Below are 144,179 nucleotides of genomic sequence, written 5' to 3'. Positions count from 1 at the left end.
ACAGGGATCTATCAAAATCTGATCTTCACAACACAATGGCACGAACAAAGGAGATTTCTGAGGACCTCAGAAAAAGAGTTGTTGATGCTCATCAGGCCGGAAAAGGTTACAAAACCATCTCTAAAGAGTTTGGACTCCACCAATCCACAGTCAGACAGATTGTGTACAAATGGAGGAAATTCAAGACCACTGTTACCCTCCCCAAGAGTGGTCGACCTTCAAAGATCACTCCAAGAGCAAGATATATAATCGTCGGCGAGGTCACAAAGGACCCCAGGGTAACTTCTAAGCAACTAAAGGTCTCTCTCACATTTGCTAATATCAATGTTCATGAGTCAGTCAGGAGAACACTGAACAACAATGACGTGCATGGCAGGGTTGCAAGGAGAAAGCCACTGCTCTCAAAAAAGAACATTGCTGCCCGTCTGCAGTTTGCTAAAGATCACATGGACACGCTAGAAGGCTATTGGAAAAATGTTTTGTGGACGGATGAGACCAAAATAGAACTTTTTGGTTTAAATGAGAAGCATTATGTTTGGAGAAAGGAAAACACTGCATTCCAGCATAAGAACCTTATCCCATCTGTGAAACATGGTGGTGGTCGTATCGTGGTTTGGGCCTGTTTTGCTGCATCTGGGCCAGGACGGCATGCCATCATTGATGGAACAATGAATTCTGAATTATACTGTACCTGCAAATTCTTAAGGAAAATGTCAGGACATCTGTCCGTGCACTGAATCTCAAGAGAATGTGGGTCATGCAGCAAGACAACGAGCCTAAGCACACAAGTTGTTCTACCAAAGAATGTTTATAAAAGAATAAAGTTAATGTTTTGGAATGGCCAAGTCAAAGTCCTGACCTTAATCCAATCCAAATGTTGTGGAAGGACATGAAGCGAACAGTTCATGTGAGGAAACTATGGGTATCAAAATTCGAAAATGATGAAATTAATTCACAATCTCGAACTTCGAATTAAAAAATAGAATCGTCGATGCTGCCACGCCCCCACGTCACGTCTGGTCGGCTTGCCAAGGGGAAAAAAACACACACGTGTTGAAGTGCTGCCAGTCAACCTCCTCTAACTTAGCTACTAGCTAAGCCAGTAGCTATTAGCTACAGCCAGTCAAACGATAGCATGGTGTTACACCATTCCTGTTCGGCTCCCGGACCGTGGACGGGAAGCACAGGGGAGATGATTTCCTCCAGGGCCGAAGTTTCTGTTTACCTTCGGGGTGAACCCCCTTTCACGTGTTAAGCTGGTCGGGAAATAATACCAGGGAGCTTTGCTGTATCTTGAGGAGCCGTCGCCTTTATTCAGCCAAACTGCAGCCTATATTGTACACTTTGTTGCTGCTGTCGCTACTACTGCTACTCCTTTCGCTTCTCCTTCCTCTCTCATTCATTCACTGTCCGCACGTACGCACGCTCCCTCACTCTCGCTCGCCCACTCACACCTTACGCACCTTGTATATGTCCAACTGTTCGCAAATAGTTTGTTAAGACACTTAATTGTTCAGAGAAGACTATGGACATGGCTGTTTTAGTTTTTTGTTTGTTTGTTGTGAACTTGAATGTCATCTTCTGTGAAGAAGACTGCACTTACAAAGGAGAAACTAACTAACTAACAAAGGTCAGATATTATATTGCATAAAAGTCTAGTCTAAAAATGGCATAGCAACCTGTAAATGTAAAAATAAATGTAAAAAATCGAGAATCGAATCGAACCGTGACCTTAGAATCGAAAATTGAATCGAATCGAGGATTTGGAGAATCGTGACAGCCCTAGAGGAAACCCACCAACATCCCAGAGTTGAAGCTTGACTGTACGGAGGAATGGGCTAAAATTCCTCCAAGCCGATGTGCAGGACTAATCAACAGTTACTGGAAACGTTTAGTTGCAGTTACTGCTGCACAAGGTCACACCAGATACTGAAAGCAAAGGTTCACACATAATATTTTTGTCTCATTTGTTTAATTGGGTTATCTTTATCTGCTTTTAGTATTTGTGTGAAAATCTGATGATGTTTTAGGTCTTATTTATGCAGAAATATAGAATATTCTAAAGGGTTCACAAACTTTCAAGCACCACTGTATTTCACAACACAACTTGTGTGTTCTTTTTACTCGTAATTATTTGTTGTTTGCTTAAAGGAACAGTTCACCCAAAAAGTAAAGTTCAGTCATTATCTCCTCACCCCCATGCTGATGGAAAGTCAAGTGAAGTTTCACAAAGTCAACAAAGTAGTCCACAAACATTTCTGAGCTTCACAGCAAAACTGTTAACCCAACAACTGAAGTAGCTGGGGACGGTTCTGGAATGTAAGGCCACAGGGGGCTGACGTAGGACCAGCATGTTTAACCTACTGTGGCAGAGACATGACTGCAGATAATAAGCAGAGTAGAGGGAACACAACTGACATTTCTCTGTGTAGCAGTGTGTTTTAAACTGCGCCCCAGTTCAAAACACACAGTAATGATCTGCCTCGCATCGTGGCTGTTTACTATTGTTTTAGTAGTAGAACCGGCATGCTGGTAGCATAACAACATACACAGCTTCACATTTTGGCAAACTGATCAGCCCAACACATCCCACACATGGACCATGGAGTGACACTCCCACACTGCTGCACAAACCTGCAGATTTAGTCTGAATGTTCCCTTAGTGTTAGTCTGAACCTCAGCTACTGTACATGCTGAGTGTGTAAATATATTTTCAAATCAATATGGGACCTTGGTCTTCTGGAGACTTGGATTACACCTGATGGAGCACCTTTTCATTTCATTTTGTTTTATGCTTTAAATCAAGTCCCCACCTACTTCAGATGTAGGAGAATGCTGCAACGCTGTTTTGCTGTGAAGCTCCTGAAATGTTTTGTGGACTATGACTTTCCATCAGCATGTGGGGAAGAGATAATGACTTAACTTTCATCTGTGGGTGAACTGTTACTTCAATGGATAGATACGAGTGTGTCTAGTGGTATACAGTATGATATGACCAATTACTACACTACTACTATTACTGTTACTGAGATGACAACAATCTATGAAAAATAAGCATTTTGACTCAAACAGTGTGTTCTGATTAGGAACACTAAGTTAGCCTACATATTATGTAATGGTACATTAATTCATTGTCTATTTGTCACTTTGGAGCAGTGGAATAAGCAATAAATAAATGTGTAGAAGCAATAAGCAAAGATGTGTTGGTGTCCACCCGATGACACTGAGGGGGGCTTCAGTCAGGTGTTATCTCCCTGTGTGGGTTTGTCTTTCACACGCACATAATCATATATTTATGTTAAAGTAATCTTGATGGATGCAGGTTCAAACACCTGTTGACAGTAAGTTCCATTGGTACAACTTAAAAAAAAACTACATTTGAGACTACACTGACAGCAACATCTTGATAAGAATTGAACACACGTGGAGTGTTTTTTGGGAAGTTCTTGTTACACAATAAAGATTTAATACTCACCCAACTGTCAAAAGTTTGGGCTCTCATCAGTCCATATACAGGGTAGTCCACCTTCTGTGTCAGACGCACACCTTTCTGCAACCTGCAACAAGAACAAACATGAACACACTGGCAGATGGTTCATGGTTCAGTACTTGATTTCTGATTTGTGAATGTATTTGGAATTGATTGACAATATTTAAAGTCAATCGTTTTCTTCCAGGTAATGTAAGGAACAAAACAAATCATTTCAAACAGCAACTTCTCTTTTGTATTCACAAAATCTTTGTTCGGTTATGTTTGGTAATCACTTTGATCAAATTAATTAAGTATTTTTCTGGATCTGCATAATAGCAGTGAGATTCTAACAAAACACACGCTATTAAGTTGCTTTTTTATTTTTAATCCGTCTCTCACAGGTTTCGCCGCAGTATATGCAAGATACTGTACAGACTGAGGCAAATCACTGAGGCAACATAATTTTGGACTATTTAATAAAATTGATTTGATATTTGAAATTTGGGCCACTACTTAAATTGAGATGACACTAAACACAAACAACGCTGGAACAGTTGGAGGCTTAATTCATTAGTCAATTGACAGGATATTCATTTTGCTAAAAGATTAATTGTTTCACGAAAACATGTCAAGAATTATCTGGTTCAAACCTCTTAAATGTTAATATTTACTAGTTTTCTCAGTCTTCTAGTCTTGGTCTCTTGGTAATTAAAACAGGCACTGAAATTTTATACACCAGTTAAGCAAGTTGTCCATAGTTTCAACCAATATTCAACATGTAATAGATTTCTTAATGCCTCAAGTTGGAATACTGGCAAAAATATAGCAAATCTGCTAGCTGTATCATCAAATGGTGAAAGGCCGAGAGCTGTCATTTGGAGTCTCCTGCAGTAATTAAGAAAGGGAGGAATAATATCTTACCTGACCCAACAGGCTCCTGCTACGATCAAAGCCAGCGATCCGGCTATGATGAAGACGCTGCTCATGACTGAGAAGAAATACATACAGACAGTTAGAGGGAGAGAGTGCAGTGCAGGTCTGCTAATGTCAGCGGACGACATGATTCCTGAATGAAAGCTCTGAATATGTGTTAGAAGCAGAGGAGTGTGTGGAGTGAAAATAAAAGCTGCTGTCAGGGTGTTGAGTACTGCCCTGTGGTAACTGCAGTGAAAACAGCATTGATGGAAGTAATGCAGTGAGGCAGAACTAAATGACAGTGACGTACGAGCTTTGCTCCGCACACCCCATTATAAATTTGTGGTCAGTCCCGAGATTTCAGAGCATGCAGTGCTAATGTTCCTTCAGACAAAGGAGGTCATTTTATGAACAGATTGTAATGTTTCACAGTCTGAAGTCTTTGGAATGTCGGTTCAAGATGTTTTTCTTTTTCCATCATTTTTATTTCCATGACTGAAAGTGAGGCCAGTTTGGGTTTGTTACTGGCTGCAGGTTTTCAACTAGAAATGTGATCCTGGTATTTCCCAGTAATCTTTGGCAAAATCTCCTCCCAAGCAGAAAAATTAGGTAATCTACCAACAGGCAAATCCTCATTAAGCGTTTTTATACTGGACAGCAAGCCACCAATTTGGCTGTCCTTTCTGCGGCTAGGTCCGCGAATTTAGACAGAGCGCAGCATATTGGGGGTCTGCTTTGGTCCGCCAATATGACGCCTCGGAGGGTACACTTTTTGCCACCTCCATTGCTTTGTAAATCCAAGTCATCAATGTCCCGGCAATTGCGTGACATGGGCGGAGGTGTCGATGACGTGCACTGTTGTGCGACCCGCAGCCGGGAGTTTTAAAAGCAGGCAACAGCTGTAAAGCAGTCAGTTCATCACTTCATTCACAGACGTCAAGATGAGCAACTGGAAAGCCGCATAGATCCAGGAGATGCTAACCATCACAGCCGAGAGAATCGTCAATAACCAGATCACTCGTCACTGTTCACGCCCACTCTTCACGTCACGTCACATTTTTACGCCTACCTCAGTGGCGGCTTTTTTGAAAAGGAGGAATATTACACCTCCGTTTCACAGACAAGACGGCAGATTGCAGCCTTTACCTGGCTGCAAATGTGGCGCATTTTCTAACTAAAAGGGGCTAGTGAGAGCTGAATCTATCAAATCCTGCCTTTCAGCGCTCCTGAAAGGCAGGATGGTCCACATTCCCTGTGATAGATTCAACATGCCAACATGACAACATGCTCCCCCTCTGGTCATAGAAAATTGGCTGCATGGCAAGTTTTCATGTTTTCCCATGACTAATTAGATCATGGGATAAAATCCTCCTCAAACAAAAAATACTCATTTCAAATAAAGTTGTTCACCTGATTAAATTTGTTTTATTATTTTTATTTTTTTATTAAATCAACTTCCTTTAAAGTAAACATATCATGCTTTTTCATGTTTTTCCTTTTTTATGTTGTTGTGCATATAAAAGGTCTTAAAAGTTAGAAAGGCAAATGGTCTGTGCCAACGGGAGCTCCTCTCTCCTGCAGAAATCACTGCTCCTGAAACACCTCGTCAGTAGTCCCATCTTTAATTCTGTGACTTCTTGACATCACACTATGTCACCATGTCACACATTTGAATAATTGTGTCTTTATTAATTATAGATGTGAAGCGAACTGGAAGATGAAAACAGAACATAGCTGTCCGGAGACACGGTGAGCGGTGCTGGCTCAGGTGTGTGTAAGCTGACCGTAGCAGCCACCACTGGAATCTAATTCTACGAACAGTATTATATCAATAATATTACTAAAATCTTTATCTACAACTTTGCAGAAATATTGGGAATAGACAAAAAAGCTATGCACATTTGAATGTTGATTTAGAATTCAAATGAATGAATTAATCTTGGATGCTTCATTCAGGGTTTTTAGAGCAGAGACTGCCTCTAGCTTCCCTGCACAGCTTATCAATAGAGGTCCTCTTGGTTCTGAAAAACCAGGACCCGACCCGGTACCTGAGTCACACAGCGTTACAATGACACTCATTGACAATCTTGTCAATGTGCCTAATAAAAGTTGATGAGAGCGTGCTCAGTATCAGCTCTGATCACACAGCACACCATAATCACTGGGGGAGGAAATGTTTCAGGAAATCAGCGGCCTGTTTAAACAAAATTATGCTATTAGATGACATTTAACAATTAGAATTAGATGAAAATGATGTCTATGTATGCACCCTGCAGACTGTTTTATTGTTGGTTCAAACAGGGAAAACAGGGATTGTCTTTATTAATATAAAATTGTCTCCTTTAAGCATTTAAACAGTTTTTGATGGGAGATTATTATTATTGTAGCTGTTTTCAACTGCAGCTGGTAGTTCATTAATTGTGCATCGTGCTGCTACTCTACTGGAGTCTCTTCAGGTCGACTGCAGGGTCCAGACCTTTATTTCATCTTATCCCTTTTCTTATTGTTGCAGGTGTGATTTGCTTTTTATCACATGGATTTTTTATTCTATTCTGTATTGTGTGTGTAGTGCAAGTGCAAGGAACTGTACTTTATGTCCTCTGGTAATGTAACTTTTTGTCTTTCATAAATACCACAAATGCAAACCAACCTTCCTACACCACAGCACTCAGGTCAGATATACAGATACTTCTTCAAGAAGTAGCAACAAGAAAGAAACAAGAAGCTAGTCATGACAAAAGGACAGAAAAGACTTACTGATGAAGACACGGTCGTTAGACGGGTAAGGGAGGATGATGGGATCGCTGAACAGAGGGGGGGTGTGGTTTGTGGTTGAGGCAGTGGCTGGAGCCACGCTGGTGAGCGGGACACTGTGGCTCGTAGGCTGCTCTATGGTGGAGGCTCTGTGGGTGGGGCCGGCCACACTGAGCTGCTTGGATTGAGGTTTAGGTACGTCATGGGAGATTGGAGCTGGGACAAAGAATTAAAAGAGTCATTATAAGAGTCATGGTAAATACAAACAAGGGTAAAGAAGTGGACTAATCAGTACCTGGCAGCCTGGACTCAGTTCTCTGTTCACTGATAATGGCAGCGAGGAAGTCGATCTGCTCGTCAAGCTCAGGGTAAGTGCTCATTTTACCTGGAGAGAGAAAAGACCAGAATGAGTCACGACCTTTAACACAACACTCATTTATGCAAGGAGTCAAACCAAATGCTCCACTGTGAAACTGCACAAGAGGAGGATCCAGCAAAACAAAAAGCACCAATCACATCACAAGCTCATGTAATCTTACATATTTTCAAACACAGGTAGGTTACCCATTTACTTCATATTGAAAATAAAAATGAACAAATTGTCACTCACACATCAGCAGCATGTTTATGCACAAAACTCCACCTGTAGATTTCGTACACACATCTGGCAGAGAAACACACACTTACTGTAGCATTCAGGTATAGAGCCTGTTTAAAAACAGCCCTTCATAAACCCATATGGTCAAAACATTTGGTGTAAAATCATAACTTACAGAAGCCAGTGTTATAAGACACAAAATATTATTTTTTAAAAGGGATGCACAATATTTTTTATATAGATTTCTTTTTTTAGCCAAAACCGCTAATTAAAAACAATAATAACACCCTTCTCATGGCCGATAAGGTAACCGATAATTGTACATTTTTGTATTTTGAAAAGAAAAAAAGGTTAAGATGTAGTGAGCAAAGATGGATGATTTAATATTCCCCAGCTCTTGTAAGAGCTGCCACTAACTATATCAGTGTATAAGTGTGTACATTCTGCACTTGCTGTCAATGAAAGCAGTTTGTTTTCATATTAGCGCCTCTTTTCATCTGCTATAATTTCCTTATTGGCTGATAACCGATCACACACTGCCTCGCCAAAAAAAAATCACCACCTAGATTTAACTAAGCGAATAGGTAAGAGCCTTCCATTGGATAATTACTGCAGTGATTAATATGTTTCAACTGGCAACAAGTTATTTAACCCTAACTGATGCAGTGAGGAGCTTCTCATTCCTAAAAAAACATGTCAGAAGACAAATCCTGTGGTCCTGGAAAAGATGTTACTCTGTTTCAGAAGGGTCAAATTATTGGCCTGCATCAAGCACAGAAAACAACTAAGCAGATTGCTGAAATGACTAAAATTGGGTTGAGAACTGTCCAACACATTATTAAAACCTGGAAGGATAGCGGTGTTCTTCCAGGAAGAAATGTGCTCAGAAAAAAATCAGCAGTAGAACTCATGGCTATGTTTAATAGTGAAAGTAAGAACATTTCCTCATGCACTATGTGAACTCAAGACATTGGGACTAAACAGCTGTGTAGCCTTAAGAAAACCACTTATCAGAGAGGCTAATCAGAAAAAAGGCTTCAGTTTGCTAGGGAGCATAAAGATTGGACTGTGGAGAAATGGAAAAAGGTCATGTGGTCTGATGAGTCCAGATTTACCCCGTTCCAGAGTGATGGCTGCATCAGGGTAAGAAGAGAGGCGGATGAAGTGATGCACCCATCATGCCTAGCGCCTACCGTAAAAGCCTGTGGGGGCAGCGTTATGATCTGGGGTTGATTCAGTTGGTCAGGTCAGCTGACTACCTGAATACACTGAATGAGCAGGTTTTTCCATCAGTGGATTTTTTATTCCCTGATGGCACAAGAGTCCAGACCTTAACTCCACTGAGAATCTTTGGGATGTGCTGGAGAAGACTTAACGCAGCTGTCTCGACTATCCCATCATCAATACAAGATCTTGGCGAAAAATTTATGCAACTCTGGACGGACATAAATGTTGTGACATCGCATAAGCTTATCAGAATGATGCCACGGTGAATGCGTGCTGTGATCAAAGCTAAGGTGGTCAAATGAAATATTGGAGTGTGTGACTTTTGTTTTTTTTGGCCAGGCAGTGTATAAATGAGCCATTATCGGGCCAATGAGTATCATGCATCCCTAGTCAAAATTGAGCCAACAGAGGCCCAGATATCCTGTCTTTAGTCCCTTGTATGGGTCAAATTCCAAAAATCCATTACAATTCCATTATCTCCCATGATGCACCCCAGTAGCATCTTTTGATACAATGTCTATGCCTCATAAACATCCATGTTTTCTCTAAGATACAGGTCCTTCATGTCTATGAATTTGGTCCATTAAAATTACACTAAATTCAAACATGGCCTGTCTGAAGTGGTCTCATGTCTTTTAAATGCTCTATCTCACCTGGTTAATCTTTGAGACTAGATGGTAATGGCTGACAGTCAAGTTTAATCTAGGAACTCAAGTCTCAGTAGTTATGGGTTAGCAGTAATGGGGCCAAAGACTAACTTAAGGAATGTGGTCTTAAAAAAGGTCAAAATCTGCCAGAAGTGCATTCAAAACGCTCCTTTGTCCTAAAACATCTTCTGATCGACTGATATCAGCTCTGTGGCTCTGCTGCTGCTGACTGCTGGAAATTAGAGTCACTTGACCTGCACAGCTAGGAAAACTGCTGAGGGTCACATAAGATTAAAAACAAAGATAACACCGCCCCATGTGGCACTGGTGGTGCTGCAGTACTGATTGTGTTAATGACTTTAATGTGTGTCCATGTCCCCTCCACCTGCTGTTATCCTGTGCTGCACTGCAGAGCAACACCAGACTGCCTGGACTTTATAATGCTGAAGAGTGGGAGGAGGTCACACAGGCATGGGAACTCAAAGTGACACAGCATTAGTGTGTGTGTGTGTGTGTGTGTGTGTGTGTGTGTGTGTGTGTGTGTGTGAGCATCACTACAGCAACAGGAAGAAGAGAGATGAAGAGAAGATGTCCAGTCGGTCAGGCTGCAGTGTAATACTTTGGGGCAATGCCGACAGTCAAAGTTACAGCCAATAAAAGTGTTCTTTTCCTACTGACAGGTTGAGGCTGTGTCTGACAACATCACAGAAATGATTCAAAGAGGGTGTGTGTGAGAGTGAGCTTATACGTTCATGTGTGTGGACACAGTTTTTTAAAATAATATATGAAAACACTGCTGTCAGCTGACGTGATCTACTGGACTGATTCCAAACTTTTTGTGTTAATAGTTTTTCGTAGAGCCCGAACGATAAAGGATTTTTAAGGCCGATACCAATACAAATATTTGGTGTTTTAAAAATCCGATATTTGATATATTGGCCGACATATGTATATATATATATATATATATATATATATATATATATATATATATATATATATATATATATATATTTTATATATATATATATATATATATATATATATATATATATATATATATATATAAAATCCAGAAATGCGTAACAAAACATAAACAGATTTCCGTAACATTAGTTATTTGTAGTTATTTATGAGTCCTCACTGAAATAATATGATAATGCAGTTTAAAAATAAACATGTTTGTTTTATTGTCACAACAGAACAGAGGAACATCAAAATTACTAGCTAATTCCATTTCACTCTCGGCTTACACGTAACAGCAGCAAAACTGGACATGGTAGTCACAAATTTTGTCATGCTTATTTGAGTTAAGAGAACTGATGGGGATGTTCTTTTAATTGTTATTCAAGCAATTTATTTCTCGTGACACTTACCAACTTACCATGAACACACTTCACCGATGATCTCAGTCATGGATAACTGGTTCGCTCTGCCCGACTCTGGCTGGATCAGCTGGTTGTCGGGTTTGTGGCATTCTAAACACGAGTGTTTTTATTTTATTTTTTAAATATTCATCTATCGGCCATTATAAATGCTGATACTGATAGTTTGGAAAATGCCTAATATCAGCCGATAATATCGGCCAGCCGATATAATGGTCGGGCTCTAGTTTTTCAGCAACAATTGAGCTCTATGGTGCAGAAAAAATATATATCAGGCTTTGATACGCACACACACTACTTGTTTGAGCAATCAATAGAATATGATTTAATACAAGGCCATGTATACACTACTAGTCAAAGTTTGGACACACCTTCTCATTCAATGTTTTTTCTTTATTTTTATTATTTTCTACATTGTAGATCAATACTGAAGACATCTAAACTATGAAGGAACACATGAAATTATGCAGTAAACAAAAATGTGTTAAACAAACCAGAACATGTTTTATATTTTAGATTCTTCAAAGTAGCCACCTTTTGCTTTGATGACAGCTTTGCACACTTCTGGCATTCTCTCAGTCAGATTCATGAGGTAGTCATTTGGAATGGTTTTCCAGTCTTGAAAGAGTTCCCAGAGGTGCTGAGCACTTGTTGGCTGCTTTGCCTTCATACTGCAGTCCATCTCATACCAAACCATCTCAGTCAGGTTTATGGCGGGTGATTGTGGAGGCCAGGTCATCTGACGCAGCACTCCATCACTCTCCTTCTTGGTCAGATAGCCATTACAAAGCCTGGAGGTGTGTTTGGGGTCACTGTCCTGTTGAAAAACAAATGATGGTTCCACTAAGCACAAACCAGATGCGATGGCATGTCACTGCAGAATGCTGTGGTTGCCATGTTGGTTAAGTGTGCCTTGAATTTTGAATAAATCACCAACAGTGTCACCAGCAAAGCACCCCCAAACCATCACACCTCCTCCTCCATACTTCATGGTGCGAACCACACATGTAGAAACCATCCACTCACCTCTTCTGCGTCTCACAAAGACACGGCGGGTGGAACCAAGAATCTCAAATTTGGACACACCAGACCAAAGTACAGATTTCCACTGGTTTAATGTCCATTCCTTGTGTTTCTTGGCCCAAACACCTCTCTTCTTCTTCTTGTTCTCCCTCAGTAGTGGCTTCTTTGCAGCAACTCGACCACGAAGGCCTGATTCATGCAGTCTCCTCTGAACAGTTGATTTAGAGATGTGTCTGCTACTTGAACTCTGTGAAGCATTTATGTGGGTTTCTGCGGATGGTAACTCTAATGAACTTATCCTCTGCAGCAGAGGTCACCCCTGTGTTTGATGGTTTTCACGACTGCACTTGAGGATACATTCAAAGTTCTTGAAATTTTCCGGATTGACTGACCTTCATGTTGTTGGGACTGTCCACATGGTTCTGACATCAGATTGGCACGCGTGTAGCGTGTAGCGTGTAGCATGTAGCTAACCCTTTTCCTCAGAAAACGCACGCTTTGCCCGTTTTCTTATTGCCCACGTCAACTACGCTGTTTTAACAGCCAACGCAGGACGCTGCAATTGCCTTTAATACACGCCGAGGAGGCGAGCTGGATTAAGGAAGACACGACTACAAGTGAGGCTTAATTAGTGTCTGGGCAGATACTAGAAGTTAGCGTGTATTGTATGCTTGTGAGCTACATTGTTTGTTTGTGAGTTTGTTGACAGCCGTGTCCTCTTTAATTGCTGTTAGTTTTATGTTGTAAAACATGCTGTTTGTTTCTTCTTTTTTGCACATCATGACCTCCACTCTGTGGAGCGGAAGTGTGCAATCAAAGTGCACACGAAGCCAACAGTGGTGTAACCAGTGCCTTTGTTCAAATCTGGCGCGTTCTTTCAATTGACTACCTTTAGGTGACATATTCAAGTACACCATTGTTGGATTTCTAGACAAATGATTCAGCAAAATCATTATCATTTTTGAATTCGTATCCACGCGTGACTTCTCCAAGTCATGTTTCGGCCATTTTTGTAGTCGAACAAACTGAGTTCCCCAATTCTTGTTCAGCCATTTTTGTAGTCCTTTCAACAGAACACTTTGTGACGTCACCCTCCAAGAAAGTGTGGTGCCATTTTGGCTCTCCGCCATCTTGTTTCATTGACTACGACCGCCATCTTGGCTCCTCTTTCTTCGTCTCTCCGACACACACACACACACACACACACACACACACACACACACACACACACACACACACACACACACACACACACACACACACACACACACACACACACACACACACACACACACACACACACACACACACACACACGCCTGTTGTTATTTGTGCTTGCGTTTGTCTTAGTTTAGTTTCATAGTCTAGCTGCTTAAGTTGAGTAATTGATTTTTGTTTATAGAAAGTATTATTGATTTAATCAAGTTGCTAACAATAATAAAGTCTATTATATTGTACATAGCAGTTTTATGTGATTATTTTGTGCATATGTCTTGTGGTATTTACTGTTTGTGATGGTCAGTGCTCAAATTAATTTAAAGTGAACCCTTCTTTGAGACTAATTTTGGTCTGGTTATTGGTCCCTGATTCCAGGGTGGTGCCCCGTTTTAACGGTTTGAAAATATTTTTTCATTAACATTCATACATTTAATTTAAATAATTATTATCAATAATTATTCATTTCTAATAACCACACCTGCCCTACCATCAATTCCCAACAATGTCTTGAAGTAATGATGGACTGTCATTTGTCTTAAAGCTAGGGTCTACGATTTGAAAGATTTGTTATTATTATTAACATCATTTAGATGGTGGTTATGGCCCAATAGTACGACCTACACACTGTGAAGAGCAAAAGGAACCAAATAAATCCATTCTCTCTGGCGCCTGCAAAACTGAAAAGAAATTGACCAATAGGAGCCATGCGGTCCGGATGGCTCCTATTGGATCAATTGTCCCATCCAATCCCCTCGCTCACTCTCCTGCTCCTGCTCACGTCTGGTCCCGACCCACTTCCGCATTTGAAACTACAAGCGGACAGGAGGTTTGTTTTGCCCTGAGCAGTTCAGCTGCCTCTGCTCGCCCCACCGACAAAGAGTCAAAGAAAGAAAGTCTGTCACTGAAAAGACACAAAGCGAGATGTGAAACAAAGAGGGCTCGAAACGGAATAAACATCGGGTCATCATTTGAATGGTGGCGAAAGGTCCGTGAAGATATGGACCCGGTGCTGATACAGCGGAGTTTCTGTTGAACAGGTAATCTTTCGTCTTTATTGTGGATGTTGTGTCACAGATAACTTTCATGCCGATGCTGCTGATGACTGTGAAAGCTGCCGTTAGTTTGTTTCTGTTATTAGACGGTGTCCAGACAATTTCTGTCTCTGCAGTGTTGTCAACACTTGTTTACTTGTTCGACGGAGACGTTAGCCTCTATGTTAGCATTGTAAGCTAACAACAAGCTAAATTGCTATCATGTTTACACCAAATCAGCCTATTTATTTGCTCATGGCAGCTAAATGAAGCAGCCAGTGAAAAGCTTCGCGTTGGGGTTTCACTCATCCTGTGCGGATTTATTTCTCCATAGCAACCTCTCGCCCGGTCAACTGTTTTGCTAACCCTCCTCCCGGTCTTGTCCGTTTGTTTTCAACGAAGCCTTTGCTAAATCAATATGATGGATTATCATATAGGCGTTACGATGTGTGTATTTGCGTGTCTTATCTGTCGTAAACAAGAGATTTGGGTTTACGGGCACGTTTGTGTCGCGGTCTGGTGCTACTCAGACAACAGCTGGGACACAGCTGGTTTTGAGGCTCATGCAGATTTAGTTTTCAGCCACAATGTGGAAGCGATCGTTGTGATTAAAGCTGACGGCAGCATCTGTTAGTCTCTTGGCCCTCAATAACTTTTAGAAGTGGCTAACTTAGCTGTTGATAAAAAGTAACTTATTACGTAGCTGTAACATAACGTAGCTGTAGCATGCTAATGACGCTACGCTAGCTTGGCTGTGGAGCTTAGCTGTGGACATTGTAATGACTTACAAGAGTTACGCGAGTTTCAACGTGCATTGTTATAACTTTGCTTTGTGAATCCGACATCGTTACTCCGCATTCAAACTGGGCTGTATTTGGTTTCTGCCGGCTTGTTGCTCTTGTTGCTTGTTGCAGGAGGGGGTGTGTCACGGGAGGCTCCAAGGGGAGAGTGGTACTAGCTCGGAGAGGAGGGATTAAGGAGCACAGAGGGGAGGGGTGTGTGTGTGGGGCTTTTTCAAATCTGTCTCAGATCGTAGACCATAGCTTTAAAGTAATGATGGACTGTTGTTTCTCTTTACTTAGCTGAGTGGTTCTTCCCATATTATGGATTAGAACTAGGGGTGTCAACATCTACACGTGTAAACGGGTACACGGATAATAAATCATAACCGTTTAGAAAAATCAATAACTGTTTTCACATCATCACTCCTCGATTATTTCTCACCAATATATAGGCCTATAGTAGTTTTAGGGGTGATAATGTTGCCTGAAAGCTTCAGATAATAACATTAACTAACTATACAATTAAATGTTCCCACTAGTGCAGTTATCCGCATACATAATAGATGCATGGGGCACAATGTTACGTTGATATATAAAAAAACCTGCGGCCACAGCCAGTGTCGCATGACTTCAAGTTGACTCGGGGATGCGATGGCGGTGAAAAGCAAGCGCAGCACTGTGTGGCAGTTTTTTGAGCAAAATGCCACTGAAAATACAGTTGAATGTAAATTATGCCAGGCAAAGTTGGCTTAAAGTAACAGCACGGGATCCATGCGCAAGCACCTGTGATGGAAACACCCTAACCAATTAGAGGGAGAGACTGCTGCTGCTGGCATCGGTGGTGCTACCGCTAGCAGTTCACAGGCTAGCATGAGGGATTATACAACAAATCAAAGAAATGTGACAAGGCACGGAGGGAACATATCAGCAACTTAATAGCTGAAATGGTGGCCCTCGACATGCAGCCTGTGTCAATGGTTGAGGACGACCGATTTTTTCAGCTGATGAAATATCTGAAGCCAGGCTATGAAATTCAAGGATATCAAAGCTCTACCAAGATTGCTCCGCAAAAATAAAGCACCAAGTGAAGCAAGCTCTTTATGTGGCATTAACGACTGACTGTTGGACCTCGTTGAGCACAACGGCATATATGACAGTGACCTGTCACTTCCTCGACAAGGAGTGGAAGATGCAAGCGTATGTACTAGCTACGCAAAACCTGGAGGAGAGGCACAAAGGAGAAAACCTCGAGAAGGAGTTAAAACGTGTTGTGGCGGAGTGGGAGTTGGAGAGTGACCTGGTGAGGGCGTGTGTTCACGATAATGGAGCAAATATCATCAAAGCCAACCAGGCCTGTGAGTGGGAGTCTGTCTGCTGCTTTGCCCATACTCTTCAGCTGGCGATACAGGACGGGTTCAAAGCTGTCCCGATTCTGGAGTGCGTCGCGGGAGCCAGCAGCAAGTTGGTAGCGCACTTCCACCATAGCACCATCGCGACGCAAGCTCTCCGTGCAAAGCAAAAACAAATGTTTCCCGACAAGGAACATGCACTTATTCAGTGCTGCAAGACCCGGTGGAATTCTAGTTATTACATGTTTGCGCGGCTGCTGGAACAACGTTGGGTGATCACTGCTGTGCTGTCTGATCGCTCTGTCACCAAACCTGGGGATGCGCGCAACCTAGAGCTGAGAGATGACTACTTAAAGATGATGGAGGAGGTAGAACCGGTACTGAAAGCATTGGAGGTGGCTACCACAGCCTCGTGTGCCGAGGAAGCGGTCTCACTCTCAGATGAGTACCCGGTGGTGTGTGGCCTCATGAAAGAACATCTGCTGGCAACAAACCGAAGCAATGGCAGGATCAGAATATTTTTGAACATGGTACGAGACTCACTCGCCAAAAGATTCCTGCCTTTTGACATCGAGACGGCATCAACGCCTGCTGTGGTGGCTGCAGTCCTCGACCCCCGACATAAAAAGCTGAGGTTCCTCTCACCTGAAGTACGAGTTGCGGCAAAGGTGCACATGGAGGGAATGTTTGAAGCAGAAAAAGAAAAGGCAAGAGCGAGACCTGATGAAGAGGAGGAGGAGAGACAAGGTGAAGATCGGGAACCAGATGCAAAAAAGGGGAAGAAACGCAGACTAGTGCCATGGCTTTTCTGTTTGGACCTATTGTGCGGAAGAGGACGAGGAGGACACCGGATCTGAATTAGAGCAGTACCTCTCCGACCCGGCCATTCCTCTTCAGTCAGAACCCCTTGTGTGGTGGAGAGCCCATGAACTGCAATACCCCATCATGTCAAGGTTGGCCAGAAAGTTCCTCTCTCCATACCGGCCACTTCGGTGTCATCCGAGAGAGTTTTCTATGCAGCAGGCCAAGTAGTGTCCAAGCTACGCTCCAGGCTACTACCAGACAATGTCAATAAGCTCATCTTCCTCAACAAAAACCTGCCAAGGTAATGAAGTATTATACAATTATTTCTCTCTTGCACTATTAGCCTATTAACAATAGCCTATTAATATAATTTTCATCATTGTTTTGATCTGAGTTAGGCTATTCTATTTGCATTCGGTGATTTACTTTGCATACTGGTAAAATGTCGTTCTTGGCCATTAGTAAAAATAATAATTAAAAAAACTTTTTTTTGTTTTTGTTATTGTGTTTTTCAGACCAGCGAGACCACTTAAAGGCAAGACAGCTGCTGTGTCATTAACAAAAACTGTTAATGGCTTGTTATTTTAGCCTTTATTGTTATGTGTTGTTGTACATTATATTGTTGGTTGGTGTTCTGTGTCGGCTTTTTACGACCTGATCACATATCCTCGCGTCTAAAGAGGAGGAAAAAAACATTTTTTTTTCGACAGTTTTAGTGAATAATTGTGAGATTCCCCCTCTACTTCTTTAGCTTTGTGGATATAAAGGTGAAGTTTTTTCCTCTCACTTCAGCATACTTTGGCTTCTTTTTTAGTTTCTTTCTATCACCAATTCCAGATTACTTTTACTATGAGACGTATATTAAAATTCAGACGCAGCTCCTGTTGCGAGAGAGGGACTCAGTTTGAACTTTAAGTTTAAAAACAAATTGTACAACTGTGAGAAATAGTTAAAACAATGACTAAAAAAGAAGGTTAAACCTTTTTCAGCTTTCACTCATGGCTATAATTTAGTTGAAATAGGTCTACAAGAATAACGTTGAATAAACGTTTTTGTCTGATAACTACTGGAATGGCTTTGATTTAATGGGATTAGGAGGTGGTTGAATGGAGACAGAACCCTCTAATGGTTATGTAGCGCAACTGCGATAGAAAGATCATAAATCTCCGACGTGTAACCGGGTACACGTCGGTTAGAAGCCCCGTGTACACGTGTAGAAAAAATGTAAGCGTTTACACCCCTGATTAGAACAGTAGTCGAATAGGACTATTCACTGTATTGAACTGTGTATCAACCCTAGTTCTGCACAACACAACTGATGGTCTCAAACACATTAAGAAGGCAAGAAATTCCACAAATTAACTCTTGACAAGGCACACCTGATAATTGAAAACCATTCCAGGTGACTACCTCATGAATCTGACTGAGAGAATGCCAGAAGTGTGCAAAGCTGTCATCAAAGCAAAAGGTGGCTACTTTGAAGAATATGAAATATAAAACATGTTCTGGTTTGTTTAACACATTTTTGTTTACTACATAATTCCATATATGTTCCTTCATAGTTTGGATGTCTTCAGTATTGAGAAAATAATAAAAATAAAGAAAAACCATTGAATGAGAAGGTGTGTCCAAACTTTTGACTGGTAGTGTATATAATATTCTACATTGTACACTCTGTACTGCATTTATGTATGCTTATTGAGGTTTTTCTTGTGTAGAAAATATAATATGTTAAAATATAATTGTCAGCTGAGGACAAGTAGCCTGAGAGAGGTGGCAGAGTGGAGGAGTACAGAGAGGAAGACTGTGCCTAATGAGCTGTACAACATAATCATTGAGACTGTCTTTACTGCATCAGTCAGTCAGTCAGTCAGTCAGACAGACAGTCAGTGAGACAGTCACACAGTCAGACAGTCAGTGGGACAGTCAGCCAGTCGGTCAGTCAGACAGTCAGTGAGACAGACAGACAGTGAGACAGGCAGTCCGTGAGACAGGCAGTCTGACAGGTAGTCAGTGAGGCAGTCAGTGAGACAGTCAGTGAGACAGTCAGTCACTGAGACAGACAGTTGATGAGCCAGTCAGTGGGACAGTCAATGAGACAGACAGTCAGTCAGACAGACAGATAAGTGGTCTTGGCAGAGACTCCAGCCTTCTGTCAGAGAAGACGATGATGGAAGTGGGGTTGAAAGGTGCTGAAACTGTCTCATCCAGACTCTGCAAGACACTATTTTCTTTTGACTGTCTACAATATCAAAACCTTCTGAAGCTAAACCCAAGACTCACTCTGCCTTGTAGCCAAACCCCCAAAGTACTTCATATAAAATAATGAAATTGTTAATCAGCAGCCTTTATTCTGAAAGTCCAATCAGAGGATGGATACTACACATTACTAACTTGAGCCCTTCACATGCAAAACTGAGCCTAGAGGGGCAGGTAGAGCATCATAGTGTGAAACTTAAGACCACTGACAATGAGCCAAACAATTACTATCTTTTGAAATGTCTAAATACCTTCATATCTTCTATCTCCACCAAAACAACACTTATCTGATACCATGCCATTTTTACTGTAATTTAGTTTTTTGTTAGCACCGATACAAAAACTACAGCCAACAGGATTATAATAAGTAAACTAAGATAGTGAATCTGACCAGATATTTGATGACAGTTTTAGATACTAGTGCTAAAGACACATGGCAGTCCATACAAAAAAAGGATCTGATATCAAGCCCTAGTCAAAGCTATTCTAGTGTGTGGATTCTGTTTAGATTGTCTGACTGACATACATAACCAGTAAAGTATTATATCTATAACACAGTATCGAGGATACGTTGCCTGGACCAGCTATGATGTTCATGCTCAGTTCATTCTATATTCCTTTCTTCAAACATTCAGTCTGAATTTTTCTAGAAAATGTCCCTGTGTTTAGACAAACCTGACAGATCCCACATCCACTGGCTAACTATCACTTCTCAAAGGCTCTGACAGAGCAGGATATGAAAGCAGACTCATTATCATTAGCTATGACATTAACTATGACACAACATTGAGTCTCTGAAGTCACCCTTTGGTAAAGTACATGACTGATGTGCAGAGGCGGCAGGAACACATCAGTTGGAGTCTAGCTGGCACACACACAATCACATACAGTATAGTCTGATGGTTTAAATGAATGCTGTCACAGTTGTGTTCTATTCTCACAATAACACTTTTATTTATTTCCACGGTCCATTGTCTTTTGGACATAATCAAAGAGGACCTCCATGGTTTTTCCACACCAGAGCCCCTAGAACTGAAGGTCAACCTCCTTTAATGCATCAGCACACTGGTGGTGGTTCTGAAAACACAGTCATAGGGAGAACTGTTCATCCTGAGACAAGTCAGAGAAAGTAACCATGACCAAGACATCAGGTCTTCAGGGCTTACCTTTCTCAGCTTGGGCTTTTGCCTGTGTTATAAACCCAAAATCTAAAATCTAAATGCATCACAGTTTCTACCAGAGATACATAGCCTGCAGCCCTCTGTGAGAAATTAAATAGTTTTCCATTCAGTAATCAATGTACTGTAAAGACCATATCAGGATGTGAGAGGAGGAGGGGAGATTCCCCTTTAAGGCGAAAGGGTCAGAAAGCCATTTGAGGGGCAGCTCCCTCTGTCTGAGGTGTTACACGAAGACAGATAGGATGACATTTACATTCTAATAAATCATCAAAGGGTCACTGTCCTGGGAAGGACATGATCAACCAAACATCAGGTGGTCATTGTTTTGGCAACAACCAACTGTCGTAAAAGTATGTGACCTCTACTCTGTTGTATTTAAGTCAGCAACATTTGGAAGACTGGAGAGAAAACTTTGGGTCTTGTCTCCATGCTGCATGTATTACAGTTTTTCTCAATTGCTAAAACACTAAAACCCATTGGCTGAACAAAGTTCACAGTTGCCTGAACTCATTTAGCTAATTGTGCAGTCTGTTATCAATACCTTAAACCATTTCACATGGTAAAACACAATTTGCAGATCTCACTTAGACTCTTCAGCAGAACTCTAAACACATTCTCATTCTCAAAACACATTCTGCACTCTAATGCACATGTCATCCATACTGGTAAACACAAGTGGCAGCAATCAAATACAAATAGAGAACACATGTCATTGATTAAACACAACCACTCAAAATTGATTTCAATTGTTTCAAATCATGTGACACAACCAATATAAGCCAGTTCAGACAGCAAACAGGTTGTTGAAGGTGGGACGGAGAAAGTCTAAGAATGGATGGAAGAAACAATTTGTCTGGCCCTGAACATTGTGCTTTCCATTTGTTTACAGTACTGACTGCTCAATAGATTTTGACTGGTTGCAGGTTCATATCAACAAAGAACAAGAATTACAGTATCACAGAAACAAAAGACAAGTTTGTGAGATGCAGGGTACAGTACTGTAAAAATAGGGGTACAAGGAGGAGGAAGAACAAAAAAAATTGCAAAGAGCAAAGCAGAGTATAATTTCTGATCAATTTTGAGCTACTATGATAGAACATGTTTTCATTCATCAAAAGACAATGACGGAAAAATATGAAATTTGTTTTGAGATTAAAAATGTACTTCTCCCTCAGAACTATATGTTTTGAACATTGTGTTTTCTATTTTCTGGTGTATTGTTTACTGACCGCTCGATAGTGTATATCATTTTGATCGCCTTGTTTATGATTTGAGAGCAGTGTTTGGTTTTGAGCACAGGTAAATCTGTTTTGAGGTGAAAGTTTGTCAGAGGTTTTGTAAATAGCGCTTGAAGCTGAGGTTTTGTGTTTAATGTTTTCAGAAAATGGAGCAAGGTTTCAGAAATTGTGTTTTAGCAATTGAGAAAAACTGAAAAGAGATCTGATTCATCACGCCAAGTCTAAAATTCTTCGGAGAATTAGCAACTCTCTACCTCACAAAGGAGAATTTCCACTACACCTCCTACAAGGGGACCTAATGTGATTTAGAAATAACCACCCACGTCTGTGTTTTGTGTGTCATACTCATACGATATGATGTCAAGTAGGGCTGGGCGATATCTCGAATATACTCGATGTATCGCGGCTTGTTCTCTGTGGGATGTAGAAAATGACTATATCGTGAATATTCGAGTATACATTCAATTGTCACGCAGTTGCTTTTAGTCGCGGGCATTGAACTACAGGTTTCTCTCACTCTTTCTCATCTCTCCGCACATGTAGAAAGTCCACTTTCTACATGTGTTAAAAGCATTAATAAACATTTGCAGCTCATTTAGATCAAGTTAAAGATGCTTTGCGCCTGTAGCCTACTTGAACAACAGTTTTGTTGCTCCTACCCTTCTCTGTCATTGCTCATTTTAAACAAGGTCCCCAGTTGATACTAGTCCTGTGTGCATAGGAATTATGTTGTATGTTTATAATGTGAAGGACTAGTTTTTGTCTTCTTAATAAAAAGGCCAGAGAAGCTGAAGTGGTACTGGTCAGGAGTTTGTAGCTTACCACTTACCTTTTCTGGCCTGAGCAGGGTGAGGAGCTTGCCTCCTCTTGACCATACAGTGGCCATGGGAGTTCTCCACTAGAGGGCGCAGACAGGGGCCGCAGTGTGAGCTGCCCGGCTGGCAGAAGTGTCGCCCTGCCCGGGCACAGTCTAAACTCCGAGGGCACAGATGAGATCCTGTGTAGATAGACATGACACACAATTACTTTTCAGAGTTTTGAAATGAAACTGCTCCAATGTTAATTTTCAATTCAACTGTCCAAAATCTTTTTTTTTTTTTTTTTACAAAAAAAATAAATATTTTTTTTGCTTCTCTGTCTTACAGAGAGATAGCTGAGAAGCTCAGCACCACACTGTCTCTGCAGAAAATACGAAGCTAATGCCATAGCAGCCAGTTGGCTTAGCGTAAACAGCAAGTATGGTTCTGTCAAAAGGTAACAAGAGCCACCTCTAACACGATCGATAAAACCACAACATGGCATGCTTTAGTAAAAAAACAAATAAGAGAACATTTCTGTAGCTTTAGAGCACCTGGTGGGCAGATGTTCTTATCTTTGGACACAGCCAGGGCCCATGTTTCCTGTTTCCAGTGTTTGTATGCCACGCTACGTTAACCTAACTGCCTGCTGGCTGTAGCTTTACTGTACAAACATCAATCTTCTTAACCAATTTCTAAAAACATCAGAATATTGTATATACATATATAAATTAGGGATGCACGATATAGCTGCCTTCATATCGGTATCGGCCTACGTTAGTCACTTTTTTATACATTGGCATCAGTCTGATGAGCTTAACTGGTCCGATGTTAACAACTGATGTTTGTTTCCAAAACAGAATTAGGCCACACAGACAGCGATGCAATACATGATTTACATGCAGAAGACGAAGGTCTGCGGTCTGGGCATTTTTCACGGTGAAAAAAGAAGACACGTGAATTGCAGTACGTAATACTTGCAACGTCAAAGTAATGCGAGGAGGGTGTCTTGTCAAATCCTTCGACACCACCAATTTGATTACTCATATGAAGAACCGCCATCCAGAAGTTCACAAACAATATCAGGAGAAAGCCAACAGCCTAAACCACAAACAGCCTAAACCAGCAGCAGCAGCAGCTGCAGCAGCAGCTGCAGTTGGGAGCCCTATACAGCAAGCACTTGATCAAACAAGGAAATTTAGCAAGCACAGTACAAAGGCCATGTCGATCACAAAGAAAATCATGGAGATGATTGCCCTTGACGACCAGAAATTGTACATTGTATAGGACCAAGGATTATGCCAGTTGATAGAGCACATTGAGCTCCTCTACAGTCCTCCAAGTCGCTGCTACTTTTCCAACGTCTCCCTCCCTGCTTTGCAAGATGTGGTAGCTACGCATATTCAGAGGTTGTTAGACAGTAGTGTGAATGACATTAGCTTCACGACGGATATATGGAGCTCCAACGTAAGTCAGATGAGTATGTTAAGCCCAATTACTCAGTGGATCGATGATAACTTTGAAATGACAAGAGCTGTGTTGCATGCACAAGAGTTTCCAGGCTCGCACACCGGGACTGCCATAGCTAGTGCATTTGACAACATGTTTACTCGGTGGCAAATACCGAAATAGAATGTGCATGTTGTAATTCGTGACAATGCACGAAATATGAAGAAGGGAATGGACGAGTGCGGTATTAAAAGCTTGGGCTGCACGGCTCATACACTGCAGCTCGCAGTAAACGGACTGTGTGGCTAATGGAAGGAAAATAGTTGGATACTTTAGGCAATCTCAACTTGCCACCTCTTGACTGAGAGAAATATAAACAGAGTTGGGCATAAAAAAAACAAGATGCTACAACTAGACGTTGTAACAAGATGGAATAGCACATTCCTTATGACTAAAAGTCTGCTGGATCAGAAGCATGTGCTTGGTGTGTATGGGGCAGAACATGAGCCTCCTGCTTCACCCAGCGCATGCCAGTGGAGCCTCATTTAAACATCACTACACTTCTCGTGCCATTTGAACAGTTAACAAGAGAGGTAAGTCACATTTGGCTACTACCGCTAACGTAATTCCTTCTGTTGTGGCACTGAAACATTTGCTGAGCAGGGCAGCTGAAACGGATAGCGGAGTCCGCACAGCAAAGAGCACACTACTAGAAGCTGTGAACGACTGATTTGGAAGCCACTGTATCTGGACCCAAGGTACAAAGACTGCTATTTTGACACAGTCACCAAGCAAGAGTCATTCACAGTGTGTACATTTGTTTTCCAATATATGCGGCTGCATATATGAAAAAAAAACACCTAACCCTTAAAAAATTCCAACAAAAGGTTACTCAGCTGTTTTTTGTAATATTAGGTGTCCTTAATAACATACTAAAAGTTTACCAAAGTTTGACCACTAGAAAGGTGTAATTTTCAAGATGGCATCCAAGATGGGCAGGAAGCCCTTAAAATATCCTAACTCCTTCATTATTTGACCTAGCCAAGTAATCTTGGTGTCAAACCCCGTGTTTTCTGGGTCTTTGAATCCATTGGACTTGTCTAAATTGCACTGACATGATTACATACTTATGGAATACATGATTTTGTGAGATTACTCTAAGGTCTTATCTTTGTTTGGGGTGAACCAGAGATGTAAACGATTTAGCCTATGTCATGTAACTCCTACTCAGTATGTGTTTTTGGACACATACCCTTTTTTTGCTAAAACACAGACTTGACATTCAATGTAAAAGTTATTGCACCCAAAAGTAACTTAAATTGGAGTTGTATAACTTTGATCATAAACAACTCTGAATTAGCCTGAACAGAGGCCTGTGTGTGAACCCTCTAAAATGGTCACTCATTTCAATTTGGATACATATGTAATGCATCCTCTATAGATGTTTTTGAGTATAAGGGTGGCATTATACTAAACCCAACAAAACTAAATTCACAATTTTCAGCAATTCAGAAGATGGTGGAAGAGAATACTGACATTTGATATTGCTTGCCTCATTGAAATGTTGTTGGCAGCACAGTGTATACCATTTTGCTCAAACAAAATTCATCCTTGACTACTTAAACCCGTTTTTGGAATATCCTTCAAACGGAAAGACCGGGCAAAATCCCTTGCAGATGACTCCACCATCAAAGTTGCCCAAGACCGAACCATTGATCCTGCTTTGCTGTTCCAACGGTTCCTGATCATGTCGAAAAATGGACAGTTTTCACTGGAAGATGTAATGAGCTATGAGCTCTGCTCATTTCCTGCAGCCCTGTTCGAAGGCAAGGAAATCTTCTGTAAAGCCAACAAGCCCCAACTAGCGCAGGCAGTCACTGAGTTCTCAAGCAAGAAATCTAACAAAACTGTCCTGGATTCCATCCCACCAACTGAGCATTATGTCCTTGATGGTGGCTCCCTGGTTCACCGCTTGGCATGGAAAAAGGGTGACAGTTACGGTGCCATTGCACAGTCATATGCAGACTTTACCATACGCCATTATGGTAAAGCAACAGTCATTTTTGATGGTTATAGCGAAGGTCCTTCCATCAAAGACAATACGCATCAGAGACGTGGTGAAAACACTCACCCCATCGTTAACTTCAATGCAGAGACTGAGTTTGTGGGAAGAAAGGATGATTTCCTTTCCAGATCTTGCAACAAACAAGGACTTATGAATCTTATGACCGAGGAGCTGGAGAAGAAGGGCTGCACTGTTATCAATGCATCAGGTGATGCAGACGTGAACATTGTCATGGCTGCAGTCAAGGCCTCAGAACATCAGCCCACAACCTCAATAGGGGAGGATACAGACTTACTCATTCTTCTCCTCTACTATGCTGGGACGAACAATAGAGGCCTCTATTTTCGTTCAGACAAGTCCAAAGCTACTAAAGTGTACAACATCAGTGAGACGAAACAAGTCCTGGGTAGTGTTAGGTAGGTAGTGTTAGCGTTGGCAAACAGACAGCATTCCAGAAACTTGTGAATGGTGAATCAACCATCCAGTCCTGTGCAAATGTGTTTCTGCTCCCACATCAAGCAAGGAGTGTCATAGAGGACCATGGGACCAAGGCAATGGGGGTGTTGTTTGGTGGAAAGAGTACCGATTCACTTGCCTCTTTGCGCTACAACCTTTTTAGCAAGAAAATCGTTACCGCCAAATTATTTGTTACCCCAGAATATCTGCCTCCAACCGAGTCCTCAACCAAATACTACTGCCAAAGAGTTTACTTCCAGATCATGGTGTGGATTGGAAAGGAAGGTGACATGAACACAGTGGATTGGGGATGGAAACTGGTGGACAACCGGTTCTTGCCAGTTATGACCAGTAAGACTGCTGCCCCAGAAAGCCTCCTGCAGATGATCCACTGTAATTGCACAACTGCCTGCCGAACACAACGGTGCAGTTGCACAGCATATGGATTACCATGCATGCCTGCATGTGGACCATGTCAAGTTGGGAATCGTGAGAATCACTATAATCAACCTCTATGGGAGGAAGAGTGTGACGACTAATCGTAAAAGGTCACAGTGCAAAAAAAAATTAAACCAGAATAAGAGGAAACAACTGAAGACAATAGAAAAAGATATGTATAAATAAGAAAAGTATTTAAAAAATATAAAAAACAACAGGCAAAAAAACCAAAACAAATAAAAAATGCAAAAACCAAAACAAATTAAAAAATGCATAAAAAAAATAAAACACAAAAAAATAAAAAGGGGTTAGCGGTTCACATGGCAGCCCTGTTTTAACTAATTTTACAGTACCACACATTGGAATCAAAAGAATGGTTATGAACCACAGAAACCACCTACACTAGGCAAAACGATATGAGAAAGGAGAAATATGCAATTACTTAAGGAAAATTGTACTTATTTTTCGCATAAATATGCTTGTAACCGGGCCCGGTTCTAGGCATGGGCACGGGGGGGCAATGCCCTCCCAAATGCTTCGACTGCCGCACCACCAAACCGACCCGCTTCATTCTGAAAATCAAAAAAAAAAAAAAAAAAAATTATTGTAATTTCTTCCCATAAATGCTGCTCAGAGTAATCACAGTCTACAGTTCTTCTGCCAACAGAGCCGGGTCTCTCTCTCTCTTGCGCCATGCATCCAGTCAGGAGCAGCTTCTCTCGGTAAGCATTACATTAGATACCACGGGCACTCCAGATAGTTTTAGCCACAGGCTTGTTAGCTGTTAGCATGCCTGCTAGCAACTGCTAGTAGTAGCACAGTCCCATCGGCAGCTGCTGCGGAGTTTGTCTCTGTCCCGCTCCGCCGCATGGGAAGCCTCACAATGGCAGGCTACGTAACGGTTGTGAAGAAGGTTTCAACTTTCAGCCCTTGCTGGCCCGCTGTTAGTCCTGTTGGCCCGCGAGCCTCCCCCACCCCCACCGACAAGATTAAACTACCCACGTTAGTGATTTAAAATTTAAAATTTACAATGCCAATAACATTGTAGCTTCATATTTAAAAAGAAAATATTGTAGTGACTGGAGGAGTACCAGTTACGGACAGTGAGGGCTAGGTGGCGTAATGACTCATGGGAGTGTAATGTCAGACACTCTTGAGGCTGTTATTGTTCAGATATGTGTCATTTTATTACTTTCTGTACATGTTCTGAGTGTTGTGGTTGTGTCCTGTTATGTTCTAAGGATGTGTGTGTTAAATTAACATAAATATAAGTTTTACATTGTGCCACCATGGCCAAATATGATATAGCGGGTAATGACGTTCATCAAATGTTTATGTGTAAGGGGTGTGTCTAATGTTAATAAATCTGTATTGAGCTGAAGGGCCTGTCTGGTGACATTGTCTTCAAATTATGCTTGTCACGATTAATTAGTAGGATGAAATTAAGAATTTATTGGCCACAGACTTTGTTTGATTCGTCAATCTAGAAAAAAAAAATTCAATAGAGCTTTATTGATGAAATCATGGCGATGATTACGTTTCGGTTGGTATCACAGACTGGTAGGCATACTAAAAAACATCATCGTTATGGCATTCAACACAGTAGCATTTGGTGACCATCAACATTTCTTACTGCCCACCCAATCAAGGCAGTCTAGAACCGGGCCTGCCTATAACCAATTGCTTTAATATATAATTGTACTTGTAATCACTTATCTATCATGCAAATATGCTAATTAGATTAATACATGGCCAAAACATGTATCAGGCACCAGTGTTCCTGGTCTAGGAGGAATACAAAGGAGTAATGGTCATTTTAAGGACCTGACGGCCGCCATTTTGAAAATGGGGCCTTTCTTGGAGTAAAACTTTGGTAAGCTTTTAGTATGTTTTTAAGTACATCTGATACTACTGAAAACCACTGATATACCTTTTGTTAGAATTTTTTTGGGGTCAAACCATATTTGCAGCTGACTAATATGCTATCATAGAAACTATACAGATCACATCGACATCGGTAAATATCGGTTATCGGCCATAACAGAAATGTTGATATCGGTTATCGGTATCAACCAAAATTCTCATATCGGTGCATCCCTAATATAAATATATGTAAAAATGTATTGTAATAAAACTGATAAATGTTTCATGAAGCATGGCATCAGCTGTCCAAAGCATAACCAGCCATTACTATCACTGTCTTGTGTTGTCAGAAGATAAATTTGTAACCACACACACACACACACAAACGCATGGATAAGGTCTGTAATGGAAAATTATATTACTAGACTCTTGCATGAGAAATGATTTAACTCTTATATCATTATTATGTTTTACATTGTCTTCATATGTTCTTCCCACATCCTTGAATGTTTGTACTGTCTGCACAATGAGAGACTTATTATTATGTGCTTCTTGTTATGGGAACGGAACCTGGTACAGGCATGAGAAGGACACAGGGCACTCCTTTCTCCCTATCAAAAAGGTTTCTCAACTGTCTCATCTTGCTCTTCTTTCTGCAGACTGTATACCACTCTGAGGATTTTATTCTTTATAAAGCTCAACAATCATACAAAGACAACTGGTATTTCTTACAAGTTTATTTCAGATATCTCACAAATAAGACATATTTCCAGGTCTCAGTTCATGTAATTACTTGATGTGATTGTTGATGGAGAAAAAAAACACACCACAGACTGCATTTGGATGTAAATTTCTCAAGCTATTTCATGAAGCAGAGTTTGTGTTAAATTATCTTCAGGGACAATTAGAGGTGCATCATCTCTAACAGAGCAAATATGTATTAAAACCTTTTTCTGATACTGGAGACCTTATTCTCGAGAGACACTAAGTGAAAGTTGTTTATTTGAAGGTCAAGGATGATAGCCAAGCTTCATGTAATAAAGCTTGGCTATCATCATCGGCTGTTATCATCGGCTATCATAGTCATCTTGGGGAAAATGCCAGCTTTGAAACGTCCCTTTCCCTTGAGAACAGATAAGAGTGGGCAGCTTGACCTCGCCTGGGCCGCTGCTGTGATATTGTTTGGTTGCAGGTGGGGTCAGGTGTGATATATGACAGTGTATGAGTGGGAGAGGATGTTCCTGGAGGCCAACTGTCAGGCAGTATACAGGACAAAAAACACCTTGCGCTTGTCCCCAGAAGCTATTTTCCACTACGCCAGTCCTGGCTGGCAGACAGACGTGACATCCGCTCCTTGGAGGAGGGACTTCCTCCTCCTGATAAAAACCCCAATGTAATGTCATCGATTCAGTTTTAAACCTCTTCTGGCTCCCAGAAGCAAGCTCTCAGACAGCAGGTGTAGCTGAACTAGCAATACAGCTCACAGAGCAGGCTAACCACTCGGTCGGCGAATGCTACATTACCTGAAGCTGCAAAGCTATCTGAGTGCAACAGCTAGACTCCAAACAGTGGCTGCTTCCATCCTTTACGGAGCTAACAGAATGTCGGAGCCTGTACCTTCCCTCACCATGGAAACGTTCAGGCCACCGGCGAGGATGTGTGTGTGCGGCAACAAGATCTCGGGAGCAGACACCCACTCTGTGTGTGCTGCGTGCCTCGGGCTGCAACATGCCCAGGCCGTGCTAGCATCCCCAGCTTCTTGTGAGCATTGTGCACGCCTGTCCATTAAGACTCGCTGACGCAGGCTAGCACGCCAAGCTAGCCTGTCGACAGCGGACACAATGAGGGGGGTAACCAACCCACCGTCGCAGGAGTTAGCGGAGAGTCTCGAGGGAAACGCCATCCCTAAAAGTGCCAGCTGGGGTGAACAGCTTGATGATATTGCTCCACTAACTGACCACGGTGACATCGCGGGAGATGACTTCGACTCAGGGGACAAGTCCATTAGCCTCGGGTCTGACGATGACGACGAGGACCTGGACTGCTCCTTTACCCCCTTGCCAGCTTTAAAGTCGGCGTCCAGGAGCAATGCAGGCAGCAGGTCTCCAAACCCACCCGCTGGTACAGACTTGAACGATGTCTGCAAGAGAGCAGCTGCAAAGCTTGGCATTGCGTGGCCAAAAAACCCCCACCAAGGCCACCACATCTCGTTACGAGGGAAGAAGGCTGCCCAAGGTCAAGTCCTCTGCCTGACAATTCCTGCCGGTCTTCCTAGAGTGCCTGGAGGAGGCGACCCGGTCCTGGAGCAAATACTCTTGCCGCCAAGAACCTCGTCCAGGGAGGCTCGGCGCTGGACTGAGCCGACATGGAAGAGAAAGGTTTCTCCCACCTTCCTCCAGTTGAACCTCTGCTGGCATCCCACCTCCATCCCTCGCAGAAGTCCACCATGATGGCAGCGGGCCCTGCTCTGCCATCAAAAGCTGAGTGTTTTCAATCTTCAATGATTTTTCTCTTCAAAAGAGCTACAAAGCGGTGGCCATGTCAGTGAGGGCCCTGAACGCATCATCGCTGCTACTGTCCTACCAGGCTGAATTGCAGGATGACATGTCAGCATCACCCACCCCAGCCCTGAGGGACGAAGTGTGCGTGGTAACCAGAGGTTGCGCTAGACTTTTTCTTTGTCTGTCATTTTGACTGACAGGGTCATAAAAATCCCGTCATAATCTATTTTTACCGGTCACTTTAATTTCTTAAATGATAATAATGACATACTCAATTGCATTTAATTTTAATTAATTTTTAATTAATATTCAGTCCAAACAAGCTGAACAAATAATTCACACCATGGATACACACATCAAGCAGAAGAATATGTAACTTTTTCTCCGCAGTAACAAAAACATCTGACTGTGTGGCCCCAGTAGCTACATATGAACAATGAATAGTCAAATATGAACAGTTCACCTGTGGCCTAAACGCACAGTCTCACACCTTCCTCCTGGTCCGCATGGACTTGAATCGCGTGCCTGCTTGCGCGTAATCAAATGTCTCAAGTGGGACTGCTGCAGAGGCTATTGTCATGAGGTTTTGGACTTTTTCCTCGGACAGACGACTTCTCATGGCTGTTTTGATGTTGTTCTGGAGACTGAATCCGCGCTCTGCTACCACACTGGAAACTGGAATCACAAGCGCCACTTCAGCCAAAGTTTTGAAATCAGGGAACATTTCTCCAAGTGAAGTGATCAGAAGTCGGCAAGACTCTCTGAACGAGGGGTTTCCTAATCCTGCAAGCACCCGCTTCAGCGGTAGGAAATCCTGCAGCATGCGCTCCTTCTGCACCAGTGGATCGGCTGCACCGGTCTGTGACCCGTAGTGGTCACAGACGCACTCCAAAGCCTCCTGTCCATAGCTCTTTAACGCGCTGTCAGCACCACCCGGATAGCGAGAAGCATTGAGCACAGTGTCCAGTTCAGAAATGATGCTCAGATGCTCCGATGGGAATCTTTTTTTGATTGATTTGATCACCTCCGCAACGTACTCTGTGCGTAAAGATGAAAATGTCTGCATGTCTACATGTGTCAGTGTGACGCCACAGAACCTGCCGTCTTGTGAGGCCTCGATGAATTTTTTCTCCGCCTCACCTGGCCCATTCATCAGGTCTTCCAGACTGGCCAGAGTCATGCTCACGGCAGGTGAGATATTGACGTCTTCTCTTTGGAAGATGAGGTTCATGCGGTTCACCACGGCCAAAACGTCAGTAAGCAAGTGAGTCAAAGCAGTGAAAGTGTATGTTTGAAGTCGCTTTCTGATGCCCTTAGCTACCGGGCAGTTGTTCGCATCTTCCTCCTCCCTCAACTCCGACACCACAGCAGCCCAGTTGGCACGTATGCCCTTAACTGCCCTCTCCAGCGACAGCCAGCGTGTAGTCGATGGTTGTTTTAGGCTCAGCAGGTCGTGTTCCCCCATTTATTTTTGAAGTTTATTTAGTCTGTATGTTCGTACGGGGGAATTCTTGTAGTATGTGTATATATCATTAAGAGTGCTGACATATGCACTGACTTGACGCACAGCGGTGGAGGCATCACGCGCAGCAAGCGCTGTCCTGTGCGCACCACAGTGAATGTTAATGAGGAAGGGACAGTCATTCTGGCGCAACTGCTGTGCAACTCCGGCCTTTCGACCCACCATCACATTGGCTCCGTCACTTCCAAGTCCAACAACCCGAGCCATAGTGAGCCCACGGCCCGACAGCACAGTTTTTATTTTTGCTGTGATGCATTCAGCAGTGCCAGAGGAAATTGCGTAATTGCCGATAAACGCAAGGTGGCTGTGGCTACTTTTGTGGTCAGTTAAAGCTGATTTCTGCATGTTCGTGCATCCTCGGACAAATCCGTTGCTCATATCCGCTTTCTTACATATGTCGCAGAACATTTTTCCATCCTCCCTCCTCAGCCAGGAGAACTCCCGCTCCCACTGAACTCTGTACTCCCGTCTAACCTCCTTGCTGCCGCTTCCTTGCTCCGCTGAGGCCAAGGGCTGAGTTTGTCCTTCATCTTCATCTATCCCTCTTTTTTCACCTCTTTTATCAACATCGTTATTGGGCTTTTTAAAGAAGCTTCTGACACTCAACTGCCGTGACATTTTTCTTCTTTTCTTCTTTTCTACTTTCTTCTTCTACAAGAGCCAATTACTGTAATATGCTCTTTGCCACCAAGTGGTCAGGGGTGTGAATTGCAATCTGTCAAAATGATGGATGGCCCTCAGATTTTTCCGTCACCCTTTTAAAAAAACGGTCAATGACGGAAAATATTCAGTTAACGCGACCCCTGGTGGTAACAGACCTCTGCCTGCGTCTACACAGTTGTACCGTCCAAGCCTCTGGAAGAGCCATGGCCCTGATGGTCACTCAAGAGAGAGCTAGGTGGCTGAACCTCTCCAGTCTCTCTCAGAAGGAGAAAGCTCAGCTTCTCGACGTCCCTGTGGACCCGAAAGCCCTTTTCGGCCCAGTGGTTGCCACCATACAGAGACGATGCGAGGAAAAGAAAAAGGAGGGTGAAGCGCTTCAACTGTGTCTCCCCAGGGAGATGCCACCTCCTCCCCTCTGGTAGACATTTGCCCAAGTTGTGACCCAGCTGGGTTACCACATCCCCAAATGCCAGCCCACAGCCCAGGCGGGCGCCCAGAGCAAGCCACCTGAACTTAAAGGTGCATGGGCTAAGAAGCCCTTTGCTGCCAATGTGACGCAGGGGACCCAAGCGGCACCCCCCCTGCCACTCACAAGGGTAAAAAGAAGCGATGCGCCACCTAGAGCACTGTCCTCGGAGGGGGCTGGCAGGCCCAGTCAGACGCCTGTTTCACCCCCTCTGAAAAATGTTCTGTTCTCGCCAAATTCACAGAGGGCATGTTCCGGGCCCCTCAAGAGGCGCGCAGAGGCCGTGCCAGCACTCGCAGTTCAAAGCCAGGTGAAGAGGAGGAAGGTCAGACCTGAAGGGAGCTCTGTGGAGCCCCAGCTATGTCACAAAGGCACACACCAGTGCACAGAACACACCAGTGTCCTTCTAGGGCTGGGTACCGAACTTCGGTTCTTTCATGGCACCGACCAAAATGCTTCGGTAGTACTGAGTATCAAAATATGCCGGTGATTGGCTGTAACGTTACACGTGATTGCGGCATGCAGGAAAAATACATAGCCTACGTGGTTACCAGAGACGTTTGTGGTTATGCCCACAGACGGGGTTCACGTGTATCTGTGTTGTGAACTGTAATTGTGTGTGTCGTCGAACCGGTTAAAAAATGCCACTGAGGTCAAAAGCGTGGCTCCATTTTAGCAAGATTGATGCCGATAGTGTGCGATGCAATATATGCAAAAAAGTCATTGTTGCTAAGACTGGCAACACGACTAATTTGATGAAGCACCTGACCGTGCACGGAATCAATTTAAGAGCAGAAAGTTGCTCCGTGTTTGCTTACAAGAAGAGCGGACCACAGTCATCCTCCTCTCAGCATTCATGTCCGCCTGTGGATGTTACAGAGCCCGAGCGGCCTGATTCAAAATCTCCACCACCAGACTCCGATATGTAACGCTACCTTAAGATATAAGTGTGTAGCTTTATTTTATGGCTATGTAGCTAGCTAAATCAAAAGCTAACTAGAGATTGACAGTAACAGATAAAGCTTAGCTTGTAAAGATGTGCTCATCAATTGGGTCGGCTGGTTAAACAGCTCACCTAACGTTCACTGTTATGTTTATCTTTTCCTCACAGTAGCCTCTGACCCTGATGTGAGGAAGACAAGGCCAGCCAGTGTGAATCCATTCTATCCGTCTGCTGGACAGCACAGCGGCTGCGCGACCCACTGCCCAGCCCAGCGAAGCAGCGAGACCACCATTAGGTCCACTAACAGAGCGGGCTCAACAGTGGCGTGCATGCGTGGCGTCGAACTGGGTGTTGAAAACTCCCGCTCACGCTCCTGTTCGCGTCCACCCCGCCCAGATTCAACATGGTTTTGCAATCGAGGGCGCAAGGGGAAAAAGCTTGTATTTTGCAGGAGGAAATCAACTATCTGCTGAACAAAGGAGCTATCTGAATATTACCACCGGAAGAGAGACAGAGCGGTTTCTATTCGAGGTATTTTCTGGTCCCAAAGAAAGGCGAGGGTCTGCAACCCATATTGGATCTGCGTGCTCTGAACAAATACATGAGACAGTACAAGTTCAGGATGTTGACGCACACACCTCTGATATGATTTGTGCGTTCAGGCGATTGGTTCATATCCGTAGACCTGAAGGACGCATAGTATATGGTGCTCCCGTTCGGCCTTTCATCAAGTCCGCGGGTGTTTGTATAATGCACCGAAGCTGCCATTGCCCCCCAAGAGAGGGGGGAATGTGCTTAGCGACATACATAGACGATTGGCTTCTAGCCTCACAGTCTCCCGAACAAATTCAGGCTCACACCAGACTGCTCACATCACATCTGGCCACCCTGGGTTTCACGGTGAACTGGTGTTTTGATCTCAACTCGTCTGTGTGCGCGTCTGTCAGCAGAGAGGGTGAAAGCCTTTCAGGCTTGTCTAACACTTTTTGCAGAGGAACGAAGCTAAAGTTCAGAATATGTCTCAGACTGCTGGGGCTCATGGCATTGGCCTTGACGGTCAATCCGCTCGGTCATTTGCACATGAGACCTTTTCAACGGTGGGTGGCGTCGCTCAATCTAAACCCGACTTACTGTCCAGGGGCAACCCTCGCTACAAGGATTGGAAACTCCACAGCGTGGTGGTGGCTCGTATTTGGGAGAGATACAGCCAAGTGAAGGTAGATCTCTTTGCGTCAGAAGAGCTGTGCCCTCAGTTTTACTCCCTCACAGGCCAGAGTGCTCCGATGGGGTTGAGTGCCTTGGCGCACGAGTGGTCTCGTGTCCTTCTGTATGCCCCATTAGAGCTGATCACTCCTTCTCTCGCCAGAGTGCCGGAGAGGGGTCTGACTCTCGTCCTGATAGCTCCCCGCTGGCAGGGGAAACACTGGCTAGTGGAGATATTTCCGCTGCTGCGTGGACAGCCGTGGCCTCTGCCCCTCCGCAGGGATCTCCTGACGCCGGCGCATGGAGGGATCTTTCATCCTCATCCGGAGCGCATGGCTCTATGGGCCTGGCCCATGAAAGGTTGAATCTGGCTACCACTGGGCTCCCACAGTGTCATTGCCACTATTCAGAGTGCCAGAGCCTCCTCGACACGCTGTGCACATGATGGCAAGTGGCGCGCATTTGAGGATTGGTGCGTGAAAACAGGGGTGATAGCTTTCCAGAGCCCCATCTCTGTAATTCTGATGTTTTTGCAGGAGCTGCTGGACAAAGGTTTGGCATTCTCCACTGTCAAAGTGTCCTTGGCCGCTATATCGGCGTGTCACATAGGCTTTGGAGACAAGACGGCAGGTCAGCATCCCCTCGTTTGTCAGTTTATGAAGGGAGCTAGGCGCCTTTGACCAGTGTCAAGGAACTTGGCTGCCCATTGGGATTCATCCTTGGTGCTTGATGCACTGTCGTGCCCACCTTTTGAGCCTTTGCATCAGATTGGGCTTAAACTGCTCTCCTTTAAAACACGCGTTGTCTTCAAGGTGAACTTGTTTGGTAAAACGGGAGTCTCTATATCCCATAGTGAGATACCGAAACAAACTTCAGGTTAAGAAATGACCCTGGTTCTCTGAAACATGAGTGAGGTATCTCACCAGACCACCCTCCTTGTCTGGAGCGAGGAAGAGATGTGCTTGCTCAGACTGATGACGTTACGCTAGGGCTGGGCGATATATCGATATAAAAAATATATCGATATATTTTTAAATGTGAAATGGAATTAGACCATATCGCATATATTGATATAGTTCAAATTTGCGCTGTGATCCTTGCTCCAGGCAAGCTGCTGACCTGGAGCTCTCTGCAGTGCTCCCCCCGCCCCTCCTCTTTCACCACAGAGGGGGGAGGGGCAGGAACACACACTCCGGCACTCTTCAACAAACATGGAGGAAGCAACAACGTCTGCTGAGCACACACATCCCTAAACGTGTGTATGAAAGACACACAAGCTTGTAGTTCATCAGACTTGTTTTTTAAAGGCTGGACATTTGACAGGACTATAGACGGTAAGGGGAGACGATTAGCCCGGGTCAACTTCCTTAGCCGCTGTCGAACACCGCCTTTCTTTCCCCTCTTCCTCTTCCTCGTCTCACTCCGAGTGTTTGTAGAGGTGCGCATAAAGTCATTGTTGCAGATAAAAACATACTCGCCACTGGAAGGGGAAAAGTCCACAAGTAGATCCACTGGGAGGCCATGCGATTGAAATCCGAAAAGGATGTCACGACTGTATTGAATCCTACTTGTGTGAGGAGGATTCACAACCAGTCCCAGTGTGAGATTCAGCGTGGCCGTCAGGAAAAGTAAAAATACTATCTCCATCTTCGACTCAAGCGCTACAAAACTCTCCGAAAAGTGCGCATAAGAGCATTAAAGACAGGATGCCGCTGGTTTGGAAGTTAGTAAACACTGTTGAGTTAATAAACAACTAAAAACACACACACACACACAATGCACCCGCCAACGCCTTCTGCCGGTCGCCACAAGAGCAGCGCCCAATATATATAAATGCTGCCCTTACTAGTGTTTGTCATATTTTGTTCTTTTGTAATGTTCGTTATTTGCATCTGTGGATTTGTTAGAGAGGAGAATAAAATCTGTAATTTGATTTTAATAAGCCATTTATAGTTGTCAAACAAAAAAAAATGTTGATATTGTACTTTTCTCATATAAATATATTTATTTCAGAAAAAGATTGGCCTGTTTTATTGTATAGGCTATTTTTTTATTTAAATGTGCACCTTACGGAGCTTTGATTTCAAAAAAGGTACTCCCGTTGTTATACAGTATGTTTACATTTTATTGTTATTTGAACAGCTGAGCATTTATTCATGAACCAGGTGAAGAAACCCGTTTATTATTTATTCATTTGATTTTGCAACTGTTCACTGAAATAGTCGGTTTCAATAAAACTACTTGTGACATGTCATATTTGGCTTTGACTTTGACTGAACATTTGCTCTCACTTTGCGGAAAAAATATCTGGATATATATCGTATATCGATATTCAGCCTAAATATATCGGGATATGACTTTTGGTCCATAACGCCCAGCCCTACGTTACGCCCAGCTTTTATAAGGAGTAGGAAGTCCCTCCTCCAGGGAGTGGACATCACGTCTGTCTGCCAGTCAGGACTGGCGTAGCGGAAAATAGCTTCTGGGGACAAGCACAGGGAGCGTGTCCCATAGTGAGATACCTCACTCATGTTTAAGAGAACCGGGTTTAATTTCTTAACCTAAAGTTTCACAGACGTCTCTTTCGGGAAAATGCTTTTCGGGCTATATAGCTGCAATACTGCAAGTGGCCACTGGGCAAAATTGGAAGTAAGCCTGAGTGGTGCCCTAGCGTCCAGGTCTGCTATACATTCATAAGATCTACCTATAGGACACTTGAACGAACCACTTTACACTTGACACCAAACTAGCTGCCTGTCTATCACTGCACGCTGTGTCATTATGCATGTCAGACTGTGGGTCACTTCACAGACATGATGTTCTCATGTCTGTGTGTATGCCTAAGTGCCATCAATCACACATTTTAGGGTTCATATACTCCTAATCATCATAAGACTAACCTTTAAAATCTTGCCATTAAGTACTTAGACTTTCATATTGTAATTACATACTGAACTGCTTTAATTTTTAACCACCATGTTTCTTTCAATCTTAAATTGTGTATTTGGTCTATTTCTACACTTGTTTAAATGTTTTAACTAGTAATATACAACATACATGATAGTATTCTCATCCTTTTCACACAATATGTAGATGTATACAATTAAATAAACCACAAAAGAATTCTGCCAGTGAATAAGTGAATAAAATATGAATAAAAAGTGATAAAATGGGGTTAAATGGGTTTATCCTCCATTGCACCCCTACAATACTTTCACTGAGAAGCCCAGCATTGCTCCATATGCTTCCCCACAGGGAGTATCTGTTGCACTTGTTGTTGTGGTGCAACAGTGAATCCATTTACTTCTCACATTGTTTTCTTAGTTACCACAAGCCATCTGAGCCCTGGCCCAGTGTAAAGAGAAGAAAAGAGCTGGAGTCTCTGGAAGTACTCCCCATGCCACAGGGAAAAGACCCAGCTATCGATATTAACCCCTTTAGCATCTTCATCAGAATAACTCTCGTCTTCACTACAGGAACCTAGACACTGGTTGCCATGACGACTGCCATGGCAACTGAGGAGGTGTGACATCATCAGGGGGTGAGTCATCGGACAGATACACAAGTCAAGGATGGAAGGTTTGTCTCAGGTTGGTGTGTCAAGCAGAAAAAGGCAGGGATGACAAATGCGTGGAGGAAATGATCAGTGTTTTCATGCCGGGCTGTCAGTGATAACTCAAACTCTAAACACTGAAAACAGGTCAAGTGCACATTTCTTTAGTATTGTGGAAGACTAACTCTTCTATAATATGCGACTAAAACAACATCTCATTTGCAGAGTGCACAGCTATTTATTTTTTTAATATTCTGTTTCATTTATTTTTGCACAATAAATTGGGCCTTTGTTAAATATTCAAAACCTTACTTACTCATTTGCAACAGTAATGGAGTTGCATGTGTTTATGTAATGGTTCTTGCTGCACTATAATTGATGCCATGTTTGAAGCAGCTATCAAAATGTACATGCCATTCATACACACAGTGGCCTGCCCTTGGAGACTACAACAGCAGTGAATAATCTATGCAAAACTTTACAACTAGATGAAGGAGAGCTGAAGCACTGGTACTGTTTCTCTCAGCTGCAGTATACTGTAGACCACAGTGATCCTGAGTGCCTGAGATGAAATAGCTGCATGCAGCCAGTTAATTTACAGAAAAATAAATAGCTGAAACTTAAATGATTCATAAAGGCTTCTGTAAGTGTAATGAAAGAATACACTACTGCAGACGAGTAAGCACCAACCTGGACCCAGTGACATTAAAGACAGTAAAATGAAGGAGAAGCATTTGCAAAAATCTCCAACATGAGAAAATGAGAAAACACTCAGGTAGAAAAAAAGGTATGTTTACATGGGAACAAATCTAGTGCCAGAAACTGTCTTTCATTAACCCAGATTAGTCAAACCCTATTTGGAGATTTTGTTCTGTTTAACATCATAGAAAATCCCTTTATTGTATACAGTCACTGTCACACATAAAACTGTGAAACTCAACTGCACTGCTTTGAATAAATCCACATTCAAATAAAGCTGAGTGCAGAGCAGCTTTATCAAGGCCAAAAGGTTGCAAAGTACATTACAGCATTCATTATATCAGAGATTCTGACAGTGACATTCCCACAGTGTAAAATACACTTTCTTCTAAAGCCATAGTTTCCTAGCAACCTTTGTCCTGTGTTTGATCAAAGAAAATGAAACATGTTCATTCTCTCATTTCTCTTTCACTACATGTGAAGCTGTACTGAATGTTGTGTCCTTAATGTTCTGGAGAGGTTTGGCAGATGCAGGCTCTTTAAGGCCAATGCTGTTGCACTTAACCCATGACTCTTGCCTCCATGGGCAGCCCTGTAGGCAGGAATGTTGATTTATAATAGGGATGTAATGGTTACCGGTATCACGGTAAACCATGGTAAAACCCGACGGTGAAGGTTACCGCTTAACTTTTAATTACCATGGTAACCGCCGCGGTCGATAAACACGGTGTGGAAAACTCGCGAGATACTTTATCCAAGTCTCCCTACGCAGGCGCAGGTAATGTAGTGAAGAAGACATGGCGGAGGGAGGACATGATGGTAGCGGCCCTTAAGGCATTTTTACGCCTTCAAAGAGAACCAAATCTGAAGTCTGGGCGTATTTTGGTTAATATATGAATGCTCAGGGACAGCTGGTCGAGGATGGCAGCCCTATCTGCAGAAGCTGCAAGAAGAAAGTGGTTGCGAGGGGCGGCAACACATCCAATTTACTTTCTCATTTGCGCGACCATCGCCCTCAACTGTTCAGCGAATGCAAGGTAAGTTAACCTTTAGCTCGGGTGAATGATGTATGTGTATGTCGAGTTTTCTCTGTCTAATTTGCTGTTGTCACTAATGTAAACTGACCAGATAGTGGTATAACTGAACGAAGATGATCCGTGATTTGGCACGTTATCTGAACCGCTTATTAATTGTAGATTTCACTTTTTAAAGTCGACCTAATAATTCCCCAAATATTGATGCAGAGCTGCAGTGAGGAGGATTTGAGACAAACACGTACTGGGTGGACTGAGTTAGTGAATGCAAACTGACAGATGACTGACTTTCATCTCAGCTCCGTTCACCGGAGCAGCGTCTACCTGTGGCTCAGCAGCCATTTGACCAATCAGATTGACCAAGTCCATTGACAACAGACGAGCAAGACAGAGAGACAGACAGCCAATATATATAAGTAATATCAGAAATATATAATACTTGTGGATTACTTGTAGAATTGACTATATATAAAGAATAATATAAAATGGTGAATATAACAAGTGATAGAGATAAGAGCCAAAATAGCGTATTTATAATTAATTTAACAATAATCCTTTTTTTTTTATCTAAAAAATTATCCAAGCAACAATGACAGTAATAATTAATAATGACATTTTCTATTCATTTTTTTCACAGAGAGGGTCTGCTGGCCAATCGAGTGCTACTGCCAGTTAGGGCTGTCTAAACAAACTTCGCTATTCGAATTTTAAAAAAAAGATTTGAGTGTGGAAACTGACGTTCGAACTTGTGCCTTAGCAACAACGCAAATTAAAATCAACGTTGTGCGTCGTGACGTTCGGCATTGTTATGCTTACAAGATGGCAGGGAGCAGCGCACCAACAGACGCAGAGCTGGAAAGCATAACTCCTGAAAACTTAAAAAGCGTCATCTGGAAACGGGAAGATTACATCCAGAGAAACCATCATTTGCAAGTTATGCTGTAAGTCGTTAAAGTATCACTCGACTACGAGCAACATGAGCACACCTCCATTCAATGCATTACTCTGAGTACGCAGAACTGTTAGCGACTGAGGAAGAGCCACGGTTAAAACAGGCAAGAATAACATCGTTTTTGCCTCCCTCCTCATCTCGTTGTCTGCCAGCTGCTCGGCAAGAGGCGATAACTAAAAAGCTGACTGAGTTTATCTGCAAAGATATGAGGCCAGTTAACATCTCACAGGGGGACGGGTTTAAGGAGTTCATCTGCGAGATTGAGCCAAGGTGAATGATTGAACATCAGCTTCTTCATTAAACATCATTGCTTGAATATTTCTGGCATTATATCTTATCTATATATTTATTATACATTTCTGGCCATATCTATATATGTGTATCTGGCCTAATAACATTTCGATTTCCCTTCATGAAGTTTTGTATTGATTTGGTGAAACTTGTTGCAAATGTTACATAACAGATTTGGTTGAAGTGCCCTCTATTGGACGCGGGACGTAGGCCTAATAATAAGCTGGTATAATGATATAATAAAAAATAAAAAAAACATTAAAAAATTTGAATATTATTCAAATATTTAACATAAGAAGCATTAGAAATTCGAATATGATTTGAGGGAAGGATTGACAGCCCTACTGCCAGTACATCTCATTCTACCTCTGTAACTCCATAACAGAGATGCATGCATCCCGTCTGAGGAGATATGGGAGGGAGAGAACAAGCACACCCACTGTGCTATTCATTTGATTTGTTTACATATTTTGTGTTATTTTAACATAAGTAACACTTTTGTCTTTTATTTACTGTATTTAAGGTTTATTTTGCACAGTTTTGATACGTCTTTTATACTTATTTAATGCTGATTTTGCAGTGCAAGGTTTTGGATTTAGACTATTTTAATATATAATAAATCTATTTAAATATAAATCTTGGTCAAATTATTTCAATTCATCAGTGTATCAGTGCTTTTTCAACATTTTGAAGACAATTTAAAAATACCGCGGTATACCGATAACCGTGTAAAATTTTCATACCGTTACATCCCTAATATCAGAGTGATACATCAGTCTTAACCTCGATTTGAAGACATCAACACATGATCGAATCGTTTAAATACCTTATTCCTTGATCTTAAGGCTGCACTGATCAATATGTTTACGTTGATAAACATATTGTTGTGAAGCATGAAAGGTGTCAGTCATAGTGACAAACAAAGAATTATAATGTGATTCTGCAGCGCTACCAGGGATGAAAACTGGCTAGAATAAACTTGGTACAACTAGGGGGACTAGGGGTGTTTTCCCTGGATGAAGATTTAGTCATTGAAATGCAATCTGGTCTACTCTGAAGAGAAAAATAATATTATCATTAATATTACTACCCACATTGTGTCAGCTGGTCAAATACAATAGACATACAGAAAATGCACAAAAGACCACCTCCTCCCGTCAGCCTGCACAAGACAAAACAAGACCGCACCAAGTACGCTTGAGAATCATCTAATAAAAGTAGATTTTTATATCGACTTTCATAACAATTTCTGTTGTATGTTGTACAACACACTCTCCTAATTATTTTATTCTGAAAATGACATTATAAGCAACACAAAACATGACATCTTAACATCTAGCATTACCTGTACTATTGTAGTGTTTGTAATTACCTACACTGAGACAGTTTCAGTGTAGAGTTTTCAGAGTTTAGGTCTGATCTCAAAGATTTATTAAAAATAGAAAACTGTTGGCCATGCCAAACATACAACAGCAATCCATCACTCAGAGAGATTACATTTAAAGCATCAAAACACACAAGAGTGTCCGTCCACCCATCACTGACTGCACTGGGTATACTTCAGACATGTGACATGGTAGGCTTCTCATACTGATGACATGTGATGAGAGAAAGTGACTGAATATGTCTAGTTCATCATCAAAACTAGCGCTAATACTAAACTGATTCTGGGGATTTTCAAAAACAGTCAGTGAAGCATTTAATCTAGACTGAACGCACAATAAGGTGGACTCACAATTGCATGCTGTCTGACAGCTCAATACAGCTAGCTAGTCAGCCATGAGCCAGGAAACACCTTACACGTTGGGAGATTTTACCTTCTGCACTGTGTCATCTTAGAAAGTCACTGCGCTGGATATATAGCTAGCTACCTTGGTAATAAGCTACATCGCTGACCAGTGCAAACTAGACACTGCCATCACATTATAATTGTAAACATTGTTCATCATAATTGTCTTCCAACAATTCCTACATGCTACAGGTCTTATGAACCGTATTGCATTGATTGAACAGAATTAGAATTCATTTCCAGTCATGCCGACTAAACACAAGCCCTGCAACATGAATCTCATTGATAACCTATTTTTAATTCAAAACAGTAAATTCTGCTGAAGGGTGAGGAGTTTTTCCGTCTGTGTTACCAGCTTATTTCGATGGCCCTAATTGGTAAAAATATAATTTAATGCCACTTGCCTAGATTTAAAGTTGTAGCGTTTTGATGGTGCCAGAGTGCCAGTTAGAGTCTAAATCTGACAAGAATATATACATATTTTTTGTTATTAGTCAAACCTACAAAAAGGACCCATGTATTTCCGTGCATGGCCCCTTACTTAACAACCAGGAATCATCAGGCAATAAGAAACCCCCACACAAGAAATTAGCTGACCAAAAATGTGTATTTATACATTCAGTGCCCCAGTATAAACCCACAGTTCAAATACCCCGTGTCTCTTCTTCTCAACAGACAAATCACTCCTCTTCAAGATCTCCCAAACAAACAAAAAATACTCGTACACGTTTGAGCCTCAGTATACACTTGGCCACCAAAACAAAACCAAGTGATGCCTCTTGCATCAAATAGGCAATCTTGGATATCCTCCGACAATGGAGTTTACCTCCTGTATTCCGGTCAGTGCGCTGTGTAGCTTCAGGGAATGCTCAGCCTAGGAGGTGGGTGACTTTCCAGTGACTTTATAGCGCAGAGGTTGGGGAAGAGAACTAATCCACTTACCGAATGGGTAAATAGAGGAAATAGAAACATTTTAGCTCGTTGCCAGGGGTTTGCAAAGCTACGACGCGCACTCCTCTTAAGGATGACACACTTTTCTATGCCATGTCTTATTTAATGACAAACTCTTATGCAGCCGTCTGTGCATGATTTTCAAAAAAACTAATAACATAATGAACTGATGCTCTTGCCTCTGGAATTGTTTTGTACTGTAGCAGGCCAATGCTACACAGGACTGAACTGAACAGTGATTATTATTCATGTCTCCGTGAAACAGTACCTGCAGGTAATCTGGGGTTGTTTAGCCTGATTTTTCTCCTGAGGCTGTGTTTCCCGCGATTACTTTTCAGGCTAAAACTGCAGCTTTTTTACATTATGTGAACAAAGCACTAATTTTGCCTAAAACCACGAAGTAACTCACCAAAGTGGCTGCTGGGGACACATTTTCCTTCCATGTCCCTATGCGTCTGACACAGGAACACATACAATGCGGTCTGTTCTGGGCAGAGACCCATCCTTCAAATGGATCAAATCCGTTCAGTAGTTTTTTTGTGCAACCCTGCTGACAACCCTTCCAACCAGCTCTGATTTATTTTGCCACCCCTGTGGGGGTACCAAGCCTGGGCTTGGGAACCATTGTTCAATTTTATTGCCTGAATAATTTTGGATTTTTTTTCCATACATAAAAGTCTAGAAAGTTCTTCCATCACCTGGGACAGGTTCCCAGCAGGTCTCCAAAGAATGTAGCATGTGAGCCAGCAGCCAGAGAGAGTGACTCTCTTCATGCTGAGGCAGTCAGCCTCATGTGAACAGCATCATGATATTTAATGCTGCCACAGTATTCTCAATAAGGATCTCAGTGGTCTCCTCAGTGGTATCATGGCTCCTGTGCCGTCCCTGCCAGATGGACAGATAGACGGACAGCGTGACACACATGCTGTCTGAGTTCAGAGCTGCGTGGGTCACAGGTTTATGGATGACCTCACAGGGTAAAAGAGGATCACTGCTAATAGGTGAGACATGTGCAAAGTGAGAGTGAGAGAGAGAGAGAGAGAGAGAGAGAGAGAGACAGAGAGAGAGAGAGAAAGACAAGTCACACTGGTAGGTGTGCTGATAATGAATGGATTCAGCATTAAAGTAATCTAGTGATAGTTGTTTCTACATCCATGGGTACATTACACACAGAAACAGCTAATAGTTGATTCACCAAACTTTTAATGGTGCCACTTTGCCAAAATCTAAACAAATCTGAGCCAAGCTGTAGCCCACTGGGCTATTTTTAGCCAAAAGTCATCTGTGAAAAAGCTCTCCGTTGAGCAGAACATGGTGATGTTATTGCAGCCATGCAGAGCAGCAGTACAGGGCGTCCATGAGTTTACAGCAGCAGCAGCAGCAGCAGCAGCAGCAGCAGCAGCCTCCTTCACACAACACAGGTCCTAATCAGGTTATGTGTGGTTTAATAGCCGAGTGGAAGCCTGGTCTCCGTTCATCAGGGACTGCAGCCAAGCCAGAGGTCCAGACCTCCAACTCCCCAACCCAGAATGAGACTGAATGAGGTTAATTTGAAAAAAAAGCTTGTTCCTTTGCATGGTGTTCAGGACAAGTCTTAGGGACTGTCTTGCTGGTCAGTGTAGCTACACAGACCCATAACCCTTCATGTTCCACCATCTTATTGCAGGTACCTCATCAGACATTATGTATGAGGCCAGGTTATTTTTGGAACTAGTTCTTGTGAATATATTCACAAATTAATTTACATGTGAAATCCTTCCCTAGACCAAGGGGCTGGAGGCTGCCCAGGCTTGTAAAACTGCCAAGAAATGGAACTCCACTGCCTTCAAATTCCAGTGATATCTTTAATCTGCACTTCCACCAAGAAGAAGACATTTACAGGTCTGCTCACTGACCACAATCCCACTTTTCATGCAGAGATACAGTAGTTGTTATGACCCAACGTTTGGAGTTTCTGTCACGTGATAATGACATACACAACACTACAGACCATCTTTGATATATGACCACCATGACTGCAATTCAAGGTCAGGTCATGTGATGACAGCCAATCCATGACCATGACACCTGAGCAACAATTCGCTGATTTCACTAATGAAATGTATTCATTTATTTATCAGTATTTCTGTGTGTTTCAGTCTTTTAACATCCTGTGTTTAGTCCTTTTTACATCAGGTTTTATGGTGGATTCATTTCCATTTTAATCGATTCCAATTAATTAAGCCCTGGTCTGTTTAAATGTGGTATTACTGTTTAATTTCATGTGGGATGAGACAGAGGGCTGCAAGACACAACAAGATTTTCAAGGTACGATAACCATTTCGAAAAAATATGATACTATTCAATATTATAGACATTATTACCTCCGCCAAGGAACTTGTGTTTTCACACGTGTCCATTTGTTTGTTGGTCAACAGGATTACACAAAAACTACTGAACAGATTTCCATGAAACTTGGATGGAGGATGAGTCTCAGCCCAGAATAGACCCCATTAACTCTTGGTGTGGCTCCAGATAAAGGGACAAATCCAGGAATTTGTTTTAACATTGTGAGATAGGGTGTCTTTCAAAATCTTCATTGATTTCTCAGGGAATAAAGCATGAATGTTGATGAAAAAAATCCGGTGGCTGGCCTGCTGTGAGTGAATGCCTGCACTAGTGATTTGAAACTTTGAAACTCACAGCTGGATGTAAATACCGGTGTGTATCTATCGCGAGTTCTGTTGATCTTGTCTGGTGTGGCTTCCGTAGTGCAAACAGCTGTGAGGGAGACTCACGTGAACGCGGAGCGTGCCTCCAGGCAGATATAGCATAGTGACTGTTTAGGCTAGAAAAATGTACTAAATGACGTCGTTTCGAGTAAACTCTGGATGTCGCCACTTCAGGACACTTGGATTGCAGCGGACGAGTAGTATGGAGGAATATTACAAAGTTTTTGTGTAGTTTTATGGACCTTTTCCTCTCGGGCACCATTTACGCCTGTTATATGGGCTGTTGCTGCCGGAGGGTACCCCCGCGGGTCTCCAGCTGCACTTTGAGGAATAAGAAACTACACCGGACTTCTCATCAGCATGTGGGTGAGTCGATAATGACTGAATTTCGTTCTAGAGTGAACTATTCCTTTAAGTCAGTTTTACGGAACACAGACTTCCTTTGAGCCAGGGTCATAACACATCATATCTTAAAGCTTTGCCTTACAGTTAATTAACAGTACGTACATAAAAGAATGTCATTCTCCCTGTTTCAGAGGAGTCGTACAGTTGTGTCACGGGACGGTTTTGCTGATTCTAGTGCTGTGGTGGGACACAATGAAGGAAACACAAGGAGTGTTGGAGTGCATCACAATATGATGATGAGACAGCATGCTGAATAAAATGACAGAGGAATAGAGTGTGTGTGATGTCACGTGGTCCTCCAGGTCAGTGACAGAGAGCTCTTCACTTCTGACAGCAGGAATGTGTTTGTGAGGACAACCAGAGCACAGCCAACACCTGTGCTGATAATGAAGGCTGTGACACCATCATGCCCTGTGACACACCCTGAAAACATTTCTCTGCCTCTGAATCATCCATTTCCCACCTCGAAGCCAAATGTTATTAGTGTTGTATGGTCTCCCAGCATACGTCACTGGTGGAGAAGCCTGGACGCACTGTGGACACAACATGGACACACAGGCACTACAGCTTCAGAGTAGAAAATCTATGTAACGCAGCTTATTTAAACGTCAGCACTCCTAGACTCTTTAGGACTCAAGTATGTCTTTAGAACAGACTTTAACATTCTGTATTTTATCATTTCTATCCTCTATCATTAAACTGAATGTTGCAATGAGGACTAAGTCCTATTGGTTGTGATGTACTGTAAAATCAGTACGGATTACCACTGTAGGCCATTTTCATCAGGATAAACACTATTTGCTCATAACTTCAAGACATTCACAAAAGAAAGGCTGGCAGTGGCTCTGATGGGTAATATAATGCAACTCATCCTCACATATTCAGAAACTATAATGTGCATTTTAGTACACACAGCTAACATGACTGATTACTTTTATATCAATTTATCTATAGTTGAGGAACTACAATTTAGTAACTAGTCCATCAGCAAACAAGCAATTTGAGGACATCACCCTGGGTTACTGGAAATATAATGGACATTTTCAATATTTTTGGACATATTATAAACTACTCAATCAGGGTGATAACATTTTTCCCCACCAATAGCTTAAAACCCAAAGATATTCCATTTAAAAGAAAGAAAACATTTTAGAAGCCAGACAGAACGACAAGCTTTCCCTTACTTCTCCCAGAAGTAGCCTACTATTGTTGTAAAGACAACCAGATCGCTTTCTGTTCTAAGAGTAGCAACCACCACCAACAAGGTACAGTGTGAGCTTTACACACTCATTTAATGATGGAGAAGTGAAATCAGATAGAAAAGGTGGCAGGTCAGCCTTCATTTTTCTTTTTCGGTTTTATACCCAGCAGCAGACAAAGGTTTTCAGGAAACTGATGTGAACACTGATGGTGTCATTTTTCTACAGCCATTACATTTTGGAAGCAACATTTACTTGATATGGTGCAGTGAAGCAAAAAACTTGTCTATTGTCTGTTTAAGTTGCTAAATGATTTAGACACTCAATACATTCTGATCAAAGCTGTTGTCAATGTATTTTCTATGAATCTACTATTCAATTAAGACAAGTCCTTTCAGCACTGACTCCACAGCTTTAGGGTACAATAACACAAAAACTAAAACAATACGGAAACAAAGCCTGACCAGTCCTGAATTTTGGGGCCTCTGCAGATATTAGAGAGTAAAAGACAGCCCATAGACACACATTTTTGCACACTAATTTTAAGGCTGGAGGGTGGCACAACACTAAAAACAACAGGAAGACACATTTTCAATAAAAAATTCAAGGTGATGTCTTTAAATTGTTGTTTTGTCAATAATTTTAGTTTAAGCTGCTACTCAATGACTTTAACTCTATTCCCTGAGACAATGAACTAATGACCTAACCCTACTGTTGGCTAAAATATTATACAAATACAATACTCTAGAAAAGTGACAGAAAAATACAATCAGGCAATTTAAGGTCATCACACAGTCACTGTGCTGAGTACCAGAACCCCACTGACACAGTCCACACTGTGTAACCACGGGAGATCATCAACACCACTACATACCACCCAGTACTGTAGGTCACTTGGTGCCATGGACACAGTGGAGGTCCCTCAGGGGAGTCAGACATATACGGAACACAGAAGATGCCTGAATACCTGAGGCCACTGCCTGGACCACAGAGATACACACAGTTAATGCAGCCTGTGTTTTACTGATAGCAGGAAGCAGCAGCTCCTCACCTGTCAAGCAGGTGCTCAGCGCCAACAGGGCCGCAAAAACCGCAGCCTGGCCGAGCAGCGGGCCCCGCATCCTGGACACAGCTCCAACGACTGACAGGGGACACGAGTACCGACTGAAGGAGGAGCAGGAGCAGGAGGAGGAGGAGGCGGCGGCGAAGGCGGAGGGGAGTCGGTGCTGGTCATTCCCCCATCCCCCGGTGCTCAGGAGGAGAGGACTCAGAAAAACCGAAGAAACACGGACAACAGTGAGGACGCAGCTCAGGAATGGAGGCAGAAGGCGGTGGTGCTCCGGGGCGAGCCTGTGTGTCTGCCGCAGGCTCTCTGCTCTACACCGAGGACCTGCAACATGGATGCACACCGATGACTGGCTGATTGATTGGGGTCTCTTCTGCTGAGCTGTAGGAGAGGCACGTTAGTCTGTGACGTAAACGCGCTGCGCTCCCTCGTGCTGCCTCCAGGTGCTGCTGAATATCAAATAATACACCCACGTTTAAAAATAACTGACGACTACGTTTGAAAACTAGTTCCGTCTGTCGCTCTACAGACAGACAGACAGACAGACACACACACACACACACACACACACACAGAGAGAGAGAGAGTCCTCCTGCATGTAGCACAGGATCTGTGCCACTTTTTCTTTTCTGGGTTCCAGATATAATTTAGCAGCAGTCACAGCGTCTTCTGAACTCCACTTCACAATTCACATCATAATTGAGACTGTATGACCTGACAGTGACGAAAACTCATGATCTGTCATGAATCAAGGTCATTATTTTAACCAACATCTAATTACATTTCCAAAGAAAAAAATGATTAAAAATAATAATAGAATCTGGTGAGGGAAACACAGCTCCACCCTGACAGAGAGATACATGTCCCTCGACCCAGTCCATGATGCAGGAGGTCAGCACGCCTCCGCCTGCCGCTGGGCTGACAATGCACCCCACCCCAGTGTCTACCCCGAATGCAGCAGCCAGACTTGTTTCTGGTATGAGGAGATCTGATCTCATCACCCTGGTTTTAGAGATAGATATTGACAGTTTTTTTACGTTTTACTTGTATGCCACCTGTGCTCGTGAAAATTACATTTACTGTACCGGATACTTGTTTCAGCCGAATACTAGGCTCATCCCTAATTACTTTTATTATTCCTGCAGGTGGCTTGCCCACAGGGCGATGGTTACAGGATGTTCTTTTGGCCTATGCTTGACTATGCTTGACCCTATGTGTTAAGCCTCAGCCCTTAGGTGCTCACCGTTGACCTTTCCTCCCAGGTCTAGCTCCATGAGGGGCCCTGGTGTCCCTGTTCCAGGCAGCACTTTCTTGGCCCGTTTGGGGTCTGTGAAGCGCACTTGGTGTGGCCTCTCCCCTTGGACCAGTTGACTTGGGGGACTGTACCAGTTGTCGGCTCACATTGCTCTGGGCTCACCCTCAGAGACAGCAAAAGGAACTCAGACATTTGAAGGGAGCTACAAGTAAGCCTTGCTTCTTTGCTTTGAAAGGAGTCAATGAGATGGTTTGGGCATCTGATCAGGTTGCTTCCTGGGTGCCTTCCTTTGGAGATTTTCAGGTCCCGGCAAATGTTAGGAGACCGAGAACATGCTGAAACGATATCTCATCTGGCTTGAGAATACTTCAGGATCCCCCAGGAGGAGCTGGAAGACATTGCTGGAGAGGGATGTCTAGAAAACCTTACTCAGCTTTCTGCCACTGCTGCGACCCTGGATGGTTGGATAGTAGATGGATGGGTGGAGTGATGGGTTGTAAACATAACCTGCAGTCAACAAATGTGTTAATTAAATCACACTTTATCAAAGGTTTTACTGTCATTAACCTGTTACTGTCTCTGCAATAAATGCATAAATCTATGAGTAATTCTGTTTAGGGTTAACGTCTGTTCTTGTGTCATTAAAGTTAAGTCAAAGATTCTCAGAGTGAAAAACACTGCCGTTCTGTCTTTATCTCTGTTAAAGGGGCTCATATAGGGTGCGGAGCCTCTGTGTTGTGCTGGCCCGAGTCCTTCACAAAGAAATCCAGTAGCATTATATAACTTCAACACATCGTCCACAGGCTTGTATAGACAACAGAGAGAGACTGGAAGGTCTCATTTTTCACATCACATTACAATCTACTGTATGAATAAAAAGGGATTAATACATGGAAAATACTACAAACAGCTAGCTTGGTAGCCATTTTGGGGAAACTTAAACTTGTATGCCTTTGAATTGAATTGAAAAATTGGAATTAAATGGCAATTGGAATTCATCGCAAGAAATATACCAAAAGAAATGTGACAGTGTGTATATATACATGTTTTTGCTCAGTGGGATGGATTATCCAGTGAAACAACAAAACAACAACAGATATCTCACAATCAAAGCCCCATTACCACTATACCGAAGTATAATGCTTTGGTGCTCTCTTGTGGCCAAAACGGTACACTGCACCATGTGAGTCAGAACTGATCCATTTGGCTACATGTACTGTGTGTCACAATCTGGACGAATACACATTTACCCACCATTTTGTGGATCCTGTCCAGAATCAGGTCAGTGATTTCTGGTGGTGTCGACTCTTCCTTCATATAAATTGTTTTAACTGCTTTGTTAAAATTGTTCTAATGCCTTAATGTCTTAGTTTAAATGCATTTCTGAGTCTCTGTAAAGCACTTTGAATTGCCTTGTGACTGAATGGTGCTGTACAAATAAACTGCCTCGTCAGTGATCATTTGCTCACTGATGCTTGGTCCCAGTGTGCAACTCATCTGGAGAGACAGGCTCAATCAGAAATGGTTGAAGGGTTGGACTGACTGAAAGCAAAAAGCAAAGACATCTACATTTAATGAGTCGATGACACTGGGCTCCTGGGCTCTTTAGAGATGTTTTCCAGCTGCAGTCTCACTAAAGACGGTGGTGAGGGAATTGGCTCCTCCTCCAGGGGTTTTGTTACTGGGCACCTGTCCATCCTGCTGGATGTTGTGCTCCAGGAAGTGAAACCCCCAACAGCTATTGCCAATCCTGACACCAGTCCGACCCACGTGCAGTTATTCACATTCAGGCTGGGGAAACAAAGTTACATCAAAATTCTGTGGTAGTGTGTAATTGTTTTGCCAAAACGTATCTGGAATAAGAGTCTGTATACAAAAACCCCATGCAAAATATAAAGAACAGAGAAAAATCTCCATAAGGTATTAGAATGACTGACTTATTAGTTCAAGTCAGGTGATCAGCATGTCTATGTCCAGGCAGCCTAATGCCTGAGGAGCCAAAAACCTTGACTGGAGGAGAGCTCAGAGATGACTTTTTAACTTTTAGGGTTAAAAAGTGGATTCTTCTTCACTCCTGTTTATCAACCTGACTGCAGCAGTGGTCGCTCCTGACTACACTCCCGGGGAAAATCATGGTCTCAGACTGCCCTCTACTGTCCCAACCTGGTATATCAACTGAAATATTTTGGTCCAGGAATCCACTTTACTCGTAGAAAAATAACTCTTTTCAATTAAGAGACAATACAGGCATAACATCAAATTATGAAACACAGTAAAACAAAATATTTACATTCACAAATGTGGGCGCACATTAGTGGGCATCACACATTGTTAAATGTGAAGGAATTAAACAGAGTAAAAGGGTACATGGAGGATGGTTATCTTAACAGAGGTGTCAAAAGTATTCACATTCATTACTCAGGTAGAAGTATAGATACTAGGGTTTAAAAAGGCTTCTATGGAAGTTGAAGTATCAACTCAAGCTTTTCACTCAAGTAAAAGTGTAAAAGTACTGGTTTCAAAACTACTTAAAGTATAAAAGTAAAAGTAATGTAAGGAGAAAAAAATGCCATTAAGGACAAAAGAGCTTAGTCCGCGCCACAGGGGGCTATAGTGCACTACCCCACCTCCCCAAAAAAACATTTTTCTAAAGGCCATAATGACTATAATGTTATATTAAAATGTTAATGTTGAAAAACTTGGGATGCACTAGGCTACCTGTTTCAGCCTCATATATGCCCATTGTAAATGAAAGCATTTTAGTACAATGCAAATACATTAAAGAACCATATATGTGTACTACTGAGCATTAACATGTGTTTCATGGAGCGGAAAATATGATGACTAGTTGCCTATAAGTATTGTAATGGTGCAAAAAGTCAAACTTCAGAGGCATGTTATCAATAACCTTTATTGGAAAGTAAATGTACATCCAAGCTTAGCTGCAGGAATCTGTGAGGGAAATGGATGTAAGATAACAAAACTGGACAAGAAAATTGGTGTACCCAGGGCAGGCTTAGTAACAATTACCCTTGTATGGCTGTCCATATACAGTATACATTAGTGCTGTCAAAATGAATGATTAATCCAAGTGATTAACAAAAATAAAATAAAAAAAATAAAAAATAAATAACTCAGATTAATCCTGATTGATACCTTCTTGATTGATACCTTCCTGGTATGTACTATGCTCAATTCTATAGCTAATGGCAACAATGTCAAATTTAACTAGAAGATGTAACAAACACTTTGGACTCAATCCTGTATGTACAACAACAGGGTACTCTACATCAGGATCTACATCAGTTATGCACAGAACATGCAACAAAGAGTTACCAATAAGCTTTGTTCAGCCACAAAAGCAGCTGGTTCTCAATGTTCTTTGAGCCAATGCATGCTCTTCTTGGCCTGAAGATAAGACCTGCAACACTAAATAGTCTTTCACAGGCTGCTGAGGCAGGGAGTGCCATATTAAGCAATAGCTGGCACACCCCTGGGAAGGACTTCAGTACCTCTACTGTGTCTCCTGGGCACCCCAGGTATGCATCCAACTGCTGGGTCGTTTCAAGAGGTTGCATGGTTGGGACATTTCGCTCGAGTTCTCTTGAGTCTCTGCCATGGACATCTTCGTACTAGGCTACATACATAAAGTCTGCTATGTCCTTGCTGGAGTGTGACGTGATTTGTGTCATGTGCAGGGGCGATGGATCACATACAAACCAATAGGGTGTCGGAATGGTATATGTTTATACTTCTCATCCAACCACAATCAAATTCACTTTATCTGGATAGGTTTTTTCTTTTCTTTTTTTTTTTCGAACGATGACAAGCCGGAATTAAAACAAGCCGAAATGAAATAGGAGTAACAAGGCTATTTTTAAAATGTAAGGAGTAGAAAGTACAGATAATTGCATGAAAATGTAAGGAGTAGAAGTAAAAAAAAAATAATTGCTCCAGTAAAGTACAGATACCCAAAATTTCTACTCCTCAAAGTGCAGCTGGAGACCTGTGGGGGTTCCCTCCAGCAGCAATAATCCTTATAACGAGTGTCAATTGTGCCCGAGAGAAAAGGTCCATTAAACTACACAAAAACTTTGTAATATTCCTCCATACTGCTCGTCCGCTGCAATCAAAGTGTCCTGAAGTGGCGACATCCAGAGTTTACTTGAAACGTCATTTAGTACATTTTTCTAGCTTAAACAGTCTCTATGCTATGTTTACATGGAGGCACGCTCCGCGTTCACGTGAGTCTCCCTCACAGCGATTGCACTACGGAAGCCGCGGCGGACAAGATGAACGAGACTCGCGATAGATACACACCGATATTTACATCCAGCTGTGAGTGTCAAAGTTTCAAATCACCAGTGCAGCAGATCCCTCTTGTGTTTGTGTGTCGCACGGTCGCTCAGCTGGATGTAAATACCGGTGTGTATCTATCGCGAGTCTCGTTCATCTTGTCCAGCGCGGCTTCCGTAGTGCAATCGCTGTGAGGGAGACTCACGTGAACGCAGAGCGTGCCTCCAGGCAGATATAGCATAGTGACTGTTTAGGCTAGAAAAATGTACTAAATGACGTCGTTTAGAGTAAACTCTGGATGTCGCCACTTCAGGACACTTTGGGCTGTTTTCGAAACCGCATACTACCGTACTGCCTACTACATACTGCGTTAGATATACTGCATACTGCATACTGAATGTGGGATTCAGCATGCTACTTCAGCAGACCGACGCCGTTCACACCGCAGTATGCAGTAGCAAGTTTCCCAGAATGCATTTCGTGGCGACCAGCAGCAGTAGTTGTAAAACAGGTGCAAAGCTGTTCTATTTCCCGCTGTAGCGCTGTTAATATGTCACTTTATTAAGTTTTAATATTTTTTTCAAGCGAGAAAGTAACCGTTTAGATCCCCAATGTGCGGTTAGTTTACTCAAATGACGGCTGTTTAGTAATTTGCCTTGATGTTTTCGGAGAAGTGAAGCTCCGGAAGGAGCGGGTCATCTCAGAGGCAGCAGCCCCGTCTCCAGAGGTGTTCGGCCGGCCAACATGCGTCGTCGTCCCGGGGGAGACAGCAGGCCAGTTATCTTAACCGCTAGAGGGAAGCTTCGTGTTTGTAGTGGACAGTATACAGTATAGCGCTGTCTCGGGAGCTCTGTATGTACAGAAATCACCAAATATTAATAAAAAAAAATGTTTTGATTAACAGAGTACTTTTTTTCATTTCATATGTACAACAGCCTGGATTTCTATTGTACCTATATAGCTTTTGTCACAATAGTCAGTAGCCTATGCACTGTACTTATGTTATGTAAACAAACATAAACGCTGTACTGCTCTGGAGTACGTGACGAGGACGTCATGATCCAGGCTTCAGCGCATTGCATTGTGGGAAACAGTAGGCAGAGTAGACTGGTCGGATACATACTGGAAATATTTTCCGAATCAGTATGACATCTGGGAACTTTTCGCATACTGCAGATTTTGCTTTTGTTTGCATACTGCATACTACATACTACATTTTGGCCAAATCAGTGCGTACTGGCAGTATAGTATGCGGTTTCGAATACAGCCTTGGATTGCAGCAGACGAGCGGTATGGAGGAATATTACAAAGTTTTGTGTAGTTTTATGGACCTTTTCCTCTCGGGCGCCGCTTACACTTGTTATATGGATTATTCCAGCCAGGGGGTACCCCCACGGGTCTCCAGCTGCACTTTAAGGAATAAAAAAACTACACCAGACCTCTCATCAGCATGAGGGTGAATCGATAATGACTGAATTTTGTTTTAGAGTGAACTCTTCCTTTAAGCTTTTGTGTTGCTACTTTGTATTTTGGTATTTGCACTTCTTGGTATTTTGGATGCTGATACTTTCTGGATTTTGGCTTGTTATTAAAATTGCTTTTTGTTCTTCATCCTGCTTGCCTGTCTTTTGCATTTTTTGTCCATCAAAATGGACCCAGCAGACTCCAGCACGTAACTTAAGGAGATTTGGGACTATCCGTTTTCTCATTTAAAGAATAACACTGACATTGTTGAGATGCTTAAGGCCATTTCTATATGTTGACATTGCCATTATAAAAGGACTTGAAACACCGATGGTTTCACATAACGAAGGAACAATGAATAATCAGACACACAGTCTTGAGTTTCTCAACTGACATGCATCAGCTCCCCGGAGCAAGCTGCAGTCCCTTTATTTATAATTTGCGGCACCTGTGTACCACATCACTTCAAAATGGCCCAAAATGGGTTGACCTTGATTTGACCTTACCTTTTCTGGCTCGTTCTTATTTCACCTTCCTATTTAATTTTACCAAGACCTTTGATTTTGAATTTGGCTCCCACCATTTCCTTCACACTTTTGAGTGTTTGACTGTCTCTCACTGCAATAATAAGGTCATCAACCCAGATAATCATTAATACCCTTTCATTTTCAGTTTGTCTACTGTAAACACAAGAATCAGCTGGATTCTGAACAAAACTATGTTCAACAAGAAAATCATGGAGCATTTTAATCCAATTCCATCCCGATTGTTTCAGACCATACAGTGATCTGTTAAGCTTACAGACTAATTTTTCACCTGTCTCTGACTTAACTTCAGATCCTTCAGGCTGTTCCATGTATACTTCACAATCGATAGGAGCATGCAGATATGCTGTTTTGACATCCATCTGATGTAACTCTAAATCATACTGAGGTGCAAGCTGCATTAGGCTACGCACAGATGTCATATAAGCAGTTGGAGAAAATGTCTCATTATAATCAGTGCCAGCAACTTGACTATAACCTTTTGCTACATATCTGGCTTTGTATATTGTCTCAACAGGATTGTCTTTGACAGTGTAAACCCATCTTCCCCCCACATGTTTACCTTCAGGTAATGTTGTCAGGGTAAAGGTATTATTCTCTTTCAGAGAGTCAACTTCCTCTTTCATAGCCTCAGCCCACAGTTCTGATTTTGGTGAGCTCATAGCCTCCTTCAGTGTCTCGGGTACATCCCAAGCAACTCTATAGCAATAGTCAATACTTGTTAGTGCCTGATCATCACATTTTACCTCACACTTATAGTCCCGATAATACTGAGGGGGTCTTCTTTCTCTCTTTGGATAGCGTGTACTGTGACTACTTTCACTTTCATCTATGCTGGTATTTGTGTCACATGTCTCTGCTTTTATTCCCTGTGGAATTGTTTTGCCATGTCAGGTTTTGGGAGCTGGGTCTCAACTCTCTTCTCATGCAAAATGTACTCATTGTTATTCTCATCTGTCTGAGCGTAACATTCAATGGCACTCTTTGTGATAAACTTTTTGAATACTTTTCCTGTGTCTGGACAGAAGACAAGATACGCAGGACTGTTCTTGTCGTAACCAACAAAACCCCCTTTATCACAACGTGTATCTAGCTTTTTCTTGTCATGTTTGTATGCATAGCATTCTGACCCAAATGTTCTCATATCTGAAAGGCCAGGCTTCTTCCCAAACAGCATGTAATATGGAGTCTGCCCCACACGTCTGTTGTAACATCTATTGCGGATAATCGCAGCAGTCTGAACTGCGTATGTCCAAAAATCTTTTGGCAATTTACTCTCAATTAACATGCATCTTGCCATTTCAAATAAAGTTCTCCAATTTCTTTCAGCTGTCCCATTTTGATGGGGCGAATAAGGGGCAGAGGTTTCATGTCTAATGGCATTTTTGCTGAGCAGTGACTGGAATTCACGAGAAGTAAACTCTGTCCCATTATCAGACCTTATACTTTTAATTTTTCCATGAGGGGCAACATCAGCAATGAACTTCTCTGTACCTTTAACTGTAGCACTCTTAGCTTTCAAGAAATATGTGGAGATGGCTCCTGAATAGTCATCTGTGAATGCTAAGGTATATCTGAAACCATCTTTTGCGGCTGGTTCTATACAGTAGGTCCAGCCAAATCTGCATGTACAATCTTCAAGTACACCCTTTGCTCTTTCATCTGGCTCTCTGTTCCTGCTCTGAGCAAATTTACCCCTAATGCATACTTCACATTTCAGTTTAGACTTCTCAGTTTTACCTTTAATTTTCATTCCCTCTGTGACACTTTCCAGGTTTAATACATCATCGTAGTTACAGTGACCAAGAATTTCATGCCATTTGTCTCGCTGTCTCTGTCTACAGTTTGCATCTTTATGCATGGAACTCTTACAGAAACTACTTCCATTGTCTCTGGTCTCTTGCGCCCGCCAGTGGCTTTAATGCACTCCAGGGCTTTGTGACCTTTCTGACTGCAGCTATAACAAGTAAGTTTCATGTTAAAGTTTTCTCTTCCTCTTACTTTCATCACGCTGTCATCAGTTGAGCAAGCAGCAGCAAACTTCTCTGTGCTCTCATAGCTCCTCAGCTTTGTCTTAAATTCGGAACAGAGAATGGTTTGAAGGCGTTTGGCAGGCCCTTTAAAACCATTGCAGTCAGTAAGCCATCACTTAAAGTCTCTCCTGCATTCCACAATGCTGTGATAGCAGTCTCTGCACGAATGATATAGTCTGTGACGCTCTCATTAACAGCTCTCTGAAGAGATGTCAATTCCGTGTACAAACTTATCATGCGTGGCTTTCCCTTACCAGTGTAATGGTCTCTCAGAATCTGTAGTGCCCTTCTGCCATCATCTGCCGCGTCTCTCATTACAAGGGACAGGCTTTTATCATACAACAGTTGAATCAGTTCAGCATATGCCTCTTCATTTCTTTTAGCGTCGTCTTCTGCATCGTCATCATCGCCGTCGGGAGGGTCACCCAGTATGGTGCTTTTTAAGTTGAGCATACGCAGGTGTGCCAGAAATTTTGTCTCCCACAACTCATAATTCCTTTCAACTCTGTCGAAACATAAACGGTTCCATCAGCTTCCAAACTCCTTTCTGGGCCCATAACCTGTTGATACTGCCATTATAAAAGGACTTGAAACAACGATGGTTTCACATAACGGAGGAACAATGAACAATCAGGCACACAGTCTTGAGTTTCTCGACTGGCATGCGTCAGCTCCCCAGAGCAAGCTGCAGTCCCTTTATTTATAATTTGGGGCACCTGTGTACAACTCCTCCCACTTCAGTGATCAGGCAAAATCAATCAATGTAAGAACAAACAAACTCAACACTATATTTAAGATGAAGATGGTCTTTAAGTCCTGGCAGCGGGAAGCTCCAAGACTAGCAGAAGTCTTATCTGGAGTGGCTATGCTTGAAGAGACTTTGTTGGATATACTATAATGACTCCCATACAGGACTTAGCATGGAGCCTGCTAGCCACCAGCCTGCTAGCCTCCTATCAGCCCCAGTGTCTGCTAGATACCAGCCTGCTAGCCTGCCGTCAGCTCCAGGACCTGCTAGCCCCCAGCCTAATTCTGTTTCTGAGCTGACGCGCACTAAGACTGGTGACACCTCTGACAGGTCCCAAGAGTCTCCTTTCTGGGGAACCCGCCCAGCCTCCCACCACATCCAGACTCCCTGACATCCAGCTCCCTGAGTCCGCTCTTCTACGATGCTGCCCAGCTGCTCATCTTTGCCGCTGCCCAGTGCCCCTGCTCTGGCATGGGGGGTCCTGGCCGACACCACTCTTGTTCTAGCGTCGAGGGTCCTTGGCAGACGCTTCTCCAGTTCCGGCGTCGGGGGTCCCAGCCTACGCCACATCAGCCTCTGGTTCCCAGTTGGCGGCCCAGCCGACATCCTCCAGTGCTTCTCTGTCGGCATCCCAGCACAACTCCTGTTCCGCCGTCAAAGTTTTGCCATCATGTGTTGCTTTTCATTTCCTCCTTTTGTGTGATTTCCCACCGTTTTTCTGTGTTCACCTTGTTTGTTTCTTAATCAGCCCTTGTGTGTATATAGTCTGTGTGCTCCCTGATGCAATTACATTACACATATTATATAATTTGTATCAGATATTCTGTCAATGCAATTTGTAAACTGTGATTTTGTTGTTCTGTTCTGTCCGTCCTGGGAGAGGGATCCCTCCACTATGGCTCTTCCTGAGGTTTCTTCCACCACCAAAAAATATCATATAATTTTTGTTTTGGTCAGGCAGTGGAAAAGGTTTCATATGGCAAGATTTTGAGCCGTCTCAAAGTTTCACATCACTGTGGAGATGTCTGTTTGTAATGTAGGTTAACTGAGTCTTAAAGTCCAATTACCATCTCAGTAACTCCCACCCTATGGAGGACACTCTGAAAGCACTGGAGAGCTCCTTCAGCGACAGGTAACAGGGAGCGATAACACAGGTCCTTCCTTCCTGCTGCTGTTAGACTGTACAACCAGCACTGCTCCATGTAGACCCCATACATACACCAACACTGACTGATAACTGCAATCTCCATATCCCGATGGGCAATTTCAGCATCTCAATTTGCAATATTTTATTATATAATAATATAACTATTTCTGGAGTTTTCGATAGCAGAAACTTTGAGCCAACCAACCAAACAATACTTACTGACAGGTTTTCCTTAATAGGAGAACACAGTAATACATTACTTCATGTAAAATCTATGTCACGGAACATTAACCGTTGTGGCATATTATGTATCATGTTCACTGTACTTTGAATGACCGGAATAAGCCGCTAATAAAGAAAAAGATTAATTCATCAAATAGACGTATACCCAATTTTAGCCTGTATAATACCCGAAGGCTTACTGCTGGATCAGTTGGTATATCGATGCCAAAAGGCTTATATGCTGGATCACCACTTTCTTATCACAGTAAAACTACCAGGTGTCAGAAAATATCCCATATAATATCCTTTTTTCTTTATTAGTGGCTTATTTTGGTTGTTTTCCAAAAAATGTAATAAACAAGAGTCTAACCTAATTCAGTTGTTATCATGAGTGCATCATGTAAAGTGTAAGAACTGTAATAGGTTGGTTGTTTATGCTGGAAGTGTAAAGAAAAGGCATTTATCATTTTCAAGACTTTATTCAAACAATTTAGAGATAATGCAAAACAAAGTATAGTTCCAGCACTTGATATGATTGCTTCAAACGCAGTCCCTGAATTCTTTCAATGGTGAATACTTTAGACATTCCTGGACACAACTGTAGATGTCCCAGTTTATATGACATTTTGGTCAATTAATCCATTCATGCTTTTGACTTGAAGTACCAGCCCTTTATCTTTCTTTACATTTTTCTACTTACTGTTTATTGTTATGCACCAAAACATAAATTCAAATTGTGAAAAACTACGTCAATATACCTTACAAACAAGTAGTTTAGTTGTAGGTGGTGTTTATCAGAAAAAAGCACAAGTTATATTCTACTTTAGATACCTGCTCATGTGAATAGACTGTGGCTGGGTGGGTGTATCTTTGGGCTCTGTGCAGACATCTCACCTCACTGATGCTCTGTAGATGGTACCAGTGATGTTCTGGTGGTTTTAATCACCTGCTGTAGAGCCTTCCTGTCCTGGGTCTGTTGAACCATGCCAGTTTGTGATGTTTCCAGTCAGGATGCTTTCTACCTTCTTTAGACCAGTATGGGAAAGAGACTCAATAATCAGCTATCTTTGTGGTGCGTTTAGGAACATCTGGGACAAAGCCTACTGATTCTACCTTTAAGTTTAATGGTCTTTGAGTTATATTAATATGATATGAGCTTCAGTAAGCTTGGTCCACAAATGTCCTTCAGAGGGAGACATTTTACTTTGATACTCTGAGTACATATGAGAGCCCGTACTTTCTTTACACAAGTATCCGAAGTTCTACTGGAGGAAACAATGTGTGGACTTCTGAAACCTCTGCTCATGAGTAGTAATGACAAAGATCATGAAGACAAACTGATAATAATTAATCAATCATGATTTATTATCAATAAGACATTCATATCACACGAGTAAAAAAAAAAAATCTAAAAGTACACTGTTCAAAAGGGGAAGGGGCGCAAAATAATAAATAAAATAGGCAGGAAAGATCAGCTAAGGCACCGATGAAGGGATATAAAATTATGTAAAATGACAGTTTGGTAGTATTTATACATAATATACACAAGCTTTCTTTAATAAGGAATAAACTCATAAAATAGTGTTATTCCCACCAACACAAAGAAATTGTCAAGTCTTGAGATGTCATTGTGTACATCCAAATAGTTAAACAAGTTTGAAATGAAAAAACAGACAAAAAAATCACCTTTGAAACTTTTCCACATTCTGGAAAGCATTGTCTGTTAGCCAATTAGGTCCAATAATAACCAACAAGGGGGTTTCCAAAAGCACAGACTGTATTTACACCAACATTTATCATAAATGAATCAAAAGGCTGAGGGTTGTTGAAGCCCTCACGGTAGTTTAACAAGAGGGACTTGAGAGTTAAACCAACTGACTTGTATTTCACCAAAGGCACCTCAACTGGGTGTTCTCGCACCTTGTTTATAACACACCATTAGGAACTCAAGGTTGTCCAATGTGCTCACATTAATACCAGGTGAAGAGAAAATAACACGTGGAACATAGGTCATATGTCTGTCCAATGGAAAGATGTGAAAGTCATATATTAAAAAAAAAACATATTTTAAAAAATGAGGACAGCACCTGAGCCCTGCTCAGTGACTGATATGGTGTGGGAATTGAAAACTGATGTGGTTAAAATGGCATGAAGGCTTTGTCAAAAGGAAATGAACGGGGCAGGACTCCGTCTAAGTCGAACAAATGAGGATCATTTCATCACTGGTCACTGGTCTCAGAGTCACTGGTTTTGGTCTCTTCCTCTGGTGCTGCGGCAACACTCTCCTCCCTCACCTCAGGGTGCTCCTCAATGGGCGATGGGACCACCTCCTCCCTCACCTCAGGGTGCTCCTCTACAGGCGGTGGGACCACCTCCTCCCTCACCTCAGGGTGCTCCTCAATGGGCGATGGGACCACCTCCTCCCTCACCTCAGGGTGCTCCTCTACAGGCGGTGGGACCACCTCCTCCCTCACCTCAGGGTGCTCCTCTACAGGCGGTGGGACCACCTCCTCCTTCACCTCAGGGTGCTCCTCTACAGGCGGTGGGACCACCTCCTCCTCCTCTGTGCCTTCACTGCTGGGAGACTGGAAGCCGCTGTCGTTGTGTGGAGGCGGGGGCAACTCTGATGTCGCCTCCGGTGCACTCTCTGAAGCCATTTCTGTAGCCTCAGAAGGGATTTCCTCAGAAGGTGGTGGTGGTGGCAATGCCTCCTCTGATACCTCCTGGTTGGAGGGCGGTTGTTCCTCCACCATCGGCTGGCTGTCCTCTCCCTTCTCCTCTATGGCTGAAGCACTTGTTGTCAGGAAATCTTCTCTACCCTGCACCTCTGGTTTGGCTTCCTCCTCCTTTGAGACAGAACCGTCTGGAGCGTTCTCAGAAGCTTTAGGACTTGTAGATTCATTCTGGTCAGAAGAAGCTTTACCATCTGAGTTTTCCTCCCCATCTCCATCCTCCTGCTCTCCATCCTCCTCTGGGATGTCATTGACGCCAGGCACCTCTATGCATGACTCACTGGGCAGGGTTGGGGAGCCCTCCACCTGAATCATGGACACCACCTGCTTCATCCTCCTCCTCTTATTGGACTCCTCAACTTGACCCTCAGCATCCTCCCCTGTGCTGTCCACCTCCTCCTGGGCTCCTCCGTACTCTCCTGCCCAGTCGATAGAGGGGTTTTCTCCTAGGAGGTGCAGGGTGGGGTCGCTGTTGCTGAGGACAATGCTGTCCCTGTACAGATTGTGTCTCCTCTGGACTGCTGCCTCCTTCACAGCTACAGACAGAGAGATGAGGTTAAAATGTGCTTCCACATGATGAGTGATAAAAAAGATTGATTAAAGGAATCTAAAATGTCATTTTTCCACCCAATTTCCTCTAAACTCTATAAATAATGCAACTAAGTTACAAATACAAACACATTTGTAATAACCGTGTGCAGTATTACTGAGTGCTGGTTTTATTTACACTATGATTTGTACAATATCACATAGTTCTTTTCAGGAGGTATACTCAGAAAATATTAAAGACATTACAGGACTCAATGTGCCCAGAAATAAGAACTTGACTGAGTGCACTTGACTGTGATTTGACCCGAACACCACAGGAGGGTTAATTGTGCATCGACAATCTCCATGCTAGCCTGAGATTCTGGTTAATGTATGAGCAGCAATGCAAAGTGCAAAAAAGCTGGGAGTTGGTGGATATAGATCGAAGGGTGTGGTTATAAATAAATACACTCTCAGCCAGTCACATCACTGATTTCACCACTCCGCAGCATCTGTGTAAACAATAGGTAAACAAAGATAAATCTTGTGCAGATGGTGCAGAGTGGCAAAATGTGCACACTCAGCACCATACATGCTGTGTTTTTAAACAGTTAATTAGTACAACAGGAATAATTGTTTGGTGAAGCTGTACATGATCACGTCAATCGACTGCTTTTCAATATCATGTGTTTGAATGTCACATTATATCCTAAAATGCGATACAGCACAGTTCATACCATAAAGCTTTTCAATATCAACATGACTTTGCTATCCAAGGACAGCGATAACAAGACTTAAAAGCACAGGGTAAACACAGCTGCTGTCTGCTTCCGTGGTTTTTTTATGGTATTTTTTGGTGGTATATTTGGTATAAGTGTTATATTACGTTCAGTACATTTTTAGGATTTTTTCCTTTTTTTCCAAGAATTACTTTATTTATGGTGAAGTCACGGTGGGCTGATATCTCTTTTGGAAATGATTTAAAAAGTTGAAAATAAATAAAGAAAGAAAATAAAGAAAGAAAGAAAGTTTGGCTGTCTCCCACTGAAGAAATGTGACAACAAGCCTTTGTGTATGTCTAACAGTGACATTTCCCATCCAGTGATAACTAAGGAGCCTTCTAAAGCAGCACTCTGGTCCACATAACTGTTTTTTTGTGCAAAAAGCAGAAGACTGACCCATCATGATGTCTTTCATCACAGAGTGCAGCACCACCTCCTCAAAGATGTTCTCCACCAGGATGAAACGGGAAAAGTCCTCAAATATCAGCTCCTGGAAGCGTGGCAGCTCCTGGAGTTCACAGCAACAACAGTCAAAAGCTTTCATCATCTCAATTCAACATCTTTGAACTAAACATCTCTCTAAACATCCTCATGTAAAGGTGTAACATGAGGCTGCTCACTCAGCGAGTCAGCCATTTTCTTTTTAAAAAGATACCAAAAGTCTTACTCCAATACAGATCAAGACAGTAGAATCCAAACCATCCTTGTATAGATACACTTCTACCATCTGTTGCAGTATTACTACATGTCTAATGCATTATGACATACATGACAAAGATACTTGGTACAGTTTGACACTGCACAAGAACACACAACAGACAGACAAAGTACACACTATACAAAACCATTACTGCAACACATCTGGATGTTTTCCCATGACTCTCAAAGGATGAAACACATAACTGAATGCATTAACTTTCCATTAATCTTTCAGGTTTTTGCTGACAAAATGCTGTGAGACTCACTGAGGCACAGGACGGGCTGAGCTGTTTCAGCATGTAGGGGATGAAGATCTGGAGGAGAGCCTCACGAAAGAAACGCTTCCTCACTGTGCTGCTGTCATAGTCAAATTTCTAAAAATGAACAAACACAAAAGAAAAAAGCATTATTACCATATGATTTTATTAAATAACATTTTTCATCAGTGAACTGCTTCATTCTAAAAGTACAATTTAAAAAGGTGACATGTACTTTCCACCACTGTTGAGAAATCTTCCTCTGGTGTCAACAATAATGTCTGAAGAGGAAATAAGTACATTTATTCCGGGACTGTACAATTTGGAGGCATTAACATGAGCATTTCTATTAAATGCCTCTTTTAACTTCTACTCTACCACATTTCAGAGAGAAATAAAGTAGGGCTGCATGATATTGGAAAAAAAAACTGACATTACTCTATTTTATAACCTGGGTAGCTCTTTTTGGAAATAATTAATCATTCAAGATAACTGGGATGACTGTGCAGGGGAGTGCATTTTATCAACTATCTGTCCTGTGATGTCGATGCTGAAGCGATATATTGTGCAACCGTAAAATAAAGTACTTTCTACTGCACTACATTTATTGACGGATAGTTACTTTTTAAAATTCAGATTAAAACTTTGCATAATAAACAAAACACAAAATCAACCATATAGATGAACTTTAACATTATCAAAAGAATATAGAAAAAACAGTGTCTTCTCACATTTGACATTCAATTTGTCAATTACTTGTTAGAAAAAGACTAAACGATGAAAAAAAATTCTTTATTTGGTTTTTCTCTCATACTCATCATCTCATGAGCCCCAGATTTATTGTGCTACCATTTGGGAGGAGATGACCGCTAAGTATAACTACTACACCTCTAGAATAAAAATACACAGGAAACAATGTCATTATTTAGCACACAAAGGCTAACTCATATTCTGTATGGCACTTTCATCAGCTCGTTGCAGCCCTAATTACAACAATATATATCATAATATATCAGACGAAAGATATTTTTAAGCAGTACTTTCACTTTCCATACTTAACGTAATTTTTGGTTACACTAACTTTTACTTAAGTGGGATTTTTGAATGCATTTTGTGCATTATAGCACATATAGTTTTCAGAAGTTTTCTGATGACTCTGCTGTCGTTGGATGTATCAGCAAGGGTGATGAGGCTGAATACAGGGCTGTGGTGGATAACTTCGTCACATGGTGTGAGCTGAACCACCTGCAGCTCAACACAACAGAGACCAAAGAGCTGGTGGTGGATCTGAGGAGAACCAGGACACCAGTGACCCCAGTTTCCATCCTGGGGCATAACGTGGACATCGTTGAACACTACAAATATCTGGGGGTGTTCATCGACAATACACTGGACTGGACTAAGAACACTGATGCCCTTTACAAGAAGGGACAGAGCCGCCTCTATTTTCTGAGGAGGCTCCGCTCCTTTAACATCTGCCGGACTGTGCTGAGGATGTTTTATGAGTCTGTGGTGACCAGTGCTATTCTGTCTGCTGTTGTGTGCTGGGGCAGCAGACTGAGAGTAGCAGACGCCAACAGACTCAACAAGCTGATCAGGAAGGCCAGTGACGTTGTGGGGGTGCAGCTGGACACTTTGACAGCAGTGTCAGACAGGAGGATGCTGTTGAAGTTGCGGGCGATACTGCAGTATGACTTTCACTCTCTCCACAACGCTCTGGTCAGACAGAGGAGCACCTTCAGCAAGAGACTAATTGCTCCAAAATGCACCACAGGAAGTCATTCCTACCTGTGGCCATTAAACTTTACAACTCCTCCCTCTGATGTTTGGACTCAAATGGCATATATATATATATATATATATATATATATATATATATATATATATATATATATATATATATATATATATATTTATTTAATTTTTTATTTTATTTATCTTATTTTATGACTTTATTTTATCGTCCAGTTTACTATGTTATCTATATCTTTATCTCTTGTTTCCATTCAGGCTATATTTCTATTTCTACTTTGCACGGAGCATCTGTAACAAAAACAATTTCCCCCCGGGGATAAATAAAGTATTCTGATTCTGATTATCATTTTGTGCCATCACCAAGGTTTAAAGTTGGACAACTTTAATTTTCCAAATCTATAAAATGTAAGGTATGTCATCGTGGGGTCGTAAGCTGGGAGTAGTGCATGTACACAATTTTATCTGCCCCATTGTGGACATGTTTGAGAGAGTAGAGTAAATAAAATGGCAGATGGTAAATATAGTGCACTGTATAACAAATGAGAAGTGATTTTAGACGCAGACAGTGTAAACAATATAGACCTCTCTCGTAAGTCATTTCACATGTCACAGGAGAAAACGCACAGGTGTAAATAATGGAATGAATGTTGGCTGAATTCCATTCAGCTGCATCAGTTTCAGGGTCCTGGTACTGATCATGTTGGCTCACTGTCACGTCTTACTGAGACCCCTGCGTGAGAGTCATTGTTAATGTTAGCAAAGCTTGTGAATGTCATCGTCCTGCCCCTCCTGTGTGTTCCTTTAGGTTTAGGATTAGAGTGATTATCTACTCGCCATTTTTATATATAATCTATTTGTAAGTTTATCTTTTTCATTCTGATTGTTAATGTTTGCTTTGCTGCTGCTTTTATTGATTTCCAAATTTCTTTCTTGTGCTTTTGCCTGTTGAATCTGTAAAGCATTTTGGGTTGCCTTTGGCTATGAAATGTGCTATATACTGTAAATACTAAGTGCTGTATCGTAGGCAACTGGACTCAGTTTCTTGAAGACGTTTCACCTCTCATCCAAGAGGCTTGCAGGCTAGTTGCAGGCTTTTACACTCTGTGTGGGAGTGTCCTTACAGGAGTTGTTAAGGACGTATGTGAGCTCTGAGTTTCAGAGTTGTTAGGGCCACTTGTGGGTTGTTGAGCAAACCAGCCTTCATACTGTTAATACATTTGCCTGGCTTGTTGTGTGCGATTGCATGTGTGCTTTACCTTAATGACTCTGTCCTGGCAGCGCTGGATGGTCTTACAGAGCTCCTCTGTACCCTGAGACTCCAGGCTCTGGTGAAGGATCTGCTCGAACGTGTACACTGCATCATCCATTTCCTGATGGGGGGGGATCATTTCATGTACAGGTTACTGACTGACTGGAGTATGTCTGGTCACATTTGCATTTACAGCTTAAAATGTAATAATGCACCACCTGCAGTCCCGCTGTCTCTCCATGATGTGCTTCCACACAAATAGTACAGCTTCCCTTTCATTCACTGTTCTCCTCAGTTACTGACCCACCACTGGGGGGCACTTCATACAGTTCAACTATACTTGCAGCTGTTACCACAAGCTGGACTTCATCCAATCCTTCCACAAACTCTGAGCAAAAGGAAGCTGCAGTGCAACTATACCTTGTGTCTTGACAGTAAAATGACTTGGAGATAAATGAAATTATTTCACACCAGTGACAATTCTTCTTCTGGTCCAAGATGCATCAGCTTTAAGACTAAAAACACTCACTTGCATGTAAAACAGACAGCTTCTGAAAAACTGTGCTGACTGCATATGAACTCGAAGACATTTAAAAAACATTCAAACATACAGAGAGCAGTGAGTCAGTGGTGTGTGTGTGTTAGCTTCACAGGGATGGCAGCAGCATAAAGTGTTTGATAAAAACTTGGTAAATGAATAAATGATTCCAGACAGCAGTAAAACTCAGATATTGACTTCATTATCTCCTGGATTTGATCCACTCACTGGTCAACCACAGTGATCTGCTGCTGATTCAAAGACACCAGGCTCGCTTTCGCAAACATTCCTCTCAGAATCCTCTCAGAGAGCTGCTAACTGAGCCTAAAACACTTCCAGCAAGGAGTCGTAGCTTAAGAGCGAGTTAGGAAACTTTTTAGAGCAGCTCTGAGCAGGAAGACCCAGAAACTTTTATCTTAGTGAGGAGGGGGGGTTGACCCCATTGCTAGGTGTGACACATTATTTTAAAAGCTGTGATTGGTTGGTCAAATAAGACATGATGTAATATCTCTGTTGAATGTAAGACATGCTCTAAAGAAGCCTAAGAAGTGTTGGAAAACACAGACCTACTTGTGCAGGAGCCTATTGTCATGCTGATAGTAGTTTGCCGCCATTTATTTACCAGGCAGGTCATTTCAGGAGGCCTACTTAGTTTATTTGATAATGAGTGTAAAGCCATTTTTAAGGGAGTGCACCAGTGAGGAGTGTTATATAACAGGAGGGAATTTTGCATTTTTTAAATATATATATTTATTGTTACAGCTGCCAGATATCTCGGTGTGTGATCACTTTCATTTCTGCTGTTATAGCGTTACTGCACTGTGTCAGAGATTTGATCGCTTCTCTAATGAGATCGACCGCACATTCTCCCTGCACGATCTAAACTGTGGTTTTTCATTCACTCCTTTCTGCTCTGATGAAGAAACTCCTCAGGCTCTTAAAGTCCTCCTCCCTACTCCTAACAGATTTTCACCCGAGGAGCTCTCTTCAGGGCTGAGATGCTTTATGAATAACTTTTTTCTTTTTTTTAATCTTAATTTTGAGGAAAAATTATTAGAAAACGCCATAAATCTAAGAATTTTCTTAGACTTTCCTCACAAGGAGCATTTCTTAGTACTAGGACACTATAAATACAGGCCCAGAAATACAGAACATATCATGTACTGTACCTTGTAGTCAGAAATCGACAGTACTGAAACCTTTTGGCTTTTAACTGGATTAGAAATACTATATATGCTTGAACAATCTAACTATACTGACAAGATTTTAAAATATGGCTATGTGACATAGCAAAATTCTTCACATGCACGACACCATAAATCAGGCTTTAGTGTGTACAGTACTCCGAAAAATGGAAGTTTGAACACCCACAATTCCAAGAAACCCGGGCACACTTCACCTGCTGCTACTAAATGGTCTTTGTAGGGAGATTTTTAAAGACTTGGATTTATCTTTATTTTTTGCAGCGTAGGACTTGAGGACAGGCTTCACAGCTTGAATGTATGCAGTTTCTAAACAATACGTGAACTCTGAATGACCTTGAGTTAAAGTGTAGACCCCCCCACTGGGCCCCAGTGAGGAGGTCATGATAAGTGATTTCTCCATGGGGGGGTTGAATGCCAGAATGGCTTTCTCTTGCCTCTTGGATCTCTTTGCTGAGACTGAGTTCTTGTGCAGGTCTGGTCACATGAGACATGTGAGAGATATTTCAAGGCCCTGGGCTTTATATACGCAGAATCGAAGGAGGGGGGAACTGTTGCTGAGGTTGGATACACAGAAAAATGACATTTTGTCATTGCATTTGCATTTTTCAGTATTTACATCTTGCAGACACATGCTAGATGATATTTAAGCTTCATTACAATGTAGAAAGCATCATGTATAAACTTAATGAAGGGAAAGATTTTTGATTCAAGTGAACTGTCGCATACTTCACTGTCTCAACACCTTTTACTTGTATTGTTGCACTTGCAACAAAATACTACATGCCTTTCACAGGCAGTTATTCTACTGCCTGTGAAAGGCATCTTATAAGGGGTAGTAAATGACAGAAAAGGACTTTCTGGCTTCCTAGCTGTACAAACCACACAAAGCTCAGATTTCTGCATCGTCATCTCAGGCAAAGTTACTTCAATCCAACAGCAGGACAGAAGCACTGCACTAATACCTTGCACTCTGGATCCTTTGGTTGTTGTGTTGTAGTTTGAAAGTGATAAAACACGGCAGATTATCCCCCAGGAACACCACTGTAGCATGCTTAGAAACCTGAATCTTGAGACCTGCTGTGCCTAGTTGCAGTTGCCAAGCTATGATTACATAACTGCTGTTCGGGACACATTGTGTACACAGTTTTCCTGTGCAATGAGGGATTATTACTTACATCTCAGGTGCATTCATTGGTAGGCTATGTTTTACCTCCAAATAAATGTTTAGATAATCTAGAAAAAAATACTGGATGGTTTATAACATGTCTGCTCATCTTTCTGACCTGTCAGATTGAGTTGTTATGATGTCATTTTGCTCCCCCAATCCAAGCCAATCACTTGATTAGTACAATGTTATAATAACCAATAGAAATGATGGACATAACCATGAAAATAAGACTTGAAGTTGTAATTAACCAGATTGAAGCTGTAACTGAGGACCAGCACAGCTTCCAGTGTAAAACCCAGACTGCAAACAGGACAAGTGTCAGAGCGTCACCTCTCTCATGAGGATCTGGGCCCTCTGGACGAACACTGAGGGGCTGGAGACATCAAACCTCTGCTGCAGACCCTCCAGACTCAGCTGCTCCACCTTCTCATAGCAGCTCTGCATCTTCACCGGGTGGAAGGCCAACATGGAGATCTTTTCCATGTGCTGAGGAGGAGGAGGCAGGGATGGGGGACAAAAAATAGGTTATTTAAGTTTTACAAATCAATGGACTATTGAAGGGTTTCTGATTTCAAAGTCACACAGATTTCAAATCACTGAACAGCTGATGGCAATACCAGTTCATACATGCAATATTTTTACTCCGGTCTGACCTGTTGATCACTCAGGTTGCTGTCACAGCAAAGTCTGTCAGCCCTTAACCTCCTCCTCTACCTCCTCACCTGTGCCACGGCCTCCTTAGTGCCATTATTGAGGGTGTTCTTGTTCATGTCCACCAGTTCTCTGAAGATCACATCACGGACTTCAGAGAAGCCTCGGCTGGTCGGCTCCATCAGGGCGTCCAGGATGGAGCTGATGTAGGGCTGGATGCTCACCTTCAGCAACTTGTCGGCTTTGTGGAGAACGACCGCTGTGGGGGAATGATGGACACGGGCTTTGAGACAAAGCACTCTACATTAGACTACATTACTTTTACATAAAATGTATATAAAAGTTGTAAATGCAGCCACATTACATGTGGCATAATTTGGCTCTTGGCGTCAACACAATGTTTTTTTCTTTCTTTTAAATTCTTTAAAGCAAGTATGCGCCGTAACATTACAAGATATATATACACAATAGATTATATATCAGATATTATTATACAATTTACAGTGGCATATCCCTCTCTTGGCTTTAGTATCACTTATATGTTATTGAATTTATCTTCTTATTATCTGCTGCTACTGTTGACAATCCTTTGGGACTCTGTCCACACTGTCATTGCAACACAGCAGCAGCTGAAATGTCCCTTTATTATTGTGAGGAATGCAGTATGTCTGCCATGTCTCTGCTGTGTGACAACGGCAGGAAGCTGTCAGACTGCATGTAAACAGTGGTACAAATGTAAAGAATGGAGGTTAAAGCCAATGCTGTGAGTCAGTGTTGGATAATGTATGTTTGCTGGTCCTTCTGCAGTACACACATTGTTGTCTTTCATTTCAGCAGTAACTTATAATGGGTTGGGGTTAAGGTTAACACTAATTGATGCAGTAATGTCAGGAGATATTTTTAACAGGACATCACTGAACTCCCGTTCAGTGATGTCCTGTTTAATCTCCTGTTCAAATATCACTATAATACAGCAGTATGCAAAGTTGTATATAAGCATTTTTTTATTTCTTCATGGAGTGGCAAGTGTGCCACTGGAAACAGTTTTTACCTTTAGTTTTTAAATAATAACAATACAGAACATTTAAAGAAGAACAGTAAATTGGCTCATTAGTTTTGAAATTAAACAATAAATTAATAAACTCAAAGTAAAACAAGCCAGTTAATTAAACGTATTACAAGGAACTTTTAACAGACTTGAAACAGTCTCAGATGAATACTGATCCCTCTGTGTGAACTACAGAAGCAAACAAGACCAATGTTTGTAGAATTATTGTAGTTATTCTAAAAGCAGGTCACTGGGTTGGATTCCAAGTCATAAAATTAAAACTTTTTTTATGGTGGAATGCTGAGGATGAATTGAGGGGTCTCGCAGCCTGAGGAGAGAAGCTGCAATGGAGTCTGGTGGTACTGCAATAAAACAAGGTTAACTTTGTTTTAACATCGTCATTATGAAGTAAAAATGAAAGCTCCTTGTAGTAGCTTTATAAATGATAGTGAGACGTGTTTCATGTAGCAATGAAGAATAATTATTGATTCAGACCAGCATAGAAATTAAAAAAGAAAAGCATTAAACACATGGATTGAGAAATCACTTCCCTTCAGTCTTTCAGCAGATATTAACGTCCGCTCTCTCACTAACCTCTGATCTTGTTGGTGATGTGCTCCTTGGAAGTGATTATCTGGTCCATGTCTGTCCGTATGGAGGCCTCCAGAGAGGAGCGGGCCGCCTCACACTTCTGCAACACTGCCTCGTACTGGGCCTGACACTGGGCCTGCACCAGGCTGTATACCGCATCACTAATCTACACACACACACACACACACACACACACACACACACACACACACACACACACATGATCTATAGATGTATACTTTTTTAAAAATGATTTAATTTAAAAACACACACAGTATAAGTGTATGTGGAGAATATTCGTACCAGCATCCAGTTCCTCTGCCTGTCATGTAGTTTGCCTTTGAGGCGGGGGGAGATGAGGTCCCTCAGCACAGGGAGGAGACCCTCCATCACCAGGTTAGACAGGATCTGCAAGGAAGACACACACACACACACACACACACACACACACACACACACACACACACACACACACACACACACACACACACACACACACACACACACACACACACACACACACACACACACACACACACAGTTACGTTTCTAACAATATAATGGAACAAGAGACATTTTTAATATTCCTTAACGTTTCTTGTCATAACCCGGCACCTTTATCGTCCATAATGCAACTCAACCGCTGAGATTGGTCGGAGATGTGGATGTGTTGTACCTGTAGTGCATGGTTAATGTAACCTGGAGGCTCTACCCTGCAGAAGGATTGAGCAATATGACAACCTGATTGTAAAACTATGAAATATTTTTCAGTAAAAAGGACAAATTAGTGAAATCTGTTCTTTTGTATTAGTATATATAAAAAAAGCCTAATGCATCTTTTCTGTACAGTATGCAGAAAGCCCTTTATGAATACTTTACTGAACTTTTACAATATCTTTTTGTAGCTATAGTCCCCTTTGGAGTGCTACATAATTAAACATACAACCCTGATTGCTAATCCTTTTTGACATACCTAGATCAGCCACAACATTAAAACCACCTGCTTTATATTGTGCAGACACAAGACTTCTGCATGTGTCCCGTGGTGTCTGGCATTGGGAAACTGGCAGTGGATCCTTTGGGTCCAGTGGGTCCATTGATCGGACTTGTTCCTGCACATCCCACAGATGCTTGTCAGATTGGGATTTTGAGGATTGGATTGATGCCTTGGGATCTTTATCACATTCCTTTGGTCATTCCTGAGCAGTTTTTCATCAGCGACTCAGGAAAATGGCTGTTCCTGATTACCAAGTAAAGTCTTACTCACATAAACATTTGTTTTCCTGTTAAAAAAAGGCGGACACATCAGCCATTAAAGAGTTGGAACATCATGTGATGTCTTTGTGGGTTTGCAGCATAGAGGTTTAGCACTGTTCAGTACAGGTATAGAAACCTGGGCCAGATCACGCCTGCAAGACGATACATTCAGCCTTTAATCAGCCTTCAGGACACACAAAGCATGACGAGATCAAAAGTGGAAACACTAAGACAGTCAGTAGTCTCACTGTGTTGAGATGCACACCATAAACGAGGTTAGTGGAAGGAATCAGGTTAGGGCAGGAATTTGGAGAATGTGTTTCCCTATGATTGATCTGTATGTTACATAAAGCGTGTCATAGTTCTGCTTTACCCATTACAATACAGAACCAAGCCTGGTGTGTTTCATCAGTGATACTGCAGCATGACTTCATTCCTACTTAAAAAGAACAGGCAGACTCCAGGAGATAGAGGAGTGATAGATGTTACTACTGCCACGCTCACCTGTGATGGTTCACCACACATCATCTCCCAGGTGCCATAGTGTCCTTGAGCTTGGCGGTAGAGTCGTACTGCGTCAGTAAAGGCTGGTGTTTGGATTTTATTCTCCTCTGACAAACCTGGGATGGGAGGATTAGTAGCTGTTAGCTGTTAGCATTTAAGCACGCTATCTAGTTAGCAGTTTGGACAAAGCCTGCTCACTAAAATAAATAAAACAATTTTGCCATTTTTCATTCCATCATTATCATAAACCTATTTGATGGACCATATTTTGACATGTGACAGTAGGGAAAGTACAGGCCTAGTAATGAAATGAATGATGGCTGAATTCCATTTAGCTTCAGGGTCAGGGTCCTGGTGTTGTTCATGCTAGCTCACACTGTTACTTATACACTTACTGGGAATAAAACAGAGACATCGTTAACATCATCAGTAGCTCCAGCGTTATTAGTAGCACATTTTCCTACTGTGACAAGTCAAAATTTCTCCAGTGAAAAGGCCTTTTATGACCCTGATATATGGGGCATTCGGCAGGCTAGATAAATAGCTTTCCCACTGTGAGCTAACTAGCGAGTTTCTGTGTCTGTGTGCTGTTCGGTGCTGAGCAGGTGTACACTGGGATAATCAGAGCATTTTCACTGAGAACAGTTAGCCTCTGCCGCTGGAAATGATTCTGATGAGAGCAAGGAGACGGAGTCGAAACTGTGGGCCATAAAACCAAAACCAAAACTCCCCAACATTCATGATGATTGGCCCATTACTGCAGCTGGACTAGGCTTCATTGTCACATGGAAATGTTCATGAGAGAACTACCTCCCCTTTAATGTGTCACCCTTTACACTGTCAGTTAGACATACGTTTCAGTATGATGAGTAATTGCGTTGCCATGTTCTCATAGTCTATCCACCTTATTCCTTATTCCATGCAACCTTCTGCGAATTACGGCTGCTTTTTTAGTTCTGCCAAGCAGCAGGAAGATCACCCATAATGTGTGTGTGTGTGTGTGTGTGTGCCGTTTAAGTTTAACTGACAGTAGTCAACACCAGAGTCAAATGGTGCGTGAGAAAGCTTCTCTACATTCCTTTAAGTTGTCTGGCTTCCAAAGAAAATGAAAATCTGTTAAAACCAGAAGAGCATGAAAACACTGAGTGCTGTGATTAAACTAAACTCTGAAATATGTTCAGCCTTATTGGACAGTGTGTGAGAACTCCCAGTGATGACATGTATGTGAGAGTTCCTTGTAGTAGCAGGAACAGGAAGTCCCAAGACCCTCTCAAAGAGGGGGTTGTTATTTTGACTGAGCCTCTGCTCATGAGGGGATTTCAAACAAACCAAAGATCAGGATTTACAGTCTCCTATTCCATCTGAACAACCCACAAAATTGCTTCTTCTTAAACACATCACAAGACATCAGTCTCACTCTCAAGAGTGACTCAAGCTTACGTCAAACTACTATTCAAAGCAGCTTCTACCAAATGATGGCTCCGGACCAAATCCCAGTGATATTTATACTAGAGATGGAGAAATAAAGGATAGAGCTATCAGACTCTCAGCACCTACTCTGTTTCATCAACAGTATTAGGGAAATTTCCTAGAAAAAGTCCAGAATCATGACATTATCAGGGACGTTCCATCCACCTGATGATACCCTCACCCTACAAAGGGCTAAATAACAACGACCTCCTGGTTTGAAACCAGATGGAGGCCCTTGCTGCATGTCACTGCCCTTTCAATCACCAAAGCAGCTGATCAAAACACCACAGGGTACACATGGATCCAGAGACAATTCCTTTCATTCTTTAAAATCCGATTGAATATATTTTCACAAAAAGAGGCACTGTTTTTACTATTTTCAGGCAAAATTTAAAAACTGCACTGAAAACCTGCACTTATCAAGGTTTTGGGGTGCCCGACTGTATTTTTGTTGTTCCTTCCCATCATTTAATTCAGGAGAACATTAACTTTGTCCGGCTCATTTTAAGCCCTAATTTTAGATTTGCTTTCACACTGACAGAGCCCTCTGTGTGAAGAAGAATGACTGGTTTACCTGGGGTGAGATCAGTGCACCCACGCCTTGACTTTTTAACAGAGCTGTTAAAATGTCAGTGCAGGTCTCTGTGCGGCACTCAGGGAACATATGGAGTCATTCAGCCGCTCATACATCATGCAGCTGGCCTGTGTCACGGCTCAGGCATGTTAACTATTAGTACCATTTCCTCTTCCATGCTCCTCACAGGCCCAGCCCTCACAGCTCACACAGGTTTCCGATCAATGCTCGACACTGCAGAGACATTAAAGGAAATACAAATCTGCCTCTGAGGTGAGAAAGTCTGAAAATCCACTGTTTGAATACAAATTTGTGTGTGGTCCTGGTTTTCATATTCAGGTTTCACAGCTACAAAAGTTAAGAATACAGTATTCAAAGCTCACAGAATGATTATGATTAAGAGACATGAAGAGAGACACTGTGTTCAGAGCAGTCAGAGCTAGAAAGACTAAGGGAATTTGAAGAAATGGATCCTGATAGAGAGCAGACTTGGAAACAGTGCAGTCTAAACAATGTGCTCTTGTTAAGCCACGCTGGAACAACCACTCACTGCCTCTGGCACCGCCGTCAAATCTCTCAATTATCAAGTAAACTATAAATGCCACTGTATCCACTGCCATAGCTGTATTACATTTGCTGTAAACTGCACAGCGATGACCAATGACATGAAAATAACAAAGTCTTGTTTAAAGTCATCAAAGCACTAGTTTGGTTTAAAGAGTTTCAGGAGGAGAGGGGAAACCAAGCAGAGGCCTGAGGTGCTGTGAGCTATTACCAAACTTTTACAAACAACTAAAACACAGAAGGCGTTACTATCATAATGTGCAATTCTGTTTATCATGCTGTAAGACATTCTGTCTGGGTTCTTCATAAGCAAAGAAGGATGAACAGTCAAAGATGCTGCACCAACAACTTATAAATGATTTTAATATGAATATTGTGTACTTGTGACACATGACGGTAAATATACTGATAACTTGGCCTTTATAGCTGCCCAAAGACTTATGTTTATTTATACTGGGCCTCAATATTTACATGTAGTGCTAACGTCCAGTATCCATGGAGCAGCCTCCTTTATGTAGCCATTTAGGGAGAAGGTTGATTGGCGTGTAGTGGCCATGCAGGAGATCTGAGTTTGCTTCCTGTCCCAGGCCTGACTGACAGATGTTAATGTTAGAGAAAGTGGTTACACAACACCATAGTTACTATGTGCAAATATTACAAAAAGTTAAAATAATTGTTTTTTATTTAAAAAAATAATAATGTAAAAGAAATGCTTGCACTGAATGGAGTTGTTTTAATGTGATACGGGTCGAATTTTTGAGATTGTACGCTCACCAATCCCACACGTTCTCACTATTGATTCATCAAATATGGTGATGGTCAGTCAGCCCTCTAGCATCAGTTTTGTATGTTCAGGGCTCTGTGGTCAAGTTAGTAATAATAAACATGCAAGGCTTGCCTTCAGATATCTCACATAAAATAAGTTTTGGACAGTTGGTTAGGTGTAGGCACCAAAACCACTAGGTTTACGAAAAGGGGTTAGGATGAAGGCTAGAGGGTAAAACATAGGCCATGTCTCCGGAGTCTGCGTCAGGAGGAGAAATAATCTGGTGAATTTGTGTTTTTCAGAGTTTCTCTAAAGCTTCCGGTCTCAGCAGCACTGTTTTGTGGGGATCTTCCCTATGCTGAGTTTTGAGTCGTTTTTCTTTCAGTGGTTGTGAACGGGATTGGAACTGAACCGTTTTGGGGTTGTGGGGAAAACAACCTCCACTATTTACGAAGGGATTGAACTCTGGGGCGTCTTTCAGGCTCACACTCACACCAAAATTGAATTGAGTTGTGGTCTGTCTGTATATTTCATTGCTACTTGTCATTTGTTTTATTGTTTCCGATGGTTTGAGGGAGGGATTTCATTTCTATTATATCATATTTTTATTATTCCTGTCTGTTTTTCATATTGCAATACATCGCAGGGAAGAAAAATATTGCAATGTCAGTTCTTTCGAATATTGTGCAACCCTACTAAGATGATTACTAACTACCTGCGCCTTTTTTAATACTTTTGGCTATAACCAATTTAATGAAAACCTGATTTACTTATATTTACAGGTTCTGAGACGGGGCTTTTCCAGCACCCTGATATGGAGGGTGACAGTCTGAGATCCAGATTTATTTCTTGTATACAAGTACCTCAAATGATGGATTTGGAAACTTCCTGAATCACAGTCTTTATTTTATTTTATGAAATCAAGCAGAATGCTACTCAGGCAGTTCTACTGGCTTTGTCTGTATACACCTCACATGAAAACAGTTTGCACTGCTTAGAGTTGGACCTACAAATTTTTTAACACACACCGCACGCAGTCCCAAACACCTATTTGTCTGTTTCTGTTTCCACCCTACAATAACTATAAACTGTGTCTGAGAATGTAAGTGCAGGTGTGGTGGATGAACTGCAGCACCTGTCAGTTAATGAAGCCTCTGCTAAAGTAAACAGCAGAGGTGTGGTTAGAACAAAGCTTCAAATAAGTGACAGCTTCCTCCTGGGTCCTACCTCTGGCACTGTGTTAATCTGAGCTGAGCACCATGGCAACCAGGTAAATATGTCATGGCATGACACCATGATGTATTTATTTACTCTTATTTACACTTGCAATTCAGTGCCAGCTTCACATTCACCTCTGATTGCGGCAGATACACATACAGCTGAGAGCTCACAGGCTAGAGTTTCTATCTTCACTCTGCAACAGTAAGGTCACTTGTTGCACAACACTGACAAAACTATGTTAAAGATTACACTGAGAAGCACTTTATTTTTTCAACTTTAAGTCAGAAGCTAGCCAGCATTAGCCTGCTGCCTGCTTGGACCCTATCTTACCACAGTGCAAAGTGTCAGGGCAGTTTTCTGGCCGATGCAGTTGTCATTTTCACGACCAGTGCCCACATTGTGTGCTTGTGCCTATGAGCATGTACGTAGGGCAGGTATGATCAGGTGTATTGCCATCTTTAGGCAGCAGAAGGCGACTGTGCCATAGACCAACAAATGCGTGATGTAAAGTCAATGTCTCAGCATGTTTCCTGCTATTTAAAGGCTGCATTGTTCAGATAGTAAGATGTGCCTACATAGACTGGTTTACAATTCACGAAAACTTGGCTTTAATGATTAGAGAGACAGCTAATATCACTGTCGCAGCTATCGTGGCATGTTTAGGCAGCAAAACTTTAATTTTCAATTATTATATATGACAGAGGAAACAGAATTACATTTTTAGCTTCTGAATTAAATATTTCAGGTCAGCTCTGACGGAGCTCAGGATTGATCAGGACAGGTGCATTAGACCAGACTATTTGACTTTTTGAACCTGCTGTGTGTGTGACCTTTTGATGTCTAGAAGAACAAAGACTATTAACAAACATTAGATCCAGACCGATCCTGTCGACATGTCGCGAGATTTAAATAACAATTAAAGTTCAGCTGCCCTCTCTCGTCAGTAAATACACAGCATATTTCTTAATGGAGAGACACTCTTATTGTTCCCGTCGCTGGGAGATTACTACAGGTAATGTTATTAACATTTTCCCCATTAAAGATGTATTATTTCACCCAACTGCCTCCTGTCCGCTGTTAATAAGAATGATATTTTTTTATGACCTGGCCAGACAAGTCCACAGACTAAAATCAATTTACTGCTGCTTACACACACAGGGACACGCATTAGTGCTTATTCTCATCAGTTAAATATTGGTGCATTTATTTAAACAGCTGCTGGTCCAGATAATATACCTGGTTGTGTACTAAAACTGTGCCGATCAGCTAGCTGAGCTACTGACATTTTTAACATCTCACTCTCACAGGAGACTATTCCCTTCTGCCTTAAGACAGCAATCATCGTTCCTGTACCTTAAAAAATCTGCTATGTATAGTCTTAATGACTACCACCCTGTGGCTCTCACCCCCATCCTGATGAAGTGTTTTGAGTAACTGGATCTCTAGCATATCAAAGACAACATCCCTGATAGCCTGGACCCTCACCGGTATGCTTTCAGAACCAACAGATCCATGGAGGATGCCATTTCCACTGCCCTCCACTCAGTCTTCACACACCTGTACAATCGGAACAGCTACATCAGGATGCTGCTTGTTGACTTCAGTACAACACTCTGCAAATGGATATTGGACTTCCTCACAAGCAGACCCTGGAGAGTTCGGATTGGCAGTCACACATACTCAACGTTGGTGCTCAACACCAGAGCCCCCCAGGGCTGTGTGCTTGGCCCCCTCCTGTTCACACTGTACACCCATGACTGCACTCCCAGACATCAGGAGAACTCAATTGTGAAGTATGAGAACGACACCACCATCATTGCCAGTAATATAAAAACAGCGATGAGAATTCACATAGGGTGGAAATCAACAATCTTGCAGAGTGGTGCACAGAGAACACTCTACTGCTCAACGTCAGCAAAACCAAGAAGCTGATTGTTGATTTTACAAAAAGAAGAGGAAGAAGAAGAAGAAACTTGTGAACAGTTATAGTTATATATTATGGTCATCACACATCACCACCCTGGTTGAAAAAGCACAGAAAAGGCTTTACTTCCCACAGAAACTTATCAAGGCTATACTCTGGAGCCAGATTCTGGTCACCTTTCACAGAGTAGCAATATAAAGCATCCTGACTGCAAACATCCCAAACTGGCATGGCTCATCATGGTCCAGGACAGGAAGGCTCTACAGCTGGTGATTAACACCATCCAGGACATCACTGGTACTATCTACAGAGCATCAGTGACATCTGTGAAGTGAGATGTCTGCACAGTCCAAAATACTAAAAGACAACACCCACCCAGCCAGTCTGTTCACCCTGCTGCCATCTGACAGAAGATACAGAAGTATCTGCTGTCATACCATCAGACTACAGAGCAGCTTCATTCCTCAGACTGTGAGACTCCTCAACTCATCCTCAAAACTCTATTGTCTGAAAGATGTGACAAGACTCAAGGAGTGAATCATTATTTTGTTTTTTAAACCCTTGGTTAAAATATTACAATAAATTTACCTTGTACTTTGTAAATGGAGTTGTTGCTGGGACAAAGGATTAGGAGTCAGTGAAGGCAGAGGGTCCAGCAGAACAAGGACCACATCCCTGTCCCTCAGTGAAGATGAGCATCGCTGTTAAATAGCAATGTGCAGGCGCACCTGGCTTTTAAAAGGGAATGGCAGATGATACTCTGATTGGTTTAATTTATGTTACACCCAAAACCCACCAATGATTAATATTGAGACAAAAATACAACCCCTTTACACAATGCTGGCCAGTAGCACTGTGTTACTCCTTTACTCTCATACAACTGTGATACTAGATCATTTTTCTTCAAGTTAAACATCAAGTTACCCTGATGCCGCAATCAGAACCATTTATACATTTTTTCAATAATTTGTTAGTGTTTACTGTATAATACACCCACAATCCCCAAGCATTAAGCTGATTCCATGATCCCAATGGGCTACATTAGTACTGCTGTCCACTCCTTCAACAACTACCCTGGTGTATCAGCGAATGACATGCCTGCTTTTAACCAACATGTAGTCCAGAAGCTGCAATGTGGGTGTCTTTGTTCCCATACTTGCCTTCATACCTTGCACACAGCTGAAGCATTAAAATGAACAGCAACTTAACTAGGTGGCAGGTAAGGACTGAATCAAATCTGTTTTCAAAACTTCAGATTTTCCACAACATACAATACATGGCACCACCCAAGGGAATTTAAAACATTTTTTCATTGGTGTGGTTTGTTTGGGGTCTGCTACTGAGTCTGCTACAACCTAATATACCATCACCACTACACAGGCTCAAAGGAATGCAGGATGTGCGGGATAGTCATTAAGCACATGTGAATGCATAGTTGAAAGCTAGTATATCTGCGTTCTGGAAAATAGTTATGTCCTCTGATGGAACCAGTTATGCACAACGGGAGGACTGCAGAGACTGTTCTTGTTTTCTAACCTTGTTTGGTCAATACACTCATCAGTGGTGATGCAAGATAGTAAGTCCAAGTGCATCTGAAATATCACTTTCAGGAATGTTTCCCAAAATACATGGCTTCATGACTGAGAGGGGCCAGATAAAGTACTGGGATTGAGTTGCTCCACAATTCAGAAAGAAGCAAACCTGTGCACTGCAATAGATGAAGTGATTCAATACTGGGCCGAGCATGTAAGACAAGATGAGACCTGTTGATTCAAAAGAACTGTTGCATCATCAGGTATTATTTTACAAACTTAGAAGAACTTAAAGGTCTCTGAATAAGTGTAGAAAAGTGATACTTTCATTTCCACAAAGCTCTTATGAAAACGCATCAAATGTTTTTGTTCTAACACAGAACTCTGAAGGAACTCGTCCAGGATGAGGCCATTCTTGCTCTCACTGCATCTCCATTTTTCCACAAAATGTCTCTATAGCAATTAAGGCAAGTGAACAGAAGGCAAAATGCCCAATATGTTTAAGCCACATATATTCAGTCTCACAGACTGTTCTAGAGGCCACTTGTGGGGAGGCTTTTATCTACTCCCCTCAGCTTGCAGCCTTAGGCAGCCACAGACTAAATCAAAAGACTCAAGTTCATATTTATCTCATAAACCTGCCCAGAGCATCAGTGAAGCTGATGTGTCCTGGCGCCTTGTAACTTAATTTAACATATCACAGCATTGTAAAGCATCTCATTTAAAAATTGCTTTGCATAACTAAATGGTCAACTAATTGGAGCATTAATGACCCATGTAAGGAAATAATCTTACTGTCATGAAACAAACAATCATGTCATATATCATGTTGAGTCATTTTTGTCCATCACAGGATTAATAAGCGTGTGTGTGTGTGTGTGTGTGTGTCTTTTATTGACCAACTTTGTGTTGGTCATTAGTTGACAGGACTCACCATCATTGGTATGTCTGACACAGTCCTGGAGGACAGCGTGCCACTTCTGCTGCTCTTTCTCTGTTGCCACACAGAAGTAGTAGTGATGGGCGTAAGGGTGCCACAGGATCAGAGGGAACTGGGTGGCACACTTCAGGAAAGGTGAACTTCCCAACTTAGCTTTCACACCTGGAAAATATTGATACAACATTAAACATGGTTAGTATGTTGTAGGTCCTATAATGAATGAAGAGTGTGCATTTAAGAGATTAATGTAGGCTTCAGCAGCAACATTATTAATCCATGCAGTGCAGACAGGAATGGAAGCCCTAAAGGGCCATGCATTCATACATTTTATTTCCTCCGTTTTCCCGTGATAACGGTTAATTTCATTTGTTTTCTCGAGATCTCGAGTTATTATCTCGAAATAACAACTGCTGTCTTCCCGAGATAACGGGATAATTTTCTTGAGATCTCGAGATAACGAAACTTTGTTTTCCCGAGATAACGAGATAATTATTTGAGATCTCATCATTAACTACATAGCTGGTCAGCTATGTAGTTAATGACGACATCAGGCTCACTTAGATTGCGCCGCCGATATAGCTGAGGCCTTGCTAACTGTCTTTTTAGATTATGCACATGTTTATATCATCTGTAATAGCAAGGCATAATGCTATTTCAGCCTGTGTCAGGCCTTGATTGAAAAGATATGTGACGCAGTGATCGATATGCTCCTGCTCCTCTGACATTGCTACACTGAATGATGTTTCCTGCAATGATTTAATATACTACACTATCCTTTTGTTTTCTCAAGATCTCGAGAAAATTATCCCATTATCTCGGGAAAACGGCAGTTGTTATTTCGTGATTATAACTCGAGATCTCGAGAAAACAAATGAAATTAACTCGTTATCACGGGAAAACGGAGGAAATAAAATGTATGAATGCATGGCCCTTTGTCGTCACAATGGGAGACAGGGCTCGGCTCAACTGGATTTGGCAGCCTGAAAGAGCAAACTTGGACTGAACATAGCCTCAAAGACCGATGGAGGTCAGTTTGAAGACAGGCAATACAGTAAGGAGGTGATTTACAGCAGCTCTGACCAGGACTATGACTCTGGGGTTGAAAAGAAACGGCAGGCAGTGACGGGAGAGGTGTGTAGTAGGAGAGAAGCTAGAGAGAGTCAGGCATCAGCAGTGGGTCAAAACGGCGTGTAGAGCCGGAATATTTTCACATCTTACTCTGTGAACTGAGGATTAATTTAGACCAAACCAGAGGAGATTTTGAATAAAAAATGTTTAGGATGAGTTTATGAGGCAATTAAGCTCGTCATAGAGTCTTCCAAAGTTTTCCATTTGATGTAAAGGTGGAGCCATAAAGACGGATGTAAGTGATACCTGTAATAATCTTATAGAAAATCATATCTCAGACACCCCTTTGTCCCATTCTAGTCTCACTATGAGTCTCTCTGATCTGCAAACACCGTTACTATGTTCTTCTCTCCATCTATAATTCCTCCCAATGTTCCAACCCTTAACTCCCAAACTCACACTTATTGAGATCTTCTTTCCAACCAATGTGTCATACATCGCCAATCGGCAGGAACTCCCCAAATGTGACAACTTCTACTACAATCCTAGGCTTTTACTGAGGTTTAGTGTCCAGAGGTTGATTGATGATATGATTCAAATCTTTTTTCTTGTCATGAAAAAGTGGAATATAAAAAAAATGCTTAAAATAATCAGCATGAATTGTTGCAGCTGAGGCTGCCCTCCCCTTCTCTCCCATCCCATTCTCCGCCTCACCAGGCAGGGAGTTGCTGATCAGATCCATGTATTGCTCAATAGATGTCAGAACTTTGTAGCCGGCACAGTTGATGGTTCCTTTGGGATGGAGGTGTCTGTCATGGGCCTGGTAGTGAAGACATGGAGCAGAGTTAACATGTTGAACAGTGAGTGAAACAAGCATCATATAAAACAGTCTGTACAGACACTTTGTCTCACCGCTTTGTTGTCATAGTAACTGATGTTGTAGGAGTCTGGGACGAAGAAGAAGCGGTTCCTCCATTTCTTATTCTCCTCCAGGTACTGAAAGAGTGTGCCGGAGAAGATGGACTTGTTCTCCAGAGGAATCTGTGGGTGAAACACATTTCAATTCAATGACAAGACAGTACACTGCACAGACATGTAGAAGAGCAGAAAAGCCAGCCGGTCTTTAAGTATCAGAGTAATTGCGCAAAATGTTTGATGGAAACAGATTTGACGAATAAACTATTTTTTCCACATACGCGGTCGCACTCCCCAACACCTGTACACATACTTTAAAGGGGACATATTATGCAAAACTGACTTTTTCCTTGCTTTAGTATGTATAGTTGCGTATCCGGAGTGCCTCCCCACCCCTTAAGCATGAGTTTTGACAACTACGTCAATATTTTGTACCTGGCAGAGTCAGGAATTGAGTCTCTAAATGAGCCGTTTGGATTTCACCCGGATTGTTACGTAACAGTCCGGGTGATTTGAATACTCCAGCCCTCGCGCTGGGTATCTCCTCCCACATTACGCCAGCTACCTGAACGAGGATCCACCATTTTCTCGTTCTCGCTAACTTGTACGCGACAGCCTGACCGCTACCATGTACAACCCGAAAGCCAAGCACTGCTGCTCTGTCGTCGGATGCACGGATCCTCCTGTTTCGCTACATCGCCTCCCTACCAAAGAGGATATCAGAGCGAAGAGGCTACTTTTTATTTATCAGGGTCTCAGCTTCAGTGAGCAGAAGCGTTATGGTCTGTGCCAGTCACTTCACCCCGGACTGTTTCAGCAACCAGGGTCAGTATAACCCTGGACTGGCAACGAGATTGTCCCTTAAAAGATGGATCCATACCCACTGTCAGTGATGGAACTGTAAGTATTTAAAAAACAGTGTAGTTTGTGTTACTTTGGCCGTTTAGCACATGAGCTAATGCTAACCGTGGATGTAAATATGAGGCTGAACTAACATTACATGTGAAGTTATCAACGTTGGATTCACGATAATGTTAATGATACGAAGCGTTAATGTGTCATATCAGCACTCTTTTAAAACATGAAGGTGAATTGAGAAAATGAATTGGGATATTGAGCTTTTATCGCTTCTAACCGGCCGGTGAACCACTGCTCGGCCGTGAACATGGGGAGGAGACGGGGTGAAATGTCTCAGTTGTTCGCGGACAGTGAGCTGCTGCTCGGCGGTGAACAAACAGAGGAGACGGGGTGAGATCGTCTCAGTTGTGTGTGTCAGTTGTTCGCGAACGTTTCGCTGCTGATCCGCGGTGAACACGCAGAGGAAACGGTATGAACTGGTCTCTGTTATTCACGGCCAGTGAGCTACGTTAATTCATTAGCATGTTGTGCTAAAGGACAGTGTGTAAGCAAACTTCTAGAAGCGTGTCTTGTCTGAATGCACTGCTGACTGTGTGACAGCCCGAGGAGCTGCTGTAGTTTGGCAGATGTCATGGCTCTGGGAATCGGGCAAAGTAAAAATATTGCCCGATTAGAAACTGACTGAAATTTGATTCTTAATATTACATAATTTTACTGTAGTAGTTCAGCTAGTTTTTTATTTCAAAAAGTTTCGGAAACATTTTAGCAGATTGTTGGAGGTTCTGCTGTTGAGTTGAGAGAGGTGGAAGAGGATATTTTACCTTGCGGTGTAGTAGTTGAGGTTGAGGGCCGCCTCCTCCTTCTATCTCAAAGCGAACTTTGTTAAAGAGAGCCACTGCATACTGCTGCTCATACAGATGCCCAAACTGCCCCATCACCTCCCCAGTCCGAGCTGAAACACACAAACACACATGCACACGCTGTTAGAAATACAATGACTGTAATGTTTATTGTGTTTCACATGGTGCTTGAAACAATGAGCACAATGAGCAGTCAGCCTCAGGGGCTGTGACATACGTGGACTTTCAACATTCATTTGAATCAGGGTCATATCAATCAATTCAGAAATAAAATAAACAATCCAGGAAAGACATTTTTTTCACACACACACACACACACACACACACACACACACACACACACACACACACACACACACACACACACACACACACACACACACACACACACACACACACACGAGACAACTGACATATTGGTTGGCTGATAGTGGTCCTTCAAGTCATTATTGCTGTATTTGTTGTCAGATATGTGCGGATATAAAAACTTTGTTTTTCATCGCTTTTAATGCCGAAAAAGATGCTTAGGGTAATTTAATTATTTAATTCCTAGTAAAGTTTACCATTTTGGTGCACTGATGTTATTTTAGACAGTAAAGTTTACAGTAAAACTGTCAAATATCCTGCCTTCAGTACATACAGTGCCTATAAATTATACACCCCCTTGAACGTTTTCCCCTTTTTATTGCTTTTAGAAATGGAATCATGGTCAATATAATTTGGCTTTTTGGACTATTTTTTAAAAAACAACAACAAATCAATTAATTGAAAATACATAATGTAAAATAAGTGATCGCATAAGTATTCACCCCCTTCAAGTCAGTATTTAGTAGATGCACTGTGGGCCATCAAATCACAGCACTGAGTCTGGCTTGCACTGCAATTTTACTCCATTCTTCTTTACAAAATTGCTCCAGCTCTTTCAGGTTGCAAGGGGATCGGGCGTGAACAGCCCTTTTCAAGTACAGCCACAAATTCTCTATTGGACTGAGGTCTGGGCTTTGACTCGGCCACTCCAGAACATTCACCTTGTTGTCTTCACACCATTTCTTTCTAGCTTTCGCTGTATGCTTCGGGTCATTGTCTTGCTGGAAAATAAATCTTCTCCCAAGTCATAGTTCTCTTGCAGATTGAATTATGTTTTCCTCCAGGATTTCACTATATTTTGCTGCAATGATTTTACCCTCTACCTTTACAAGCCTTCCAGGCCCTGGAAGGCTTGTTAAAAATCAATAAAGCAAATAAGGCCTAATATGGTACACTGTACTTTACTCCTGGGATACAGAAACAGCTTTGTTCACTTACTCATGAACCCAAAGACAAATAGTAGTCCATCTAAAATAGAAAATTCATTTAGATGAAACGACTAGAAAAGAGGAACTATCGAGCATCTTGTGGATTATTGCATCGATCAAACTGCACTACATGTTGATCCTGTATTCGTACATTAGTAACTGGCTGTTCAGTGTAATCAGGATTCCATCTAGGCTTGATGGGAAATATGTCCAACAGGTGCAACTGCAGTAGGGACGTGGATGAGCCCATCTCTGCACTGTGGTTATGAAGAGCTGGAAGTACACAGTTAAGATCACTGGTATTGGCATTTGGAAGCTAGCCACACAACAATATGAATAAATCTAGACACGACAAAAGATAAGACCCAGACAATATATCAGTTTGCTTCATCAATAACTGGTTCACTGAGAATTTCTGACATGTGGCCAGAAAAAGGCAGGGAAGTAGAAAGTAGTAGTAAGTAGAAAGTCACTGCAGGACAACATTTTGAATAACCCTCGGTGGATACAGGTGAAATGAGCCTGACATCATTGTTTGAACTGTGAGGATTAAAGCAAACTATCCTGAATAAACATCCTGGTGACCAAAGAGTGAACTGCCTCTCTTACACATTCGCCAGTCTGAGTCAGTTGCCTCCTGCTCCACTCTCTCCCACAAAGAATGTCTCACACTTCATGAAAGACGTCAACAGAGGAGAGTTACGTCCACAGAGCTGCTGCTGTGTCAGAGGTTAACAAATAAAGTGAAAGCCAACAATTAATTACATGATGTCTTCAAGTGTAGACATTCTTGCTTTCATGCTCTTGTACAAATCTCTGAATGCAGCTCTCAGGCTACATACAGATTTTATTCCCTAAAAATGAGTGTGATTGAATGTACCATAGCTCCTGCACAGGCACACAGTCAAGGGAAAAAAGCAACAGAGAATTGTTCTCTGGGTCGGACAGGAAGTCTCAAGAGGAATGTGACCCTTAGCTAAGAAAACGAGAGATGGGGGAAGGAGAAAGTCCAGACCCATGGTTTCTAGACATTTGCCATTTTTAATAAGTAGGCTAGGTGTAGGCTGGCATGTACTGTTAGCTTCGATAGCACTATTGTAGTTTTCAAAAATACATGAATGCCTGGAGACATGTATGTTTCCTGACACATTCTCACTCCCACCTCATATGGCAGCGATTCAGAGTCAAACAAGCCAGCAGTCATAAAGAGATGCTGTTCATTTAAATACAGGCACAATGCTGCACATTTCCAGACTTAGTGCACACATGCACATGACAATGAAACATGAAATAGGTGTTGTCAAGAATGCAAATTACAGTGTGAAGTGGGAGTGAAGGTAACTTATTATTCACCTAATGAAAAGAGGAAAGGGTCTTAAATAGCAAAAGTTACCTACAAGTGGCTGTACTAGAACTCTGTAAATGTTCAGTCTAAAGATAAAAGATACAAGATTTAAATTCAAAAACTGTACGAGTGACAAGTAAAACCAAATTATGAAATCTGAGCATGCACTTGATTTATAACTGTTGGTATTTGAAAAATGTCAAAACTGTAATGCTCATTGTGTCTCCAACACAAAACCAACACATGTCAGGCTGCAGACACATTTTAATCAAGCCCTACTCCTGAGAATGTTATCAGTTGTCAAGAGTACATTCCATCCCAGCAGTGGTCTTGGTGAGTACTGCACCTCTCAAAACATTTGTGCCCTTTCCATCTACTTCCACCCTTTGGGTGGGAGGGGCCAGGGCACTGTAGGGCGAGTGCATCATGGGTGGGAGACCGGGGACAAAGTCAGCGCTGACTCATGTAACACAGCAGACAGAAACAATGCAATCATCTGTATGTGTATGACACTCAGCTTAGTCAAACAGCACTAAGCTCCATATGATTATGACTGCATGAGAAAGCCTGTGTGAACTCCCTCATCCCTGACCCTGGCAGGTCTGAGTGGAAAATGTAGAACTTTATTCTTTGTCATTGTGCAATCCCTGTTTCAAAAGCTCCATCAGACTCTTCCCTGATCACAATGTCTAACAGCCGGTTCAGTCAAGGGATACATATAACTATACTAGTATTTATAACTAGCAGCAGCCCTCAGAACCCTGACCTTCAGTTTCATCCATATGGAAAGACTGACAGCAGCTTGTTCTATGGTTGACATGCTTCTCTTGGAAAAGTCACTCAGCGTAATCACATGACAACCAGACCGCATCAGAGAATCAAAGACCTCATTCATGTCAAAGAACCGAAGACAGCAGGAGATACACTAAAAGATGATGCAGCCCTTATTAAACTGTCCTAGTCGCACAAGTACGTCAGCAAACTTTTCAGTACTTCCACTGACCATCAAATTCCTGACCGAGAACACCCCTGATGATTAGGCAGAATTTATGGCCAAAACAGAGAAGCTGCAATAAAGTGCCTTCTGACAACAATGTGAGGATGTGTGAGGACTATCAGGGTGATGTCTTACTGGGCAGGGCTGAGAGGGCCCATACAGGAGGCCTCAACTTAAAAACCAAACCTGCAGACTCTACAAATGCAATGAGATGTATCTTTCGGTAAAAAAACATCATTAGTTACAAACCTGTGGTCATAAACATTTAAAGTGCGATTCCCAAGGAGCATGATGGTATCAGTATTTCCCACAGGATATCATGAGACCACAGGCCCTGCAGGGGGCTGCTATGAAAGGACAATTTGCACATTTTAAGAGGCTATCTCATAAATAACACGAATGTCATTAATGCCATAAATTAATTACATTTTAAATGCATAAAATACTGAAATATAACTAAGATTTGGCTCTGCTGCCCGGTAATTAGTTAGGTGATTATCACAATTTACTATACAATACAGCTTTGGCTATACACTATTAACACAAGCCTATAGGCAACAGTCATTATCAATCCACTGTAACTAAACTATGATGTAAATAAAACCTTGACTGTCAACTGTCAGGAGAACCATCTCATCCATTGTCTGGTCAGTCTGGTTCAAGCTGCTGCTGGAAAACCCGAGTTTTGTGTGTTCACGTGCAATGTGCATATCTTTTCCGAGCTGCAGTTCATAAACACTGTTACCCATACGTGCTTATCAAACGTAATAAATAACGAGTTGTATTTAGTCTCACGTTTCTCAGGCAAGGGGACGCAGAACAGCGCTGGAAGTGGCGGGTAAATAAAACAGCAGACCAAGGAATACAATTACCAGCTTACATTAGCTAGGTTAACAAGACAGACAGACAGACAGACAGACAGACAGAAAACTAACACATCAACTTAACATTAGTTATTAGAAACTATTTGAATCTACCTAATAGCTGTTCCTGTAAATCTTTGGTATTTTTTCCTTGTAATGACCAGATTTCCGCTTCATAGTTCAACTTGTAAACATTATCCCTTTTCACACAGAGACTCTGCATTATCTCCGCAGTGACGGCTCACCAAGCACGCCGGTGCTGCGGATCCAAAAGAGGCACAGCGGTACGCATGAGGACGTTGAAATCTGTGTGTTTTTTTCAATGCGTTAATCTAAACATGTACCTGCTGACTGTTTATAATCATATGGATGCAGTTATAATGTGTTGTGGTTGAGATCCTGACCCACCAAACATCCTTGAGAGTGACAAAGTTAAGTTTTCTGCTCTAAATTACATAATAACATAATCGCCATCAGTAAACAGCGGACCCTGTCTGGCTCTCTGGATCTTTTTCAAGACAGTAACTACAACAACAATAGGGGAAAGAGACAACCACATGGTGAGTTAAAGTTTTTTGCCGGGGACAGACGCTGTTTTTCGGGCAGAAATGTGCAAGGAGTCAGTAGGACAGACAGGACGACAGATACTTTTCGACGTAAGTTGCCAAAGCCACTACCAGTTGAAGTGTGGGTCATTTCTCTTTTTATTTGATGAGTGAAGGATCTGTTTAGCTGTCAGCCTGTGAACACCATCAGATCGATTCCTGCTCCGCGCCTCTATTCGCTCTATTCACACAGACGCCGCCTCGCCTCTGCTGCGGCCCCCTCTCCACAGCTGAAACTTTCACACAGAGGACGGAGCGGAAAATTGGCACATGATTCCCGCACTCAAAGGGCAGTGTGAATGGGGCTAGTGACACGCCGCTCTGATACAAGGGGGAGGGGGCATAATTCATGGGGCCTTGGGCTGGAGTATGTGTGTGTGTGTTCCTATACAGCAAGGGGTGGGGGGGCTTGACTGACTGGGAGCGAAAGATGCTTTGCTGAATTAACGGCACAAAACATTGGAGATCTTCAGCACTATTATGAGATGTGAAAAATATTTTTGGTTCAATGAGACTCTTTTGCAGCAAATCAGACTATGGTGGACTGCCAGAGTCTTGTTCATTAATGGGAAGCACTGCGTATGAAACAGCCAATCACCAGGCTGTGTTGCAGATTTCCTGAACTTAGGTCCAGAGTGTCACATGAGCAATCTATTTGCAAAACTAGAATGGCACTATAGTGTCAGTCCCCTTTAATTCAATCAAGCCTAATCCAATTTCAAACATATTTAAATCCGCCAGATCAAGAAAAAAGAAAAAAAATCCTGGATCTGTTCCTTTATCCAGATCCACACCAAAAAGTTAATGAGGTCCATTCTGGGCTGCGACTCATCCTTGATTTTACAGTTACGTAAAAATCTGTTCAGTGGTTTTTGTCCAAAGTACAGTAACCTCCTTAAATCACTTCCTTTGTTCAATATACAGTCCAAAACCCAAAGACTCTTCATTCAATATAACCAAAAAAAAAGCAGCAAATCCGCTCATTTAAGAAGCTGAAACAGACAAAAATATTAATTGATTATCAAAATTGTTAGGGGCATTTTCTTTCCATCGACTAATCGACTAATCATTGTTTGAACTGTAGTGGAGTAGAAGTATAAAGTAGTATGAAATGGATATACTTGGGTCAGTACCTCAATTGTTTATGAAGTATAGTGCTTGAGTAAATCTACTTAGTTACTTTCCAACACCCATGCTCATGGGTAATGTAATATTCAGAACCAACTGCCATAACAAACTGCAGGAAAAGACATGCTTTCTCAGAAACAAAGTGGAAAAAATTCGAACTGATGGTAGCAACATAAACCTAGTATTGTGTCCATGTTCAGGAACACTGACAATATCACTAAAACTCAGTAACTGAAATGTACAGTGGTAAACAAAGTGTCCAGGCCTGTACCTCCTCCCACTTCCCAGCTCTGTACAGACACAGAACATTGTTTTCATTAAGTATAAGGCTGGAAAAACATATGAGGGAGCTGCTGCTGCTGTGAGTCGAGCTGACTCCTTGTTGTGCTGCAGCCAACAACCACACTAATTGTCCAGGGGGCCTCTGCAGTGCTGAGGCCAGCTATCAGTCCTGATGATGAGGACTGTCGCTGTGGTAATCTGATCCAACCAACACCACATTTCCTTTACATGGCAGCCCGTCTTATCGCTGACGCCCTGACGACTTCAGCACATTTTGATCACAGAGATCTGATCATAGAGTTGACTTGAGAGTTCAGAGACTGCTGTTTAATGGACCCACAAGAGAACCCCCCAGCCCCACCCCCCCTCATTTCTCCACGGTGCCTTAACAAAAACATTCCTCTGAGATAGACCCATGGTCTGACTCATAAATTTAGACTATGTTCCCATCAGAGCTGAAGACAGAGCCACAGCTATGCTTGTGCAAGGATCTAGGGCACCAAATGGTCACAGATTTAGTTTCAATTTAAAAATGTTTACTGAGCACTTCTGGCTCATTCCGGCTTTATAAAAAGGCAACAGACAGGGGGTTCCAGCTAGCCCCGCCCTCTTTGCGCTTGCCATTGAGCCCCTGGCGGAGGCCATTAGAAGCAATCCTAATATATGTGGCTTTGAGATTGGCACTGATACACACAAGATTTCACTTTTTGCTGATGACATCATTTTATTTTTGACCAACCCTGAACACTCTCTTTCTTACCTCCAGGAACTACTGGGTACATACACTTCATTTTCTGGGTACAAGGCTAATCTTGACAAAGTGAAATATTGCCGCTGTCTGTATTTGATTTCAGTAGGGTTAAGCATCAGTTTCCTTTTAAATGGTCTCCTATGGGTTTTAAATATCTAGGTGTGTTTGTTGACAGTAACCTTAAAAATCTCTACAAGCTCAATTTAGTTAGTTTGCTTCAGAAGGTGGGAGGAGATTTGAAAAAAATGGATGGACTTGCCTCTTAACTTACTTGGTAGAATCAATGTTATAAAGATGAATATCCTGCCTAGATTCCTATATACGTTTCAGTCACTTCCTTTTTCATGTCCCAATAGCATTCTTTTCCTCCCTTAAAAAAATAATCAGACAGTTTATTTGGCATGGTAAGACGCCAAGACTCAGCATGGATAAATTAACTCTGGATTATGGGGATGGAGGTCTGAAACTCCCTAATTTTCAGTTGTACTATTATGCTCCTCAATCCAGATTCTTGGCACAGATGTTTGACACGGGCGCTCCTCCTTCATGGCTCAATATTGAAAGGATAGAGATGAAAGAGGAGACGCCAACAAATGTATTGTATAAATGGGATAAAAAAATAATCAAAACTGTAACTGATAATCCTTTAATCATCCATTCAATCCAAGTTTGGTATAAACTCCTTGAACTTTTTAAGATAGAAGGATTTCTTTCTCCTAAAACTCCATTATGGGGAAATAGATGGCTACCAATGATCCTTCAGAGTGGCAACTTTAGATCTTGGCAGGAGAATTATTATAGGTATTTGCCACCTAGAACACTGCTATAAAGACGGAGTATTTATGTCTCTAGAACAGTTAAAAGAAAAGTACAGTTTGACAAATAAAGATTTCCTGAGTTATCTCCAGTTATGTGACTTTATTAGAGCAAATCAAAGGGAGATTGGAATTTACCTCCCACATCTCCAGTTGAGCATCTGTGTCATGCTGGCCAATCATTATTTATAACTATCTCAAGGGTGTATACAGCTCTTATGTCGACTTTATCAATACCAGATATGGATAGATCATGGGTTAAATGGGAGAAGGACCTGGGAATAACTACTGAGGAGCAGTTATGGAGGAACTTGTGCAGAGATGGGGTCACCTCTACTTTAAATGCTAGGTATAGGCTCATACAATTCTACTTCCTGCATCAGCTGTACATTACCCCACATAAATTACATAAATACAACTCCAATATATCACCTCTTTGTTTTAGATGTGGCACGGAGGAAGGAACATTCCTTCATTCTACCTGGCAGTGTTCTGAACTGCAGGGGTTTTGGCAGGGGGTTTGTGAAACTCTATCAAACATCCACGGGGTTACGTTTCCACTGGACCCTGAAATTTGTTTACTAGGGAACTTTACTAATTCCAATCTTGAGACAAATTATGCTAAGAAACTTACAGAAATCCTTTTGACAATTGCTAAGAAATGTATTGCAATAAAGTGGAAATCAGACGCCCCCCTTCCAATGAAAATGTGGCTTTGTGAAATCAATAGCTGTGTGCCCCTAGAGAAAATAACTTATTGGATGCAGAAAAGAAGTAAGACTTTTTACAAAATATGGCAACCATTTTTAATTCATATGGAAAATCTACCAGAGCTTGGCATGATCTATGAGCAGTGATGCTACCCTTTGTTTCTCTCTGTATCTTCGATTATTGCATAATGTATTTTATTTATTCATTTATTACTATTATTATTATTAATATTATTTTATTTTTTCCACTTTCTATTGTCCTGTCCTTGTGAGTTCATGTCATTTGTACTTTGCCACCTTGTGGATAATGAGTTTTTCCTTGATTTGATTTTGTCTTGTCAGTTTGTAACTGTAACTTTGTTCTTGAAAAAATCCAAAGTCAAATATTCAAAAAAAAAAAAAAGTTTACTGAGCTAATTAGAGGCAGGGTTCAGTTCACCTCAGCCAACAGGGAAACTTCACTGCTCCGCTCCAGGCTTTTTCCTGATTCAGAGAGGTGGACCATCATTGCTGATCAGTATGAGATGCAAGACCCAAACTAAGTCTAATCTGTTGGGGATATTTGCATGATCTCATGATAACGGTCCACAGAATCAAACGAGCCCAACTCTGAGGCACATGGGGGAGAAAGGCAATGAAATGCTGCAGAGCCAGATATGTTCAGATACGTTCATGCAACAGGCCTGGTTAGTGTTAAAAAACCCAAACATGCTACCAGGACGTCCTCCGTACATCATAATATCACAATTATCCTTCCTGAGTTGATGCGGTTCTTGAAACTAACAAATCAATCCTTGTAAGAAAGCAGGAGACAAATAAAGAGCTGTATACTCTTGTCCTGTCCTGTCAGGTGGGACTTTTGGGTCTCCCAAGGGGGCAAACAAAACTAATATTAACAATGAATGCAGCTGCAAAGTGGGACAGTCTGTTTTTGTTCAGGCAGCCCAAAAGTCCCCTCTGGTGCCCACCACAACATCGCCTATTCAGGAAAAAGCCTGCGCCATTGACTCAACTGTATTAGCAAAAACATTCAAAGACAATAACATATTGTCAAAATACAATGTTAACTGATCCTTTTTTAATAGCACTCTGAAATTTGCCTTAGGATCCCAACATTTCCTGTACAGGAAACCCCCCTTTGAGCTTACTGTGCTGTATTAATAAAATCTGAAAAGAGGACTACAACAGACACTGCCACACTGCCTTATCGAGGCCGGAATCTTGCTCCGATATTCTGCTTCGCCATCTGTATGAAAGTTGAGATGAGTTTCGTTCCACCTGTGATTCTCGAGTGGTGGTAGTTACAGAGCCGAATCAGAGACGATGTCTGTGTGAATGGAAATGCCGACAGCTCGGCACAGGAGTGCGACAGTCTGATGGAGTTCAGACGGACAGTTAAACAGATCCTTCACTCATCAAATAAAACAGAAATGTCCCACACTTTAACCCACAAAGCAACGTTACAGGACCAAACAACAGTAATGTGCCAGCAGGAAGTGTCTTTAGCATCTTACATGAGGCTAGCTATCTTGACTTAACTTTATAGGCTAGTTTAGTCAACTAAACTTGAAAGTTGTGTTGTCAAAAGTATTAAAATTTCGATACATAAAGCCTGAATATTTAAAACTGTTTCAATACTCTTTTTTTAAAAAAGCTACTGACGCTCCAGTACGAGCTGCTTTCTTTTAGTCGCCTCTCTTGACACATGCAGCGCTGTAGTGTCCACACTCCCTCCTGCTCCACAGGTAATTAAACTTAGATGCTGTTGTGTATGTGCATAACACATAGTACACAAGCCTCATTATATTTATCTTTTAATACCTTTTCTAACTTTGTCCCATGGTATCAAATACGGTATCGAATGTTGCTATTTTTCACAGTACTGTGTTGAAGTTAATAATTCCAGGACCGTGACAACACGACCCAAACACTGATTAAGCCAGCTTATATTTATGAAGGTTTTATGAAGCCAACACCCCAGCAACTTCTCCCTCCTGTATGGGTTTCACTGTGATGTCACCTCACCAGAAACCTTCTGTAACTCTGTTTGTTGAGGTCTACCTCATTTCTACTTTCAGACCAGCTCTGCCTCCAACACAAGTGTATGTGTATATATTGTGGGGTCCCAGCAGCAGGTATTTCCGCTATCTGAACCAGTTTAAAACAGGCCTCTCTGTGCTGAGCAGGGTGTGTGTTGAGGGTGAGAGTGCCACACCTCGCCAGGCCACAGAGAGCCAGTCTGTTGGCCACCTGACACTCCCTCCAGAGCCTGCAGATACAAGAGAAAAACAAGGAAAAACACTGTGGATGTCCACATTTTAGGATGTCCTGATTCCTGGCCTCTCTCCCGCTGACCAAGCTAATACTGCTCCACATTTGAATACATAAAGGAACTTTGTGGGGAAATGCGTGCGGAGTGTGTCTTTGTGAATAAAGAGAATATTGAAACTCTGACTGTAATGATTAGAGAACAACAACACTTTGTTCTTTGTGGAGGACACCAATAAACTTGCATATCTTTTTCTTAATATTAGCTATTAGACCTTGAATATTGGCCGATCACAGATGTATTGGTATCGGCCTATATGTTGTCCAATATGGGCCAACATGAAAACTTTTTACTTTATATTTTTAGAAATTTTAATCCAGAAAAAGATGCTTGGGGTAAGTTAATGTTTATTATATATTAGACATCCTGAATTGTTGAATTGTATATATCTATATAACCACATTTTAGAGATCATTGCGACATGTGTGCAAATCGGCCAAATCAATGTAGCAGATTTTTCACTCCCCAATATCGCCATCAGCCTATAAAATCAAGTATTGTTCGGGCTCTATGATAGCAAGCTGTTCTAGTACTCTCCCCTCTACATCTGTGTGTGTTATGTGTGATGTCACATATAACTACAAAGAAATTAATGTAATTACTTTATTGAATTAATTTAATTATGAAGTTGGCAGTCCAGAAAAACCTAATCAAGTTGGTCAGAGCAGTGGCTCCTAACTCATGTGATGGGTACATCCTCCATGAATATGAGGGGTCAAAAGATGATTACAGAAAAAGAGAACTACAAGAAAAAAACACCTGTTCTTTTCTGTTGGAACCACTGGCTTCAAATGTGTGTTGAAAAATTGTAAAATTACTTGTTTCTCACAATTGTATTTGAATATTTACTCATTTTGTGAATTTGATCATTTGTTCTTGTGATAATGTGATGCCTGATGAAATCTGCATTAATGTTAAAGGGTAAATGATAGGGCTGTCAAGCAATTCAAAAAAGAATCTAATATTATACAAGCCTTGTGATTAATTAATCAGAATTAATCACACATACCAATACTAGCTGTAAGCATTTAAAAATATTTCAATGCAAATGTATATTTGTAGATGAGTGAATCAGTGAATAAATGGAAATTCTACACTTTAAAAGGAGGAGATATTTCTAGCTTGAAGTACTCTGATGGTACAAACATTCCTTGCTGCATAAACTGCACCAAACAGTGCTACTGTCAACAGTTCCAGGAATCGAGAGAGCGGACAGGCAGAGTGCCTGCAGGGAGGCCCGCAGCTCCATACAAGCCTGGCTGGAATGACTTGGTTTCGGCAAGTCGGGTTTGCCACCGGGCTCTTTGTTGAGGGGCAGCCTGCCCTTCAGACATTCAGCCTGTCTGCTCTTTCTTGCCCAGGGACTCTCCAGCAGAGAGGAGAGGCTCAGGAGGGGGAGTATAATCCAAGCAGAGCAGCAGCCGGCCGTTCAGGAGGGACTGCAGCTGCCGAAGAATCCAGTGTGTTTAATGGGGAAACTACAACACAACATCCGTTATTAGCAAAGCCGCCAAGCACCGAAGGAGAAACTGGAAAGTGCAATGCTTTCATGCGGCCAATCACAGTCCTTGCAGTCTGTGTCGCTGTGACGTACATTTACATTTCTGGGGAGGTGCACGTCAGGCTGAGGTCACCTACGCAGAGGCTATGCTCAGTGGCATCTGCCTCCATCATGTTTACAAAGATGCTGGTCAAGGGGTGTCAGCGCGATTCATATGTTATTTTTCTATGATAAATAATGGAAATGAACACGACATATTGACAGCCCTAGTAAATAACGTTCTATTCTCTTGAAAATAAAATAGTTACCTTCCAAAATGTTCACATTTTTAGTAGTCAGTGAATATTTGACCATGATCAGATCAAAACATTCAGAAAAATATTCATATTTTAAGTTCCACTGACTGGTTGATCTTCAATGTCAGTTTTCAGTAAAAAAAAAAGTACATACATAAGCCTGACTTGAACACGTGCACTCAGGCAAGTTTTCAAAGAGGAAGTGAGAGGTTGATCATGTGATCATTTCCACCCTAAACACGCCCCCACATATCCCTGTAACGATTACCTCATGCTGTAGGTTATGAGGGAAGTGGAACACACTGCCTGCTGGTTGCATATGACTCTGCTCAGGGACTCCCACAGCTATTCTTATCAGCCATCAAGGCGAGGCTTAGATGACAACAGGAAGGTGCGGCCCATTCATCCACTGGCCATAAATCTTCACCTTAATACAATGGCACTGAATAATGAAGCTATCTCTAAACATGATTACCTCAAGTCTGATAGGAAGTCATGTCCACACATACACACAGTGGCACTGTGGTTCATCGCCCTCTGAATGCATCAGGAGTGAACAAAGTGAGTGAATGTGTGTGTCGTGCTTTAATGATAAATCCAGGCACTTCCCTCGAAGCCAGCCAGGCACTGGCCTGAGTTGACAGCAGAGACTGTGGGCCGCTTGCTGTGCAGCTCCAAGCATGGAGGAGGTTTCCATCCAGCCACATAGACACACTTTTTCATGCATTCCTCAGATTCTACATCAGATATGTGTGTGTGTGTGTGTGTGTGTGTGTGTGTGTGTGTGTGTGTGTGTGTGTGTGTGTGTGCGTGTATGTGTGCACGCGCCCGCGTGCGTACCACACTCTGAATTGGCCACTCAGGGCATTAAAAAAGATGACGCTTGGTGTCTAACAGAGCTTTCTCTCTCCATTTCTTCCTGAGAGGTAGTCGGCTGCATGTGTTCTAAAACCTGATGAAGAAATCAAGGCTGGAATGTCAATTTAACACAGATCTGCAGGGCCAGGAAAGCCAACAGGCCATCAGTTGAGATTGAAGAAAGTAAGTATTTGCTCATAAAAATATGAAAATGTTAAAATAAAGAATTGGACAGTAAGCAGGCCTGGGCAGGAGCAGATCAAACCCTCAGGCCCCAGAGAAACGTGCATTTTGGCCCCTGTTTACCCCCCAGCTCCTCCCATTGGCTGTGCATTGTATCGGTATCCTATTTAGGGATGTAAGTTTCGGTTCACTTTGCTTTAGATGGGCCGACACCCATCAACTGGTTACTAACTGGTTACTTGAGAAAAAACACAAAATCACATAAAGTAAAAGATACGCTTTCCTTTTAGTCTGACGCTCCGATGACTCCGCGGCACAGCGTCAGCTTCTCTGCTCTCTGGCTGCTTGTGTTAAAGAGGTCATATTCTGCTTTTTGGGTTTTAGCCTTTCCTTCATTGTGTTATGTAGCATTGTTGTGCATGTTAAAGGTCTACAAAGTGAAAAAGCCCAAAGTCTACACCAAGAAAACACTGCTACTGCACTGCCTGAAGCACCCGGTTTGGGGTCGAGCCTTTACTTCTGTAACTTATGTTCAACACTATGTAACAGGCATTATATACATGTATATTTTTATATGTTTATTATAACATCTGACTTCACTTCTAACTGAACAAGTCCTGACAGGTCAGATAACAATGTCAAATGGCCATTTATAAGAGCTGAGGCTGATAAGGGTGCAGCCTCTATCTTTTCAGGGTGCTTTTCCTATCTTACTTTGATAAGTCTGAGGACTGCCAGGCAGTTACCTTGGCTGCGAGTCAGTTTTCCCCTTTAAGTGCCAACATTCAACAGTTCAGGACAGAACAAGCCCATTTTCCTCAGAACAGAGTCCTTTGTGACAGATTGACAAGCTGCTAGAAAACAACTGTTGGACCATCTAGTAGGTGGTCACTGGACAGATGAATCAAATAAACATCATCAGATCAATATGTCTGACTGTCTTCAGGTCTCTTTGAAAGGATCTGCAGGTCTGACCCAGTGTTGGAAAATGCTGTCCTGCTTACATCCACAACACCTTCACGTGAACGGCAACAGTAGACCAATAACGACACGACAGGCGATTAGAGCAGTCTACAAAAAGACACCTTCAGTCAGAAACAGTAAGAAGTGCCACAGTCACAGCCACATCTTGGCAAAATGACTTACTTCATTTTGACGATGATGCAGAATCTTCTGATAGTGCGTGGCCGCTGCGTAAAAACGCACACGTGCCAAAACGCCACAGCAGCACGCCCTCAACAAACCTCCACACAACGCCTCACCTGTGATAATCTCCCGCTTGGCTTCATCCAGGTGGCTGGAAATCACGTCCCCCATGGTGGCTAAATCTCACAGACCCAGCCTGACGCCACTGGCCTACAACTGGTGTTTAGGACAAAGAGATTCAGATCCTCTAGAAAGCCTCTCGGCTCCTCTTCAACATGAGCGCAGCGAGCGGAGGACGGGCGGTCAGCGACACTCCGGCGGAGAGGCAGGGGGAGAAAAGACGGTCGGCTGCCTACAACAGTGACTGCCTATTTCTCGGACGGAAACACCCTCTTTAAAGTTGGAGACGAACTTCCACCTTCCAGCTGCGGTGCGTTCACTTGACATGGGAATAATGGTAGACACGAGCTTCCAAATCCCAAAATATCTCTTTCACATGGCTCAGTACATCATTTAATGCAATTAAATGTATGAAAGTAACATAAAACATTTATACATTAATTCATTTATAAAATGTCACATAAATTGATATGTCTGTATTCATTTATCCTTCTATTAATTTGGCAAAGCCTTTTTTTTATTTTTCCATTTTATTTATTGATCCATTTATTTTTTAAAACTGTTCAGTATTTATTTTTGGAATTATTTCTGGATTCTTTTCATTTGTAGGGAAAGTAAAAACAAGTAGTTAAATTTAAGAGGAGAGGAGAAACATAAATCTTTTGATAATATTGATTTCTTTTGCCTAAAAGTAGTACAGTATTAATTTATTCAGTCAAAAAACCGGATTCAGAATATAAACCCGACCATGATTTATGATAGATATCATGCCTACAAGGTTTCTAAAAGTCAAATTTTCCTTAAACAGGACAGAGGACACGATAGTGTGGCCTACTCATCTGATGCTAAGTGCTCGCAAATACAGTTGAGCTCACTTTAAGGTGATACAATACACTAACTTGTGATTTCTGTCATTTAGCCTACTACTAACCTCACCAGCAAGAAAGAGTGAGAGGGCATTTCTAACAGAAAACTGCCCTTTTACCCATAAAAAAATATTTCTGTATGTGACGGGAACGCATCATTAGTCAGCGGTGTGAAGGAAGAGTGTCCAGCAGCTGAGGCTCTTCCACATCCTGTCTACTGAAGGGCGTATACGGAGAACTGAGTGTGGAGGTGTATGAAACTGCCCAAATACACAGCCTGCATATTTATAAATAATGTAACATTTTCTAAATGAAGTGTTTTCCTCCGAGAGATTGAGAGCTCTTTGCTTCTGTCCTCCTCTCACAGGGAGCGGATCTGGTGTCTGCCTCTCCTCTGCTGCCCTCTCATGGACACTCAGTGTTTCTACCATTACCTGTAAGTGCGCTCCTTTATGAGAGGCTGCTGTCTGTCTGTCTGTCTGTCTGTCTCTCTGTGTGTGTGTGTGTGTGTGTGTGTGTGTGTGTGTGTGTGGACACAAGAGAGGAGTTTCTAAAATCCCACTCTGCTCTTTGTGTCATACATTTCAAGAAACTTCAGATCATCCTCTAGCAGCTGCACCATGGAGGTCTCATATAGACCACAGTATGACTGCCATTTAAATATGGAAATATCAACAACAACAAAACAACTATTTAATGTGTCCATCGACTTTCATTTGAGCTTTTTAGTAGCAGATATTCAGCTTCCGGTTTTGTCATGTAGCCTTCAAAAGAAAACCTTATAAACAATCATGGTAGTAAGCATGTTTGGAATCGCACAGGGCCGCTGCTAAGGACTTAGCCCCTGCTGAGGGGGCTCTACCAGGTGAACCACTGGGGGCCCCATGACTGCAGTGCTACAAGACAGGACAGGCCAGGGCTAGCTGGTTAGCACGCTAACTTAAGTAGAAATGTCTGCACGGCAGTACACAGGCATCTTCCACATAAAGTCCAAACTCTTGTTTTGTTGCCGTCTGTCGAGAGGGTTTTTGGTTTTAAACTAAAATTCTCAAACGTTGCAACGTTAAACTAACAATGCAAACAGTCCAGAAGAAACGGCTTCATTTCTTATCTTTCTGTTCTTCACACAAACACTTTTTTCACATACTTGTGTACAACAGTCCTGTTTATTCTTTCCATTCATTGTTCAGCTGTGATTCCTTCTTAGCTGTTCCTGTGTACATCGAGAGGAATGCAAAGCACACTCAGATTATGTGGATGTGTACACATCCTTGGCCAATGAAGCTGATTCTACAAATGACATTATTTCCTATTCATCATCAGATTCCCATGAGTGGTTTCATGTGGCAGCCACACGTATTGATGTGCATATGCACATTTGGCTCTGTATCACACAGTCTGCCCTCTGTATGTGGTTCATTAGATTGTGTGTATTCTTATTTGACTTCTCTTAGCAGCGGCACTGTGCTACGTTCCTAACCTAAGGCTTTTATTTTGTAATCAATTGGAACGGAAGTGTGTGGCTCATTGTTGTGATTCGACGCGCGTTGTGGCAGCAGTCAGTTGTGTGGAGAGGTGGACGCGCAACAGAGGCTCATCATGGCACCACTCGGACTTAAAGCCATTGTTGGAGACAGTAAGTGTTTCTATGATTCATCACAACATTTCACTCTTGTTACTCGGACATGTTGACGCGTCATCCACAGCTGATTCATCATTGTTATCCCACTCTAACGCCTTGCCGAGTATTCTACTAGCATGAAGGGCCATCCCCATCCCCAACCCTTCAGTGTGAGATATGAACATTGTTTTACGTATTTTTAATGATTACTGATGCTGATAGAATACAGCGCAGCTCCCGGTCATACTTGGTTTAGTTTGTGAAGTTCGATGCGCAAAAGACGCACAGGCACATCCTAGGCATGCGGCTCAAGAAATGGTAATCTCTGCAGACTCTCCGGTCAGTGACATGAAGCATACAGCTACGAAGTTGTTCGGTGGTGCACTGTCAGACTTTGATTGGAGTTTCTATTGTTCATACAGCCGTTATTGGTGTTTGTCTGAAATATAAGAGCGGAGACCTGGTTTGGTTAAATCCTGCCTCGCTAATCTTTGTCTGTGCGGATTAAGTGCTTTGACATCATCCTCAGATGAAGAGGAGCGGCATGCAGCAGTGAACATCCGACTGTGACAGCCTCAGCAGGAACTAAACTAGAGTTTGTCATCAGTAATGGTCCACATGTAGTCAGTATTATAATGTAGACAAGCTCTCACGCGACTAAAGACACACTGACGTGTTCTCTCTGGAAGATGTGTAGCGGAGGCAGAGAGAAGAGCTCACAGGTTTCCATTTCAGTCTCATGGTATTATTAAAGGTGCCCCTTTTTAACTAAGCACTCCTGTAGAAGGGCTACATGAAATGGGTTTATATCTGGTTAATAATCATTGATGAGTAATGCTTTATATATTAATTATTGGACGTTTTGAACAAACGACTGAATGGTGTTTATAATTTCATTTATTTGAGTAGTTATTAACGTGCATCTCCTGCTGTCCTCTCCATGGTCAAAGGGATTTTTTTTACAACTTGGCAACAAGAAAGTTGTTTATAAGGCTTATAACTATAACACATTAGTGTATGATTGAATGATTGAAGCAACATTATGTAGAAATTGTCATTTTGTGTGATTTGACGCCCCCCCACTGTTTCTGAGTGCGACACCACTGTGGTAAATACAAATCCCTGGTGTGTAACAGTTTGTCAGATGTAATGTAGGTGCTAACTGCAAACAAAACTCATGACATCAGAACAATGTGATGTGGTGAAAACTTGTATGTTTCAGTGAACATGTATGTAACACTGTGATCCTACCCTCTCACTGAAGTTACATAGAGCAGCAACAAGAGACAGAGACACCATTCACCTGTTACAAGACACTGTACCACCAACATGACTCTGACGCTGGTATTGAAGGTATAAAAGTTACATTGTGTTGCTTTAATGAAGTTATTTGATGATGTGTGGCAACAACATGTAAAAAAAAATTAAAATAAAATAATAAGAAAAATCAACAATGGCAAGACATTAATGACCTAAATCTAAAGATTATTTCAGGTTAATGATATTAACGCAGTGGTCAATGATATATTTCTGCTTGTTTTTTGTTTCAGTTGCACTGCTCAGTACAGGCTGCTGAACAAATTCATAGTGACATCTAGAAAGTGAAACTGAAATAGAAATAACAGTCAAATCAAAGTTAAAAGATTCATTTACTTAACAAATATAAACTCTTGTATTGCATCAAAAAGCCATGTTAGTGTATATATTCTGTATGAATGAAAAGACAAACAAATCAAAAACTATTTTTAAAAACTATTTATTTTTCTCATACAGTGCTGGAGATAAGTAGTATAAAGCATTTTGTCTCTCCAGAGGAAGCTGCATGTAATCTGATAAATTACCTCCAGTGATGTCACTCAGAGGTGACTTGCATTGTGGGTAATGTATGCACCAGATGTTGAAAAGGTGGAATAAAAAGGTGATATCTCTGTTCTGCTGTATTGATTCTGATCTGTCCATTATGACTCCAGCAGTGTTATAGGGGCAGAGGACTGCTTTTATACCTGGAGCCTACATTTCCCACAGTGCAACTTATCCACTGAGTGACATCACTGGAGGTAATTTATCAGATGACATGCAGCTTCCTCTGGAGACACAAAAGGCTTTATACTACTTTTTCACCTTCAACTGTTACTGATGACTACACAGAGGTTTCCTGGGGGGCTTCTTCAGGTCATAGGCATCACTGGAGTTAAATTGCAGGGAAGTTGCCACGGTGCCTGATTGGTGGTCCAGCCTCGTTGCAGGCGTCTGCTAATTAAAATAGCTGCTCCAAAAGGTACAGCTTTAAAAAACATTTTAGCCATAAGCCATTCACTGGGATTTTGGATGCCCCTTGGTGTAAGTGTTTTCTGGGCTGGCCTAAGCACAAATCTGACTTTTGTTTTAAACCGGTCAGAACAGTCATCTGAAATCATCATAATTGATTTATATGCTATCACCTGCTAATTGTTCTGTGCAACTTTTATTTATATGGAAAATAAAGGTAGGGGCCCCTTGCATGTGTGCACTGAAAATAATAACGATAATAATAATAATAATAAATGCTTATTTAGGGCATTTTCTACCATTTTAGGAAAAAACAGTAGCCACTTGTGCCCAAAAACTAAACATAGTACGCTCAGTAAAGGACTGCGACTCAGAAAAACAAAGAGCACAATCATGCATTGGCTATCTATGAACTCATAAGGTGATTATCAAAGATATGGACAGATATGCAGCATTATAGAAAAACAATTATAACACACAATTTCAGCATTTTTCATAAATCCTGCCTTTGATCGTTGATAAAACCAATTGTCAAAGGTCAAAACCAATAAAAACCAGTCAGAACAAATGTTGTGGCATTTTTCCTTATCATACTAAATATTGTCTTTGGGCACATTAAACATGTACTAAAACAAGGTACATAATCCTCATCCTGCTTGCAGATGTTTAACTTGATGTTAGTGTATCTGATTGAAGACCAGTGCTTTAAGTGGGCAGGCAATGACCAGTGTTCAGTAGCATCACTTTACTCTTTGGTGTTCTGTGACTTTTTACTGCGTATGTGCGCTTTTGTGCTGCCTGCTTCATTTCAGTGCCCATACTAACCTATTGGGATGCTTAGACAGAGGGCACCACGGTGCAGAGCTCCAGGGGGTACATTAAATAACTTGATAGATATATTTTTTATAACATAATGTTTCTTCAAGAAGGTTCAGTCTTTGAGGGTGGCCATGTCTGTCACATCTTCATGACAGATTCCTTGAGGTGAAAACACTGTAAAAATGACTCAATATTTTTATATTTACAATAGGTCAGATAATACATGTGTGAAAGGTAGGAGTGACGGACCCACAGAGAAGTCGTTACTGTGCTTATCAACCTTGTTCCAAACAGCAGCAGCCTCAGTGAACCAGTTTTCACTCCCCTTTTAGCTCTGTTATGACAACTCTTGAAAAAAATGGTTCTTAAAGTACTAAGCACGCCACTAGGTTACCAGCTATTCAAGAAGAGTCAAAAAAGAGGGGAGCTGCAGAGTAACACCTTTTAAATTCAATTTAAAATTTAAGGTATGATATGCAGGACCTTGCTAAAAAATAATAGATAAATAAATAAATAAATAAACAATGTAAAGACTGACGGTTAAAAAAGTGGTGGGTAATGTCACTGCCCTCTCTATTTTCTTATTTACGTAGTATTTTGCACAATACACTTTGGGTTGGCTGCAGCTTCGTTATCTGATGACCTGGGAATGAGATCATCATCTATCTTTCTTCAGAATCGCTTACTGCAGCTGGTGTCGGCCACCCACAAATCCTGGATAGTATGCCTTTAAAAATTTTGATTAGTGCAGCTTAAAATCATCAGGCAATGTGCTACTGTAGACATAAGAAGCAGCTAAGCTGTATGAATGAATACAGTACCAGAAGAAATTAACTTTAATTTTACATTTCTTTAGGTTAGATTTATAGATTCTCTCTCATAACATCACTGGGTTTATTCTCTGGTTAGGTTTAGGCACAAAAACCACTCTGTTAGGGTTGCAAAACATGTTTGTGCTTAAATGACCTGTTTTTGTCGCCACAAATGCAGCTGGAGATGTCCGTTAAACGAACATCACAAGCTCAAAGATGACACGTTTTATAGAGATCTCTATATGGTACGCAGCCTATGGCACAAATACATTTGAACGTGTCTGTGGTTTGCAGAAATGTGAACTGCTAACATTTTGTCCTAGCGACTTGGATGAGAAACCTGGCCTTGACCTCTTTAAGTCTGGAATTCTGATGCAAATGGTTGTTTAGTTCTATATTTCGTAGAAAGAAGCATCAGTTCCCAAGAAACTGAATCCTTAGTTTGTAGTATGTGACTCTGTTCATTTATTCTGTAAGTATAGCTGCAACCTACAGTATCAACAGTGACTGTGATACACTGGAACACACAAAAACACAGATGAGGCTGTTGTCAGATTAGGGCTAGTTGGGTTTTCTCATTCACAAACCTGAAAATCACAGATAGAATTCCCAGCCCTCCAGGACAGAAGTGAAAAATCATCATCATCAAACTTTCATTTAAACTTGAGAAGCCATTGAGGACGCCCTTATTATCAATGATAATAGTTGAATAGTTGAGTTCTCTCTGGGTCTCTGAGCACAAGTACAAGAACTAGAGCTTATTTAGTGAACTTAATCAATGTCAGGCTCACACAAGGACAGATTTATTTATTTAATAAGTTTATTTGTATCAGGGACAATGTACAAAATAACATTAGTCTCGAGATGAGAGAAGATGCTTTGTACCGGATTTGGCTTACTTGCTACTTTCCATCCGTAGTCCCTGGGCAGGGACTACGGATGGAGATGATGGTGGAACTATGATGTAAGAGTATTAGGATGTACCCTGACAGAAAGAAATTGCAGCAGGAGATTCTCATTTGAATTGTCACCAAATCAGCACAATGGAGATGACGCTTCGCTCTGAATACAAAGGCCAACAATCACCACACAGTTCAGTCCCAGAATTAACAGTCATAGCTAGAGTCATCCACAAGAACCAATCATGATTGTTTACAATACCTTCAGGGTTGAAACCCCCTGCGTCACCCTTAGTTTCTTTTTTCATGATCCTATCTCAAAGTGCATACTGTACTTCTAATTCATCTTAAACACATGTTCAATGCTTTCATATGTCATCAAGACAACAGTGTCACTGACGATAGTTGGGGAGGGTGTGACAGCTATCTGCTATCTGTCGCAGTTGTGCAGATTCAGTTTGTGAAAGAACTAACAGAGCAACACAGCACATAAAATAAGGCCAGATAGGTCGGACCGGCGTGTTTTACTTTGTAGCTTTAAACTTTAGGGTTACAGCCAGTTGCTGTCTGGAATTGACTGTTGTTGTTAGCAGGACTAAATAGTGATTCAGTCTTTTTGAGAGCCATATTGTTACATCAGGCACGTCCCTGTAAAAGCATTTTAGCTAGCAATATCCCAATGTTGGCCTGCTTCCAGACCTCTGAATGTCCACAAGGCAACTGATAATGTTTGTGAAACAGAAACAAAATGTAGTCTAATTATCAGCTCATCAAAAATATTGTCCCTGTGTTCATATGTTTACATATTTAATATGTTTTTGTTTTGTTTGTATACATACATCTTATTTGCAGATATGTTTTGTAAGAAGTGTAATGCCATCTGGATTCAGTGGCGTCCACAAGGGGTGACCGGGGGGGGGCCAAGGCCACCCTGATGAAATTTTCCTCTAGACCTCTCCTATTTAAAGGAATAGTTCACTCTAAAACAAAATTCAGTCATTATTGACTCACCCACATGCTGGTGATAAGTCCAGTGTAGTTTCTTATTCCTCAAAGTGCAGCTTTGAGGAATAAGCTCGTTATATGGATTATTGTTGCCGGAGAGTACCCCTGCGGGTCTCCAGCTGCACTTTGAGGAATAAGAAACTACAACGGACTTCTCATCAGCATGTGGGTGAGTCGATAATGACTGAATTTTGTTTTAGAGTGAACTATTCCTTTAATGTCATCCTACTTATGCTATGTTTTGTACAAACTTGTAAGTGCTCCTGGTTGTTGCGATGTTGTTTAGTGCACAAGCTTCCTTCACACGTGGCTCACCTGCTGTTATCACAACAGAGACATGGGTGAAAAAAAAAAGAAGAAAAAATCCAGAATGCCAGGTGTGTTTTTTGGTCCACTTTATAAAAAACTTACTGCTGTTGCTGGGAGAGAGAAACAGAGAGGAGAATGAAACAGAAAGGCGAGGCCAGCCAGTGTGTGTGCAATAAGGTGGACAATTACAGCAGCACTATGTGATATAGGCAAACTCTGAAAGCAATTCTGAAGAAAGAAAGTTGATTTTTGAGTCTCATTCTTAAGTTGTGAAATACATCCGCTCTAAGCACTAATCTGTCTCTGAGTCAAAATGAACAAAGTCCACTTAGAATATGTGTACAATTGTCATTTGATAGCTTGTTGAACAGGATTTTAAATCTGTTAGATATTCATAAGCAAAGGAGGAAGTCAGGAGAAGTAATGTAAAGAGCAGCAAAGCCAAGTACTGTAGGCAGGAGACTGGGGAAGGACTGTTGGGTTAAACGAGCAGAGGACTTTAATCCAGCAGGCTGTTCGTGTCCAGTGTGAAACCACAAGTCGAAGAGTTATTTTACTTTATTTCTTACTAATGTAGTGAAGTTACGTAGTAGGTACGTTTGTGATGGACATTACATAGGTAATGTAGTTATTTTAGGCCAAACCGCTTTTTATCTGAAATGGTCATGTCTCCATCATGGAGATATGTCATTTTGGAAGACATTCAGTGGTTTTGGTACGAGGATGTGTTGTGGATGTGGTTTTAACCCAAGCTACTCTGTTCTTTTATTTGATGGACGAGCTGGCTGCTTGTTAGCATGTGAGGGAATACTGAATAAAGGCAGTTGATTGTTAAGTCTCTTCCCAGGTTTAAACTACTAAACAAAAGTGTTGCCAGCCTGGGACTAAACTAAACTATTATTAAACAGTATAGAAAAATGATCCTAGATGCTGTGTGTATCAGTTTGTACTGTCTCTATTTGGAAGATTATTTAGAAGACAGGGTTTTCATACAACATGAACGCAGCAGTGCTTTTGGTAGGGTTGGAGAGGTTACTAACCCCCCATACTCACAGCTAGCTACTGTGATAAAATACTATATTCTATAGACATTCTAAGACATATCTATCTGCCGCCGCAGCCTGTCATTGTTTATTCCGCCTGTGAAAATTGCTTGTCAGGTGACTTCCCATTCTTTCACGGGCACTCCAACTTATTCCAGTTTAACAATTGTATGAACAGGACCATTCACTGATTTATACAACACCGACCGTCATTACCAGCTTTCCTCAGATGGCATGCTCTTTAAATTTCCAATTTCATGTAATGTCATTCAAAATTATCATCATTAGCCACACAGATGGGTCATTATTATTACATGGCCCCAATGTCATGATAATGTGCTTATGACACTTTAGGAGCAGCTCTTCAAGTGAAATGTCACTCTGACCCTCTGTGGAAACAGGACATGTTGACTTATTTGCTTGTCTGTGTATTTATCTCTGTGTTTGTGTTTGTATGTGTGTGAGCGTGTGGTGCTGCCTCCCAGTGACATCATGTCCGCTGACATAGAAACAGCCCAGAAATAGCGGTGGGGTTGGTGGATGGGGTAAGAGGATTGGGAGCAGATTAGAGGCAGTGATTGCAGTGGGCCGTCCCTCCCAGCACCCTCCCAGAGTCCCTTCATGTTCAGTCTGACACACTGGACAAACGCTACTACCCCCAGCGAGGGAAACTGGGACGCTGCTCATCAACAAAAGTGACAGGATGTTGATAAGTGCTGAATTATGTCTTACACACATTGGTTTGATTGGTTTGACACCTCAGGAACTGATTCATCTCCCTTTGTAATTCTAGTTCGACCCTCTATTATTGATAATATTAGGCTACAGTATATACAGGATGGTATTATCTGCTGTCCCCATGAAGGATCATGTTGTTCCTCTGTCCTTCTGTTTCCCTGCTGCTTGTGGAAAAGCATTCGCACAATCAATGTGTCATGAGATTGTGTGCTTGCATCATTTTTTCCCTGTGTGCTCAGTGCATAGTTATTGTCATCAAGGTTGTCACATAGAGAGCTTTGTATTCAGACATGAGATGATATTTGGATGTCTTTTACCACCATACTTCAGAAATATTGTTTTCCAGCAATACCGAGAGAATCATACATGTTTCAGATCCTCCTTTTAGAGAGACTACATTTTTTATAGCATAATTATTCCAGATCTTTTGATGTGACATTATAAACTGAAGTTATATATTGTTATCCCATGGTGCAATTCTCTACAAACTAATGACTTGATACTTGATAACTAATACAGTGCACAGAGATTGGGAGAAATAGGCAGATGGATGTGGGCCCACAGGGTTCCCTGGCTGTGCTTAAATCAGTGCCAGCATCTGAATCAGAAACATTTTTCCAAATATATTTCAATGTGCAAGGAAGCCCAGTTGCCAGGACAAAATGTTATAAGTTAACGTTTCTGTAAATGTCGAAAATTTGTACGAGGCATCCCATTCACATGACATGTTTATTACCTGACTTTCATGTTGTGAGGTGGAGAGAGATGGTGGTGGAGTTGCAGGCAAGGCTGACAAGTAGGTGACTGCAATTAAGTTTGCATGTCAACAGAGACCAGAGACAATTTCCAGCTGTGTTTGTGGCGAAATAGGTATTTTAAGCCAAAATATGATTTTTACCTAACCCTGACCCTTACCAAATGGTTTATGGGCCTAAACCTGATCAGAGCAGTGCTGTGACAAGAGAAAAATCAAAAATTGAACATCAAAAAACATAAAGTTCTAACATTAAAAAAAATTTAACGTTTAATCGTACTGGTAGTTTTGCAGAAATATACTTTGCCAACATTTATTCTGGCAATTGGGTTGTCGAAGGAATTTGATTCTAGTTTTTATAGCTCTCACTTTAATCTCTAATCTCTAATTCTGAACCAGAATCCATGTTCAAATCAAGGAATGATTGAACTTTTGCTCTACTCATACTTCTGACATGGAATAGGCCTTGGCATTTTAAAATCAAATGGCAATACTGCCAACAGAGCCTGTGTATTTAAAAAACCTTTTCTCACCCATTCACACACACATTCATACACTGATGGTAGAGGCCGCCATGCAAGGTGCTAACTGCTCATCAGGAGCAATTTGGGGTTCAGTATCTTGCTCAAGGACACTTCGACATGCAGCTGGGGGAGCCAGGGATTTGCCCCTCAGCCAACAAGGCACTGCTTGCTTGATGGAAACACTGGTCAGTCTTCAGAATAAACGTTTAAATGCACATTTCTGGAAACCATGGATATGTTGAAACTTTACATTTCTTTATGTTCCATTTTTTGTTTTTTTTCTTGTGGCTACACTGTGCTATTGGTCTGATTAAAGTGTAACTAAACTCCCAAACCACTTTTTTCTGCTGAAAACAAATGTATTTGGGTATGAAGTAGTGTTGTTGATGTATTCTGGTCCAACTCTTGAAATTTTAGTCAAAGTATTTCAATTTGGTGTATTGTGTTGTAAAAATGTAAGAGTGACTGCCCTCTATGGGTTGAAACCCGGCTATTACAATCGAATTCTGCTATTGGCTGAGATGGAGGCAGCTTACATCACATGCCACCACTGTTGGCCCCGCCCCTCTGTGTGTGTTTTTGCATGTGTGAGAGTAGTGGTGGTGGTGTGGGAGGGGGAGGGGCTCTGTTGGAGGCTGCACAGAGTGGCTGGACGTGTCTTAACTGCTCCTGGAGCCCCGCCCACAATCAAGGCATTTTTTGAATTTCCAGCCCAGATGCACCTCAGCCAAAACCTAGGGGTTTAGTTACACTTCAAGTTCACTTGGTTAGAGTTAGGGAAATATCATTTGGGTTGCCACAAACATGGCTGGAAAATGTCCCACTCTTACAAATGTTGAAATGCATTCTTGATCAGTGGTCTCTGGCATGGCAGCCTTCTCACCTAGCTATATATTTGTTGTTTGCAGAAATTAAGTAAACATAATCTACTGACAACATAGCAGGCACTCTACCCTCCGTAATTTACACATGTTATTATGTTGTTTTTGACTTTTCTCTCTCTCCCCGCCAAGAGCCCCTTCAGGACTCTGGCGCCCTCACTCATTATTACTGCCTATGCCAGCAGCTGCCTCTGCTCAGGTCAATCATGTGTGGAGTCAATCTCGAGTTTAAGATTTTGGGAAATATTTTGATGAGGCTTTTGACACTGACCTAATACAGTAGAGGTCATTTGAAAGTCCATCATGACATTTCAGAGACACGTTGTGGTCACTCAGGGTAATCAGTTTCAGTTGGTTATAATGCTGACTCTATCACTGACTCTAACAGTGGGCTGCTGCTTAGTTATTCTGTTTACAGCATAATTCACTCTTGGTACATGTGCTGTATAGTGTTTTAGGTTTTAGTGGGAATACATTTCAACACTTGTCACACCAGCACGAAAACGGGAACTTCAACTACAACAACTTCACATAATTGATCTGCTTGATCAAGACCCAGGTAATGTTTTTGGCAGTTGAGAAAAACTTTAGTTTTGTGGATAAACAGATCGACCTCTTCGGCCTCTCTACCGGTCTAACTAATCCTGATCTAATCTAACTCATCACTAATCCTGCCACTGCTCTGTGACCCGGCTAGTCAGCTTCTGGTGGTCTGTTTACTGGAGCAACTACGGCTCACAATCCGCTGCATCAGCTCCACCGCTGGCTGAGGAGAAAAACCCAACACATTAACACCAGATAGCCACTGAAGAGCAAATACTAATGTGTCAGTTACGCTGGTAAAGATTTTCATGGCCCTGGTAGTATGCTGGATAAGAAAGAGGGAGATCAGTGGGACCAATACCCACGGCCGAGTGTGTGTTCTTGGCCGTCGTCTTGTGTCCTTAATGTCTTTACTGTTTTCCTTCTTTACAGAAATAATGAATGATGTCATCAAGAAGGCAAGAGAAAAAGGAAAATGGAAGGTAATGTACCTCTTATTCTGATCACGTTCAGCATCTCTCCCCTGTGATCCTGACACTGAATATGAGTAAATTCACAATCACAAGTTTTCAAAATGAGCTCATTATAAGGCCCCTGCTGTGTGTGTCTGTGTTACAGGTGCTGGTAGTGGACAAGCTAAGTATGAGGATGGTTTCCTCCTGCTGTAAGATGACAGACATCATGTCAGAGGGAATCACCAGTAAGTACAACCACCCAGGTCACCTCAGTTCACTTCAGTTGTAGCTTTGAACTCAGTTTTCATACATTAAGTGAAGGCAAATCTCATTCAGCTCACCTAAAATGATCCATTTCTACCCAGTGGATCACATGAGTTCATATAGTGTAACGCTAATTGGTTCAATGCCCTGTGTTCAGCTACAAGTGAATAGCTTCAGTCCTGGCAAGATGGATTTGCAAGATCATATGATCAAGTGATCTCACAAATCCAGCTGCCCTGAAAGGTAATATGTTTAGTCTAATCAAGCTGATAGATGAGTATATTATATGACTGTTTGCCTATGCTCCTCAGTTGTAGAAGACATAAACAAGCGGCGTGAGCCTCTGCCCAGCATGGAGGCCATCTACCTGATCACACCCTCAGATGAGGTACGTGATACCACTCCTGTTCAGGCTGTTGGTGCACTACATAAAGTCTGTCAGTGATGACTCATTGGCTTTCTTCAGCCAAATTTTTTTTTCAGTTTTGTCCAGCAACTGAAAAATGTTCTTCATTGTCATTTCAGTGGGTGTTATGGTTAGTTTGTGTGCTGGTCTCTTAAATGTTGAATAAAGTAGGAAACACGCTGGATTTTTATTCAATATTTCTATCCAGTAACTTTTGAACAGAGTGAAGAACTGCCCTTACTGTCATTCCCTTTACAGTCACAGTTCATAAACTAAAAGATTGCTCTCTGCTGTCTTAGTCTGTTGAGGGTCTGATTGATGACTTCAGGGATCCACAGTCTCCGAGGTACCGAGCAGCTCACGTCTTCTTCACCGACAGTGAGTAAATCAATTCCTCACCAACAAAATATAGATGGAATATTTGCTCAAAGTCAAAGTTAATCTAGAGACTTCTTGATACACATTTTCAATTTCATATTAGCAGAAGCTTGCATAAACCATACTCAAAGAATGTTTCCAAAACGGCTGCAAAATGTGAAGTTAACATACAGCTCATAGCAGTGGGAAACATTAAGGTAATAACTTGTTCCCTGTAGGTAGACTGCTCAATCATTATTAGCATTTCTGCCATAAAGGTACATACAACACCAAAGTAACTGTTAAAATCCTAAAACAGCCACAGTTGCCACTTTTTTTTGTTGACAAGTGGGCACAGCTGGAGTCTGTGGATTAGCAACCCAATCAGCAGAATCAATGTTGGTCAAGGTACATCTCTTAAAAACCACAGATAAGTTAAAACTTTAACTTTCTTTATGTTGTGAATTAAATTTTTCTCTTGTCACAACACTGTGCTTATACTCTGCTTAGGTTTAGGCACCAAAACTACTTGTTTCGGGTTGAAAGATAATGTTTTGGCTTATAATACCTATCTTGGTTGCCACAAATATGGCTGGAAATAGACCAGATTTCTCTTTAAAATGTCCAGTAAACATGTAATGTGAATTTGAAATGACACTTTTGGTAGACATGTCAATATGGTACGTAGCTGATGACATGCACACATTTTGATGTATCAGTGGTTTACAGAAACGTTATGCTAACATTTTATCCTTCCGACTGGCTGGGATTAGATTTTGGAAATATTGGACTCTGAAAATAATAAATATCTGAAATCCTATGTAATCCAACAATCTTAAATACAAAAACAAGACCTAATCTGAAAGGGACCCAAGGACAGAACACCGTCCTGCAAGGTGCTGTACAGACCAATGAAATAAATGGAAGCTCACATTCTCACACTCTCACATAGATGTCTTTGTAACACAAAGAGCTTATTTATACTATTTACCTGGAAATGATTGTGATGAAAGATAAAGTGATTGTCTCAGATCAGACCTCTGGATCTTATTCTGGTATTATTACTAAGACTGTATTGTTTTTTTCCTTTACTTTGTTATCTGATCTTCATCACTTTACCTGTATTGTAATAATGTTCATATGGTACATATGAAACATAGACGTTCAACCTATCTGTGGTTTGCAGAAACTTACAATATCAAAATTTTAGTCTGGCGAGTGGACTTTTGTGTGCTTTTGTTAAAAATCTGCCACTCAGCCCAAACTGAGATAACTAATGACATCGTTTGGGTTTATTATTCTTACTCTCGACAAAGTTCCTCCGGAGCAACAGAAGACATTACACAACTTTTCTCACAGGTTGTGTACTGCTCCCTGTGACTGAAACTGACCCTTATGTGACACTGGTTAAGAGAACAGCCTGATTTTATCTAACAACATTAGGTGAATTAAAATATTTTCTGCTTTAAAAGAATAACAACATTCAGGACTGACATAATGTTGATATTCTTATATCTGCCGACTAACTGCCTCAGTCAGTCATCATGTTTTCTGTGAATCTCGGCAGCAATCCCAGACTCGTTGTTTGGACTGTTGACCAAATCCCGCGCCTCCAAAGCCATGAAGGCCTTGACTGAGATCCACATCGCCTTTCTGCCCTATGAATCTCAGGTAAGACGCTGTCTAGACTGGGATTACACCACTGCAGCCGCTTTAAACTGTCTACCTCAGATAGATGGATGAGGTTTGGAAGGATTTTAGTCAACTGTGTGTAAAACCTGAAGAGAAGCCTTCCTCTCTCTTGTTGCCTTGTATGGACTTGGAGTTCAAGTGAGATGTTGTGTAAGGTATTTGGGATGTGAACCATACATCATCACATAGGGAGAATATGAACATTTTAGTCAATCGTTAGTCAATCAATCGAGGCCATATCCTGCATTAGCAGTCCTCTCATGAGCTCTTGAATTGCAATAGTTTCTACTACTACTAGACATCTACTCACATTGTTGTTGCAAGGCCTCTAGCAACCTTAGTATCTCCTTTTAACCACCTATTTCTTTTCTTTTTTTTACAACCAATTCAGGTTTTGTGCATAAAGTTATTGTGTGGCTTATTGTATTAAAAGATAAGACTTGGCATTATTATGTCAGAAGACATGGTGGCCAAACTTTCATTATCTTCGGCCAAACTTTCATTTTTTTGTGACTAGAATTTTTGGTTATTCTGCATCCTCTGTGTGCTAACTTAAGCCTTAAATCCAAGCAAGAATGTGAAGGGTACACAAAACAAGAGAAATAGCACGACATTTTGTGATGAGGTAAATTATGTTAAATTGTGCTCATGAATTATTCATGTGAGAACTCAAATCGTTAAATCAATCAGGACGTTTACATGATCTTAACATGTTAGTCTGACTGAAGTTGTACCCAATCAAACTTCTTAAAGTGGGACTAACACACTCAGATAATGTGGTTGGAAGTCAGCTCTTTCATGTATATGCCTTAGTCAGACCTGAACAGGCCTCGGCGTTCTGCGCATGCACCACAGTCCCCGTGCCGGGCATTGTGGCATAAATCTGTAGCAGGAAGCTGGGAAAAACAAAAGAAGACGACGGTGAAGGTATCAACGTGGCCAGCACTAGAACAAGAAATACACATTGTTGTGCAGCGCTGAAAAGTCATCCATGTTTTCACCATTCGCTGTGCAGCCTGTTTGCCGCTTCTTAACTTGTTTGGTATGTGATGTAGTAGGTCAACCAGATGAAGGTTCGCAACTAGCTGAAATGCATATCGCCACCTACCTGTGGTGGAGTTGGACATACTTCCGTCAATAAATCGATTCTCCCCTGATGCTTGTATACTGGGACAATGGCAGTAGTCCAATTAAATGGCCTAATTGAGCTATGACCGTAGCTCATTAATTATTAATTAACTTAGGTGTGCATGGAAACATACTACAACAATGAGACCTCCCAGGCTCCTTAGTTTGGTCTCCAGCAACTCCAGAGAAAAATGTCTGGCTCTGTACCAGCTAAGTGCTCCATTATGTTCAGCAGCTGGTCTCTAACTGTGTCTGTCTGCTGTTTGATGCACAATGGGTTTATTATTTAGAACTCTGAGAGCAGTGAAGTAAAGTCCAGTAAAGTTACGGAACAATACAAAGAGCTGAAATACACAAAAAGCTCCAGAGAGCTGAGGGGAGCTGCAGAGTAACTTCATCACTACATCTACTTTTAACATCACACAGATATTTGATCCACTGTCATATTTGACAGGCCCGCTCCCCACCTCGCCATATGATACTGACTCAGTTCATCAACAGAGGGAGGAACAGTGGTGAAGAGGAGCATCAGCAGTATTTTGTTTTGGATCAGCATTAGCCCTCAATCCTCTGCTGGTGTCCTGGAGTCTTAATCCTGAGTGGGCGGGACACATCATACCCACCCTGCCCACATGTCCTCCACTTATCCCTTTATCTCATTGGCTGACAGTATCAATACTCATGCTCTGCAGCCAATGAGAGCACAGATAAGATGTGTGACAAGAGAAAGCACAAGGATCATTATCGTGTGATGGAGTCGGTGACAGATGGGGGTCAGTGTGTGTGTGTGTGTGTGTGTGTGTGAAAAGGAATTTAATTAGTGTCAGATTTTGAGTGCCAGCTCTAATACATTGAGACAGACCTCTGCTGGACAATATATTTTAATCTATAATTTGCTTCAAACCTGAATGATTATTACTGTATTTCCTCAACAATTCTCTTCATAGCTGAGAAATGTTCAAACCCCATTTAGATCATCATAGAGCACTAAAACTCATTATCAAAACTGCTTATAATAAAGTACATGAATGCATGAATTACACACTGTGAATTAAATATAGCCATCTTTGCTTTGGATGAATTGGGGTTAAGATCCCCCCAGTAGACGATTATTGTAGCATTAATGAATGTGAACTGGAGCTCATGTTGTGTCCCTGTCATGTTCTCTGTGTCCAGGTCTACTCCCTGGATAAATTGGATGCCTTTCAGGACTTCTACAGCCCCTTCAAGGCTGACGTGAAGAATAACATGCTGGAGCGTTGTGCTGAGCAGCTCGCCACCCTCTGTGCCACTCTCAAAGAGTATCCTGGAGTCCGATACAGAGGGTGAGACCAGCAAGGACAAGGTTTATGGCGTGGCAGAGGCTATCATCAAGTTTCAAGCAGGATCAAACTTGCCCAAAAAGTTCCCAAAAGTCAAACTTGAATAAAAAAAAAAAAAGATGTCATGTTAAAATATTTTAATTTGGTAAAACTTAGCCATACGTATTGTACTTGAGGAAAACTCTGAAAGTATCTGATATTAAACATACAAAATATTAGAAGTAATTTTTAATCAAGTACAAGAAAAGGAGATTATTTATATATTTACATACCACTGTATACCATGGGTCAACAGATTATCCACCTGGCCTGTTAGTGGATCTGATATTCAACACGTTTTTTTTTTTGTCGAAACATTAAATTAATTAAATTTGCGCTACTTTGGCACTGATGCAGCATGTAATCTGCAAAGTAACTAGTAATCACAGTTCGAATAAATGTAGTGAAGTAAAAAGTACAACATTCTACTCCAAAATGAAGTGAGTGGAAGTATAAAGTAGCTGATAATGGAAATACTCCATATATTTAAGGAAATGATTAATAAATGTTTCATATTCAGGATAAAGAGCTGGTTTTGTATGCTGGTGTGTGTGTGTGTGTGTGTGTGTGTGTGTGTGTGTGGTGGTTCAGGGAGTACAAAGACTGTGCAGTTCTGGCCCAGATGCTTCAGGAGAAGCTGGACAGCTACAAGGCTGATGACCCAACCATGGGAGAGGTAGGGAGGTGGAGCTAAATAACTCATTTGTAGAAGCAGATACATCCCTGACACGTCACCATGCAGGGTGTTTCAGATGATCAGCTGCAAGTAAAAAGTATAAAATATCACTCCTCCACAGCGCTTTGTGTGTCTGTTCTGATGCCTTCAGGGTCCAGACAAGTCTCGTACTCAGCTGCTCATTCTGGATCGTGGCTTCGACCCTGTGTCACCTCTCCTGCATGAGCTCACGCTGCAGGCTATGGCCTACGACCTGCTGGGCATCGAGAACGACGTGTACAGGTGAAGGCGCTCTGACAGCTGCAGAGTCACTGAGCTCATTTTGTTGATTATTGTGACAGTCACTGAGTTTGGGTTCTGTAGTGGCAGGGTGGCCCTGTGGGTTAAATACAACATCATAATAAGTCTGTGTGTCGATCCGTATTGGGGAAACATTTTATTTCCACTGGCATTTTTTTGAATTTTCTTTAACAAACAGAACAACAGTCTGTAAAGCTCTCTCGCCCTCTCTGTCAGTTTTGAGACCAGTGGGATGGGAGAGACGAGATTGAAGGAGGTAGTTCTGGATGAGGATGACGACCTGTGGCTGACTCTGAGACACAAACACATCGCTGAGGTGTCAACGTGAGTGCCTTTGCCTTTCCAGTCACACACACACACTCGTGGCAAAACAGCTGCCGCAGAGCATTATTCCTCTCAGAGATCAGCATACAGTGAAGCTTCTCAGTTTACATTCATCAACTCATTTCTCCTGACTTTCCCTGTCCTTCTCTTTCTCTGTCTCATTGGTCTGCGCAGGGCTGTGACTCGTTCTCTGAAAGAATTCTCTGCCAGCAAAAAGATGAACACTGGAGAAAAGGTAGAGGACACACTGTATCACTGTACTCTGCTTTCAGGATCTGTTACTCCATTCCAGCTCCCAACTGTCCTTCACACAGTCACACACAGGTGATACAAGAGTCAAAGTATCATGCAGAAGTTCTGGACCTAACTTGAATTTTAACAAAGTAAAAAATATACATTTGGGAAGACACGTAGTCAACAAAAAGTAAAAGATTTATTATGAAATATATTTAAAGTGGTTATAATACACAGTACAGCTTTTGCTCACCTGAGGATCGACAGGTTTGTAGGAGAAGACCAAGGGCCGACAAAAACAGGAAATAAGCTCCAGCACACTGTCCACTTCACTTGCAAATAAGGTTAATGTTTTGGCACTCAGACCTTCATCAGGTTATCTTCTTTATCTTGAGATGACCTGATGAGTACCAAAACGTTGTCATTAAACTTATTTGCAGTGAAGTGGACAGTGTGTGGGAGCTGTTATATCAATGTATCAAATAACAATGTGACAATGTGAAAGTGATGAACTAACAGAATTATCACATGAATCTGCAGCTCCCCTTCGCTTTACAGTGAGCCTCGGCTCTTCATTTAGCTGTCCTGCTGCAACTTTAATGTTTTGGTTCACTCTCACCGCTCTCACAGGATCAGTTTCAGCACAGCAGACATACACCGATCAGCCACAACATTAAAACCACTGACAGGTGACGTGAATAACATTGATCATCTCATCACAATGCGATGTTCTGCTGGGAAACCTTGGGTGCTGGCATTCATGTGAATGCCACTTGACACTCACCACCCATCCAAACACTGTTGTGGACCAAGTACACCCCCTCATCACAACAACACTACCCGATGGCAGTGGCCCCCCAGCAGGACAATGAGCCCTGACACACTGCAAACACTGCTCAGGAACAGCTCGAGGAACACAATAAAGGGCCCAAGGTGTTGACCGGGCCTCCAAATTCCCCAGATCCAAATCTGATCGAGCATCTGTAAGACGTGCTGGAGCAGGTCTGATCCATGGAGGCCCCACCCCCAACATACAGGACCCAGAGGATCCACTATAAAACGCCCTGGTGCCAGACACCACAGGACACCCTCAGAGGTCTTAAGTCCATGTCTTGACAGGTCAAAGCTGTTTTGGCTGCACAAGGGGATCCTTCACAATGTTAGGCAGGTGGTCATAATGTTATGCCTGATCGGTGTATATCTTCATGGAAAAAAAAAATTGCCGTACAGTACTTGCTCAGCAACAAATAGCAGACAACCACAGTTAGAGACTGGTGAACACTTAACCAGATATTTCTCTCAGAACCAAACACAGAGCTAAAAAAGCTTTTTTTCTTTAAGTTCCATCCATCCACTCTAGGCTAACGTAGAATTCTGTCTTATTCATCTTGCTCTGCATTTTATACTGCCTTGGCCCAATAGCCATCACTTTGAGTTGAACACTGTTTGACTGACTGACTGTAAATATGCTCACAGCTTACAAATAGGAATAATCAACGATTGGCATGTATATTAAATGAGATGACATCTCAGAAGTGTGTGTGTGTGTTAAGTGATCACTGGAGGTCAGAAGATTTTGCTTATCACCAAGGTTTCAGTATAAACATTATGAGGCACTCCTCCTCTGAAACGAATATGTCAAGAACTGTATAACTGCATGTGTGTGTGTGTGAAAATGTTACTTAAACGTGTCAAAACCAGCTTTCTTTCATAGCTAGTCCTGCAGGGAGAGCTAGGAGAAGGAACCTGAGGGTTGGTTGTACCTGATATTAAACAACTAGAGGCCCAAAGGAGCCAGTGTGGAGTTGGAGAAATGTTTCAAACTCCAGCAAAGCACTAAAGTGAGATACCTGGCTCCTTAGCATAAGCCTTTGCGTTAATAATAAATATTTTAAATGAATGAATAATTAAATTAAAAACATGCGATGAAGCAATGATTTGTTTGAATCTTGAATGTGTGCCATACAGTTTACAGTCCTAACAAAAGAAAACTGAAAATGCCACAGAGGCCTCTTCGAAACATCAAGCCAGCTGCAGGCCGTGTCACACTGACACACTCACAGAAATACAGTTTCACTTCAGATTGTGATGATGAAATCACACACCACTTAAACTGAGTACTAATTAATGTTAATGCAGTTAATTAACGTTCCCCTCACATTTATGGGGCAGGTTTGATTATACTGTTCCGCACTTCATGATCTGATACAGAACTTATGACAAACTTAGCACTCTGTTATGAAAATGTGAATGAAGTGCAATAATGTGTAGAATGTTTGAGTTTAGCAAAGCAAACATAAGTATAGTATTATATAAAAGTAAAAAGGTAAATAGCATTAGTAAAGTATATTACTTTTCAATGTGTTTCAGACCACCATGAAGGAACTGTCTCAGATGCTGAAGAAGATGCCTCAGTATCAGAAGGAGCTCAGCAAGGTTGAAGTGTTACTGTACATCTATACACTAACAGCAGGTCATGCTACTGTATTGAGTCACTTACACTGTGACACTGTACACAGCTGAACATTTGTGCACTCGTGTGTACATGTGCATGTGCGTACAGACACGTAGATGATCTACTTGTAACACTGTTTCACCAATTAATCAGCAAGAGGAGAAAATGACATTATCTGACATGTGATTTAGAAACAGGTGTTATTAATTTGAGAACAGAGCTTCAGATTTTGTAGGTTTCCCAAGTTGTATATATGAACACTGAAAAACATTCTGTTTTAATATTGTTGGCAGCTGATTGTATTCTCTGTGTCAAATTTGACAGTATCTCTCCTCTCTGACCTCAGTATTCAACCCATCTCCACCTGGCTGAAGACTGTATGAACCGCTACCAGGGCACTGTGGACAAACTCTGTCGTGTAGAACAAGTAAATCACTCAGACACCACAGCTGTAAAGTTAGATCTGTCTCTAGATTGTGTGATAACGTAGAAAGTGAGGGAACCTCAATGTGGCATTTCAGTTTAAGCAACCAATGGCAGCATGGGGGGTGCTCTAAAGCCAACAGGAAGTTAGTTATTGTAGCCTGGCCCACTCACCAACACAGTCAACAGCTGATGGAGGATATTAGCACTGCACATTCACACTTCACAGCAGCAAGTTCAAAGTTTGGTTCACATGAACAAGGTCACAACGAGGTCAGTTCAGAATTTAGAATTTAAACCAGGTCCACACACCCAAAAATGACCCTAACCCTAACCCTGACCCATCCATCCTCAGTCCCCAGTAGTGTTGGGGGTAACTTTATACATGCATTTTAAAAGTAATGTGCTACAGCAATGTATCATTACCAGGGGGAAAAAGTAATATTAACACATTACTAAAAGGATTAAAGCTGTTATTACTGCTGTGGCTGCTTTATCCCCCCTCCTGCTGTCTCTCCACAGCTTCTCCCCCCTCTCTCAACGCCTTAAGTGGAGGTCATTGAAGCCACGTACAGGCTCTTCTCTAACACTTTCTCAGATATGTCTGTGTCGGTGTTGTTCTTAGAACATTATTATTGTTGCTCCAGGACCGCCAGTTAACTTAACACAAAGAGAAAACTCCTGATTGGGTTCAGTACAGTACTTATACCCTGGAGATCAGGTTTTGTATCCTGCTTACAGCATATTATTTATAATGTTCATTTATTGTCTTTACACTTGTTCACTTATTATTTTCCCTTTTTTGTTTTCTGTCCTGTTTGGTTCGGTTTACACAACAAGGACACTTTCAAATCACTAACCACGTTAGCCAGAATAACTTCTCCCATGCGTATCTTTTTCTGGTCTGGTCCTGAGTCGCAGAGCTATAACATAACAAAAATGTGACTGATCAGTTGTAATGATGGAACAACACCAACACAGCGATATCAGATATCGCTTTTGTCTGAGCTACATGTCTAGTCAGAAACTTTCAGTAATTGTTTCAATGGAACTTCTGTGGAATCATGTTGTGCTTTGGCCTCTCCTGCGCTCCATTGTTCTGAAGGATCTGGCAATGGGTATAGATGCAGAGGGAGAGAAGATCAAGGATCCCATGAGGCTCATTGTACCCATTCTGCTGGACGCCAATGTCAGTGTGTCTGACAAGATCCGCATCATTCTGCTCTACATCTTCCTTAAGAATGGTCAGATATTCACCGTGCTGTTTTTCATATCAACTATTAACATTTGGATGGACCTGAAATCCTGCATGAACAAAGCAGAAAATCCCACTGAGAATTTTTGATGGAATCTGAAATGTGCATTCATTTTTCGTTCTTGTGTTTTGTTCAGTGCTAATCCATTCTTAAGTTCCTTCATGTTTGCATGCATTATACCATATTTGTGAATGTGCATGCACACCTGCTGGTGTGAACTGAAAGTCTATGCTGCATGTGTTTGTGTATCTTTACGTGTGTGTCAGGTGTGACTGAGGAGAACCTGTGTAAGCTCCTTCAGCATGCCAACATCCCACCAGAGGACAGTGACATCATTTCCAACATGGCCCACATGGGCGTTCCCATTATCTCTGAGGTGAGCTGTCCTGGTCCAGGACCTCAGTGTCTCATCAAGACCATATGACCCTTAACCTACTATTCATAATAAAGCAGCATGGCTCTTTAAGTTGTGATTCTAAATGGAAAACTTGTTCCAGATTCCTCAATCACAAAGTTTCTGAGATGTGGTTGTGTGTAATAACAACAGACCCGACATACAAACACAGTCATTACTGTGATAATGATTACATATCACTTTTCAGATTTTCAGAAATGCTGGTCCTTAAACGATAAGAACAGAGTTATTCTGTACTTTTTTCATTTTCAACAAATCTCATGAAAACGTGACAGTCCATCTGTCAATGCTTTCTGACTGCCCAACTCAGCTTGCTTCCTATTGATGATGAAAATATTTTTAATTCACAAATAACCCTAACCCTTGTGTGATTTTTCATTGGTTGTTAAATTTTACCAAACCAAATTTAAAATAAATGACACCGACCTTAAAGGCCCCTCCAGTCAAAGAAGTGTTTTTCTTCTTGATCCTCCAGTTGAATGTCTGAGCTTCACTGCCTAGGATGATGGATGTGCAGTTTGACAGAAGGTTGTTTTCACATTTTTTGCTCAAAATTTTCTCTGAACTCACTGAAAATCTGATTTTAAGAGGCAGAGCTACGAGCATGATTTATGACATCTCAAATAGTTTGGAAGTCTATCCTGGTTTGATATTCAGCAAACACAAGTGTGATGATGCTGTGTGCACACACACACACTCAGAATGGACTTCACAGTGGAGTAGGAGACTCCTGCAGGAAAACTTAACAAATGAACAAAAATTGCATTTTGACAAATCAGGATATTTTATGAGGCAGAGGAATATGTGCCATTTTAATGATTTTAATGTGGACATAATACTTCTTTTTAAGGAAAAGTATCAGATGCACATACTTGTTCCACGCAGAGTAATTGTATGTATGTCTTAATACATGTCTGAAGGGGCTCTTTAAATGCAGTTTTCTGGTGTTCTTTCTTCAGAGTGTGCCAATGTATTACGCAGAATCTTTACTGAACTTTGTTTGTCTGGGTTTTTTTCTTCGTAATTATCCTAAATTCCATTCTAGACTGTGTTCAGTGTCTTATTCCTATTTATATTTGAGTGCACATCAAACCCACACAGGCCCAAAATGGAAAACCTACAGTGGACCCTGCAGCATGAGATTATCGGCTTTATGCACATGCTGGCTGGAAACTGCCAACAGAAAAATCCACTCTGAGCATGTCTCTTAAACATGTTTCTGACAGTCTAACAGCAAAGTGAACTGAAAACCTCTCTGTAAAAGCATGGTTTGTGCTCTGATGTGTGTATCCAACACTAATTTCTTTCTAAATAACTAAAACTCCAGACAGATATGAAAAATGACACACCCTTTAACTGTCTCAGTGAGTTGATGTACTGCTGTGTGAACTATGAAAGCAGATGAGTGATCAGCATCACTTTCCTCTCAGGGCACCGCCAAGAAAGCCAAGAAGCCCGATCGTAAAGAGCGAATCAGTGAGCAGACCTACCAGCTGTCCAGGTGGACTCCCCTCGTCAAGGATCTCATTGAGGTGATTTTTATGTTAGTTTTCCTTTTATCACAATGCAGTATGACTGTAGACTTTATTAGGGATTAGTGCCCTAACTACTACAAATATGCAGCCTACAATAATGATAATGTGGTCCTTCTGTTATTTCATACCCGTCAGGAACAACGTCCTTGAATTTTTAAATTGGATCCCAACAACAACATAGAGGCCTATTTGGGAAGAAATAAAACAACAGACAAAGTCATCAGGAGAGAAAGAGCTCATCAGATGTGTTGTTGTTCTCTTTTGGCTTTGTCCTGCTGTCCTGTCTTTGACAGACCACAATCTGTCATTTTGTGGTGGTTAATATTTTATTCATCACTCTCCCTGTACTGTTAATCTATCTGAATGTGGCTTCAGGTAATATTTTTGGTGAAAACTTTAAGTCTGTTTCTGATGCCAACTGTAGTAACTTCAATGTGTTCCTACAGGACGCCATTGAGGACAAACTTGACCCCAAGCAGTACCCGTACATTTCCCAGCGACAAGTATCTGCCAAAGCCAGCGCTCCATCAAGGTTTGTCATTTTTAATGCATGTTGCCTATACATCCGGTACCACATTGTTTCAATAAAGCCATAAAGTGTTGTTGTTGATGGTGGTTCTCAGTCATCCAGGTCATGGTAAATCTAGGTGCTGTACCGTAGGCAACTGGACTTGTTTCAGTTTCTTGGACAGTTCACCTCTCATCCAAGAGGCTTCTTCAGTTCTAACTAACTGGAGAGGAGTTGCAGGCTTTTAAACTCTGTGTGGGCTTGTTCTTACAGAGTCATTAAGGACATGTGTGAGCTCTGAGTTTCAGAGTCGTTAGGGCCACTTGTGGGTCATTGGTCAAACTGGCCTTCATGTAGGTTGCCAGGGCTAGATGAGCCCAGGTGTGAATGGTTGTTAAACTGTCTGGGGAGAGAACTCAGTACAGCAGGATGATAAGTAATGTCTTAGGCCACCTCCTCTGTTCAAAGACGGTCGTTCCAGTTTGACATAGATGGATTCCTTTACTCCTCTTTCAAACCATCTGTCTTCTCTGGCCAAAATGTTAACATTGTTGTCCTCAAAGGAATGATTTTTCTCCTGGCTGCATTGATGTTCCTGCGACATAGGGAATGACAATGTTGTTACGTTTTCTCGTCTCCTCCTCTCTGTCTGCTCTGGATCTTTTAGCGGTTTTGACAAGGGTCCAGTTTGGGTAGCCACAGGTTTTAAGTGCTCCCCTGATGTGCTTCTGTTCCTTCTCCTTCCCCTTTGACTTAGTGGGCACAGTCTCAGACCGATGGTTTAGGGTTCTGATGACCCCCAGCTTGTGCTCCAGTGGGTGATGAGAGTCGAACAGCAAGTATTGATCTGTGTGTGTAGGTTTTCTGTACACCTCAGTGTTGAGGCTTCTGTCTTCAGGAGGGCAGACTGTCTCCTCTGACAGCTTCCCGTGTGAACTTGATGTTATTGTCCACAGCATTTACATGTTCTGTGAAGGCTTCCACTTCCCTTGCTCTGATTTTGACCCAGGTGTCGTCCACATACCTGAACCAGTGGCTTGGAGCAGTTCCTGTGAAGGTAATCAAAGCTCTGCTCTCAACTTCTTCATGTAGAGGTTGGCCACTATTGGGGACACCGGTGAGCCCATGGCACAGCCGTGCTTCTGTCTGTAAAAGTCTTCACTGTACTGGAAGTAGGTGGTCATCAGACAGAGGTCAAGTAAGGCACAAATGTGATCTGGGGTGAAGTTGGTTCTGCTGGACAAAGTGCTGTCCTGTAGTAGGTGTTTCTTCACCATCCTAACAGCCTCTTGAGTGGGAATGCATGTAAAAAGTGATGTGACATCATAGGAAACCATTGTTTCGTCTGGGTCGAGTGTTATCTCTCTCACCTTGCTGGTGAAATCCTGTGAGTTTTTGATGTGGTGTTGAGTGTTACCGACCAAAGGAGCTAGGATATTGACTAAATGCTTGGATATGTTATAAGTAACTGAGTTAATGCTGCTGATGATGGATCCAAGTGGTGCTCCTTCCATGTGTATCTTGGGGAGTCCATAGATACATGCGATGGCTTCCCCGGGGTACAGTCTGCAATATAATGATCTGTCAATGGCTTTGTCCTTTTCCAGTTTTTGCAGATATTCTATAACCTTCTTTTTGTAGCTATTGGTAGGATCTCACCTCAGAGTCTCATAGGTGTTAGTATCACTAAGCAGATCAGTGACTTTGGTGTGGTAGTCTGCTGTGTTTAGCACTACAGTGCATCTCCCTTTGTCCGCCGGTAAGATGGTGATGTTCTGGTCTCTTTTGAGTGATGCCAGGGCCTTCCTTTCCTCAGTAGTGAGGTTGGAGGGGGGTGTTTTTGCATTAGCAAGAGCAGCTGATACCTTCAACCGTAGCTGTTCTGCCTCTGTGTCTGCCAGCTTGTTGTTTCTGATGGCTGACTCTGTTGCTGTGATGAGATCTACGACCGGTATCTGTTCTGGAGCTACTGCAAAGTTCAGTCCTTTGGCAAGGACATCCTTCTCTGGTTGGGTGCGCTCTCTGTTGAACAAGTTTTTCACCCACTTCTCTTGTATGTCCTTATGTGCTGTGTTGTTGATGTCCTTATTTCTCCACGTGAGAGCTTCTGTTCTATGCGAGTTGCTTTAACGTGCCTGAAGAGTTTGGAATTTGCGTGTCTGCCATTCCTTACCCTTCGTGTGTTGTGATGCTTGTGCCTTCTCAACAAACTTGGAGACATTTTCCAGGACATTGCTTGGTAGTAGTGATGTTAGTTCCTCAAATGTCTGGTCAGTCTTAATAGTGAGTGCATCGATAACATAATATAATTAATTTTATTTCGATTATTTAATAGTATTTAAACGTACTGTCAAAAATTGTGCCCAGGTATTTGTACTCAAACTCTACATTCCTCCTGTGGATTATGCTGATGGCAGCTGCAGCCAGCTCCCGCTGCTTGCTGGAAAAGGTCACCACCATCTCTTTGGTCTTCTCCAATTTATCAGACCACTCCGCAAACTCATGAGCTGTGGTGATGTAGGGGGCCTGAGAGCAGGGACAGGAGAACTGTGTCATCCGTGTTTTTTACCAGATGACAGTCTGGATGGGTGGACCTGCAGTCATCGGTGTAAAGGATGAAAAGCAGAGGTGAGAGGACGCAGCCCTGAGGGGAGCCTGTAGAGGTGACGACCGAGACGTCGGAGAAGGTGTTATTGACCAACACCCTCTGTGATCTGTTGGTCAGGAAGTCTGTAATCCACAGGATCAGCTGGTCGTCCAGGTGGAAGCGGGTGGAGAGTTTCTCTGCTAGGATGTGTGGCTGTAGGGTGGTGACTGCAGTGGAGAAGTCTGAAAACAGGAGTCTGGCTGTGGGTTTGGGGTGTTCCAGGTGTTTGTGTACCGTGTCCATGATGAGTGTTTTGGCCTCATCAACCCCTCTGCCTGCACGGTATGTGAACTGGAGAGGGTCCATCAGTGGGTCAGTTACCATGATGATGTGTCTCTTTATGACCCACTCCATAGCCTTCATCACAAGAGAGGTGAGAGCCACAGGCCTGAGGTTGTTCAGAGCTTTGACTAAGCTCTTCTTGGGGATGGGGACCACTGTGGAGTGCTTCCATAGCTGAGGAATTGTGCTGCTGTCCATGGATCGTTGAAACAGGAGCTGAAACACGCCCCCCAGCTGCTCTGCACAGCACCGCAGGACACGGCCACTGATGTTGTCTGGGCCAGGTGCTGTGTTCTCCTTGGTAACAATGACATCAAGTTCACACGGGAAGCTGTCAGAGGAGACAGTCTGCCCTTCTTGGACTGCGCAGTACACATTGAAGAAGACAGAAGCCTCAACACTGAGGTGTACAGAAAACCTACACACACAGACTTGCTGTTCGACCCTCATCACCCACTGAAGCACAAGCTGGGGGTCATCAGAACCTTAAACCATCGGGCTGAGACCATGCCCACTAAGTCAGAGAGGAAGGAGAAGGAACAGAAGCACATCAGGGGAGCGCTTAAAACCTGTGGCTACCCAAACTGGACCCTTGTCAAAACCACGAAAGGGCAGACAGAGAGGAGGAGACGAGAAAATGTAACAACATCGTCATTCCCTATGTTGCAGGAACATCTGAGAAACTCAGGAGGATCTTTAATAAACATCATAGCTCAGTTCACTTTAAACCTACCAACACACTGAGGCAGAAACTTTCCATCCTAAGGACAAAACACATGAAGACCGGTTTTACCAACAAGTAGCCCTAATGACTCTGAAACTCAGAGCTCACAGGTGTCCTTAATGACTCTGTAAGAACACACCCATACAGAATTTAAAAGCCTGCCAACTCCTCTCCAGTTAGTTAGAACTGAAGAAGCCTCTTGGATGAGAGGTGAAACGTCTTCAAGAAACTGAAACAAGTCCAGTTGCCTACGGTACAGCACCTAGATAAAGTGTTGTTGTTTAAATTGTGTTTAAAAAGTGTTTTGCAGTAAATATTTATCTATTTCTTCATTTCACATCTTGCAGTGCTCGCTATGGTAACTGGCACAAGAACAGGGGCCCCACAGAGATGAAGACGGGGCCAAGGATCATCGTATTTATTATCGGAGGGATGGCATACAGCGAGATGCGCTGTGGGTATGAGGTCACCCAGGCCAATGGCAAGTGGGAGGCGCTGATCGGTGAGTTCACTGGATAGAAAAAGTAAATCTGTCTCAGTCCCACAACTCTTACTAAAGTGTGATACTTAATTAGTCAAGTGCCCCTTTATATTTGATTATACAGCAAAAAACATTCTCTTTCATACAGTTAAAAAGCATTATTTGTATACTGTTTAATATGAATACTATATCTGCCTCATGTTGATGTGTCTAACATCAACATGAGGCAGATTTTTTAACAGATTTTTCTTCCTCTATTTTAAGGTTAATTTTATTTATTCAATCTTTATTTAATCAGACAGTCTTGCTCTTTCCAAGAGAGACTGAGAGCAAGAAACATTTACAAGAACACAATCAGCAGACAGAAACAACACAACTACACAGTAAAAAGGGGTTTATAAAAACAATTAACAAGAATAAGAAAATACATCAGATTGTGAATCGTTAAAATTGATTTAATCTACGCAAGTAAATGTAAGACTCAAGTCTGAGTGCAGTTTGCAGTTCATTTCATTTAAAAGGTGCATAGTGCCAGAAACCAGTTCAGCCAATATTAGTGCGTACATGAAGGATCGATGGTCTAAGGTTTTTTCTGAAACTTTACAGCAAAACAGCGTTGCAGCATTCTCCTAAACAACAGAAGTAGCTGGGGACTAGTATTAAAATGGAAAACCAACCAAAAAAACATCCAATGGCTATGTACAGCTCGTATGCTGTAATCTAAGTCTCTCGAAGCTCTGAGATCCCAAAGTGATTTGAAAAGGCGTTATTTACACCCTCAACCATTGAGCTTGGGCACCTACTTCAGACGGGGTGCACGCTACCGCCTTTAGCTTAGCAGCAGTGAAGATTTGATCTTAAAAAAGGATGTAAATAATGTCTTTGTTATGTATGTATGGAGGATTTTTGTAATGTTTTTTACACGTTTTTTACATTTTTAAAGTCTCCAGCTACTTCAGTTGTTTAGGAGAATGCTGTTTTGCTGTGAAGCTCCAGAAATTTCTTCTAAACTTCACCCAATATGACATCAGCTAGAGGGTGAGGAGATAATGACTGAATGTTCAGTTTTGGGTGAACTGTTCCTTTATGGAGTCCTCCTGAGTGTTTGCATTTTGCTGATGTGTCTGTTATATTTCTGTTCCCTGCAGAGCTGACTCAGCAGAGTGTGACTTCTGTGAAATGTATTAGTCACATTGACTGTGAGAGCTGATATTTTGTTGTGACTCTCAGTGAGTGGATTCAGTGTCAGGCACAGGAAGGAGGAGAGAATAAGTGAATCTGCAAAATCATCCACTGTTCAGATTTCACTAGACTCTCAGTCTCACTGAATATTTTGTTAGCACATTGTAACTTTTCAATCAGACCTAAGTGGATTTTTTTTGTCATGGCCAGTCTAATGTGCATCTTATGTAGTACACAAGCCTTCATCCAGAATTCAGTCCTTGCTGACCTTTCAGACATTTGTCCCCGGTAGGTTCAACCCACATTCTCACTCCACCTAAGTACCTAAAGGAACTCCAGCACCCAGACTTCCTGGACCCCAACGCCCCACCAGAGGGGACAGAGGAGCAAACTGCAGACTGAAAACATGCTTGGAAGTAAATACATAAGTAATGGTGTAATTTGTGAATCTGTGTTCTCCCAGGCCAGCTCACATGCCCAGTATTGTACCCTTGATCCCTGCAGTGTTTTTTCTCAGTGATGTTCACACTCAAATGCTTCTTTGTTGTTGTGAAGACACTGACCCTGACCCGTGTTTCATATCCTAAAGGAATACTGCAGCTTTTTTGGTGAACTGTCCTGATGTGAACTTGGCTTGGTCTAGCATGGCGCTACTGTTTTATGTTAACACTGCATATGCATACGTTAATTACTGTTTGTTAATTATGACGACCCACCCTACTCTGCCTCTGATAGTCTGAACCTAATCCTAACCAATCCCACTACTAATCCTCAAGACTAAACCTATCAACTCAACCAATGAAGTCAACCAATCAGAGGTAAAGTAGGGTGGGTCATACCAAGAAAAGCAGTGGGATCCATAATAGTGCTGCATACACATGTGATACTGCAACATCACAGAACATAAATCGATCAGAACACACACTAACCTAGAATAAATACATTGTGTGAATTTCTAATATAATAGAAAATATTTGTCTGGTGTTTCATTTCATGTCAAAAGTGTTAATCAATTAAACAACCTCGCTAAAAGTAGAATTTTTTAGACTTTTTTATATTAAGAAGTGATATAAAGCCGGGGCAGTTTCACTTTCCTCAGACCACAGTTCACTACAACAGTTGATTTTCATCTTGGTCGCTCAGTTTTAGAAGAAAACATTTCATTGTTATCATTTTGTCTTCATGTATCTTCCTGTCTGACTTGTGGTGCTGTGTTGTATCTCACCTCCCTTTTACACCGTTCAGGGCCGTTGTTGTGATTTCTGTCCACTGTCACTGCCACTGTTCATTGTCTTCCTTTCCAGTAGAACAGTTTCCTTGTCCAACACAATCCGTGGCACATTTTTCCCTTGTGCAGCCACAACCTCACAGGGAGAAATGTCACTGTAACTTGTTTCTGAATGTCCTTCTAGTTGAGGAAAATGTTTGTTGGCGTCTCCCTGCTGTTTGTTGGATAAGGGTTTACTGGTAAACAAAGTGTTCTTTCTTTCGATCTTGGTACAAAAAGTTGTTTTGTAGCCATCTTAATCACTGAGCAGCCATGACACCAAAATGAACCATGTGTCAGGAGATCTTCAGTTGTGGTTGTCTGAGTGCTGCCAGGACCACTTATGTTGTTACACCGTAAACAAGCAGTGCAATTAAGTTAGTACTATTACTCTCACTTATCCATGCCAGCATGCATAGGTGGGTAGGGAAATCACAAAACCTGCTGCAACCATGGCCTGCCATATGAAAATATAATTATGCTGGTATTATACTTTATTTTTTATTGCATTATTTTTGTCTTCAGTGTGTCAGGTGCAATTACAGAGTTCTAAGTTGTTGGCACACATGGCACAGTACATGTTAGACCCTAACCAATCATAGCTTGCAGTCTTTCATGACTTGTGTGATTCACAGAGGTGATGGGCAACTTCCCTGTTCCACCCAAGGAACCTAAAAACGAAAGAAGGGTCATTACGTCACTGAATCTCGCTTTGGTTCCAGACTGTGGTGACAGCTGTATTGAAGTCTATGAAAGATGATGGAGAAACACACTAAAACCCAACAAAACAACGTTGTATGACTTCTGATGAAGAAATGCCTCCAGAAAATGAAAGACCACACTTCAGAGAGGAGGTTAACCACTGATTGTTTTTCCCAGATGATTGACAGGGCCGATAATATCATGATCAAACGATACAGGTCAGAACATATTTCACTGTTGAGACTGCAGTTTTGCCACAAACATGTCAACAAAACAATCAGTGGTTAACCTCCTCTCTGAAGTGTGTTCTTTCATTTTCTGGAGGCATTTCTTCATCAGTCATATGACATAGATATGTTGGGTTTGAGTGTGTTTCTCCATCATCTCCCATAGACTTCAATACAGCTGCTACCACAGTCTTGATCCAAAGTGAGAATCAGTGACGTTATGACCCTTCCTTATTTTCCAAAGTTCCTTGGTTCTACCTGATGGCACCAACAACTGTCTCTGTTTTCTATGTGAAGGTGCTCAGAGAGCTCACACTCCTATCATGACTGCAAAATCCTCCAGATTAGTTGCCTAAATTCTGCACGAACGATTTAGGATTAATTTACCAAAACTTTATTGAAACTGGCTGATGAGAATGTTGCTGCAGTAATGCCATGCATTTAAGATGCAATACATTATGTCAAATAGGCACCACTCAGGGTATACACCGATCAGGCATAACATTATGACCACCTGCCTAATATTGTGAAGGTTCCCCTTGTGCAGCCAAAACAGCTTTGACCTGTCAAGACATGGACTTAAGACCTCTGAGGGTGTCCTGTGGTGTCTGGCACCAGGGTGTTTTATAGTGGATCCTCTGGGTCCTGTATGTTGGGGGTGGGGCCTCCATGGATCAGACCTGCTCCAGCACGTCTTACAGATGCTCAATCAGATTTGGATCTGGGGAATTTGGAGGCCCGGTCAACACCTTGGGCCCTTTATTGTGTTCCTCGAGCTGTTCCTGAGCAGTGTTTGCGGTGTGTCAGGGCTCATTGTCCTGCTGGGGGGCCACTGCCATCGGGTAGTGTTGTTGTGATGAGGGGTTGTACTTGGTCCACAACAGTGTTTGGATGGGTGTGCGTGTCAAGTGGCATTCACATGAATGCCAGCACCCAAGGTTTCCCAGCAGAACATCGCATTGTGATGAGATGATCAATGTTATTCACGTCACCTGTCAGTGGTTTTAATGTTGTGGCTGATCAGTGTATGTAAAAAAATAAGTACTTGCCAATCAGTTATAGTCCATCAGGATGTGGCATCATACACAAATGAATGATCAGAATCAGATTTAGCTTCATTGGCCAAGTATGTGTACACATATGAGAAATGTAAATCTGGATTTGAAGTTGATTTCAATGTTACATACAAAACAAATGACAGGAAGATAAAAAACGGACAATAAAAACAAGAACAAGGCCAAACAAAATCTGGACAAAAGTAAGCATAGATTATGTAAACAGTCATCTTCAACTCATCAGTGCTGTCACAGTTAATCTATGTAATTGCCTGCAACAGTGGTTTTATCTCTACCTTTTCTATTGTTTTATCTCCACTCAACATAAATATGAAGGCTTTTGTTTCTACTTTCACTCATGAAAAAGATCTGAGACTTTTTCTGTGAACACACAAGCCTTCCCTCAAGTCTGGAACACAGATTTGTTTGGTAGTGAGCACTTGACCCTTGCCAAGATAATTGTCCACCTGACAAGTGTGGCATATCAAGATGCTGAATAAACAGCATAATTAGGGACAGGTGTGCTGTGGTCACAGTAAAAGGCCATTTTAATGTACACTTTCACCAAACAACACCATGGTGTGCTTTGTGCTGAACATGTGACAGAAGTAGGCATTTTGTGTGCATAGAAAAGTCAACAAAAACAAAAGTGTGGCTTTAATATTTTTGTTGATTGTAGAAGTGGATAAATAACCTCCTTCGCATAGATTAATGCAAACAACACTGATGAAAAGATCATCATCAATGTGGGGGTGGTGCTTGACTGGCAGCAGTGCAGAGGCAAAGAGCAAATGTGCAGGAAGAAGTGCAGTTATTAAAGATTTGATCAGCTTGTTCAGCAAACTGTGCCCTGCTCAGCAAGCCTCGCTGTCAGATAACATATCATTTTTCAAGATTAAGTTGTATTTTATAGTACTACATTCTTACTGAAAGAAACTATGACCAAACCCATGAAAAAGATAAGTAAAATAAAGTTTTAATTCCCTCAGGTCATTATTGTGAAAAGGTTGATCATTGGTCATCTTGTGTCTTCCAGGATCAACTGAAATCTTCACCCCTCCTCATCTTCTAAAAGCCCTCAAAGACTTGGAAAAAGAAGAGCAGATGAGTTAAGAAGCTCCTGTAGCGTTCCCTCCTCAGCAGGATCATCTAACTGTCCCATCCCTCCCTCCTCGGTCCCCTCTCCTCCCCCAGCCTCACACATTAAATATACATTTGATCTTGAATATGATTGTGTGGCTCATAAACCAAACTGTGTTTAAAATCACATCATTGTGTGTTGATTTTATGAGTGTGCTGATGTTGATCAAAGTTTATTGGAAGAGATTGGATCTGTGTTGAATGTTGTCGACAGTATATTGTGGGATGTTTCTTTCTTTTGGAAAAGTTATGTATGTGAATTAGTTTAGAGGACTAGGAGAGATTCAGGGATGATGGGTTATAAATGAAAACTGCTTAAAGATTATACTGGTACGATTATTCCACTGCTTCACAGTTCTAATGTAACAAAATGGTCTTTTTCACTGAACAGATGGTGGATTTACCACATTATCTGTTTATTCACTTCTATTGTTTTCTCTCCCCTTCCAATACACATAACCTTCATCTTCTTCTTTTATTTTGTTGGAGCCTGCTAGTGTTTATGTAGTGCTTTCCATACAGTAGCAACCATACTGTTTTGTACAAATCATCAGATTTACAGTGTTGTGTCTGACCTTGGAAACGGCAACATAAAGCCCTCTGATGGTGTATTAAGCTGTAGATGAAGCATTTTGAAAGAGACATATACAGTATAGTTTGGTAATCTTACTAGTGATTTTGGCAGTGTACTTTCCTCCTTTAGACACCCAGTTTCCTGTTGTCCCCTGTGTTGGATCACAGTATTGTCATTGGTTATTGTTGTATTGTGATTCTCTGTAACTAGTCATCCACTGTGTATGAAGAGAGATTTCAGTATTATGATATATTTCACAAGTCTGTGCTTTTATGTCCACATCCATGAACAATACTTGCTGCAGGATGTGTGTTAAGCTAATAAAGTGGCTTCCATTAAACTCTGGTCTCTGTCCTGTGATAACTTAATGAATATGAAAGAATAAGGAGCTCCCTGAAGTACAAGGTGTGAGCTGACTGCTGAAGTTACTTAGTGGTGAAAAAAATTAGTCAAATTTTAGTAAAATTTATTATATTGCCCAAAATCACAAATGTGCCTCAAAGTGTGATGCAATCTGTGCAGCATAGCCTACTACACCTTCTGTTCTCACAACATACAATACATGTAATAAACCACAAGTTAAATACCAAGAAAGTCTCATAACTACATGATTCATTATGACGAATGCAGATCAGTGTCTTTAAAGATGTATTTTGTAAGAAATGGACAGAACTCAAAGGTAGGTCCAGAACCATACTGTATGGGGGAGCATCCTCGTCACCTGATGGCTGAGATAAAGAGGGACAGCCCCAAAGAGACCAACAGATGCCAGTTTGAAGACAGTGCATACATTATAGGGGTGATTTACAGCGTGTCTGACCAGGACTATGACTTCAGGGACAAGAAGACACGGCAGGTGGGGACAGGAGAGACATGAAGCAACAGACGAGAGAGAGAGAGTCAGACATCAGCAACCTGAATATTTTCACATTTAACAGGATTAATTTGGACCAAACCAGAGGTGATTCTGGAAATACAATCGTGGACTGTTGGTTTGTTTTATTCAGTTTCTGTCCAGTCTGAAAGATGTGTTTTACGATGAGTTAGTTAGTTAGACAGTGTACGGTTGTATTTTCTGTTTGGTAAGGAAAATAGAAGTCAGAGGATTTCATTTCTTGACATTTTCTGAGAATTTACTTAGTTATAGCAAACTATCAGACTAACCTCTTGCCATACAAAGAGATATTGAGAGACAGGACGGGCTGGGGCTAGCTGGTTAGCATGCTAATGCCAGTAGATATCTGCAAAACAGTTCATAGATGTCTTTGACAAAATTTCTACTGTACACTGTTATTTCTTCACATTCTGCTGATGTTCATTTTTGAAAGTTTTATATTTAAATGATCTCACAAATTGCTCCTTCAATCTGCACACTAATAAATCCTGGATAACCAACTGAGCATAATGTTCATATGCTCTCAGCATCCTGCAAGCCTGGAGGTCCCAAATTCACGGTGCAGCAATTATTACCTTGCTGCTGATCCAGGTCCAGCTCACTGTGAAGCACACATAGTGAGGTAGGTTAGACTTCATCAGCC

At 41.8% G+C, this 144,179-nt stretch overlaps 3 protein-coding genes across 6 annotated transcripts in view; 1 reads left to right on the top strand and 2 right to left on the bottom strand.

The window, feature by feature from the left end:
- npdc1b (neural proliferation, differentiation and control, 1b) overlaps positions 1-51,363 on the bottom strand; it is a 59,650-nt gene extending 8,287 nt beyond the window's left edge. The window contains 7 exon segments of the mRNA XM_084360335.1: positions 3,476-3,557; positions 4,394-4,460; positions 7,145-7,357; positions 7,437-7,526; positions 22,713-22,880; positions 50,885-50,974; positions 50,977-51,363. Of these exon segments, the coding sequence (XP_084216461.1) occupies positions 3,476-3,557; positions 4,394-4,460; positions 7,145-7,357; positions 7,437-7,526; positions 22,713-22,880; positions 50,885-50,974; positions 50,977-51,067 (801 nt within the window). The 5' untranslated portion in view covers positions 51,068-51,363.
- Positions 51,364-63,950: 12,587 nt separating this feature from the next.
- niban2b (niban apoptosis regulator 2b) lies at positions 63,951-105,717 on the bottom strand. 2 transcript variants are annotated; one of them, XM_084360603.1, is made up of 15 exons: positions 105,486-105,717; positions 90,227-90,357; positions 88,545-88,673; positions 88,347-88,452; positions 86,559-86,726; positions 77,574-77,689; positions 76,116-76,220; positions 75,816-75,978; positions 74,245-74,432; positions 73,853-74,008; positions 70,619-70,732; positions 67,617-67,724; positions 67,048-67,159; positions 64,949-65,877; positions 63,951-64,903 (listed from the first exon to the last, which is right to left on the bottom strand). In XM_084360603.1, the coding sequence occupies exons 1-15, from the start codon at positions 105,538-105,540 to the stop codon at positions 64,829-64,831; spliced, it is 2,655 nt and encodes an 884-aa protein (XP_084216729.1). In that variant the 5' UTR covers positions 105,541-105,717; the 3' UTR covers positions 63,951-64,828. The 2 variants fall into 2 exon arrangements, with proteins under 2 accessions (XP_084216729.1, XP_084216728.1); XM_084360602.1 differs by having other exon boundaries at positions 63,951-65,877; positions 105,486-105,716.
- A 45-nt stretch (positions 105,718-105,762) lies between these two features.
- stxbp1b (syntaxin binding protein 1b) lies at positions 105,763-142,981 on the top strand. 3 transcript variants are annotated; one of them, XM_084360606.1, is made up of 21 exons: positions 105,763-105,799; positions 106,723-106,791; positions 119,004-119,053; positions 119,190-119,271; positions 119,602-119,678; positions 119,996-120,074; positions 121,621-121,724; positions 124,050-124,198; positions 124,826-124,910; positions 125,062-125,192; positions 125,427-125,534; positions 125,709-125,769; positions 128,139-128,204; positions 128,570-128,650; positions 129,752-129,890; positions 130,169-130,278; positions 131,748-131,849; positions 132,299-132,384; positions 136,361-136,515; positions 137,969-138,092; positions 141,964-142,054. In XM_084360606.1, the coding sequence occupies exons 3-20, from the start codon at positions 119,009-119,011 to the stop codon at positions 138,076-138,078; spliced, it is 1,770 nt and encodes a 589-aa protein (XP_084216732.1). In that variant the 5' UTR covers positions 105,763-105,799; positions 106,723-106,791; positions 119,004-119,008; the 3' UTR covers positions 138,079-138,092; positions 141,964-142,054. The 3 variants fall into 3 exon arrangements, with proteins under 3 accessions (XP_084216732.1, XP_084216730.1, XP_084216731.1); XM_084360604.1 differs by lacking the exons at positions 105,763-105,799; positions 106,723-106,791 and adding an exon at positions 107,908-107,991; XM_084360605.1 differs by lacking the exons at positions 105,763-105,799; positions 106,723-106,791; positions 137,969-138,092 and adding an exon at positions 107,908-107,991 and having other exon boundaries at positions 141,964-142,981.
- Positions 142,982-144,179: the final 1,198 nt, after the last annotated feature.

Source organism: Pagrus pagrus, assembly GCF_965226575.1.
Source record: "Pagrus pagrus genome assembly, chromosome: 8".
Taxonomy (NCBI): Eukaryota; Metazoa; Chordata; class Actinopteri; order Spariformes; family Sparidae; genus Pagrus; species Pagrus pagrus.
This window is presented reverse-complemented; position numbering and strand designations above follow the sequence as displayed.

What these genes read in the sequence shown, in the direction of transcription:
- niban2b (XM_084360602.1), bottom strand. Translation starts at nt 105,540, where the DNA reads ATGGGGGACGTGATTTCCAGCCACCTGGATGAAGCCAAGCGGGAGATT. An exon ending in TGTGTGGTGAACCATCACAG is followed by an intron (nt 76,221 to 77,573) that starts GTGAGCGTGGCA and finishes TCTTCCTTGCAG; the next exon opens with ATCCTGTCTAACCTGGTGAT. An exon ending in CATCACCAACAAGATCAGAG is followed by an intron (nt 74,433 to 75,815) that starts GTTAGTGAGAGA and finishes ATTCCCCCACAG; the next exon opens with CGGTCGTTCTCCACAAAGCC.
- stxbp1b (XM_084360604.1), top strand. Translation starts at nt 107,955, where the DNA reads ATGGCACCACTCGGACTTAAAGCCATTGTTGGAGACA. An exon ending in TAAAGCCATTGTTGGAGACA is followed by an intron (nt 107,992 to 119,003) that starts GTAAGTGTTTCT and finishes CCTTCTTTACAG; the next exon opens with AAATAATGAATGATGTCATC. An exon ending in TCACGTCTTCTTCACCGACA is followed by an intron (nt 120,075 to 121,620) that starts GTGAGTAAATCA and finishes GAATCTCGGCAG; the next exon opens with CAATCCCAGACTCGTTGTTT.